The 144,179-nt window shown below is 44.5% G+C and overlaps 2 protein-coding genes across 3 annotated transcripts; one reads left to right on the plus strand and one right to left on the minus strand.

Annotated features, from left to right (window-relative positions):
- Window positions 1-2,261: 2,261 nt before the first annotated feature.
- Window positions 2,262-120,114, minus strand: sema6bb (sema domain, transmembrane domain (TM), and cytoplasmic domain, (semaphorin) 6Bb). The gene is made up of 17 exons (XM_084011871.1): window positions 119,564-120,114; window positions 65,123-65,247; window positions 63,612-63,726; window positions 56,198-56,258; window positions 55,995-56,057; window positions 48,076-48,174; window positions 46,610-46,700; window positions 46,053-46,172; window positions 45,472-45,560; window positions 44,523-44,740; window positions 37,377-37,508; window positions 36,727-36,876; window positions 35,390-35,569; window positions 33,279-33,419; window positions 30,535-30,612; window positions 27,579-27,637; window positions 2,262-8,450 (listed from the first exon to the last, which is right to left on the minus strand). Exons 2-17 carry the CDS (start codon window positions 65,226-65,228, stop codon window positions 7,543-7,545), a joined length of 2,610 nt encoding a protein of 869 aa, XP_083867997.1. The 5' UTR covers window positions 65,229-65,247; window positions 119,564-120,114; the 3' UTR covers window positions 2,262-7,542.
- Window positions 120,115-134,053: 13,939 nt separating this feature from the next.
- plin3 (perilipin 3) lies at window positions 134,054-143,798 on the plus strand. Of its 2 annotated transcripts, none has more exons than XM_084011877.1 (9): window positions 134,054-134,165; window positions 137,481-137,560; window positions 138,327-138,416; window positions 138,606-138,801; window positions 139,295-139,377; window positions 139,994-140,225; window positions 141,916-142,256; window positions 142,487-142,705; window positions 143,074-143,798. In XM_084011877.1, the coding sequence occupies exons 3-9, from the start codon at window positions 138,348-138,350 to the stop codon at window positions 143,212-143,214; spliced, it is 1,281 nt and encodes a 426-aa protein (XP_083868003.1). In that variant the 5' UTR covers window positions 134,054-134,165; window positions 137,481-137,560; window positions 138,327-138,347; the 3' UTR covers window positions 143,215-143,798. The 2 variants fall into 2 exon arrangements, with proteins under 2 accessions (XP_083868003.1, XP_083868004.1); XM_084011878.1 differs by having other exon boundaries at window positions 142,490-142,705.
- Window positions 143,799-144,179: the final 381 nt, after the last annotated feature.

The following is a 144,179-nucleotide window of genomic DNA, read 5'->3' on the forward strand; positions in this document are numbered from 1 at the left end:
TGAATAAAACTATGGATATAACAGAAAGATTAAACTATTTTTAAAATCAACAGTAGAATAAAACATCACCAAAGCCGACGAATGGACAAACAATAGAAACATCAAAGCACAGTTCTTTATGCACGCCATGCACACGGGCAAAAATATTATATATTGCTAGGCAACGGATTTGCCGCAGCAAAGTGTTTGTTGACGTTCTCAGTTCAGCAGTGTGTTGTTGCACTCACCTGACCGAATGGCATTTTGTGAATCACGAGCACCGCAACGTCCACCGACATCTGCTCCAGGTTCAGCTTCTCTACTCATTTATCCTGGAAACATAATATAACCAGCTTCCCCAGTATGACCAGTCCACTCAGCTGCCCCAGTAGAACCAGTCCCCAGTATAACCAGTCCACTCAGCTGCCCCAGTATAACCAGTCCCCAGTATGACCAGTCCACTCAGCTGCCCAAATATAACCAGTCCCCAGTATGACCAGTCCACCTGGCTGACCCAGTATAACCAGTCCCCAGTATGACCAGTCCACTCGGCTGCCCCAGTAGGACCAGTCCACTCAGCTGGCCAAATATAACCAGTCCCCAGTATGACCAGTCCACTCGGCTGCCCCAGTATAACCAGCTGCCCCAGTAAAACCAGTCCACTCGGCTGCCCCAGTATGACCAGTCCACTCAGCTGCCCCAGTATAACCAGTCCACTCAACTGCCCCAGTATAACCAGTCCCCAGTATAACCAGTCCCCAGTATGACCAGTCCACTCGGCTGCCCCAGTATAACCAGTCCACTTGGCTGCCCCAGTATAACCAGTCCTCAGTATAACCAGTCCACTCGGCTGCCCCAGTATAACCAGTCCCCAGTATGACCAGTCCACTCGGCTGCCCCAGTATAACCAGTCCCCAGTATAACAAGTCCCCAGTATAACCAGGCGCCTTGAACTTGTTAGCTTGTTAGCATGTTAGCCGGCCCGGTACACCTACTGCCCACGGTACAAACATCGTCACTGCGCATGCTCCGGTGTGGTGCGTTACATACACAGCTTACATAAACCTCTCCCGTAGTTTGTAGATTGTTTGTTTGTTTACGTTTTGTCCATATTCAACAAACGGTTCAGAACGTACCTGAAATATCGGTGACGTTAAAACTCACCTCTTTTCTTGTCGCTCTTCTGTAAAAAATACTTGTAACAACTCAAGAGTTCAGCCCAACGGCCGTCTTGGCTCTGTTGTGATTGACAGCTCAGAGGGCGGAACCAAAGTATAAAGAAGGTCAACGATTGGCTGAAAGTCAGACCTCGTTGCTTGAGTGAATTTCCGGCTCGTAGTCGCGATATAAATGATTTCCGACTCCTGGACATTCATACTGGGAATTGTTCTTGGACCAGTATCTTCTTCTCTACACTGAACTGCGGATTGTAAACGAACTCATAGAAGCTTGTTTATGTCACTACTTCCTGGTTAGAACTTCCAATCAGAATCAGCCAGAGAACTTTAAACCAATGGGATGCAGCCAAAGGAACACGTGTTCATTGTGCCGCGAGAGTGTGCTTGTTATTGAGGTCGGCGTACGCTGAAACGAGACTCTCCTAAACTTGACATTACCGACTAACTCCACCCGGGCCACTTACGTAAACCGGAAGCAGCCGGATATTAGAAACAAGCGCACCCACAACCTGCTTCTAGCTTTGATTAGATATCAATGCCCACATTTCAATTACTTTTATTAGATCAATACAGTCATTTTAGATTAAATAAACAACCCTGTGATAAAGTTGGATTACCTTAACATGAAGACAGTTTTTACACATCGTTTTAACGTGAATGTCTGTTAAAATGGCTAAGATGAGCTCTACTAAAGTAAACACTGCAGACTTGTTTTTATTCTGTAATGGAGACAAATTCAAATGTAGCGTGGTGCAGTATTGGTGAAAACTAAGTAAGCAGAAGTAAAATCTCAACAGACCACTCGGGGTTTTCATGGAAGAGGAAAATCAGCCGTGTTTTTCTTTAGCTTCATAATTTACTTTTCATTAATTTTTTACGTTTTCAGAGGGTTGTTTTCAGCTTTAGACACGGGAGGTTACTTAAAAACATAAAAACAACCAAATATGACTCTACGCTGTAAACATACAGTCATAGAGCAGCAATAACACTGTTTATCTAGGATTTCTGCATCTTTAGTCTTTAGTGGTGGACATGTTTAATGTTATCATAGAGTATAAATACGATATAAATCAAATGAAGAAGTCAATGATGAGGACTTAGAGGTGAATGTCGGAGTGGTTTATTAGAATAAGAAAGTCGACATAGAGCAAAGTCTCCATGCGGAGTGACAGGCAGAGCTCAGGACAATGTGGAGAATGGTGAACAACTGCTGGAGTGTGTTGGCGTGTGTGTGTGTGTGTGTGTGTAGTGTGTGTGTAGTCGTGTGTGTGTGTACTGGGCAGTTGTCAGAGGGTGCATGCACGTGTTGCTCTTCGCGTGACGACGGACAGATTTCTTCGCGGACACAAGCACACACACACACACTTGCATGTACTGTACAAATTCACACGTCGCTACTTCTGTACACACACAGAGGCTGTGTCGTCATGCAGCTACTGCACTTAAATTACATGTAAGCATCAAGGTTATGTACACGTAGCAGGGACATGTGTTGTCATCTGATGACGGCGAGCCTCAGGTGGGAGCCACAGGACGGCGAGGGTCCTTCACAGTAGCGGGAGAATCCACTCGGCGGGAGAAAAGACCTCTAGTCTGCATGAGTTCATTCACTTCTCCGTTTCCTTTTTTTCGGATTCAGCATCCGGACGGGAAAACACAACACCTCGGTGCTGCTCACAGTACTGCTTCATTGTCACTGTCAATACGCTAATAAGAATCATGATAGTCATCAGGTTCGTCTTCATTGTCGTCGTCAAATCCAGAGAAAGTGAAATCATACACAAGAATATTCCATATCATTTCAAACCAAATATCTACCACAGAAACAAACTATAGAAAAAACAAACATGACAGAAATGATCAGTGCTGACCTAATACATCTACAACTTTACAAAAATGCAAATGTTGATTTTGTTTTCGCCTTGTTTTTGTGCTTTTTTTTCTCCCCCCCCCCTCCCCTCCCCCCCTCCCCCCTCTCGAACGTTGGCTTGGAGGAAGCGGTTCCATGTCGCTACTCCCCGAGTGCGATGGTGGATTCAATACAAGTTAGCCTGGACTCTTTCTGGGGCACAGAGCACGTACAGCACCAAGGAGCGCTGGAGGGCAAGATGGCAGTTATTGGCTGGGGGAGGGGGAGGGGAGGGGGGCATCGCATCACTGGGCCACACGGTACAAACAACCCCAACACACAAAGGCATGGTCTCTTTAACGAGCACACAAACACAACCTGATAAACAAGAACACAGACAGACAGACTGGGTCATGAGGGCCGGGTGGGATTTCCATGCGTGTGCGTGTCGATATGTGCGGCGTAAAGATAAAGAGGGAGAATGTGAGCGTGCAGGACTGGAGGCAATGTGCGTAAACAGAAAAATAGAACGTTTCTAAGCAAAGGAAAGCAATTTACCGCATGAAAGGCTTTGAGAATGTCTAAAAAATGGTAACGCATTAAGGATTTGATGTGAAATAAAGCTGGATTTTGTGTTGATTTTTGTGACTAACTCATTAAATTAACAAGCTTACCTTCAATAATGACAAACAGGATGAAGGTGCAACATTTGGTAGATATTAGGGGTGGGTAAAAATATAGATACGGCAATATATCGCGATACTTTGCCGCCCAATACAATATGAATGTTCATGTTTAGACGCGTTGTGAATGCAGAACTTTATCCTTTTTCATTTTATTTTCAATATTTATTCCAGTGAATTTCATGGGAATAGTTTTGACTCAATTTGTCCCCTGATCAAGGTACTCGTGTTTTCATCTTTATTTATATAGCAATATCGTGATATCGTGATACGTATCGTATCGTGACCAAAGTATCGCGATACGTATCGTATCGTGAGGTTCTTGCCAATACTCACCCCTAGTATTTATATTAATTGTGTGTGTGCAGAGAGAGAGTGAGTTGGCAATAAAAAAAGAATGAAATAAGAAGACAAAGTGCAGCTGCTGAGAGAGAAGGAATGGGAATGACATGAGGTATGTAAAGAAGAGGAAGGACGATGGCTATGATAAACAGACGACTTGCACGAGGCTTCACCTACATTCTTCAGCCGCCCCGTGATGGTGAACACGCAGGATCACATTATGCAGCCGGTGAGATAACATCATGTACGGTACTTTTCCTAGGACCAGTCCGTGTCGGGTCTATTTCAAGCCTGAGCTCTGTTTCTGATCTTAATTCAATTGCACCCCAAATTTGGTTTTCAAGGGCCGCCAGTATTTGTGTGTGTGTGTGTGTGTGTGTGTGTGTGTGTGTGTGTGAGGCTGGTGGTTAGTAAATGGGTAAAGAGCTGGTTGAACGTGCACCTCCCTCTCAGGGCTGATGTGTCTGTAGTAATCTTCTCAAGGGCTCATCAGGCCATTAGAGGGCTGGGAATGTACTTTGCCTAATCAAGCATGTTTAGCGAAACACCGGAGGAGATGCAGAGCGAGGACACGGCTGGTTGGGCAAGCAGAGAGGCCTCATTCACACGCATGCACGCCCACACACACACACACACACACACACACACACACACACGTGCACGCAAGTGGCAGCAGAGATGGAGACGGAGAGAGATGTAGATTCAGAGATGGGTGGCGGAGAGCTCCGTATCCTCAATGCTAATGACCTGTTTCAGGGTGGAATGTGTAAAGAATACACTGTACTAATGCGCTGAGGCGGTAATGCAGTAACATCACGTTCACCCGCCTGACCTCCTCCTCTGTCCTTGCTTTCATAAATCTCTTTCACTGGCTTGTCTCATGCGGTACTTCCAGCTCTGGCTGTGTATTTTCTTAAGGGGCCAGGTACTGAACTTCACTGCCGTTTTGGCACCGACAGAAATATGTCCGTCGAAAAAACTGTCAGCTGGTGTCAAATATGTGGCTTGATTTATAATCTTGTTTACTTGTTTTTTTATGATCAAGCAGTCCTTCAGAATGTTGAGGAATTCACACGATTTCTCGTTCGGAGGGCGTTTAGATTATGAAAATAAGATTCCTCAAAGTAAAGTATAGACAAAAGTCATTGAAACATTTCAAACAACACCCAGCTTTCATACTGACTGCATACATTACTTCATTAACTGATTTTAATGGCCACTTGGGGGCAGCAGACACATGCTGTTAAGACACCACTGACATATTTTCATCTTTTGAGTCCAATATTCGCTCTCTTTAGCTCTCTTTGGTCTCCACCAAATCCTGAGGGAAATATCTGGCTCATTAGCTGTTAAACTATGTATTTTGTCTGTCTGCCGTTTGGTGCTGGGCAGGTAAGTGCACAGTTGATTTTTTTTTCAAGCATTATTGCTAAAAACAGCTGCTACCTGAGGCCGAAAATGACACCGATGAGAACCACAACAATTTAAGTTGAATGCCTGAAAACCAAAACAATGAGACACTATAAATCTCCACACTGCCACTTTAAATGAAGAACAACGTTTCTTCATTTTAGCCATAGTTTTGTGTAAATATAATGGTTTGTATATATTGTACAGCACACACTGTTTGGTGCCGTCGGCAGGGATTTTTTGAATGTGAAGTAAAGGTTTCTTAACATTAATGGCTCAACAGACAAAGAGAAAGAAGAAGGGTGAGAGTGAGAGTAGAACCAATCAAAGCTGGGGTTTTTTGCACTCAATATGAGTAACACATTCACAGAAACAAACCCAAAGAGACTCACACACAAGCCGGCGGACAGAAGAAAGAAAGAAAAAACACAGCACCTCTAACACACCATGACCCAGATGAACTAAAGCTATCTCTGGATCTAGATTTGAATCAAGAACGGATGGGAACAGACAAAAAACATGAAAAGATCAGACAACGGAGTGAAAGAGTAACTCCACACCCAAGTATACCCATCTGTTTTCTTTATCCCGCTTTTGTTGGGAGAACGCTGAAAGGGACGAAGCCACAAGGGATGACCATTGTGACAGTCCTAGCTCCGGCCCTCTGCTGCTCCCTCGCCCTGGCAAACCAGAGAATCACCAGAGTGGGTGAAGCGCTAGAGATGCCAGCTCCCGGTTGGTACATCTCACATGACGGATGGAGATGGAGCCGCTGTCCTCCTCATTGATATTCTGCGAGGCTGCGGTGCCGGGCTAGGCCCCTGACTCTTAACGGCTATTTGTTGCCGAAGTCTCCTCCTGCTTCTGGGGCACAAAGAGGCTCAGTGTCGGGCAGAAGAGGCTGAATGGAGCTCCCAAGCGGCCCGGGCCTCAGAGCCCCAGTCAGACAGTCAGACAGCCACAGCTCACATTCCCTCCTCCAAATGGACTGCGGAGCCCATGGGGGCCTCAGGTCAGGTCAGGGAGACCGGGGCATGCTGAGGGGCAGCTAGGGAGGGCAGAATGGAGGGGGGTATTGTTCCTTCTTCCTCACATCTCGCTAAACTTCAGTTTGCTTTGCCGAGAGAACAGATTTATTATAAAATATCAAATTAAACTGGCTTTTATCTTCATCCTTATATGTCTCTTGCTTATTATTGCTTTCTTTCACTTCATGATGGCTCTGTCCACCTCTGAGGTACTGGGAATGACAAAGATTACAACCCATCGCTAGCTAATGGTCAACGGCTCACACGTGTGACTGGTAAACACATAATAAAATCCATTTGTCTCTCTGTGATTGATTGTAAAGGGAAAATAATGTTTACTTCAACCTCCCCCGAACAGAAACTTCATAATATAGTTCAATTTCACAGTTAAGACAGGACACTGGTTGGGGTTGTCGTGGCCACACACACTCACACACACACACACACACACATACGTACATACACACTGCATGATTCATCGAGAGTCTCTGCCCTCTGGCACGGCTACAACAGTTTTAGTCTCATCTGAAATCCAAAGTAAAGCACATTTCGTCTGCTGGATGCCACTTGCACAAAAAAACAAAAGCAGAAACAAAAGTTCACACTCAAAGAAGATCCATGGTGTCAAAACAGTGAACAAAATGGTGGAGGGAGACCTTTCACATTTGGCGCTGCAAGGGAAATTGTCTTTAAAAAAAAAAAAAAATCTCCACACACTCCTTTTGAGAAGATTCCCTTTCCTTTGCACCCCTCCCTTTACCTCACTGTTTGTCCTGTGGTGTCAAAGTGGAGCTCTGCGGGTCGTACCACGTACAGAGCAGAGGGGTGCACCTCAGATTAAGAGCAGAGGAACGGACGTGAGGAGAGTTTTGCTCCTCTTTTTTCCAACTCTCTCTTCGTCTCTTTCTTCAGTCAGCTGAATGACGTCAGAACATTGAATGACAGTGAGAGAGGACAGACAGGGTAAGGTTGGACCAGGGACAGTGAGTCTGAGGGGTTGATTTATTCCAGTCTGCTGTTGGAGGGAATGGGTGTTCAGCGAGAGCTTGGTGCCAGGGCTCACGTACTTTGCCTCACTGGCCACTGGGGGTGCGCTCGCCCATGTTCTTCCCTAGAAGATGGCTGAAGTCAGCCAGTTCTCCCAGCCCTCGAGGACCATGCATGTCTGGCCTGATGAGGCCCGGACGCTGCGAGTGATAGGGCACTCCATTGTTGCTGTTGTAGTTGAGCGCCTCGTGACTCCAGCGAGGCTCCCCGTAGTCCATGTGGGGAGTGGGGGCGGACACCACCCTCCGTCGGTCGGGGGAGTCCTGCGGCGTGGCGGGGTAGATGTAATCTCCCGCTGAGTTCCTCAGGGTGCCGCTGGGACGACTGCCACCGTGCTCCCCTCTTTGGGTGGCGAGAATCAGGTAGCGCTGGCGCTCCGTGTGAGGGGGCAGCACCACCTCGCCTGGGTCCTCTATCCGGACCATCCCTCCACCGCCTCCGCCTCCGTGCAGGAACTTGGAGCTCAGGTAGATGACGGAGTTGTTGGGGCAGGGTGTCCCCACGGCGGTGAGGAAGGTCTGGCTCTGGTCCCAGTCGCCGTCTGGGAGACGCATGGCCCGTTTCTGCTGCAGCGGGGTCTGCTCCGGGGTCGGCAGCAAGCCCGGGTCCATCTCTCCCTTAGGCCAGCCGTTGGGCATGACGAAGGGGTTGTCCACCTGGGAGCGCCGCCGCTCGCCGCCGCTGGTTCTCGTGACGCTCATCACGGACCCGCTGCGGCCCTGCCCCAGCATGCTCTGCTCCTTGTCGCTCTTGCGGCGGGCGCCGTTGGCTCCAGAGCCCCGGGAGTGGCGGTGGCGGTGACTCATGATCCAGCAGACGGTGAGGCCGGAGAGGATGGCTCCTGTTGAGAAGGCCGAAACCGCAGACACCACCAGCAGGTTCACAGACACCAGGCCATCGGGTTCCTCGATGAAGCTCTCCTGAAGCAGCAATCCTACAAAGAAAGATACAATCACAGAAAAAAGTCCATCAGTCAACTGTGGGAACCACGGAAATAGCATCGGTATATAAACATGTGGGAGTTTACAATCAACGGGACAAAATGGCCTATTTTCTCTCTCCCTCCGTGGGTGGGAACCGTCATGTGCTTTCCAGCCAAGGTAACTCTGGCTAATTGCCTTGATTATGTAAAGTGGATGGTGACTTTAATAGCTGTAATAACTGTCTTCCTGATTGAAATAGCTCTCAACCCTAACATGTTTCACAACATTAGCTCCACAGGGAGGGATGCATTAATGGTGACTAATAACTTCAAGTTTACATATAAGGTAAATACTATGACAATCTGTTTTTTAACTTCCCAGAAGTATTTGATTAATAAACCACCTCTGGATAGCTGGATATTTTCGGTTCAGCTCTTTTGTGTAACAAACAGAAAAGGCAGTAGTTGCTTCCTTTCTGCATCTACATGCCAAAGTCCTGAACATCGTGTTTGTAGATAAAGGGCAAAATATCAGCAGACAGCACAATGAATTTCTGTATTTCTTCTTGGGTAAGAAAATAAGATGAACTCCCTCCGAGAGAACCGCCTATGAATTATTGAAGATATGAATCGGCACGGGCTGCCATGGATCAATTAGGAAAATGCCAGAAGAGAAGTTGTTCTTTTCGGCGTGAGCTCCAGGGACCAACACCAACAGATAGGATGAAATCGTGCCAAGGGAAGCAGATTGGAGGGAAAACAGATGAAGGAAAGACGAGGGTGTAACAGAGAGGGAGAGAGAAGTTGCCTAAAGCAAACTCGAACATTCGGGGCCTTAGACAAACACAGTAATAGTTGTTAAATCACAGCACCGATAGCGGCAGAGGGAGGACTGTCTCCACAAGGACAGGGAAATAAATCCTTTTCTCACAGAAAATAAATGGATGTCATTAATAGACATCGGGAGCCACTTACTCACTTCCACGCTGCACAGAGCAGAGAACGGAAGACGGAATGAACATACAGAGAAAAGCAGCGTCCTCGTAAACAAACATACCCTTATTGTCTGACAAATTCATTTTTAATGGGAACAAATGGAGCTGGTTGTGGTGCAAATGCTCCGACACGAGGCTCCCGGTGGTTAATTAATGTGGCCCGTGGCTTGCTAGAATAAAGCGTTACTCTACACGTTGACATTAAGCTGAGGAATGGCAGCTGAAGCCTGAAGTTGCTCCGCTGTGCCGGAGTTGCTCTCCACACTTTAAAGGAGCGGTTCGTTTCCCCATAATGTATTCTTTTATATTTCACATAATGTGGAGTTTGGGGGCACATCTGATTTACCTCACCCTAACAGGTTAAAGCTCATCTAGTTTGTGTCTACATTAATTTCTCTTTGTTGCCACGATTGAAAGCCTTTTCAAAGACATGAGAACAAACCTCAAAACGTGTGAGGAGAAGGCTAGAAAAGAAATCACTAACAACTATTACAACTGCTAAATGCTAACACCAACATGCTAACTTGCAGATCAAACAGGTAGCAGATACAGTATTATTCAGCTTGTATTAGAGATGCTCCGATACCATTTTTCCCTCCCGATTCTGATTCCGATACTCGTGCTGTGGGTATCGTCCGATACCGAGTACCGATACCAGTGTGTTTAAAAAATTGAGTATCGAAATTGAGTCTTTGCATATGTTGCATGTCGCCGTCTTACTGGTGGGAACATCCACGTGAAGTATTGCCAAACCGGCGACATGATGCGCTAACATTAGCTCTTTTTAACAGGTGTCAGGTGATCAATTCTTCTTCGCCCCTCTAAAAAACAGCAGCTGCCGATGGCGGCGAAGAAGAACTGTGCAAAACTAACGGAGCTAACCAGTAAATAAATTCCTATTTCTAATAAATTACGTGGTATCGGATCGGTGCTGGACTCCAGTACTCGCCGATACCGATGCCAGCATTTTAATAATAATAGGAACATCCCTAGCTTGTAAGCATGCTAATATTCATTATCACAACAACTGATGGGGATTTCGTCAGTTTTATAGATATTTGGTTGGAAACCAAAGTCAACATTGTGACTGAATGATGGCGCTGATTTAAAAGGGATCACCACTCATTCTACGGGGAAGATGAAGGTCTGAATCCCATCAACAGGCAACATTTCACAGAGAAAACATCTCAACCATATGGTGGCGCTAGAGATAAGTCACCAATCTCAGAATGGTTCCACATCAGGGGAGGATGAATTTCTGTACAAAATGTCACCGCAGTCCATTGTTGTGATGCTAAATATAGAGAGGTAAGGTTGCAAGGGTGGAAAAAAAATGTATAATTTTGTCAAATAGAAGCGAAAACCAGTCGGAAAGGTAAGTACAGACTCAATAATGACTGAATGTAAATGACCACGATTATATTAAACCTTTCATCCATTTCCCATCACTTATAATTTTGCTTGGACAATAGATGATGGACACTATCGATGCCGGTCCGTACTCTCAGTGAGTTTGCACTTTCCATCGACTCAGACCTGGCATTAATCAGCTGGCCTTGTTGGTCAATCAATGTCCCTTTCAGCACTAATTAGTCCTTTATCACCAATCCAATAAGCTGAGCGATACACGTGGACACATGCTTTAGTTACAGCCGGATAATTATGGGACTCCCACAGTTCAGGTCAGTTCACCGTCAGACAAATCCTCCTCAGTGACCCGGGAGCACGTTTCATCAGCCGGATTGTGTCATAAAGCCTATTAGCTTTTCATTTCTTTGGTCTGCTTGATGGCACGACGTCTTCTTCCCTCATTTCAACTTCCTTCTTTCTTGGCTCGTCCTCTTCCATCACTTTATCACTTCCTCTGAATATCATGTCCTTGTGAACTGTTGTCTATAAAGCATTAAACAAGCTAATTATGGATTATCTCATTGTGGCATTGTATAATTATAGTTGTAAGCGCTAATAAATATTCAGATTGCTTTATAACAATAACCATAACACACTACAAAGCTGTTTATAATGAACTATGAGGTCAAATATCATAATGCTTAATAATTACTGGTTAATTCCAGGTTTTTTTTTCAAAGATTCTAGTGTTTTATAATTCCCAGTTATATAGAACAATATAATATTATTTATTAAGCATTATAATGAATTTTAATGTGATTATAAGTTTATCCAAGTTGTCATTGTTTGCTTGAAGTAAAGTTGAAAAATATGATTACATTCATGCAAGAGCAACTTATAATCACATTAAAAAGCATTGTTACTCTGATAATGAAGTAAACAAATATTATAACGTATCACAGTTATCTAAATTATAATACATTATGATCCTTGCATAAAAAAGTGACCAGCACTTATGAAGCATGATATTTGATACTTATAAGGCATTATAAAATGCTAATGACCACAATTAAACATAGCTATAAATATATAACACATAATAAGTATGGTATAGAAATATAGAAATGGGTGCAATAGAAAGTGTTACCATTTTCCTGAAATAGCTCCTCATGTGTGGCTTGAGTTTGGTATTTAAATTGTTTATTTAACAGAGTATTACAGTTTATTTATGATTCAGGTTAGTTTGATTGCTCAAAATCTCAAAATTGGCGACACGTGAGCTCATAATTCAGATCTCACGTGATGCGTGTTCTTCTGTGTTTATTCTGGCTTTGACTTGGATGGAAGTTGGTTTCTCCTTGAACACATCGTTGGCATGTTTGCTGCGGCGGCCGAAAACTGAGCCCAGATTTTTCCATATTTATTTTCATGTTTGGGGCCAATATTCAATTTGGAACGACTGCCAGCTTCAATTACATTATCTCTGCTCTCGTCAGCTAAACGGCCGTTGGTCGGGCAGCGGACGCACGCAAAGCGTTTGGAGGTTACCAACAGGCTCATTTACAGTGTCCACACACACACACACACACACACACACACACACACACACACACACACACACACACACACACACACACACACACACACACACACACACACACACACTGAGGGTAATGAATTGATTTCATTGCTGGATCTTTTGAATAAACCGCAGCCTTGATGACTTTCTAAACAAAAAGGAAGCGCTGCAACCGCAGATGATTCAGAACAAGGCAGCAACAAAACAGGCTAAAACCACAAATCTCTCTCTCTCTCTCTCACTCACACACACACACACACACACACACACACACACCAGCCATCATCACATCTGGAATTGTTCTTGCAGTACTCAGCTGCAGAGCTCGTAGATACTTCTCTAACATTTACCTCAGCTGTGGTCTGGGGTTGCTGTGTGGCACTTCAGATTAAATTCTGCACGGTGCAATAATACTGCTGTCATCCTCATGCAGGAGGAGAGGCCATGACAAGCGTGTGTGTGTGTGTGTGTGTGTGTGTGTGCAGCAGAGAGACAGGCTGCCCTTCTCACACTCAATATGCTTCCTCGTCTCCATATCTTTGACACTGACATTCAGATAATGTTAATTATTTCATGAATCTCTTTTATTTCCCCATATATGTCATATATACACATATAGTCCGTCTTTCTTGGACTCACAACACGCAGAAGGAAATCTTGTGTGTGTGTGTGTGTGTGTGTGTGTTTTGTGTGACGGCCTGCAGGTTTCCCTTCGTCCTACCAGGAGGTGACAGGAGGAGCAGCACACTCTCCCCTCCCTTCAACTCCTCCTCTCCTCTTCCAATCCCGCTCACTTATTAAAGCTTAATAGAAGCCAACGGGCCTGCCTGTCAGCCCGACGCACACTGAGCCGCTTGTCTGGAGGCTTCCAGCTCCAATTACAGCGGAACAATGAGAGGAGAAGGAGAAGGAGGAACGAGGAGGGGGAGCTCACTAGGCTGTGGAGAGGAGAGGAGGAGTGAGGAGAGGAGGAGATGGATGTAGGAGAGGATTCGGAGGACAGCTAGAGGAGAGAAAATGACATAAAAGACAAAAAGAGGAGGAAAGTGAAACAAAAGAGGAGAAGATAAGAGGAGACAGCCGAAGGAAAGCAGAGGGCATCAGTGAGGATTAAAGAGGTGAGGAGGAGAGAAAAGGGGAGCGGAGGAACGAAGAGTTCCAAACAACGAAGGAAGGAGCTCTGTTGTTGAACGATAGTATATTTACGTGTATATAAATATATATATATATATAAATATATATACACAGTCACATTCAAACTACAAAGGAGCTCACACATAATTACACTTTTCTTGGGTTTTTGATTTCCCTTTGTTTCACCCCCCAGTCATCTGTGTCTCCATACTCCGTATCGTCCTTCCCTCCCGCCAATCCTCTTGTTTGCCGTTAATCCTCTCTCCATATCTCCCTCTGTCTCTCTCCCTCTCCCTTTCTCTCTCCCCCCACCGCCGCTTTGATCACCCGGGGTGGCGGCGAGATGGGAGTAATGGCTTAAAAATCCCAAAGAGGAGTAAAGAAAACTTTTCAAAACAAGGTCATCGTGTTAATTTCATTTAACATCTGCACGACAAAGTGAAGTTTCCGCTCTGGTTTCGGCCTCCGTTCTGCATGTCGGGGAGTTCGATGGAACAAGAACAAGCCCCGCTCGCTCCATGCCAGTTGTTAAACGTTTCCCTTGATTGGAGCTCTGGCAGGAGGCGCCGTGTATCTGTCGGCCGCTCGGTGTTGGCGGCGCTTTAGACGACGGCCTTGTGAACACGTGTGTGTGTGTGTGTGTGTCTGTGTGTGTGTGTGAGATAAAGACAAGAGGGGGGAGTGATGTCGATGTTGATTAGAAGCACACATCCAGAAGGATAATCACAGTTTATTACAACTTTGGGGCATTTTCATAGTTTTTGGCCACTGCTGCAGCACCGTAGTCATCATGAGGAAGTAATCTGAAACGCTGTAGCATCACTACGATGAAGTCTGGTGTGAATCATGAGCAGACGAGCTGAGAATGTACCAGCGGTTCCAAACCTAATACCCCTCAAGGTGTAGCAGGATAGATCTGAGGGGGTCAGGGGGTATTTAACAAGAAGATTACACATTTCTACCACCCAAAAGAATCATAACTTCTTGTGAAAATGTGAAAGGAACAATAACGTTCTGGTGTTCACACCGAGAACAATGCTGCTTGCCTTTGAAAGATCACAAGCCAAAAAAAGGTGGGAACCAATAATCTAAAGTACCCCCCGATGTAGGTCATAATCCCTCATTGCACAGGAAACCGGTCTGAGCAGGAAGGCAGGAAGTCCGTTTGCTAACTGGACGCTTCAGCGGGCAAGAAATGAATTCACCGTTTGCTTTTGTTTTCTCTCGCTCCGTGAAACCCGACACTGAAAAACCAAGTCAACCCACCGTCCTTATGTTCACATGCTCTCTCCAAAACTGTGTCAGAAAACAAACGGGATTTAAACTTTTGTTTTCTGCTTTCGAGGAGAGGCCGTCTGAAGACGTTGATTCTCCTCCAGACTCACCGCTGAACAGCCAGAAACACACTGATGTGGTCCGACAGCGTGTTTTAAGTCTTTAAAAGAGACGAGTATATATATCACGGGGACACAAAAGGGCATCAAAAAGCCTGTTTCACCTGCTTACTCTCTCCACTGATTACCGTCTAATATTAGATGTTAACAAATTGATTTGGGAACTATTTGAGGCTCCCCACAGTTCAATAAGTTTCTTCATCAGAAGCCAGGCAAGCCAACTTTCATGCAGTTTGAGGGGCGGAATACATATATTGGAAACGCAGCACATCAAACCAGAACAAAGAGACTCGGCGGCGTCCCGGTGGACCCGTCGATGCCACGAGCTCACGCTTCTGAGCCTGATGGGTTACGACTCTGTCAGCGTACAGACGCTGATCTGAGGCCCTTTCATCTCCACAATCCACCATTTCTCTGCATGTTAATGTGTTTGTGCACGTGGCAATGCACGTGTGTCGTGGTGTGAATAGCGCGTATAGACGTATAAATATGTGTGTGTGTTAATAAGCCCATGGCTCAGTGATTTCCCTCATTATCCCCTCTGTTGAAAGACTGCAGGCCCCGATTTTGTTCCTTGTTTTTAGCACGTCTTCCTCCTCCTTCCTCCGCCGCCATTACTCCTCTTTCAGCATCCACTTCCTCTCTTTCCACGACTGCATCTCTCTCTTTCACACTCACGCACACCTCCTGTCGCTAACGCCGACGTGTGTTCGGGGATGGAAAGGAACCGATAAAGTATTAAAGCTGTTTTAGGAAGGAGCAGGAAGCTCTGCAGAGCTCCTTACTCAGACTAAACCTCGCCGCTCGTGTAGCGTGTTTACTCTACGGATGATTGTAAAGCCGTTTACGCCCTCCTCGACAGCGTTTTCAGAGCGCCGCCGCCACTGCTGAGTTCTCAGTCCGCGGTTTAAAAACACAAAAACAACTCCAGCTCCTGAGGGCTGGTCAGACGTGCCCGACCGATCAATATGTTAAAACATTTATGTGCAGCAGCCATATGTTTGCAATTAAAATTCCATCAAATCTCCACCAAAACCTGCCCTCCATAGATTCAGGTCTTCAGCTGGGTCTATTAGCGAGGGCAGATCAGGTTTTCTGGCTGCCTCGGAGTCGGGGATTGTAATGATGACTGCATAATTACATACCTGCACGTCTCTGCCTGCCTATACCTTCCTCTCTCCCATCTTCAACTTTAACTCTTCGCCTCTCCCCTCATCCTGGTTTCTGTCTCTTTTCATGCTCACAGAAGAATCTCTGCTTGGGGTAAATGAATGGAAGTGTAGAGTTGCCTTGGGAGAGGGTGTTAAAATCATCACATGAGGGGGGGGTGACTCCCTCCTGCTGCCGTGTAATCAAAAGCTACAGGACTTTTTTTTATGTTGCCCATTAACGTTGTGTTTTTCCACAGCCTGTGCACACGTGTTGCTGTCAGGAATGTTCCTCATTGAATTTGTGGATTCAATTAAATTAGGAGACCTCGTTTTCACAATCTGGTCCACCTTTAGTGAGGGGCCGGCTTAACAAGGGGGCGAGTCTGAATGCAATTTCAGCTGCATCCAATCCAAACAAAGCAGCCGGGCTGTGGCGGACACTGCGGTGGAATAAATTGTTTTCCAGAGTTCGGTACGCATGAGCGTGCATGCATGTTTATGTTTCTCTGGGGGACGTCTCATTCTTCCCCTCCATGCTGGAACTGAAGGGTTACAGAGTTGGCTGGGCTTTTCGTTCGGTAATTGATAATCTCATTTTAGGTGCAAAGCCAAAAGCAAACTGTGGAGGGCAATAATAAATATTCACAAACATGTCACAGGCAATAAATTGGAGAGCGGCTCCGCCCGGGATTAGTCTAACTACCTGCCCAGAGGGGCCGTATCTCTCATTCCCAAATCATGGAGCGAGCCATTCCAACGTAATCTTTCTCACATGCAACATCCATACATCACATCGGAGCTGCGTACGGGTCTGCCCCGTACCGCGCCACCAGCTGAAAACACATGCCAATTTGTTTTTATGTCAACTCCCCCAGCTCTGAAATGTTGGATCGGTTCCCGATCCGAATGTCTGAAGGTTTAACAGAATGATTAAACCATCAGGCCTCATGTTGGGGGCGGCACGCCATCTGGGTCGCTGATTGAAACCGCCGCCACCTCATCCGTTCAGCATGTCCGCCCGCTCCCTTAATTTACAGGCCGCCTTTAATGAAACGTCGCCGCCGCGACGCGGGCCAAGGCCTCCTCGCAGGTGGACACGCCATCGGGACGCGTCCTGAGCCATCGCTCACAGTCACGGCGGCCCTGTCAGCTGACCCGCACTACGGAGGGTTTACGCTGATCGATACGGTGGACAAAGCCGGACATGGAGAGGAAGAGACTGATGGACAGACGGAGAAATAAAGAAAGAGGAGGCGTCAGAGGGAGGAGAGACATAAACGATGTGAAAAAGAGTGAGATTGAGACAGAGCGAGGGTGACAGAGTGAAACAGAGAGGACGGCAGTGTGGAAAAAGCACAAGGTGTTATTGATGTGTTACAGAAAGGAGGGAAAGTGTTGTTTGATGCAGGGAGTTAAGGGAACTCAGCATGGTCGATTCCTGTCTGAATGATCGACACAGAAACAACCCCGACTGGTGCGAGTGGAGAGGAGCTCCAGAGCTCTGGACGTCACACCGCTCTCCGCCCGGGCATCACATGAATCAGGTCTGGACCACGATGACTCAGCAGCTTTCTCTGTGCCGGTGTGTGTGTCGTAGATTAAGCCGGGTTCCTTAAAAACCAGTGTCTGGTGTATGTTTGTGTGCAGCGGAGCCGAACGAGTCCTGGGCTCCCCGGAACAATTTTGAAAATACCAGAGGCCAACTAGCATCCACGCACGTTTTCATGTGGGATATTACCATATAAGATAATAATAGAGAAACTGTCATTATGTTAGGTGCTGTGTAGTGATTTCAGGGTTAGTCCACATGTTCTAAATGAATAATCTGCTAAAATAATTTGCCCCTGGTATTGACAGACACAGACGGAGTTAGGAGCAGGTAGTCTAATAGTAATGATCACAATGATCTTCATTTCCTGTCCTGTGCACGCAGCCAATAAGGTCATTCCCATTCTCAACGCAGTGCCAAGACGCGGCTGCATATTTTGGCCTGAGAATCACTGACAGATTATGATTTCATTGCATTTTACAAGAGCTCTATATCGATCAAAAACATCAGAAACAATCTTGTGCAATAAACAGCAATAAATCTAGCCTCGTGTAAATAGATCTAGTTCATGCTGCAGTCACTGCGATGCCGTGGTCAACAATGAAGCATTTGTTTCTTTTCCCCCGTGAAAAGTGCACCGGTGCTTCCGGCGCGCCTGTTTGGGTGTAAAAAAAGGCTCCAGGTTCCCCTCACACACTGTTTCAGTCATTTTCCAGCTTTTTAACACACACTTACACACAGACCTGAGGCTGGCATCTGGATCACACAACGCAGCACATCATTCAATCACACACACACACACACACACACACACACGCACACGCACGCGCACGCACACGCACACGCGCACGCACGCACGCACGCACGCACGCACGCACGCACACACGCACACACACACACACACACACACACACACACACACACACACACACACACACACACACACACACCTCTGGTCTGTCACACTTTTGCGATCTACTCCAGGTCCTTGGTGTGTAACTTTAAAGTATAATTACATCAGTTCTGGTTATGGTGAAGCTGATTTCAACGGCTGGTAGTAGCAACCTATAACGCCATATGAAAAGTTACTAGTAGCGATGACTGTTATATAAATATAGTATTACTATAAATCTTAAATCTGGCTCTACAATTACAGTTAATCAAGCAGCAACGATATCAGACATTAAAGCCACGGAAAGTTAAAGAAACAATACTTGGGTGTCATTCATTAAGAATTTAACTTAACAGAATAATTCAATAATAATAATAAACAATAATAAAATGATTCAAAACTGTTCCAACTTTGGCCGAAGTTTTTAATCTAAGAATCTATTTTGGCTTTTTTTTCACCAATAAATCACACTTACTTTAATCTTGAATAAAACCTCCTGAATTGATTTCCATACAGTAGGTAAAGGTCAATGTGTTCTTTTTAAATCTAGGAATCAATCTTTATTTATGTCGTTCATTTAAATGTATTATTCAGAGGAACTCATTTGCATTTCATTGCATATCTCTTTTTTTCTCTTCAATTTCAATTACCCAAAGCATTTTCTGAGCTGTCAAGCTGACAGAGGACGCAGTTTATTGCAAACGGCAGCGATCAGTGGGCTCTCACGGCACGGAACAACAACTTTTGGACGCGTGGGACGTAAAATGAGGGTGAATATTGGTCTAAACTGACGTGCTTCTTCAAAGTTTGGTGGCTTGTAAGTAAAAACATACCCCAGCTCCCAAAAACCCCCTTCAACCTGTTGAAAGATGGCACCATGCACACACAAGCACATCTATGATGGAGGAGCCCCGGCTCTGAGGGGTCAGTGTGTGTTCCTGGAGGCCCCCGCTGTGGAGGATGTGAGGAGCTGAGGACTCAGAGGAAGGAGTTAGATGAAAGAGCTGAAGCCCTTCAGGAGTCCTCGCACCTCGCCGAGCTTCCCAGAGGCCGAGGCTGCTATTCTTATCTTCTCAGAGCTCGCCAAAGAAAATCACCATAAAAACCGCCATTCACTTCCTCAATGCTAAAGTACACACACACACACACGTCAACTGCTACACGTTGCATAGGTCCTCCTATTTCATCAGCCCAGCCTCAGTATTCACAAAGGGGATCCGCTCTGTTCTTCCAGCCTCTCAGGAGCTCCTCGGGTGAGAGATGTGTGCGTTAGAGCACGTTCTGGCGTCTGGGGAAGCTTCACACTACACTTCCTCCATCTCTACTCCTCTATTCTGCGTCGCCCCCTCCCTCTCTTCGCCACTGGTGTCTGACTCGCAGGAGTGACAGCGGAGGGAGTTGGGAGAGGCGGGAGGACGGCGGTGGCGTCAAGGTTGCAGAGCCCCGCTCCCCGTCTGAACGAGGAGACCGCATCAAATAAAGAATGAACTACTGCGGCCAGAGCTGCTCTCGTTTCCTGTCTCCGTTCTCTCTGTTGGGGTTCAATCCATATACGAGGGGCGACCCATTTATCATCAGCAGACGTAACAGCCCGCTTTAACTGGCTGCCATGTAAATACAAAGAACTGTGTCGGCTTTATGGGTTCCCCCTCATAAGCCTCGATTCGGGCCCCATTCCAAACCGCAGCAATTAGGATGGAACGAGATGAGACCGCGGCCGTAAATTTGCCAACAAATTTCCCTTCCTGCACAAAGCCCCTCGCAACATGAAAGCCACCGGGGAGGACGCCGGAGACGGAGATCGTCCTCCGCTCCAACGCGACGCCGCCACGACGAGGAATCTCCACCCGCCGATCGCCTCATTGATGTTTCACCTCAATTACCGAGTGATTGCATCCCGCTGTTCCAGCAGTCACAACACGGCCTTTCTCCAGGAAATATTTTCACAGCACCATAATTGGTCCCATCTGTAGCTACGCCGTGGCAACACTCGCCATGTCATTACGGCTGAGTGAGTTCACAGAGAAACGGGTGGCGAATGTGTTCGTGCTAGTGTGAACGCTCGTGTGTGTGTGTGTGTGTGTGTGTGTGTGTGTTTGGCGTGAGGGTCTGGATGCACTCACTGGAAAGTCTCTTCTGTTTTTATCAACGCGGAGGAAACAGAGATTTGGGAAAAGTGTTGAGTTGGAACCACGAGGGAACGTGATGAAGCGGGACGTGTCTCCTGTAGCAACAGCTCCACACACACACACACACACACACACACACACACACACACACACACACACACACACACACACACACCTCCTACTCCTATTTGATGGCTGGTTTAACAGAGTTGACTTTAGCTGATGAGCTGTCTGTCCAAACACAATTTGCCTCATTCCCCCAGAAGGCCCCCAAACAAAGCGAGGGGGCGTTGAACCAACAACACGGTGATCTGGATGAAAGCGTTGCTTTCCTCCACAGTTAAGAGACCCTTGAAGTAAATTAAAGGAGAGACGTTGGTTTGACGGACCATTTAGCCAACGTTTATTCTGTAACTGATCTTCCTGCCGGCGAAGGTCACGACCCCGGAGCAAATGAAAGCCAGCCAATCGACACGTCGTGATCACCTGCGTGTGGATGTGACACGCTACACCGCCTGTCGACGCCTCAACCAGACCTGGCTCACTGCACTGTTTAGAGAAGTGGTTCATGTTACCTGTCTCACACACACACACACACACACACACACACACACACACACACACACACACACACACACACACACACACACACACACACACACACACACACACACACACACACACACACACACACACACACACACACACACACACACACACACCAGAGTTAGTTAGGTGATTTCTGCCAGCAGGGCGTGTTCTGCTCAAACATCATTAAAAGTGAGTCCGGCTAGCTCTGGACTCATTTTTAAAGCAATTTTAGAGGTGAAAAAATAAATACATAAATAAAAATGTGGCTGATGCAGAAATGAATAGTTTATTAGTGGGAGTTATACACTATCAGCACATTGAGACAAGCTTCACTAATGATGTCAGGCTTCCTAACACGAGCTGCAGAATCCCAACTCACATGTGAAAACCAAGGATGTGTGTTCGGCTTCAGTTCTGGTGATGATGGCCTTTTTTCTCAGTGTAAGCTGGTGTTAGTTTGTGTTTTTGTTATTCAGGGATCCTCCAGCTTAAGGCCAGTTATTATTATATTAACCAAAGTTGACTGAATGAGTAGAACTGGGACATACCTGCTGTCTGCTGGAGGATTGAGAATTTAATTGATGGAGTCGGCATAGAAGCTCTGTAATAATCCTACGTGTCATGGTTTAGCATTTTAAGACTTTTGAAAGATTGATGGAAGACTTTTTAATACGAGTTATTAATGAATTCAAAGCATTTTATTTTAAGGAGCTGCATGTTTCCTGGTTATTAAAAACAATTCAGTGAAAGACAATGAAATCAAAATGGACATTCTACTTAAATATTGTCTGTGTAGCATCAAGCTTTGTAGCATTTCACTGGTTGACAAACAGATGGAAATGCTGCTAATAGTCTTAAAGAACAGTATATGTTTGTGTATTAATTAGTGTGGTCAGCAGAAAACGGTGGATCCCGATGTGAACACTGTAAAATATGGGTGTTGCATCACATCATTCACTACAGAGAGAACAGACTGGCAAAAAGGGAAATACTTTTTACAGTTCATCAGAAACATATGGACACATTGACTTGAGAATCGTCTTTTGATGTGTGTTTTCTAAAGATGTCAAATTTAAACTCTAAATAAATGAAGGTTTTTGTGTTTATTGCTGTTTGTGCAGGTGTTTGCAATAAAACATGGTCTCAGCAGGTGTAAATGCACAGTTTGGTGCCAGAACCATGCATCACATCACCCCCCCCCCACATGTTACCCAACAGCAGTGAAGTAGAGCTCATAGACCTACAGACACACAAACATAATTGAACCCAGTTGTTTCTCTGACCTCATCTCTTTCAGGAACGTGTCCCTCCCACAACACATCGTCTCAATTAGACCTTGTGTTTCCAAGGTCGGCTTTGATCAGAGCAGGTTTAGAGAAACAGCATGTCTCTACATACTAATATTTGGTGTGTGTGTGTGTGTGTGTTTACTCCATCTCCTCACATACTTTCCCTTTTAAACTGATCTCCCACTTGTTTTTAAGCATCGGTGTCATCATCGACGTTTACGCCAAATTAAGACCAATTTAACGATTAAAAGATAAATAAGTGGACGCTCGTGTGAGGTGAGGAGAAGGGCAGCGGCTCCGTGATTTACGGAAAGGGGAGATTAAGAGGAGGCAGGCAGTTCACGTCACCTTGACAGGGTTACAGCCTGGCCACCAGCCGGCCGACGAGGCCGCTGACAGCGCTACGACACCAAGACGCCGGCGGCACTCGGCCTATCTGTCACACCGGCCCGGCCATGCACCCACGAATCAGCCTCCCTCCTCACCTCCCACCTTCCTCAAAGCCTTCAGCCACCCTCGTCTTCCCTCCTCCGTCATCATCCCTCCATCCCATCTGACCTCGCTCTCTGTCCTCTCCTGCGTTTCTTTTCTAATTCACCCTTAGGTCTTTGCTCCTCTTCTCCCCAGAACCGTTTCACCCTTCCATCCTCAAAGTTTGCCTTCTTCCTATGATCTCTCAATCTCTTTTTTCACTCCGGTCTCTGCTGCTTGATGTGATTTACCCGGACTCATCTCCCCTCTGCCCCGTTCCCCTCCCCTTGCAGAATCACCCTTGATATCTATTTGACTGCCATCAGCCAGAGGAGAGATGAAAATCGATTCTCTTTCCAGCGGCGGCTTCTCTCTGACTAAGGAGAAAGGGGAGGCAGTTAGCTGGGCTCTAAGTAAGGCCGTCCATCCATCTCCCTTTGAGGTCTGATGACAAGGCTGCTCTGAAATCAGTGTAGCACTGACTGGGATTGGAGACGGAGATGAAACGTGGGGGAGAGGAGAGGAACCGGAGCAGCAGAGGAGCAAAGACTGGCACAAGAAATGACTTGCCCTTTTTTCTGACAAGTTGCAGAGCTGAAACTAGTATAATTTCCTTTTTAGAAAATTGAATGTAACAAGCCTTCAATCTTAAAGGGCCATTTCATCCACATCACTGACAACCTCTTTCTCTTCATGTTTTTTTTGTCTCTGAGATTTCGACATAAAAGATAAACAAACATATTTTTTTCTACATAACTTCAGTTGAAGAACCATTGAAACCATTTCTTTTGGAAATGTTTCACTGAAAATGACTTTAAACTCAAATTTTATAAAAAAAAATTGGTTTATGATCCCATAAAATAAGGTTCTCGATCCAGAATTACATATCTATGCCTCCACTCGACTCTCCAGCTGACTGAGTAGACAGTTAACAGAGCTAACAGCGTGTCAGCGATGATGCACACGCGGCTGAGCTGGCTATATCATATCTTTACATTGCAAACTATCTGAGGAAAGGGAAGAAACGGAGAAAAGAAATAGAACAAAATTATTATAAATGATCTAAAAGTACTTTCCTGCCATATTAATAATGGTGTGACCCACTGAGATAACCTGACAGGCAGGTTGGGAAGCCCTTTAACCTTCCTCGTTAACTCATCTGCCTGTTGATGACTTGATTAGAACGGGTTACTCACTGTTGAAGACAGCCTGGACTTTGATTGTTTGACATGCAGCTGCAGAGAGAGACTCCTCTTTGTTTGGAGAGAAGTAAGCAAAGGGAGGGGGAACATGTGATCGCTGAATTTCCCCAAAGAGAGATGGATCGGCCAATGTGGAACAAGTCCAATATAGAGATATGAAATATTCAGCAACCAAAAGCCTTCTGTCAATTCCACCAATGCAGGTCCCTGAACTGTGTGTGTGTGTGTGTGTGTGTGTGTGTGTGTGTGTGTGTGTGTGTGTGTGTGTGTGTGTGTGTGTGTAGGTACAGTATGTGCCCTGTGTGCATGAAGGAGGAGGCACGTGGAGGCAAGCAAAGAGAAAGCTGCTGACAGCCGCACGCAGAGAGTCTGAACCGTGTCACCGACAGTTAGTCATAAAAAGCTCAAGCCGAGCCTCTCTGTCTTCCTCTAACTGAATATTGCGTTTTGCAGACGGCTGGAAGAATGTTTGTCTTATGTGAGGAAGTGGAAATATGGACTAGGTGTTAACTAGGAACAGGAATCACTGAGGAAAGCATCCATATCAGAGACAATGAAAGTGTCAAATAAAAGAAGAGGTATGATGAACAGATCGGCCGCGGCATCGAGTTCATCACGGCAACGGAGACAAAGTGCTTTCTAAGTGTCCGTGGCAGCCGTCGGGGAGACGCTGCTGTCGTGCCGACGCAGGTAGCGCTCTCTCACAGAGCTCAGGTGTATTTCATGACCGGAAAGCCAATGTGGAACTCGTCAAAGGCTTCATCTTTATCTTTATTTGCAAACTGATCTAGGATCTTCCATCTCTGTGTAATTCTTAAACATATTAAAATCTGCGACGTGATATCCTGCATCCATGTTTACACGCATGAGTCAGTTTTAAAGCTACACAGCTTGTAAAACAGTTCTCTAATGTATTTGGTTGCTCTGGAAGGAGGTTTGTCACATCCACAATCGGGTTGCATTATGGGAAATGCATGATACAGCCGTCTGCGTCTTGGTCCGTACTACTCGATTGTGCATCTCTAATGCTGCGTTCACATGCAATCAGGCAAATGACAACACTTTGTGGGTGACACGGGAAAAGCAACCAAATGGAATGGCGGGACGATTTGTTGCCATGGTGATGGAATAAAATATATTCACTACACTTACTTTGAGTCTTCTGTTTCATGTGATCATTCTAGTAATGCTAAATAAACGTGATCCGGCGTTTAGGGAGCAACATAAATGCAGAAGTATTTAAAATATTTAAAGTCCCGTCGACTGGAAGCAGAATTCTCTGCCGGCCTGACCTGATTTTGCCGTCCTTCTCCACTAAAATGATATCTGGTTTGCCTGATTCCATGTGAATGCAGCATGAGGAAGAACGTGGGTTAAATATGACTTTACAACTAAACCATAGTTATGTACTTATTGTGACATTTCTGATCATTATGATCTAAGAGGAATACAACATGAGCTTCAATTTGTATTGTTTTTCATGTCCTTTCTGTTGGAATTTTGAGATATTTTGTTAAGGGACATGAAAGTGAGCTGGAGGTATGCGTGACTCACGTTGACCTTAAATAGATTACTGTATAAACAGATCAGGGAGCTACGTTTGATATTCCACCTGACACAAGGTTGCAGCAGCAAATCAAATGCAGGAAATGAGAGCGAGGAAGACAGCCAGTTGTTAGGTGAATAGGTACGTTCACGAGGACTAAAAGTCACGACATCTCTGGCTCTGCGGCTTTGATGTGACCATTTTCTTTATCTCTCTCTCTCAAATCCCTCAACTTAATGGAAATGTATTATTAAATCCCTTCGGCTGTCGTTTATGGGTGGTAGACTTCTTAGCCCATTCAGGCAAAAAAGAAGAAAAAAAAAAGCTCTGTGATGATCTACGGTGTGCAGCGAGTGGAAAGTCACTCTTTAGTATCAGTGTCATCACCGTCTCTGACCCTGCGACCTTGCTCCAGAGGTCAAGATAGGACTGGTTTTAGTTTGTAAGACTCCATTAGCACGAAGCAAGAGTAATTATGTCCAACTCGCCCGCTGTTGTAGCACTGAAGTAGAGCATTGATCATAGCGGTTTTACTTTTAATTACAAGCTTGCTGCACAACAGTATGCACGCTATTTGCTGGAGTGTATATTCCTTGTGGAGAGGATGGATTTTTACTCCAGTTCATGTTCTCTTAAATAGACGTAACTTGCAAGAATCAAAAGCATGATTTGTTTCATATATAATAACGAGGGGTGAGTATTGGCAAGAACATCACGATACGTATCACGATACTTTGGTCACGATACGTATCGTGATATCACGATATTGCGATATAAATAAAGATGAAAACACGAGTACCTGTATATGTACATCAGATGATATTGATGAGAGGACAAGTTGAGTAAAAACTATTTCATTCAAAACAGCCTCTCTATTTTATTAATTACCATGAAATTCACTGGAATAAATATTGAAAATAAAGTGAAAAAGGATAAAGTACTACGCGTCTAAACAGGAATCTTTTTTTTTTTTAATCGATCTTTTGAGTTGAAAAATCCAGATCGTATTGGGCGGCAAAGTATCGCGATATATTGCCGTATCGATATTTTTACCCACCCCTAATAATAACACACATTATAATGAAGACGTGAGCTCAATGATGACCCCCCATGTGGTTCTGGGCGGTCAGAGGACCTGAAGTGAGAGAGCAGCATCAAACGAGGCGCCCATCTGAAACAGGATTAGAGCTGTTCGCTGTTCTGATTATGTAATATTTATCTGTTCCTTTTCTCAGGGAGCACGGCACACCAAGTCGGGAACTTTTCACAAGCAAAGGATTAATTTGCACGCATTGGTATTAGCACTCAGATCAAAGAGAGAGGGGGGCGTCATGGGAGTACAGAAACCTCTGTGTATCTAGAATAGAGGGTTTTTTTTTTTGCTTTGCTGTGTACCACTTCTATTTTCATAATGATATATAGAGAGAGAGGGAGAGAAAGGGGGAACATCAAGGCTGGACTGGAATCTAATTAACCACATGCATTTGCAACAGAACCTACCAGACCAAAGCAAAGACACGAGTGAGGACAGAGTAAACAGCGAGGAGAACAAAGTCAGCTCCAAAACACACACGTGGATTTTCTTGCCAGCTCGACAAAACGAGGCGAGCCGAGCGTCTTCGTGTTGGATCTCGCCGCTTACTCCGGGGAGGAGTGAGGAACTACAGAGCACTGGGGTGGATGGGGACCTGTCTCTGTTTATTTATGGATTTCCCCTGTATAAGCTAAAAAACTGCCATGCTCTTCCTCTCCTTTTTGCAGTATTTGTGTTTACCCCGAAGATACACAAATTATGTAAGGATCTCAGCAGAAACAAGGGAGATATGAGCTTTAACACACACACACAGAGTGGAAATCATTCCTCTTACCGTCACAGTCACCCAAGTGGGCCACGTTTCCCTGTTCGACATCTTGCTCGAACGGCAGTCTGCGGAGGAGAGGAGACAGCGTCATTAATCAGAGGACACGGCGACCGCTGACACCGAGCACAGATCCACGCTGATACAGGAAAACCAGCTCAACGTTACGGCAGAGGACAGTATCTCTACAAGCTCCTTCACCACGGTGCTTGTAGGAATCCTTGTTATTGTTTTGACAAAGTGAGAAAAAAGGAAATCATTAAATCAGCAAACATATTCCCCCGAGCGACCTAATATTGTGCAATAATCACCGTTATAATTCAAGATAACCGCTTATGTCTGCAGGGGCATTAATTACACTAATGAATGCACTGAGTTAGGAATATTTCTGGGTCAGCACAGTTGTCTTCACACTATATAAGTGTGGTGTAAATATAAACTCCATGTCTTCAAGGGAAACTATGTTTTCCTCATTAATCTGGGAGGTTGTTAAAATATATAACACAAATCTGTTTCATGAAAAATCTATTATTAATCTATTAAAAAGTATCTTGTCATGAAAGTAAAAAGCTCAAACTTTACTCGTACAGACGTATAATCTACAGACATTCCCACATATCTCATCTCTACAACTCTACAGCTTTAAAAGTCATTTTCCATTCAGAGGAAAAAACACATGTGGAGGAAGCAGAGAGGAAATGAGAACAACACAGACTCTCAATCATGGCTCATATCAGGAAATCAGCACCTGTGTGTGTGTGTGTGTGTGTGTGTGTGTGTGTGTGTGTGTAAGCCTCCTGTATATCCATGTAACTACACATTAATGTGCAATCATCATGATGTTATGATGAGTAATAGATCTCCAATTCATTTGTACCAAACATTTCACATTTCAAAATTGTATTCAAGAAATAAAGGGAGGAACTCGTTAGCAGCTTAGCTTAGCATAAAGACTGATAACTGAATTAGCTTCCCAAAATGTTGAACTACTACTTTAATAAATGTACTTTTTTAATTCCCTTTACTCTAATGTGTGATCCGTAAGCTGATGTTTTATTTTAGAATTAACTAGATTCACTGACTGAGAGTGAGAGACTTGTTTTATTGAGGATCCGTCAGCAGACGAGCTCTGGTGATTTGATGCGAGGCCCAATTTAAGGAACATTTAGAGACATGGGAGCTTATTTAAAGTTACAAGCCTTCAGGGTGTGAAACATGCTTTGAATGCATCGTTCTTTATGTACTAAAGACATTAGCCTGCATTACATTGTGGTTGATGTGGATGTATATGAGGAGCTTTTGTGGTAACGAGTCAATCAAAACCTCACTTTGGATTAAAAGTAATAAAAATAATTTAAAGCTCTACATTTTGGCTTCAAAATAACTTTTTCAAGAATCAGAAAAAAAGTGACTGAGAAGTTAATATTCTTTGCAATTAGCTAAAGTCTCAGGTAGCAGCCGACCAACATCTGTGTTTTTAATGTGGAAATCAGTGTGACAAATGAGTCCAAGTGCACTTTGAACCAGCAGCGGCTTGTCACCTTAATAAAGAATAATGTTTTGTTTCTGCTCGTACCGTGTTGTTCATTCACCCAGGTGTGTTAGATCTACAGGTAGACTTAAAGACTTCATAATAAAACAGAAAGTGATTAAGACCATGTGTGTGTTTGTGTTGGTTGCTTGAGTGTTTAAAGTGCCAACGCGGAGTACTCGTACCCCAGGGGTAATAAAACAGAAATTACGATTTTCATTTAAAAACATATCCATATATTGAGTCAGCTATAACAACTGAACATTACATGTTGCAATTAAGAGAGATTGACGACTTGCAAAGTCTGCAGAGACTTAGAAGCACTTAGTTAAAAGTAATGGCTGAACAATGAATTGTTCTGTCACAGTAGTCTCACTGAGCAAGGTGGGAACTGTTGTTTGCATCCCCCAACAGTAAAAAAACACACATCTTTTATCAGGACACCCACAAAAACTACAGAACTTCCGTTCTTCGGCCTCTGGCGTCAGTTTGCAAAGAGAGGTTGCATTAGTCCACCAAAAAGGAAATCCACAGTAACTCAATGCAAAATCGATTGCAGAGTTGACCGCCCTTGGTAAATCAAATCACAAACCAACACAGAGGCCTTTAATAGTATAAGCAGGCAGCCCGAGGTGGTCCAAACGCCCATGTTGTCTGTTCTTCTGGCACTACACCTGCGTTTGGAAGGCCTAATTCAATAAGCTGCCCGACTAAAGAGAGATTTGATTTCACTGGAGGGAGGCAGCCGCCACTGGAGGTGAGCTGTCAAGACAGAGAGAGAGGGAGGTCGCACGAACACACACCTACTCTCACATCCACACACACACACACACACACACACACACCTCCACACACACACACACACACACACACACACCTCCACACACACACTCACACACCTCCACACACACACACACACACACACACACACTCACACACACTCACACACACACCTCCACACACACACACACACACACACACACACACCTCCACACACACACTCACACACCTCCACACACACACACCCCGACCAACACAACGCAGACGGCGTTATTCAGCGGAGAAGCAAACATTCCGACGCCGTGTCACAGAGCCGGCACTCGATAACAAGCACACAGCGTTGTTTCAGCAGACATCTTGAATCAATAATGTACACAGAGGAGACTGTACGACAGGTTACTTAGAGGGCACACGTGTTGCTCAGAGGCTCAAGAAGTGGCAGATAGAAGCAGATAAATATTATATAGGACGGGTCTGCTACTGTAGGCCAGCTGTCGGGAAACCAACCTTCAGAGGAATGATGGAAATAAATCAAATCCACACGACGAGAAATCATAAAACAAAAGAAATTGGATGGAGAAAAGGTGGTGAAACAGCATGTGGCTTTAAGGACAGAGGCAGAATGAGCAGAGCGTCAGTATGTGGTTGTCATACCTGGTCCCGGGTCTGAGGAAGGAGCAGGTGCTTCCTCTGGTCCAGCCACAGTACGGATCCCTGGAGGCGATGCAGTTTCTGCAGAGACGCAAACAAAGAGTTCAGCGCTGATTTGTTTCATCTCCACTATATTTTCACCCAAAAGGCAGCAACCAACCTACTATTTTCATTCATCAAATACTATACTGGTCTATACTCATATCATGCTGATTATTTTTGCACATCTGAGCCCAACAATAGAGGGAAATAGAAAGTATTTCTCATTGTGTTTCCTCTACAGCCTTAAACTCAACAATTACACAATAAACGCTCAAACTCTTGATGTGAAAAATTATCATTTAAATCCACAAACAACATATTTCTAATTCGGGGCATATAACGACTGGGACCAGCCAATAATTATATGATCTGCATTGAGACCCATACATTTGTTACGATCTCAGAGGTCACATGGGAGTCTAGCGGAAGGGGCGGGGCTTCACCACTCTATTGCAACATTTTTCTATTGATTTCCTTCTTTCCAGAAATAATTCCAACTTCTTCAGACTTTAAACTTGCTTGATGATGTTATTCATCACTATGAATATTTTGTCTTCTCGGTCAATATCAGGCAGGGTGGACATGCAGCAGAGTGAATGTTAATCCTTCACGACAGGGTGGAGAAACAGATAAAACGCTGGGGAAAAGCTAATAAGTGGACTTAAGATCTTTAAACCAGGTCTAGGATATTGACATTCTGGGATCCAACAGCAACCATTCCATTTATATGCAAGACACAATGTCCATGCTTCTTGTGGTTCGTCTCCTGAGTTAGATTTTCGTGAATGAATGAAATATATATTTGCAACCATCTCTTAAACATCAGATATTAGAAATGCCTTTGACTGCAGCAACAAGGAGAATTTCTGAAATGGAATGGTCTCTGTTCACAACTACAGTGATAATGTTATTCTGGAAAAACACAAAGCCAGACGTGTTCACCGTCAAGGATTCTCAAGACAAATCCGAGTCTCAGTGAGTAAATGTTTTATACCACGCTGGAGTCACGAGTAGAAATTACTACAGATCTAAAAACATGTGGTTACCTGAAAACGGGTAGCAGCGATGGATTAATTGTTGTTGATAATATGTAAAGTGTCTAACTGCTCATCATGACTTTTTAATGACAGGTCTGCACGTCGGGGTCACATGAGGTTAAAAGGTCAATTTGTAACTGCATGCATTGGAAAGCAGACTGTAAAATGTCGAGTTATTAAAGATTTATTTGAATAAAAAGTGTGTGGACTGAAAGCCGTGTGGAGAGGAAGCACTCACAAACACTTCAAAGATTTAAAAAGCAGACCTGAAGCCGCTGAAGCGTGACGGAGAGATCTTACATCCCTCACACACACAACATTAACTCTCACACACTAAACTTGCTCAGAGATAACGTGAGCGTTTGTTAATGCGCTCCGGATTTCACGCTCGCGTGACTCTCCGAGTTCAGTGAACACGCTGGTTTGTGTGTCAGTGGAACCCAACGGGCCGTAAATCATGTGTGGAGGTATGAGCAGGTGAAATATGCACTTATGTTTAAATGATGCAGCGTTCGTGAACTCGGGCTATCGCTGTTTGACTTAAAGCTCTGGTCTACATTCAGAAAATCAGTTCGAGCCTCTGAGACAGATTTGAAAAAAGCATCCCCCCTCCCCTCAGTGTTCCAGGATTCGACGAGGCGGGATGACGAGGAGCAGAGGAGACGAGGGGATTGGATGGAGGGTACGAGGAGCAATGCTCCCATTGGTCAATTCCTATGCAGGCCTACGGCTGATAGACTTATTCCAAATCATAGACCATAGCTTTAAACACATCCATGCTGGCAAACTGCCAAACACAAACTTCACTTGAGCTCCTGATAACCTTTGAACTGCTGGTCGATGCGGTGAGATCTCATCAATAATTAACACATCTTTAGCTGTACTATAACTAATGATAATCTAATTATTCACCTATTGAGTAGATTATGGGTGCTATGGACTTTTGATTTTGATAAAAAAAATCAACACAAAATGAGATGGAAACACCTTCAAACATAAGACACATTTAATGAGCAATAAACCACATTCAGAGCATTGCCATAGCAACAAGCATCTATTTGCTATGCAACCGTTAGCACCGTTAGCCTTGAGCTGCTGGCTCAGGCGTCGCCATGTTCAGAGCCATAAATGCTCCCGATCTCATAATACTTTAAAAAAAGAACGTGTAGAAAAGTACCAAAGCAGACTTTATATTGATAAAAGATTAATTACCTGCATACTACTCTCAAAGGCTCCATTGAAGTTTATTATTGTCATTTATTCACCCTATTTTGCATTACGCTGTCAGTAACTACTTTGATTATTATCTATTAAAATAATGGTATATCTATGATCAAATTTAAATTACAGGCAAAGGTAATAACAGCCGAACATTATATTTAATGGTGTAGTATTACAGTAACAGCTTTCATTAGATTTTCTTCCAATTCACTGGCACATTTATTGCATTTTGACTCATTTGAGTATCATACGGCAGTTAACAAATTATCGCCTTGCTCAAGGGCACAGTGACAGTTGTTATTAAGTTGTGGTACGGTTATTATTGCAGGAAAATTCAGGTCAGCTACAGAGCGGCGACCCTGGAGCTGACAGAGGTTCGGTATTAAAGGACACTCGAAGGTTGTGGAGCGGCCAGCTAACGTGTTATTGTGTCGGCCGCAGACTTACTTCATGCATCGGGAGTAGAGCTGGCATCGAGCCACCGGTACTCTGACCACGCAGGAGGGGAAGGCGAGCAGCAGAGTGTGGCTCACCCGGTCTAGAGTCAGAGACAGCAGCTGCCTGGCCTGCAGAGAGTCTTCTGCACACCTGCAACACGCACAACATGCAAAAAGGCAATTATTTCTGATACCACGCGGAGACTGCACATTAAACCTCTGGCCTACTGAGCATTGCATCGGTAAAAATAACATTCCTGATGATTCAGTGCAGAGGTTAGATCCAGAATGGCTTCTAATTCTCATTCTCGTAGCGCTATGATCCACCTGCCTCCGATTTAAACCTCGTTTTTGCACACGTGCCCTCATGCATCAGTTGTATCTGGATGCTTTATGGTAACAACATTGTGGCAGAGTCCCAGTCATTAAGAAGAATCTATCTCTCTGGTAAGGCCAGACTGCAAGTCATTATTCAGCCAATATCACCAAAAGCAGGGAAAAGGAGCCGGAGAAGCCAAACAATAAACAAAAAGGAGAGAGCCATGAAAAGAAAACAGGAGACAGAACCAAGATCAGATGTGGGGAGAACACAGGAGAGGATACAGGCTCTGTTAGCGGTGCATCTCTCTCATTTCCTTGTTCATTACGGCTGCCGGCCAATCACAAAGCAGTGATTTCTCTCCGTGCTTCCTCAAAGATGACTGTGTTCGTGGCCCCGCTCCTGTGTGACCTGGGCTTTATTAAAGAGCACAAGGCACCTCTTTGTCTGTGTATGGAGGGTGAGGTGGTGGTGGTGGTAGTGGGGCGGGGTCTCCTATGCTCTGTCTTCTGATTAGCTGGCTGCCTGCTGTGACCGTGCTGTCATTGACCTCCTGATGTGCTCCCCATGCACACCAAATTATCCCTCACACACTGGCTCCAGTCACACCAGCTCATTCATCCCAGTCCCTTCATTTCACTTGGCATCACCATCCCTCAGTTTGTCCAAAAGCACAACCAATATGCTGAGGCACACATTTGGCGAGCATATTTCAGAGGGGTTGGGAAAGTTGACCATGGAAGAAGAACAGTGAAGCTGATTGGACCCTTTACTGTTGGGAGGAAAGTGTTCTCCCAGCCAGTTGGTTTGAGATACAATCCTTTCTTCTCCCTTATTTTAAAAACAATATAAATAAATAAATATATATCTCAGGAAAGCACGCTACCATGACAGAAAGCTGGTGTTTAGAAACAAGTTCCTTTCTTTTTAAAATGCCTCTAATTAGCCTTGATGAAAAATAATCACCAGCCAAATCTGCCTGCATCTGTGTGACAATCTCCTTCCCCCAGCCTGCAGCCATCCACCATGTGGAACGCTCCATCTCCAGAGAGAACAAAGGCACAAATGAAGATTGAAAAGGCATTGTAGCCGGCGTTCATTATGTAGTGGTGGCCAATGAAACCCGGAAAAGCTGCCTCGTGCTAAAATGCTAATTAGAACGGGACAAGAAGCCCACTCCAATCTTTTGTCAAGATCCGAATATTAAATATGATTTAGGTTCAGACTGAAGATAAGAGGTAATTTTGGTCAAGATTAAGGATAATGTGATTTTATCATCATTTCATTACTTTCTGATGCTTTTCCTCCCCCCAATGTCATTCGACAGTATTTCTCCACCTCATTAGAAGATGTTGAGATTTGATGATAATGAATATTAGCCTCTAATCTTTTTCATTTCTCTTTGCCCTATTTGCATTCTCTGCATGGGATTGCCTCGCCTCAGCTCCGGCACAATTATGTGAACCTCAGGTGAGGCTTTCTGCATAATTCAGGCCATGTTTCCAGGACATGTCCTGCCTTTTTTTTTCCCCCTCCGCGACCCTTTTTGTTGGCATGTCACCCCGCCGACTCCCCCCGATGTGTATACATCTACCCCAGCTGTCGTTTAACCCTTTCCCTACCTCCCCCTCCTGTATCTACAGTATGGCTCAGGCTATTTTACATGAAGCTCTATATCTGCAGAGGTTTGTGCAGGAGAGTGTACTGCCTGTACAGTAAAGGTATGTGCTAACTCTAGCAGACTGGAAACAAAGGGAAACAGCTAGCCTGGCTCAGACCAATGGTTAGCTTTAAGGTCTTACTTATCAGGGTTGAATCCCTCCAGCTCCTCCAGGAAGATGTTGCTGTTGGTGACGGTGTTGTCCTGGTTGGGCATGATGAGGAACTTGAGGATGGTCCCTCTGCTGGACCCCAGGAAGAGGACGGTCCGGTTTCTGTGAGGCCCGGCCTCCGAGTCCACCACGATCTTGTTGAGCTGGTACCTGGAGAGACCGAGGGCGATGCATTACTGCCACCGAGCCGTGCCACTCCTTCGGGACTTTCCCTCCATAAAAGATAAAAGCATGCGGCAAGCTCCTAGATGGAGATTTACGACTTAATTGCAACAAGTGATTGGTTTAGGTGTAAAAATACAGACTCTTGTGAATTTAAATCATAACACGGCATTTTCTCTCGGGTCACCGCAAAATGAAATTAATTCCACGGAGAAGAAAACGCTCATCGTATTTGCATAATAAACTAATTACAGCAGACGTTCCATCATTAATAATATCAGTCAAGTAAATATGCGAGTCTCAGAACAATACTGTGTTACTGAACTACACACAGGAATGTGTGTATGAGGCGATAGACGACAATAGAAGCCACGTTGTGACGGCTGTTTAATATTCCACGTACATACAGTTCCCATAATCCCCTGGTGGCTGGTCGGCAGGGGGAGAGAGAGAGGGAGGGAGAGAGAGAGAGAGAGAGAGAGAGAGAGAGAGAGAGAGAGAGAGAGAGGGGGCATGCATGCATTTATGTGAGACTTGATGTGCTGCAGCTGCAGCTGCTGCCAGGCTTTAACAGCAGGCCAGTTTAACTGAACCATCACACGGGGTCAAGGGTCAACTCATATTTAATCCTTAAGCTAATATCAATACATAAGTTTGATCTCATTTCAAATTAAGTCGAATTGTTTTCATTTTCAGACCTTTTCAGAAAAGTGTTGAAGTTCACTAAACTCAATTAGCAGAATGGAGTTTCCATACGACTCATTTTTATGCCAAACATGTCTAGTTATAAATATATTTGCTGACTGGATTACATTCAAATATAAACATTTGTTTTGAGCACTAAATGGATATGGTCATATGGAGGCGGTCAGGGTTGGTGGTCGGCATACAAAGCAGTGTGTTTGGATGATATCATGGCTTCTCTTATAGGATCCATCCAGTCACCTTTGACTTGTGTAACATTTAACCAAGAACCTTAAAAAACCTTAAGAAACCTATTCCATAAAAATAATGAAAAAAACAAGTTGAATATTATATCGTCAAACAAAACGAATGACATTTGCAAATAGCTTCCATATAAACATCATATCGTTCCCCGTCGGCTGGAGGTTGCTGTTTGAGTGCTTATCCTAGATCAGCCTCACCTGACCATGGTTCTGACAATCCAGGGTCTTTGTCCGAGTGACGGGACAGCCTCATCCATCAGAGGATGTGTCTTCACAAAGTTGAGCATCTCATCAGGGAACGCGTTTGAGGAATTAAACCTGGAGCCTTGAACAGCACAGCCACCGGGTCTGAGGACAGCAAACACAAAGCGGCATCCTCTTTAACGACGGCTTCAGGCTCAAGGAGAGAAACAGTTATAACAGTCTAGACCGGCTGAGCATCTCACATTCAGACACAAACAACTTGTTTCAACAAGAGACTGATTGGATTCCGTCAAAAGAACCTCATGGTTATCATTATAAAAGATCAATTTTGCACCTCCATGTGATATTCAGATGTTTCATTCAGAACATGATGTGCAGCATCTTCCTGCATTCTCCATTACACGTGCATATAATTAACTTTTTTCATCTTTTAACTAAAATTAAATGTCTTAAAGTGGTGAAATAGTAAATGCATTGTTGCTTGCATGGGGTGTGTTTGCTTTCCTAATGACTTAAAAACTTTACCTGGAAAACACACCTTTAACAGAACTGTATTATGACTGAATTCTATGTATAATACAGCTTTCTTCCTACAGTCCTCTGATAATAGCACAGGTGCATCACTTGATTACAGCCATCTGTACCTTGGCTTGGGGATGACTTCATCGGGAACAGGCGTCCAAATCGACTCGGGTGATTTCTGCTCCTTGAACCTCCCTTCAAACACGCCGGCCAGCTGCTCCATGTCGAACGCACACACTGCCGAACCCGGGATGCTGCAGAGGCAGAGACCGTCCATTGAGAAAACACTCAGAACTGACACAAAATCACTGACAGTCAAGTAGGCTTAAGTTTCCCACAGGAGTGTTGGAAGAAGAAAAGATGAGGTAGATAATACCCAGACTGAAAAATAGACACCAAAAAAAGGAAAAGGCGTTAAAATGCAGAACGTCAATTGTGAGTGTTGGAAAGGGACAGGCATCCAGCGTAGATGACAAATTGGATTTTTAGCTGTTCATATATTTGACATTCAAAACTTGAACACGGGGGAAAATTGTTACTGAGATGGAAAGAAAGACAACTCGTAGATATGCAGCAGATGCAATAGCTCGATTTGACACATGAAAAGATCTTGGCTGGTCCTGGACTATAAAACGAAAATAGGGAATGAGTCAGTGAATATTTGTGTGTGTGTGTGTGTGTGTGTGTGTGTGTGTGTGTGTGTGTGTGTATGTGTGTGTCGGGGTGGGGGTGAGGGGGATGAAGGGTGGCATGGGGTTTTGTCTCATAAACCTAACAGCACATCCCAGTAAAAAGCCCGGTGCACCTCGGAGGCTGTTTAACTACACGTGAACCTGCAACAGGGAACAGAACATCTGCTCCGAGTGTCCATAGCCCACACACACACACACACACACACACGCACGCCAACAAATAGAGACACATTCACACAGAGTTACACTATCTCTGAGCCTGTAACATTTTAATGTTTTGGCCGGAGAAAGCACTACCGAGACAGAGAAACACAGAGAGCAGTGTCAGGAGGAGATAAGGAATGACTTTTAAAAAACATCCCATGCCTCATGCTCCGAGACTCATCTCTGCTCTGACTGTGTCCTCGCCAATGACTAATGGTGTGCGTGGTGTGCGAGCTAGTGACTAAGTGATAATACCTTAGCGACACACACACACGCAATCAAAAAGAAAAAAAAAAACCTGAGAGACTGCAACCTCCGGCTACAAACAGCCCACACATATCCCATCTGTTTCTGGCCTCCTTTTATTCCTGAAAATGTAAATGTCCAACTGGTGATTTGAGGGTCTCCGCGGCCCGTCTTCATGATTCGGAGCGGTGTTTCTATCGAGTGCCCCTTAGAAAGCTTGGGAAGGCAGCGCCCCCGGAGGCTGGGTTTTGGTTGCGGCGGGGAGCCTGATCTCCTGATGTGCCATTTGATCAGGTCACGGCGTCTCCCTCAGTACTTATCATTCATAGGCAGGGATGTGACTCAACCCCGGCCAGCGTGGCGGAGCTGCAGGCATATCTGTGGACGATACGGTGACTCTCTCAGGACCGCCGGCACCAGATGTTATGTATAGCATGTCAGCCGGCTGTGCACTGTGCCAGCTTGGCTCCCTTTCTCTACCTTATCCCACCCCTGCAGGTCACTGGGTTTTCCCCGACGAGGGCAGTGTGTCCAGCAGAAGTAAGCCAGAAGGCCTCAGGCTGTTTTTTCTCTCTGAATTTTCTTAAATTATTCCCATTTTCACACCGTAGTCTCTCCTGCTTTCGTTATCTCGTCCATACGTGTTGTTTTCTGCAACACGAGTTTCATTTTCAATCATTTTCTCAGTCGCACACTTGAGACTCCTTTGCTGTTTTTATTGTAGGATTTCGCCTGTCCTGCTCTCTCTCCGTCCTTCACTCTTTCTCCTTGACGAGGGTTTGAGTGACAGGCTGTCCGGACAAGATGCATAGGGTGTCCGTTTGAGAGGGCTAAAGTACTTCCTCACTGTTTAACAAGCCCCCTGGCAGCTTGGAATAACACTCTCATGATGGGAAATGAGGAAGAGGAGAAGAAGATGGGAGAACCTTTAATTAGGAGTTCAACTGTTAAAGGAAGGGTTTGATCTATACAGTAATCATACAGCTGGAGCCAGGTGATGGTAAACTTAGCTTAGCCTAAAGACTTTCTCTAAAAGCAAAACTAATCTTCCAACCACCACCGTTATAGCACACCCATTCATTTAACGTTATATTCTTGTTGAAAAAGTGTTAGGACAACAACTTGCAGTTTGATTTTGATTATATGCCAGACTATTTCTCGCCTGGGGGCAGTGATTAGCTTGAGTCTTGTGGTGCTATTGCTAGGCAACCAGCGGAGCCTGGACTGGAGCAAATAAGTATATTCTAAAAATGTCAAACTCTACTACAGGCCCATTTCTCAAGCTCCAGCTACCCTAGATACCCTAGACACCCTGGATACCCTAGACACCCTACATACCCAAGACACCCTGGATACCCTAGACACCCTACATACCCAAGATACCCTAGATACCCTACATACCCAAGATACCCTGGATATCCTGGATACCCTAGATACCCTGGATAACCTAGACACCCTGGATACCCTAGATACCCTGGATACCGGAGGGACCAGCTTGCACATCTGTGCATCCTCCCTTGTGACATGGCTGTGAACTACAGGCCCATTTCTCAAGCTCCAGCTACCCTGGATACCCTGGAAACCCTAGATACCCTGGATTCCCTAGACACCCTGGATACCCTAGACACCCTGGATACCCTAGATACCCTGGATACCGGAGGGACCAGTTTGCACATCTGTGCATCCTCCCTTGTGACATGGCTGTGAACTACAGGCCCATTTCTCAAGCTCCAGCTACCCTGGATACCCTGGAAACCCTAGATACCCTGGATACCCTAGACACCCTGGATACCCTAGATACCCTGGATACCGGAGGGACCAGTTTGCACATCTGTGCATCCTCCCTTGTGACATGGCTGTGAACTACAGGCCCATTTCTCAAGCTCCAGCTACCCTGGATACCCTGGAAACCCTAGATACCCTGGATTCCCTAGACACCCTGGATACCCTGAATACCCTAGACACCCTGGATACCCTAGATACCCTGGATACCGGAGGGACCAGCTTGCACATCTGTGCATCCTCCCTTGCGTCACACTTCTCCTGGCACAGTAAACCTGTTCTCCTCCTGCTCCTTGTTCCCCTCCTCTGCCGTGTTTTCCCAGAAGGACATCCTCCTGCTGTCTGACCTCATCACGTGGGATGCTTTACAACCGAAACCAAACATGGCCTACCGCTCTCAGGACGCACTGGATTTACTTTACTTTGCATTGGTTGTTTTCCTTGCAATCCTGTGTGGCTCCATTAAGCCTAATGAGTCCGCGTCAGTCTGCTCCAGCAGAAGTAGACATTTTCAGCTGCCAAAACAACGGCTAACAAATAATGAGGACTGTTTGTTTTTTCGTTGCCGGTCGAGTGCAATATGGTGACGATAAGCCTTACATGAGACATCTTGCTGCTGTTCTCTCAACATATACCAACTTATTTGAGCTGCTTAACAAGTGGAAAGCAGACTTTCTTTTCTCCCCCTCCCTCTTTTGGATTTACTGTTGCTCCCTACGCCTCCTTGACCTCTTCTGCATCAGGAGTGCGAGTACAGGAGGTGCTCAGTGGGAAATCCGAGCTCGCCTTTCATCCCTTGTCGAGAAGAAGGGCCTGGGGCCTTCAGAGGTGGATGCACAAAGGAACTGACAACTGGAGGCGGTTTTACACTCTAGAAGTAGAGACTGAAGAATCCCACATCATATTTGAGGAGCTGGTATGTGGCTGTAAAATTATCCCTGGAGTACGTGGGCACAGGGGGAGATGAGGAACTTCAGAGTGTCCAGGGGAGACTCCAGGAGGGCCCAGTAAAACCTTGATTTCATCCGTTTATTCCCCCACTACAGTCCTATATATGCAGCCTCGGGCCAAATGGCAGGAGAATAGCTACGCCTCCACTCCCATGTCCTGCTTCACGCTGTTTTCCCTGCACGCTGCCAGCCAAGGCAATTTGTCTGGCGAGCACTTAGCCAGTGCAGCGCAGTGGGCCACACAGGGCCAGGGGGAGCTTTTGCAGCTCACCTCACACTTTCTCTTGTTCTCTTTGTGTTCATTTTCCTCCATCAGGCGACTCCTTATCCATCCATCTTAACCTCCCCGTCTCTTTCACTTGCCTGGCAGTTATTTAAAATACGGACTCGGTGGCAGTTTACCCGAGCAGGGGGTTTGTATGTTCAGCTGGTTCTCCTCGGTGCCACAAAACGCTGCTATCTGGGAGCCATTGTAAGTGTGTTTGTGCACGTGTTTGTGTGTGTGTGTGTGTGTGTGAAGCATCCATCAGCCTCTGCAGGCAGAGGCCCGTCTCGCAGCGTATTCCTTGCGAATGTGCAGATAAGATGCAGCTGATGAAACAGTTTTAGATCTCGGGGAGCGCGATGGATGCATGTGTTGTCCATTATTGACTTCCTCGTCCTTGAGTTTCGCATCCATCTCTCCCCCTCTAGTTCTCCGTCTCCCTCCTAATTCTCCTCTCCTTTTCACATTTCCTCCCTCATTCTCTCTCTCTTTTTTTCCCTTCCATTTACTGTAAACCCACTGCTCTGAGACACCGTCCTGCAAACTGGTATAGCCCTTTATTCCTATTCCCTAAAAGAAAAAGCGGGATGGTATTATACTGGGACCACTGATGGGTGATAGCTATGCTGCTGGCTGCATTTAAGTGAGACACTGTATTGATTCCAGACTAAGAGCCAAATAGCATGCAAGTATTTCTATCTTCATGATCGCTTCAATGTCTTGCACTACCAGACAGGGTAAGTGGCATTAGGGCCATGCTGAATACTCCTCTATGATTTGAGACAATATGCTGCAGCAATAGCTTATTTTGAATAGTATTTTTTATCCTGGATGATGTTCCTATCAACGTGCAAACGACAATGTTCCTCTTAATAAGTAATGTAGTGTGAGGATCATGGTTTTTCTGGCTAATGTTGAGTCTTCAACATAATAAGTAGTTTGCTCTAACTGTCTCTGGGAAAGAGACATCTCATCCCACTAAGACAACATTTAATACTTAATACTACACTAGATTGACTCGCCTCAGAACATTAGTGATTCTCTAATTTCATGTATCAAATGGAGGCGATGTATTATGCGTGGCTCACATAAATGTGTTGTCGCTCCTTCCTTCACTGTGTTGTTCAGGTTCTCTGCGTTTGCTGTTTGTCTTTGGCTCTGAAAACAGTAATCCCCCCGTTTACCAGGCAGCATCGCTCCTTTCCTCTCTCACCTTTTTTCAATTTCATCTTGTCTTTCAACAAATCATCCCTTTGTCCTCAATGAAAGAATTCCATGTGTCTTAAATTACTCCGTACCCCACAATCTTGACCTTTGTTCCTCCACAGCTTCTTTCGTTTCTCCGGAGCTTTGCTCGGCCCGTAGGAAGCCTTGCTCTTTCCGACTTTACAGGTGAAGGAACAAACTATGGTGGTCCGCTAAATTTCTAAGGTGAGCCGTGTGAGTGCTGCTTCACGCCGGGCGTCTATCGCTGTCTCCGCTGGAAGTATGTCAAGATGTGTTTTCTACGTCTGTTTCTTACAAAAACACTCTCAGTATGATTGAATCCTCTTTTCTCTTTCCAGCGAGGACGAGGATTGAAATGTCTCCACTTCGGCCCACACACACACACACACACACACACACACACACACACACACACACACACACACACACACACACACACACACACACACACACACACACACACACACACACACACACACACACACACACACACACACACACACACACACACACACACACACACACACACACACACACACACACACACACACACACACACACACACACACACACACACACACACACACACACACACACACACACACACACACACACACACACACACACACACTAATACAACTGATTCGAAGGCAGACAGGTTGCTTATTGATCTGGAGTCGTGACTGCCAACCGGGGCATTTGGGGTACATGGAGAGATCGCGGAGTATTAATGGAAAAGTGGCAGTAATTAAATGAGTAACATTTTTTTGAAGTAAATATAATTTGAATATAAAAACAAATCCAACAAAGCCAGCAGAGAAGTTGAAACAGTTCTCATGTAAGTATAATATAACATAAGTTTAATCAGAAATGCTGAGCTATACTGTAGTTATGATTTACAGTAAAAATGGTAAGATGAAGCAATGGATTTCATATGTAAAAGTTATGAGTATATACTTCTGAAAGAGTTCACTAAATGAGTGGATGAATGGTTTGTAGTTTTCTGCTACAGGAGGAGGATTTCGGGTCGTCACTGCCTGAGGAAAGAAGCTGTTCCTAAGTCTGCTGGTATGGCGATTGATACTTTGCTAACGCTTGCCAGATGGCAGCGGGGTGAACAGGCTGCGGCTGCTGTATTGTCTTTTAATATCCTTTGCAGGCACCTCCGTTCATGTGCTCCATTAATGTACACAGGGCTGTGTGTCCTCCTTTCTGACTAGAACCATCCATCAGCTCCTTGGTTCTTCACTGACGTTAAGCAGTCTTAAGCATGACTGCTGCTTTCCTCCGTATATGAAGTCTGATTGTTGTGGATGGTTGCAATCCCGGGAGGGGGCTGAGCACAGAGCCCTGGGGGGCTCCGGCGTTCAACGCTAGAGTAGAGGAGGTGTGGCTTCCCATCCGACCTGCCTGGGATCTGTGTTTTTTTGAGGAAGTCTAATATCCAGAGTTGCAGAGTGAGGTGCTCAGAGTGGGATTCATGGGGGAGATGGTGTTGAAGGCTGAGCTGAAATCAACAAACAACATTCTGATGAAGGTGTTGATACTTTCAGGATGTGTGAGGACTGAGATGGCATCCTCTGTGGAGCCGCTGGCTCTGAGGGTCCAGGCTGGCTGGGATGCTGGTATTTCATGTGCTGGAGAACCAGCTTCACCAGAACTCATCTAGACTGCACATTACAGACCTTTTCTGTTATAATAAAAGTAATAAACTGTTGAAATAGTCATTTGATGGATGAATTATGGATGAACACTTTGATTAGTTAGCTAAAATAATGGTTAGTTATCTTACAGTAGAAATGGCTACAGGTGGTGTTCAGAGTTCTGGAGGTGAACCGCTGATCCTGATCCAGAGTGTGTGACCTTCCACCTCTGACCCCGAGTGTGCGTTCGTGTGCGTACCTGTTTGCCGGTGTGGAGAACACCCCCAGGATTATGTCCCTGCCGTGCATCCTGATGACCGGGCTGGTGGAGTGGAGCAGGTTGAAGTAGAAGTGGGAATCACCGGGGACGGAGCAGTTCAGACGTGCCTTCAGGAACGACGTCCACTGCTTCTCCAGGACGCGCTGCGACCCGCCCAGATCCCGCTTGCACACCCGCGCCACACGTGACACCACCACCTGTGAGCAGAGGCAGATGTGGGCGTGGAAAATGACACATACCGACACCGGGGTTTCATCTTCAAAAAGGGCAGATTTAAAAGTTCTTTTCAACTCCGTGGTGAGTCATTTGCATGCGACTTGCAATGTGGAAATCCTGTTTTGACAGATCATTGTTTTTAAAATGGTAAATCTAATATCAATTATTCATAAAAAATGTCGCCGTATCTCAAAGATGTTCTTTGAACAGCCTCACCCACAAAACTGCGATGCTGCTTAAGTATCCGTTTACTCTCTGTAAACATGTCAAAGCCGGAGGAGACCCTGGGCAAGCGCTTCTCCCCAAATGTGAATTGCTAATTCATTAAACAAGATCCTGACGCTAATATCTTTTTCCATAAAGATGCATCCGCCATTTCTGGTAAGGGCAGCAATTATATAATAAAAAAAAAACTATTTTCTCAGGTTAATACAGACATGAATTGTTTACTCAGGCTGAGATTTGTTGGATTAGATATGCAGACAAACAAACACAAGGATGAAAGGTCAGTGTAGCTGTGGGGAAAAGAGTTGATATTGACATTTAAATAATAGCAGCGGCGAGATATTAGAGCGGCGTCTGCTGTCTTGGTGTTGCATTAGAACCACAGTCCTTTTGAAAGGTGATCTGAAAGGACCAGCAGCTCCTCCACGGGACGACTGAGGGTTCAGAGGGGAAGGAGGAAGTGTTTTCATCACAGTGACTTCACTACCTTCTCCAGGTAATTGAACTCCATGGCGATCTCTCTGAAGAAGAAATAGATGTGAGGTCCCCACTCGACAGCGCTGACAAAATACGGCTCTGTGTTGTGAGAGAGAGAAGAAGAAGGGGAAAAGGTTTCATCAAATATAGATGGACCATGAGAAAGTGTACAGCAAACAGTGTCTCCGTTTGCAACATTCCCTCCCACGACACCGAGGTAACACGAGGGCAGCGAGACAGAGGCCGCATTTAATTTCATTACGTGCTGAAAGGGGATTTCACGCCAAACAATAAGCGCATTATGACTCCCCGATGTTTCTGAGAACTCCCTTTTCACGCCACGCATCTCAGCGCTTTTACACCCGGGACCAGGCTACAACCTGTGTGTCTGATAGCGCCTGTTCTTCTGCCGTCACATCGTCACGGTTTGGGTTTTCCTGTCAAGGAGCAGAACGTTTGGCAGCTTCGCATGCAGCGGCCTGAACGCAGAGTTGCTGACTCAGCGGCCGACACTGACACGTGTATCGATCCTTCCTGCTGCTAAGTGATGTGGAAACACGCTCCCGACGCCGAACCCCGGACGGTAGGTACCTCTGAACCACTTGGAGTCGTGCTTGACGGTGCGCAGAGCGGGACTGTCCCCGAGGCTCCGGTAGATCACTGCATCGATGGCCAGGAAGTCTGTCACTGTGGCTGTAAACAGGTTCCCCTCTGACACACACACACACACACACACACGCACACACACACACAGTAGTGGGTTGGACAGCCTGCCAAAGCGACAGCGAAACAATAAAGCTGTCGTTTTCTTTTTTTTTTTAAAGTTCTCCCGTGTCATAAACATAACATGGCTGACCAGTCAACAATATAATTGCAGAAACATAATTGCAATTTTGCAGCACTCCCACGCCGAAAAACCAGCGTTTTTACTCTGAGCTAATATCAGATAATGGGACGATGGCTGAACAGTAACGGCTCCCCACAGTTCCAGCCACACAACACGTTGATTATATTATAAGGGAGTGTTTAAATCTGACGAAGTCAACAAAGAAATAAAAAAAATAAAAAATAAAAATCACGGCTTGTTATGCAGAACATTCAACGATATTCATCCGAGGAAGAAAAGGCTCCAAAGAAATCGCTCTTACCTGCAAAGCGAGCTACGTTGGCGTGTTTGGGGTCATAGGGGCATCTCGCCATACCACTCACCGGGTCTCCCACCATCTCAAGAGTGTCTCCCTGTCTCTCACACACACACACACACACACACACACACACACACACACACACACACACACACACACACACACACACACACACACACACACACACACACACACGCATCAGTCAACAAACTATATGAATGTGACTGCAGCAGCGTTATGAATACAAGCCACAAAGAGAATGACAATTAGGGAGTGTTACCATAAGTGCAAACTAATGATTCACTGGTGCCAATTAGGCAGAGCAGCAACAACAAGAGTCAGATTCTCATGCATAAATAAAACACACATAGAGGCACACAGGGGTCCACACACCCACAGAAACTCATACATACTGTAAATACACAATGAGATCTCTCTCTTAATTACACACAGACATTCACAAACACACTGAAAAAAGGTAGCAAACAATTCCAACAGCAAAGTCTAATTTCATCCACGGCTGAAAAAGGAAATGATTTATTGGTGTCATTTCATTAAAACCCAGCTATAAATAAAACAGTAGCTGGCATGGCTAACTAGTCCCCAGAGAGACAGACAGCCTATCACGGAGAGACAGGTGTGTTATACAGCGCTGTAGTACATTAGTGGCTGACAGATAACGGGCCAGGTACGTCTCCGTGTCCCACTGTTGCTGGTGTTTGAAATGTGAGCAACTGAAAATAACACTTCTCTGAAAAAAGCCTTTGATAGCTGGAGGATTTTTTCCCAACTCATCCGCCTTCATCGCTCATTTAATATTCCTGCAGAGTGACGTGAAACCAGCCGGACCGATGATTCATATTCATGTGTGGTGTAACATCGTTACTGTAATGGGGTGAGACGGCGAAGTGGTCGGGACGTGGAGGAACCATGTGAGCCGCTGCCGATCAGATTACAAACCTCCACACCGTGAGGTTCGGACAGAGTGGAGGAAACGGCGTCTGATTGCCTCTGTGACGTCAGTCGATCACTTCCACAGTTAGTAGTTTGAACCCGGCGTCTCTTTGCTTCTGCTCGGCTTTGCTTACTTAACCAGCAGCACGAGAAAATCAAACCGGGCAAACAAGTCACGTCTCCCCTCCCCGTTTTGTTTTCTTCTTGACGATAACAAGCTCAGCGGACCGCACGGTTTAACCACCGAGAAATAACAGTTGTTGTATCTCAGGGAAACAAGGCAGTGAAACTGCCAGACAATAAGGATAAATAAGTCCTGGGGAGGAAGTCGACGCCGGCGCTGGCGCCGCCGCCGCGAGAGCAGAACAAACAGCTCTAATCAAGCTGTAAATTTCCAACCTGCACAGGCGTGCTGATTGTGTTTTGGGAGAGGTGCCTCTGTTTAGGAAGAGCAGATAAGGCAATTATGGGCGACGCTAACGAATCATTACGATGCTATCTCACAGGTAACTTACGGTATAGTTGGCACATAGCGGGTTGAAGGCGTTGGTCCCGCACACGAACAGACCTCCCTGTCTGCTGAGCAGCACCTTCATGAAGTTACGACACTCATCCTGCAGGACAAAGAGAGGAACGTGGAGAGGGCTTAATATGCGGGTGGGAGAGAAGGAAATGATGGAGTGATAGAGTTTATTTTTCACAGGCTGATTATTCAAACGGTTGTGTGAAATGAAGCCTTTCAGTTGCCTGATGTGTGGAATCATCACGCCATTAACGCTGTCAATCACGTTGATACAGTCTGAATGCAGCCTGCAGATGCTTTAACGGAAACGCCGCTCGCTGCTGACTGGCAGCCGGTAATCCAAGCCAGCCTCGGGATTTAAAACAAGGAACAGATTTAAGGCTAATTTCTCCACCGTGAGGCGTCAAAATACACGAGGACCACTTAATGACTGAACACACAGTTTAATTCTTCGGTGCGTTTTTCTTTGAAATGAGGGGTTTTAATAGGCGTTTTAGCCCCACAGTGTCCAAAAAAGTCATAAACGTCGGTGTCGTGAAACTGAGAAAAATGACTTTCAAGTCAAGCTGCTGCCTCGACAGAAGTGTAGTCGGCGTGTTTATAGTGGCAATGATTTAAAAGAAATGAAATCTCTGATGTACCGTTTGCACCGCTGTAAAGATCACACAGAACAACACGAAACAGCGCTTTCATCCAACTATTTTTACAATGGATCCATTATTGGAGCTACCAGTTTAGACTTCAGGAGTTTTGTCATAGTGATGTGTATACATCTGATTCTGGTACAAAACATGCTAAATAAAAATAATAAAACAAAAAAAGAAACTAAAAACTTTGTCATGCTGTGTTCAGTTCAGTGAAATAGACTTTTTTAAGGTTGAAAGCACGAAGAGTTAAAGGTATTCAGTCATGCAAACGAAGCAGATAAAAATGATGGAAAATCAGGAAATATAAAGTTATAATAGTATAATAGTAGTCATCTATTCCTTCTTTCATCATCTCAGATTTGTTCTAGGACGACTTGGGAGATCCCCAGGTTGGGAAGCACCGTCCCGAGGGCTTCACAGCCAAAAAGTAACATGATGAACAAACAAAGGCTCTATCCACACAGAAACATGACCTTTGACTTTCAAAGTGAAAAAAGGCCCAGAGGCAGTTTGAACCGGCGGCCGTGTGTGGCTGCGTGTAGAGCGGGAGGTGATGTACAGTAGATCACTGGTGGACAGCAGCCAGAACACCCCCCCCCCCCCCCCCCCCCCAACAAACGAGTGTCCCAGCCAGGATGGCACCAGCCCTACCACACACACACACACACACACACACACACACACACACACACACACACACACACACACACACACACACACACACACACACACACACACACACACACACACACCAGATGGAGTCTACTTCAAGACCACCACTAGCACTGATCTCATCGGAAAGCCAAGCGGCGGCGGTGATAGCGGGTATGTGAGATGACAGCCTGTGCGTGTGTGTGTGTGTGTGTGTGTGTGTGTGTAGGAGAGATCAGAGGGGAAGCATTGATATGAGAGACGGGTGAGTGTTATTCCAGATGCTCCGCCCTCCACCCCCCCGCCCCCCCTCCACTTGCCCACTTCACTCCCTGCTGGGGTTCTCGTTTTTCAACGGCAAAAAAAAAAAAAGGAAAGGAAGTGTGAGGTGTAAATTTCTAATGCCGCAGCACCGTGTGACAAATTGCAGAGTGTATATGTGTGTCACTCCCTCGCATGCCAGGTGCATATATACATGATCTGTGTGTGTGTGTGTGTGTGTGTGTGTGTGTGTGTGTGTGTCACAGCACAGACGCAGGCTCATGTGTGAGAATCATTTGCATGCTGTTTGTCGGCGGGGCTGCAGTCTGTCGGCTCGGTCAGAGCTGGAATCACAAAGCCAGACCGAGCACTCTCCATAACGAGCCGGTCCGACTGCCAGCGTCTCCGAGGGGGGAGAACACACCCGGACGAGCCAAACCCCTGCACCAACGTGCACGTTTTGGCTCGCACGCAGGAAACGACGGGATGAAAACCAGGGCCGGACCCTTCAGAACATCCCCTCGGCTGAGTTTTGATCGTTTACATCCATCCACATAATCCGCCCCCTGCTGTACGCGTGTTTCCCATTAACCCTTATTAATCTATTCCAGAAAGCAATTTGGCACTTCCAGGTATGTCTGTCTTTATTCAAAGCCAAATGTATTCAGCAGGATAAGGATTTGACTGTTTTCTGCATTAAAACAAAATAATAAAGCAATTACAAGAGATCAAGTACTGAATCAGCGAATTAAACAATTATATTTAAATCCCGGTGCCTCCTCTTTCTCCTCTTTGCCTCCTTCCGTCTCTCCGTTCCCTCTGGGCACAATCCAGACAAAATGCCACCTGTGCTGGCTGGCAAGCCTTCCCAAGACCCAGACGACTGCAGCCCTCCTCCTCTTCCTCCTCCTCCTCCTCCTGCTCCTCTTACTCACAGTGGCAAAGCTGCTCTGAAAAATTAATCTGCAGCACAGATGAATTACACAGGAGCACGCGGCCGTGTGCAAATATGGACGTCGTTGTGAATGGAGGAGAGATTTAGAGGAAGGAGAGAGTGTGAAAGACAAGGGGGAGACGGTTCACAAGTGTGCTACAGCCTGTGAGTGAGTTTGCATATGTGAGTTTTCTTTTAAATAAACTAGGTGCTTCTCAAGCAGCAGATTTTTAATCAGGCTCCTGCTCTTCAGGCAGATGTTTGCCAGGCTTTTTATACTCAGCAGACGTTGGACACAGTTATCCAAAAGCATGCATACACATATTAATGCAAACACACACACACACACACACACACACACACACACACACACACAGGCAACAAGTCCTCTGTTGCTACAACACATCTGCTGAAAACAACCTGGAGACGTCAGACACCATTAAAACCGTGGAGGCTCAACATTCTGCATCTGCTTTCTATCTATTGTCCGGAACTTAACCTTCAGTCTGAGACGATAAACAAGCTTTTTTTTTGTTTTTAATCCAGCCCGAGTTCAATGTTTGCTCTAATGATGAGGCTTTACACGGAAACCTAAACGAACATTGGGGTTTAAACCTCCGGCTCCAATCAGCATTCACGTGTTTGGGTCGAACCGAAATACAAAACAGGTGCATGCGTCGTAAAATCGTCTGCTCGTTCCCCTGCTTTAGGAGCAGCCACGGCATGATTCATGCTCTCATAAAATAGAATAAGTTATCATTATGACCTGGTTTAGTAATGCTCGCACAATAGGAGCCATCTAAGGCAGTACATCAGGGGGTCATATTTAGTAGGCTGCTCCTCTAAATCTCCAAAGTTTCCATTACTTGCCTGGCTGGTTCCCTGACGTTAGCAACCAGGGAGAAGAGAGCACGGCTCTGCCAAGAATTGAGCCAGAACACTCCCACACACACACACACACACACACACATATATTGTATACACAATACACTCAGGTTTGGCGAGCTCGCTTCTCTTCTCATTAACAGCAGGCTCGTCATTCCCAGAAAAATCCCTGATGCACAGTTTTGAGTGAAAACAGAGCGACTCCCGGCGACAGGAAGCGGGAGTGTGTGTGTGTTTGTGTGCACGTGGGGGCGGGGGATAAATTAACAGCGGTACCAAATTAGCAGCAATGTGCCGCCGTCTTACTCAGCATGTTAAAGCTAATCCGCATCCCTCTGCAACTCTTCTTCTCAGTTTGATGGTAATTCTGACTGAACACACCACAGGCTACAAACAAACATCAGACACCAGAGGGAGGGAGGGAGGGAGGGAGGGGGAGTGAGATAATAGAGATAGAAAGAAAAAAATAAGAGATAGAGAGAGAGGGAGATGTTGGGAGAGAGGGAATGGAAAAGAGGAAACAGAGAAAAGTGAGTTTTTCCAGGCCAGTCAGCCATGTGGCAGCGTCAACGGTGGGGCGAGACCTGCAGATCGTGAGGTCAGCTGAGCTCCACACCCACACCCACACACACACACACACACACACACACACACACACACACACACACACACACACACACACACACCATTCAATCTCTGACCACAACACTTAACCTGAGCGACCCCTTGGACAACTCTGTCTGACAACCTGCTGAGGAAACAGTGGCAATTTGTCACATTGTGATGAATACATGCGATTACGGATGCTCGGCTGTGAAAAATGGCTTTGGGGAGATTTATGGAGAAAAGAAGGCTCCGTGCACTTATGTCAAATGCAAGTATTTTATGATAAAGCTAGTTTATAGTCTGAATTTTTCAGTCCTTATAATGATACAGATACCTAAGCTCTCCCGATCCAATACCGGTGTTTAATTAAAAAGCTGAATGTGTGGAAGTGATTCATTCATGAACATCAGGTTTGACTAAAGCATTGCCCCAATATACGATATTAGTGCATCCATAATAGTCACTTACCTGCCAGCTCTGCTTTGTCACGCATGTGCACGTGGTAAATGTAGTTCCCAACCGAGGTTCAAACACAGAGTATACCCAACAATCACAAAAACAGGAAGCCATGGGGAACCAAAATAAGAGCTCAGAGGTAATTAAAGGGCCATGAATAATGCACATATGCTGACATAAAGGCCAAGTAATGGAATCAGCTTCATCATTAAATTGTTGCATTGGAACCGAGTGTGCCTCGCATTCATTTCTCCATATTTGATGTTGTATTTTCAAAGAAGTTGTACTTTTGAGCCTCTAAAAACGGACCGCCGTGATACCAAAGATACCACAACTACAAGGAATGAAAGCCACTCCACGTGCGGTATGTGAAAATTGATTAATTTGGGAGCCAAATAGACTGAAACGGAATCTTCTGAGAGTCCAACACAGAAAAGGCATCTGGGTTGGACCATTAAAAACCCGTCGCTCCTCAGAGAGCTGGATCAACGCGATATTGACTAAACAATCTTGCTAAGTGCTGCTTATAACGATACCCGACCGCTCTTTAAAAGCGCTCTATATGGAATTGCCTCTGTTTGCATGCCACGCTGCCATGGCCTGATGCGTTGGCACAGCGCCACCTCTGGAAAAACGTGTCACCCTCCATCTCTTGGGTGTTTTTTTTTGCTTCCGTATGAAGAGAAAGGGAAAATGACAGAGAATAACATGAAAAGGGCAGAGATAAAGAAACGGCAAAAAGCAAAGAAATATGACGACATTATGCAGAGTGAGTGACAGCGATGGCCGACTGTTGCATTCATCAACAATCGTTTGGTCAACCCAGAGAAGAAAAAAGGCGAAAGGAATTAGGATATTGAATTTTCAGCCTAATTAGGGAGAATAGTATGTCCTTTGTGATCAGCCAAGCAGAAACATTTAATTACAAAACCAATTACGAGGTGGTGAATGTATCACATCTGACACAAGCATCCCCCAAGCAGAACAGGACATTTTCAGGAGGAGAGGTGGAGGAGAGAGGGAGGTGAAGAAGATGACTGCTTGGCAGATGTGATTTTCTGTTTTTAATTGTGTTCATGTATGTGTGCGAGAGAGAAACAAAGAGAGTGAGAGCTAAAAAAAAACACACAGATATCATGAATATGTATGAAAGCACATGAGGCTTGTTAATCACACCTCCATGTTGGGTGCATGCATTAGAGTCAGAGAAACATTCTCTGGTTCAACATTCAGACGTTCGACCTCTAACACGATGAGCTGAACAGCAACAGGTCACCTGTAGAAAACAATGCACTTTAATACCAAAGAACTCTGTAGCTACTGGAGTAGTGATGTCATTCAAATCTAAATAGATGTTAAATCATGTCTGTTTCACTGCTCATTTCAGTGGTTTAAAAAAAAAACCATGAAGAAAGATGGACAAGTGTTGCAAATTAGCCCTTGAGCTAAAACACTTAAACAATGCCTCTGGTCTGTCCAATGTAATTGCTATATCCACATCAAATAAACATTAAATAAAATAAATAAATGCACGAGAATGCATGAGCACGTGGGCGACATCGTACACGTTTCCACGCATTTCCTCTGATTGACGGCTGCAGTGAAAAGTCACGGTTCATTCAGCGAAGAATCAAATGACATGTTGTTTTATATGAGAAGGGAAATGCATCAAACACGATGCCCATCGGTGACAAACACTGATCTTTAACTTTGTTTGGACAAAACCTTCACAGCGTACCTTTAAAAGGTTGCACTTCTTTCTCATTTACTGGCATTTTTGAGGCTGTACTTTGTGTTATTGTTGGACAGTTTCACATTCTATTGATTTTAGTCACATTAATACTAGCGATATTGGCTTTTTCGAAGTCATGAGTGTGTGTGTGTGTGTGTCTGAGCCCAGACAGCTGACTGAGAGGACCTGGCAGTGTTCTTATCTCCCTCACATTGCCGTGTGACTCACAGCCTTACCAGGCAGCAGCACACTCATTAGGGGCAAGAAGACCTTTCATATCTCAGTCAGCCCTGCAGCTCTCCTCAGGGCCGGCCAACAAGGACCCACGCACACACACCCCCCCTCCACTCCTTTATCTCACCTCCTCCTCCCCTCTCCTCCTCCCCTCTCCTCCCCTCTCCAGCGGTTCTGTCTCGGCCCCTCTATTCTCCGTTGTGTTCCTGTCTGGCACCATCTCACACAGATTTAATGTCAGGTGCTTCTCTTCCTGTGTTAAATAAGTCATTTTTTCTCTGCCTGGAGGGGACAGAGCCCATGTACCCCCCTCTCCTTCCAACTGTCGCCACTACACTCACCCACGTACACTGTTTATGTGGCAGCTAGGGATGTGTGTGTGTGTGTGTGTGTGTGTGTTGGAGATATAAGAGGTGTTCAGGCGTGGGCTGCTGGTACGTTTCACCCCATCACTTCCTCCCGGCTCGGTTTCCCCAACGACCACCAGCAGAAAGCGCCTTCTGAGCTTGCGTCGGTGGAACAAGGAGGAGTGGCTCTATTCTTCTGATTGATGCGTGTTAGACGAGCAGGTTGGAGGAGATAATATACGGTCACAGCCCTCCTTTTTTTTTCAGGGGGAGCCAGGAGGCATGACAGCGAGATGACTGGCACAATGAAACCAGAGCTCCGGGCAGAAAAGGGAAGACATGTGCCACGATAATGTGTGTTAGAAGGAGACATAGTGCAAGATAAAACGCCGGGACTCGATTTCAACACGTCAAAAAAATGTCATCCAATGCATTTGGATCTGCAAATGTAATAATATTTGCATGAAATCGTCACTTGCTTTGGGGTTTTTACAGAAAAAGGAGCTGATTGATTTGAGCTATTCTGAGAAACGACTCAGAAACAGTCTTCAGTAACAGAAAGTGAAAATGTAAATTAAATGCTGAAGTAACTTCAAATTAATAGACGGAGAGCGTTTTCTTGTGCTGTGTGTTTACAGAATACAACGACTGGAGAAACAGTCGTGTCCCCCAGGACCACGAGACATTTTTAAAGCAATAATTAAAAAAGAAAACAATTATATGAAGTCATTTGGAAAAAATTGATTGGCAAAATCGGTCGGTCCACGAACTGACTTCAAAAATATGACTGTTGGTTCAGAAACCACAGAATGGTTTAAAATAAAACAGTGTGAAGCATCCAGACCTCTCGGATCATCTTGGACGGATCAAAGTCCAAACTTAACACGGAGAAGCAGCATTCAATTCGTTATGCACCAAATATCAGGAAAAAGCCCACAAAAGTGCCGGTCAGCTGTTCTGTTTGCTGCTCCTATTCATGAAATAATGTCTTGCACTGCACTATAACGTCTTGTTACACTTCCATTTAATGACTGTTTTTAATTCTAGTTAAATGTCCTTTGCACTTTGTCTTCTTGACTTTTCGCCTGGTGTTGCCTCGTTGCTGAAATGTGCCGTATAAATAAAGGTGTTTTGAAAAGAAAGAAAACACTTCCTCACCTCATGCTTGCCCTTCATCCTACAGATCCTGATGTCATTCTTGTTGGACTCCCACGTCCTTTTCTGTACATAGAAACACACACTGCTGGTTAGCTACACATTTGCATTTCTCTCACGTAGAAGTTGACATTTTCCAACCTCAGAAGTCATACATCCACCTAAAAGCTGTAAAAGCTGGAGGCGTCTGTCCAGAAGGTGCTCACCTTGCTGTAGAACATCTCGTCTCCTGCAACGATGTCCAACTCCACACGGAAAAGGTCGTCCCTGCAGAGAGAAGGAGAATGAGTAAGTTAATCCATGAAGACCAGTTCCCCGGCCCAAGTTAAACCATGAAGACCAGTTCCCTGGCTCAAGTTAAACCATGAAGACTGGTTCCTGGGCTTGAGTACAGCGTTAAACCATGAAGACCAGTTCCCCGGCCCAAGTACAGCGTTAAACCATGAAGACCAGTTCCCCGGCCCAAGTACAGCGTTAAGCCATGAAGACCAGTTCCCCGGCTCAAGTTAAACCATGAAGACCAGATCCCCGGCCCAAGTTAAACCATGAAGACCAGTTCCCCGGCCCAAGTTAAACCATGAAGACCAGTTCCCCGGCCCAAGTTAAACCATGAAGACCAGTTCCCCGGCTCAAGTTAAACCATGAAGACCAGTTCCCCGGCTCAAGTTAAACCATGAAGACCAGTTCCCCGGCCAAAGTTAAACCATGAAGACCAGTTCCCCGGCTCAAGTTAAACCATGAAGACCAGTTCCCCGGCTCACGTTAAACCATGAAGACCAGTTCCCTGGCTCAAGTTCAACCATGAAGACCAGTTGCCTGGCTCAAGTTCAACCATGAAGACCAGTTCCCCAGCTCAAGTTAAACCATGAAGACCAGTTCCCCGGCTCAAGTTAAACCATGAAGACCAGTTCCCCGGCTCACGTTAAACCATGAAGACCAGTTCCCCGGCCCAAGTTAAACCATGAAGACCAGTTCCCCGGCCCAAGTTAAACCATGAAGACCAGTTCCCCGGCTCAAGTTAAACCATGAAGACCAGTTCCCCGGCTCAAGTTAAACCATGAAGACCAGTTCCCTGGCTCAAGTTAAACCATGAAGACCAGTTCCCTGGCTCAAGTTAAACCATGAAGACCAGTTCCCCGGCTCAAGTTAAACCATGAAGACCAGTTCCCTGGCTCAAGTTAAACCATGAAGACCAGTTCCCCGGCCAAAGTTAAACCATGAAGACCAGTTCCCCGGCTCAAGTTAAACCATGAAGACCAGTTCCCCGGCTCACGTTAAACCATGAAGACCAGTTCCCTGGCTCAAGTTCAACCATGAAGACCAGTTCCCTGGCTCAAGTTCAACCATGAAGACCAGTTCCCCAGCTCGGGACGGTGCAGTTTTTCTTTTGGATGAATACTTCCACTATATACTGATTCTGTGTTTTACAGCTAAATAATTCTGTGCACGCGTCTAAGTAATGCATCCATATTAAAGCCCTTTAATTCATTTAAAGTTGATCAGATCCTCAGAGATTAGGAGGGAACAGCTTCACAATGTCTCCCATTTCTCCCAATATATGTGAGGAATGGTACCCGACTGCATAATGATGTCTCCCATTTCTCCTTTGCCTTTTGCCTCTTCTCATTAAACTCTCCTTACTGCATTAAATGTGCTCCTAGGCGCCAAATTCATCTTATCAGTCTCATCCAAAAGCCCCAAATTAAATTAATGGATGATTTAATAAAGTTGCAATGCTGATGCTTAAACCCCCCCACATGCTGCACCTAACAACATACATGTATTCATGACCGTTTCTCACACTCTTAATCTGCAGATAATTCTGCAGTAACCTTGGATGTTCCTGTGAAAATGCCAACTAAATGAGAGTCGGGCTGGGCGAGCTCCGACGTTTGCATATTGATCAAGCGCCCCGGTATCAGCCTGGGTGGAACTGAACCCTGGGCTCCATCTGAGCAAAGGGCCGGGCTCTGAATGGGCTAATCTGTAAATCTGCCATAGCCGTGTTATTGCGGCAATATCGATCTGCGATCCAGCTCTGCCTCCCAGCACTGCGTGTTCTCTCGCTTTCTCCTTTTTTCTTTGACAGAGGCGGGAGGTTATTATGTATGCATCCATGTACAAGTGGAGAGCATCCACACCACCTCGCCGTGTGTTTGCAATCGGATTTTTCTCCTAAATGTAAGCACGATGAGAGCACAGGTACGCCAAATACCATCAGGTTCCTCCAATCCTGAATAATTCATCCTCTCTTCCTGCCGGCGTTTTAGAAGATCCCCGCTCTTATTCAGCCTCAAGAAATGGACGGCGGCTAAGTGGGGAAGGAGTGCAAAAGCACCAAACACTTGCTCGGTACGTCCCTACTTAACAGGTCGGAGTTCAAGCGTTCTCCAAACAGTGGAGTGGGCCATAGTGTGAGGCATAATCTCATCCAGGCTGTTTCAGCGTTGTCTCAGCATTAACATAATGAATATAGCAACAGGCCTCCTAGTCAGAGTGGCTGGCAGCCAGCGCTGTTGCCTCTGATAGTGCAGAGGAGGGGGAATTATTTATGCCGCTGCTTCTCCTTCCCTCTCCATCTCTTCTCTTGCCTTCCAGGTTGTTTGAATGATGCAAAGCCCGTGGCCTGTATGTTTTAGTGTGTTTACATGCATGTTAGTGGCTTTAAACGCGTAGTGCATGTGGCGAGGACTAACATGTGAACTAGGGGTGAGTATTGGCAAGAACCTCACGATACAATAAGTATCGCGATACTTTGGTCCAATACGATACGTATCACGGTACTTTGGTCACGATACGATACGTATCACGATACTTTAGTCACGATACGATACATATTACGATACTTTGGTCACGATACGATACGTATCACGATACGTATCACGATACTTTGGTCACGATACGATGCGTATCACGATACTTTGGTCACGATACTTTGGTCACGATACGATATGTATCACAATATTACGATATTGCAATATAAATAAAGATGAAAACACAAGTACCTGTATATGTACATCAGATGAAATTGATCAGAGGAAAAATGTAGTCAAAACTATTTCACTCAAAACAGCCTCTCCATTTGATTAATTCCCATGAAATTCACTGGAATAAATATTGAAAATAAAAATGAAAAAGGATAAAGTACTGCATTCACAACACGTCTAAACATGAATCTTTTTTTTATTTAATTTTTTTAAATCGATCTTTGGAGTTGAAAAATTGATATTGTATTGGGCGGCAAAGTATCGTGATATATTGCCGTATCGATATTTTTACCCACCCCTAATGTGATCCGTGTAAAGGTTTCATTTTTCTTCGGATACGCATGCAGCCACGAATAGCCTCGAATCATGAGGTCATAACTTACAAATGTGCCTTGACTCACAAAATCCAACTCCAAAAGCTACAAATCACAAGGCTCCTATTTCTATTTTCTTTGAATGGCAGTGTGTGTGTGTGTGTGTGTGTGTGTGTGTGAGCTGTTATTTCATAAAGGCCTCCGACCCTTTTTGACCCGGCTAATACAAAGTCAACACTGAATCTGAAGAGAAACTGTCAACATTTCCTACATTTTTGGACCTGACCAGCTCATGAACTTTCTCCTTTTGGCCGGCCAAACAACAGCAGACTCAAGGCCAAGACATCTTAAGCCGCCAAGTCTTCGTCTATATCTTTTTTAGTCTTACTGCTCTTCTTTTTGCAAGCAGCCGAGTCGGATGAGCAGCGCTGAGCTCCTCTGAGTCGGTAAATAGTGTGCAGCAAAAAGCTGCTCCAGCGGATGAATTTGAAGTGGACAGGTTTGAGCGGACCACCTAGTTACCCTGACACTTCTACTGACTGGGAGAGAATTCTCTGTGGCACGTCTGTGTGTGACTTTGCATGTATTTGGGTACCTGTAAATATGTACCTGACTGAGAATCCACTCTATTTGATATCACATACGAGTCAAACTCTCAAATCTGAAATGTGCATTGAGAAAAATCCTGCACGTTTCAAAAAGACCTTCTTCAGGCATTAAATTCACACATTGTCTGTATACTTTAGACGGCTACATCTTCATAATTTAGAAAATTAGACAAGAAATGTTTTTCAAAATACCTAGAAAACACAAACACCTAGAGGTTCATGCACAGCCAATACAAAGCAAAATGTTTATATTAGTGTGAAAATGAAGAGACTTGTTATATTTAACCTTATAAATTGACCTCTTTTATGACATCATATGGGCTAATATTGCTATATTCATACTGTCACAGGCCAAATGCTAAATAATTCATCATTTGGTTGCAGTGCCAGTTATATTTTCTTTAAAACAGAAGATTTCCAAAATTCTAGTTTAAAGAATTTGCGAGTCGAGTGCACACGTTATAGTTTGGAGTCTATGTGGGGTCGTCCTCGTCTACGTGCTGAACTCTCCCTACAGCTGAGCAGCCGGCAGCTTTACCTCCCAAGCTTCTTTGCCACGAGCGAGCGTCTCCGCGTCCGTCTGCCGCGAGGCATTTGACCTGGCTGTGACTGCTGCATGATCTCCCGTGACCTCCGAGGTCAGTGCCAGCGTGCTAATAAACGGATTAACCACCAACCCGGCAGTAGGTGGGCCGGCAGTACGGTGGGTAAAAATATTGATACGGCAATATATTGCGATACTTTGCCGCCCAATACAATATAGATTTTTCAACTGTAAAGATCAAATTAAAATAAAAAAATAGGTTAATGTTTACACATATACCTCTACATTATTTTAATATGACCTCTTCAGTTCAGTGTTCAAATAGCGACACAAAAGGAGAAACGTTATTTATTATTATTGTGCATTGTCACTCAGGGTCATTTATCCTTTTTCATTTTATTTTCAATATTTATTCCAGTGAATTTCATGGGAATTAATAAAATGGAGAGGCTGTTTTGAATGAAATAGTTTTGACTCAATTTGTCCTCTGATCAATATCATCTGATGTACATATACAGGTACTTGTGTTTTCATCTTTATTTATATCGCTATATCGTGATACGTATCGTATCGTGACCAAAGTATCGTGATACGTATCGTATCGTGAGGTTCTTGCCAATACTCACCCCTAGTCAACACACTTTCCCTTTCCACCCTAATGCAAAACACATACAGAGCCACGCGGCAAACCATCTTTATCACAATTGGAAGTCGAGAGTTGGCTTCGTCCCGTCGGTAATCTCATCAATAGATTAAGGCTCTCCACTTGGTTTATATTTGTGTGGATTAGCCCTTTGGATGCGTCTGGAGGCTGAAGACCACAGGATCCACAGCTGCTCATCTGGACGGCAATGAAATGGGGCTTAACACAGCGAGGCGCTGTACGCCAGCAGCCAAATACATAGGTTACTTTCATTGAGCGAGGACGGGACGAGGACGGGACGAGGACGGAGACGGGGAGCTGCTCTCAGCAGGAGCTCGAGGCTGGGATTTAGCAGCGCTCGAGTCTGAGGAGCAGCTCTGCTAATGGTGACAGGATTTTGGGATGAGTGGGGCGTCTTATCACGCCGTGCACTCTGGAGGAGCTTTTGGCAGTTGTACCTGCCACCACCCAGGTACTTATTTAGATATTACACATTTTAAAAGTCGGCCCCCCTGCGGAGGCACATTCAGGCGTTCCAACGTGGATCTGTGTCTTTCTAGGCTGATCATTTGCTGTCAGAAAGCCACAAACACGATTAGCCACTTAACAAGAAATATTTAAATAGACTCCAGTGAAAGCTCTTTCTGTGAATCTCTGACACTGCCGAGAAAAACCTCCCTCGCCTCTCTCGTCTTTACGCCCGTCAGTCTGGCGTTTCATTATCATCCGGTTGGCGGAGACATTCATATCAGTTTACCTCTGCTTTTCAGTAAAAATCTCTGCAGCTGTAAATTGGAATTAATGTCTCTCGGGCTGCTTGGTGGCTCTGGTTATATCTGAAAGTAGACTGCAGTAGCTGTAGCTGTGTGTGTGCTTCCAGACCCCCTCAGCGCAGACAGAATGGCTGGAACCATCTCACATAGTTTGATATATTTACTACCAACTCTCAGCAGTGAGGTTAGACCAGCTGGAGGCCAGGGACTGGGTCATTTCCTGGACCACAGTGGCGTCTCTTGTTGGAAACCACTTCAGTCTTTCAGACTGCCACTACAGCAAATAACCAGTGCCATATGTAGAAACAGACTGTGTCTCATTTTCTTTTTTTTTTCCAGTATGTTTCAAGATTTTTTTTTGGACAACATAGGTAGTAAATCTTGAGATGTATGTTTCCTGTTACTTCTGTCTGCTCCAGGTTGGAGTAACAGATGTAGCATTACGGCGTCAAACGGGTGCAGCTGAGCAGGCCGTCCTCAGGTGGTCCTCCTGACCTCCAGAGCTTCTGTCCAGTATCAGCACATTCATCAGACGATCGGGCAGATGGAGACAAGCGTCGTATGAAGACTAGAACTAATGAAGCTACTGTAACAGATTTGTTACTCGGCTGAGTCTCAGATAAGTCATATGTTCATTTTACAGAGAAATCAGAACAGATTACAGAACTCGTAGCGAGTGACAGTGCTTCTAATTATGAAACAATAATTGACCTCCTTTAATGTTTAAAGTTATTATGAGGAACTTTCATTTTGGGTTGATTTTTCAGTGTTTCAGAGCACCAGAGTCAATTTAGAAAACATCTAATTGTACTGCTGCAGGGTCTGACAGTCTGCCCAGTTCTCCTTCCTTCCAGTCGAGCCCAGTACGACGGCCTGGCTCCCCAGCAGCGTGGCGTTGGCTCCCAGCGGGGAGGTGAAGCACTGCTCCTGGCCAGAGGAGGAGCCACTGCTGTGGGTGCATGGAGCTCTCCACCTCCCGCTGCGAATGTGCTACCTCGCCGGAGCTGCAACTGCAGGAGCTTGACCTGGCTCTGTCACTTCTGAATACCTCGCTGGAGCTCAATGAGTTCCCGGTGGGCCTGACTTCGTCTGAGTGTGACCCACAGTAACCGATGACAGAATTAAGAACAACTATATAAAAATAGCCAATCTTCTCGTTGATTATCTCGTATCTCATACAGAGGCATCAGCATTACAATGATTCATAACCAGTTAAAAGCTCCTCATAGTAACTTTAAATAATGCAATTGTTTGTTAAGGTCTGGTCACGTTATAATGGCAAAAAGAGGAATCAATACATTCAATAAAATCTCCTTAATCAGTGGAAAAAGTCCAAAACTCGTGCCAGCCGCACAGAAAGGGAATATAATAACAGTTAGTATGTATAAACACAAACCAAAGTGTTGGAACTAGAAATGAATACATCCAACAAGGAGCACTCACATCTCTGAAGCTATCATACTGATGATGTTTCGTGTAAATTTAGCTTTGAGGTTCAGACTTCTAAAATAACGTCCAATGAACGGAGCTAATGCTGCTTGGCAACAAATGCAGTAACAGTCAATCCAACAGATATTAAAGCTGAAATTGGCTCTGACGGAGCTATATTTGGACTTGTTTACGTGTGTGATGTAAGCAAACAAAGGTCTATCACATGTCCCAGATTTCCCAGTGTATCCATGCTGCATTCAAAGGCAAATTAAGGGCTTATTCTCTGAGTATAAATGTGTCTTTGCGTGTTTGTGATGTACCTGGCTCCGATGTACAGCGTCCGGTTGATTTGGAGGACCCTCTGGATGTGGAGAGGTTCTTGTCTCAGCCATGTCCGGTGAGGTCGGCCCAGGAACACCGGGTGTCTTCTCACCACTGTCGGAGAACGGGAGACGGAGACACGTCATGGCCGATTCCCAGACTGACATCCGTCTTTGACAGAAGTAGTCACCATTAAAGTGGTTTTGTGTTAGTTTGTTGTGACAGTTCTGCAGCAGTAACGGGTAATCAAGGTGACAGAGTTTGAGCCCTGCATCTGAAACAGCAGCGTATCTGCTACATTAAGCACACGCCGAGCAGAGCCAGGACTGAAATACAGGAAACAAATAATCCTGGGAAAATGAAGGATGTCAGAGCCATACGTCAGATGTCAACGTTGTATTCAGTTGTGTTTGTTGACTGATTGGGGCTCACTTTTTGATAAATTGTTCATTTGCTTCTGTTTGTGGTTGACAAGTTTGGCAAGACGTGTTCTGCAGAGTGATTCATATAATTCAAAAAGAGAGACGTGCAGAGACAGGTGACTTTTTCCAGAAACATCAAAAGAAGGTAAAACAAAATGTTCAAAGACTTTCAGAGGACAGGGATAACATCAAGGCAGAGATTCCTTATGGGAAAGAAATCAAAGATAGAAGAAGTGGAGCTTTTTCAGCATGTTTTTACCATGTTGTCCCACAAAGACAAAGAAAAAAGTAAAGAAAGAAGTAGAAGTTACACTTGCATATAAATCAGATGGATTACCGGTATGGCTATCTGTCTCGACCTTGACTGAGGTGAGTGAGTATTTTTTTTAATCTGATATCCTCTTATCGTCTTATTTCATCATTACCTTTGTGAATCACACCCTACAGTCCATTCATCTATTTCCTCTTCTTATTCACCTCTTTTTTCTCTGCCTTAATTTCTTCTTCCAAAGTATGGATGTCACTCCTTCCAGGGACCAACCACCTTCCTCTACTTGTCATGTCCGACCATCCAGATGAACCTGCATTTTATATTACCTGCTGTAGACCCGATCTGCCGAGTCCAACGCTGCCTAACAGCCTGACGACCTCTAAAATCTACCTTTTGGTACCGATATTACGACGTAAGCGGTCTAGACTCGGATGGGAAACCATCAATCAATACTATTGAACTGCAATCAATCAAGGTCGGGTCTGAGCTGGAGACTGCCAAGTTGAGGTGGAGACTGAAAGTCTGAGTGTCTCCTGAGTGTCTTGAGTGTGTGTGAGGGAAAGCCATGAACACCAGAGCTTCCTACACCTCATTCCTGAGTACGACCCCACACCTCCAGACCCGGACACCAGTCATCACCTCTCGTGTGAGAGGCTGTCTGACCTCCACAGCCCACACGGTGACCCCAACACCTCCCCCCCAGTTCAACACCCGGCATGTCGGGCCGCGACCCCCCACACATCACACTTCATGACCTGGGAGAGAGACACGCATGGGAGTCGGCGGCTTGAGGGCGAGAAAGTCAGGGAGTCAATACCTTCGGTTGGGATGAAGTTGAGGGGCCCCGGTTCCTCAGGGAACGCCAGGCTGGCCGTCCGGAGCAGCCAACACAGCAGGAAGAAGGGAGGGGCCTTGGTCGCCATAGCAACACAACGGCAGACTCTATGGGAATAAAGAAAGAGGAAGAAAAGGATGTGAGAGGTTGTTAAATAAGGCAGAAGAGTGAGACCAGCATTAACATACATGGAGAAATATTCCTAAGTTTTCCCAGAGCGTCTCTGTCTCTTTGCCCCGATGTGAGGGGAGAGAGCGAGGGATTGACTCATCCAGGGTCAGCTCTGTGTCACTACATTGACCACATCAAACATCCCACCGACGATGACACGGCTGAGAAAAAATGCGAAGGAGGCAAAGGGCGACATCTTGGGCATGACAGAGGGCAATGTGTGGCCTATAGATGAATGGGGAATGTGTAGAGTGAAAGGGTAAATAACGCTCCACACATCAAGCATTACCCAGGATATGAAAGAGGCTGAGAGGGGGGGTGGTGGCGGTGGTGGTTTACTTCAATGAAATGCTTGCCAGCGACGCAAATCACCTCTCTGACGGCGGAGCTAAACTGTTGGGATTTTTCAACGGGGCGGGTACCGAGGCACATGCAGGTCTCGGATGTGATTCATGTGGAAATAGAAATTATTTCCAAATTAAGTTACCCTACACGATCCATCGAGAAAATGTATTAGCCCTCTCCCTCTGAGAAGTAAAGCTCTCTGAATTGCCTTCAGCCAAGACCGGCTGGTGGCTACTGGCCTGCTGTTACTGCAATTTGGCTGCCGTGGCGTGTGTGTGTGGTGGATTTCAATGTGCGTCCAACAGGCGCTATTATCAAAGTTGGTGTTTTTCTTGAGCTCTGACTCATCTGTAATTATCTAGCAATGTTTCCCTCTCCATAAGAGCCTGGCATGGAATTGTTCTCCTAGGAATTTCACAAACACATAATTTACAAAACCCCATAACTCGATGTTCATCTTGTTGTCATCTTAACAGTGAATGTGACAGAGGGTAATTTGCTTTTTGTAAATCAAGTGGCGAGGCCTTCCATCCGGACGGCTGCCAACACAAAAACATTTCGTTCAGTCATGCACAATTGCTACATCTCACATTTGAATAGTCGAGGTTGGATTTCTGTATGCAAAACTCCTCTAAAACGATGCAAAAAGCAAACGCCACAATGGACAATATCCACTATGCACCCTTGCTTTGTGTCCGTCCTCATGTCTTATCTGTTGAGTTCAAGTGCACTGAACTGTGTTGTACATTTGGAAGCTTAATTGGCAGAGAACTTCTTGTGTATTGTAACTCGTATGAATAACTTGTAAGGTTGTTAATATAAAAGATGAATGATGATAAAACATTGTGCACCTCCCTGAAAAAGAAAAACTGATTTGATGTAATACCATTGTTTTCTGCAGCCATTGCTGCCACAATTGATGCTAAAACATGGCAGAGGGTACGAGTACCACGAGTAAAGAGTCATTAAGTCAGGGAACCAGCGATATACGTATATATTATTTATTTATTTGAAAGGTACATTGCATAGTTTCTTAGAACCAGAGTTAGCTATAAGCTAATTTCCATCTGCAGTCCCTGGGCAGGAAATAAGATCGCTAACATTAGCCACCATAAGCTACTGGTCCTACCAGACCAAGTAAGGCTGCTGAGGCTTTTTAAAGGTTACATGCTCTCTTGTTTGAATTGGACATGAGGGACATCCCAAACAACCTTTAATAAAAAATAAAGATCAAAGCTACAAAAGGATAACTTTTAATTTGTGTAGATGAAGCTTTTAGAAAACGGAAGCAAGTCAAAGACGGCAGCTAAGCCGGATCTGGGTCTGATCTGAAGGAGTATCTGGTGAACCTGCATGATGTCATCTGACCTGGTTCCACCAATGACAATCATTAAGAATAAATGATCCTGTTTACGTAAGAAGGTACAGGCAGTATTAAACCGAGACTGTTTCACAACCAGTTAAAAGTACCTTAACAGTACCTTTAACTAAAGGGCATAATAAAGGGAAACAGCTCCCCCTTCATTCTCTCTCTCTCACCCAGCGGATACAAACAGCCATTGTGCAGCCCATCTCTTTAATGGAGTCCCAGACATAACCTTATCAGGACACATAATCTTTATGGGACATTTCTCACATTCCCTGCTCTGACATCAGAACTAAAGTGGGAGGTATGCTAATTACTCAACACCCACAAGTCAAATTACAGGAGGTGAAGGGAAAAAGAGTTGCAGAGTGAAGACAGGAGGTCACAGGGTAGAAAGAGGGAGATGGAGTGAGAGATAAGAGAGGAAAGTAAGAGAGAGGGAGTAGAAGTCAGGAAGTCACTATATCTAATCACAGATTCTATTGTTTCTGCTATTAATAATGTATGAACAAATGTCAGGCGGTACGCATTCGATTAGTATAATTAGACACCCTGGGCTACAATTTCATGGGGCAGCTGAATAAGTAGATACACAAGTATAACGTTGTGTGTGTGTGTGTGTGTGTGTGTGTGTGTATGGTTGGGGGGGTACAAATGGTTCAGCAGCCAAAGCATCTCTGTAATTATGACAAATGGCTGCAGCCAAGTCCATTCAGAAGCCTCGCTGCACGGCAGAAGCTGCACAGTAAAACGCCGTAATCACTGAGAAAGTTGCATACATACATTCTCCCTTTGTCGGAGACACTAAACCAAAACATTTGACCTGAGGGTGCAATAGCGCTGCGTGTTCGAAAATGGATATGCCGGTATGTGTCACTGAAGTCACATTGAACCTGACGCATTATGTGTGGGCTCCGTGGAGTTAAGGAATGCTAAAAACGATACACTGCCAGCGTTGTGTTGTTTGTGACAAACATATTCAGGGATTGAGCTTGATTTCAGGCGCCATCCCAACTTATTTTGGTGCCAAGTAAATACAGATGGCATGTGACTAAAAATGCAAACAATAGCTGGTCAAATGCACCTTCAGTCTGAGCATTGATGCCCCATCCACCAAACAATCTTTTCTCCACTATTAATGAAACAGGGCGCCCAAAACGTGCTCCATTCACCTCAACACCATTTACACAGATTTGTCCATTTGCCCCAGATTCATTGATTATGGGTGTTAAGGGGGGTCATTTCCTAAACAAAGACATAAAGTGGGAGGGCGCCATGTCTCCCTGGACCTCATAATGATCACCACTGTGGCCAACTCTGATAACGTAGATAATAAATCACCAGCCAATCAATCAATGATGCCGAGTGTCTTCAGCAAAGCCCTAATGAGGACGGATACAGTTCTGATCGAGAGATGAGTCGAGCGAAAACGAACAGAGGCTTAAAAAGGAAAAGGAGGCGGTTTGATGTTGAACAAGAGATGTGAGGAATGCCTGCGATGTGGAATTGAATGCCGGTTGAACAGAGATAGTGACCCTCTGCTGCAGGGGTTTGGATACTTTGCATGCAAATAGGACACCTCAACATCAAATGAAGGCACTAAATGCTTTTGTCACTTATTACAGTTGCCATGGCTCTTGCGTTCTCCCCCGTCTCTCTACCGCTTCCCTTTCACTGCCACGTTACGTCTTGGTTTCTATCGGCCTTCGCCCCGGCTTCGTCGACGTTCTTGATGTGTTTTCGTGCACCGCCGTGAGTTACTCACGCTAAAAACTCAACGGTTGAAAGAAAATCAAGATTATGCGTGCCCTAGATATCTGGAAAATGGTAATGAAACAGCATTAATGGGGACACTGTGGTAGTTGGGGTATTTATGATTAAAATATTTAACAGAGTGGCTGTCAAGTATTATACAGAGGTATCAGTAATTGGTAACACAGTCCTCAAGCTGATAATCGCTTTTCACACTGGTCGCCCAGCTTCAAACAGCCGTCACAGGGGAGGAATTTATTCAAACATTGTCTTTTTTTTTACTCAAATCCCCTTTTTCATGGCAAATTACATTTTTATGCTCATCAAAAATATTACTGTTGTTTAAATAGAATTTGCAGATATTGCGCGTTAAATATATGGTGTATTAAAGCAGCACTAATCAATAGAGGTGTAACGGTTTGTGTATTCAAACCAAAGGCATGGCATGTAGATTGATGCGGATGATGTGGAACACAGTTCGACTGCTGTGAGTTCTGCCCTGGACACTTCGTGCAACGTTAGCATGATATGCTGAGGTGAGTGAAACAAGCAGAATGGTGAGGTCAGTCACACTATGGCGAGCACAAATGAACCGGCAGCGTTCTGTGGGTTCCCAGTAGAGCTCGACTGATATGTCTGTCCTCAGCTGTTCCCCAGGACCACAAAGGATTGGAATCTTGGAATCTTCCAACCCTATTGCCAGAAAAATGCTTGGAAGGTTTTTTTTTTTTACAAAAAAAATCTCAAACAATCTAAATAATAAGCATCTAAAATGTAATATTAAGTCTGTCTTACATTTATGGCTGAGTGTCAGCACCCCCTCTCCTGGACTTGAGATACGAGTTCCATTTAATGAGGTCTACAGCTTTATACATTATAATCAGGAGTTCATATTCTCATTTTCATCGTGTGTATGGAGCCTCAGTTGGGAATTTTTGAGGTCTTCGCATGGCTTGTGGCGGTTACTGGGTCATCAAGACTCACACCAAACAATGACTCCTGGACCGAACTTGTTTGTACCGTTACATCCCTACTAATCAATATTTTTATATTAACAAATGAATCCATGATTACTTGTTTGTGAAAGGAGATAGTCGCAATAATAAACCCACAAATAAGTACCTCCAAAAAAGCACAAGTGTGACTGTAAATAGACAACAGTTTTCAGTGTTTTTTACAGCTTGTTATTCAATTAATGCAGGTTTAAATTTTGAATTGCAGTTGTTGTCAAAGCTATAGTAGCAGTAGAAGATGACATAGTAGTACCACAGTACCGTCTTGATTTAATTCATTTCACAGTTTCCAAAAAAAAAAAGCTCTGTGAAAAGAGATAACACTGGAGGGGAGCCAATGACAACCCCAAGGATTTCAAGCTCTAATAACCTTTGTTATTGTTGGAGAGATACGCTCAAACTTCCAAAAGACTTGGGCTTGATCCTTAAAACACTTAATAACTTTTTAAGAGGAATTAATGTTCAAATAAATACCCTTTTGCCGCAGGCACAAGGGGTGAGCCCCACTTTGTTCTGCTTTTATTGTTCCACATCACCAATATGACCTTCAGAGTTTGGTACTTGAAACTCTGCTGATACATGGGAAAGTGGCGGAGGATTTTATGATTGTTCCATTTTCTTTATGCAGACTTAAAGACACCCCATAGCTTTCCCAGAGACCGGCCTAATTGTCATACTAGTGAAGAGAAAAAAGGCTGCTTTATGGAGTGTATAGAATCAATGACAGGTGATAGCCTGATGCTGCTACAATCAGCAATAACATAAGATGTTGTACGTGGCAGGGATGTGATGAGGATAGGGAATAAAGAATAAGAAAGAATGCTGTGAGAGAGGATTTAAGCCACAGATGGAAATCAACACAGCTTCATAAACATATAAAAAAATAGAGTTCGGAGAAAGGGGAGACACAACAGGACAAAGAAACTGAAAACACGATGCACCACAGGGAGTGATGAAGAGAAACAGAGGTGAAAAAGAGACAAGTGAGGCATTCACACTGAGAGGGGGAGTCACACCGGATAGAAAGACAGTGAAGCAAAAGAATGTCCGGAATGACAGAGGCAGAAAGACAAAACAACAGAAGAGAGGAAGAGCACAGAGCCAATACACTTGCATTGCCAGATTTACATCCATACTCTGCCAAGAGTAGACTAGAGGGAAAGACTTCTGACTCTCTACTTGCCTGGTTTTCAACTTATCCAAAGGGATGATGATTTCTCAGTATCTCTGTGCTAGGTGTAGGAAAAGGGAGTCCCTCAGGGGTCAATACTTGGACCATTGCTCTTCAGCTTGTAGAAGTTGCTTCTAGGCCACATAAATCGAAAACGCAAGGCATGTTACCGATTATGCTGAGGACACACCGTGATACAGTACCCACGCTCGTGCCCTGGAGAACTCAACCTTCTTACGTCACTAGTTGATTTAATACTTAAAGAATTTGATGTTCCACAACTTCCTACAACTCAACAATGACAAAACCAAATTATTGTTACGCTATTATTTTGCTGGAAGGAGAAAGAGGCCAATAGGAACATGTTCTCATTAGTCTCTTTCTTCCTGGATGAAGAGGATCACAAAGGTCATAAATCTGGATATCATTGTTGATGATGGCCTTATGTCTCAGAGCGACATCACCAATAAAACACAAACTGTCTGGTTGGTTCAAACGTAAACCAAAAAGTTGACCAAGCAGGTTTCGGTTTGTACAGTCCGAGCTGTCCGGGTATTTTGCCAGATTGTTTAATATGTACTCCAAAATGTAAACTCTTGGAAAGCAGACTGTATTCCCCTCTGTATTTTATTAGTTTTGCTAATATACATACACTATATAAGCTACACACACATCTCTCACAAAAAATAGCACTTCTATGTTCTTACCTACAGCACTTTGATCATGGTACTGTTGTTCTTAAGGTATCCTTGCTGAACAGCTACTACTTTACTCAGACGAGGATCTAACACTTTAGCTCTTACTTTATCGGCAATGATATGTTGTGGTTTCTTTCTTTTGACAAATGTACTTATTGTAAGTCGCTTTGGACAAAAACGTCTGCTAAATGCCCTAAATTAAATGTAAATGTAATCTCTTCTGGGCTTTACGCTCTCAATGAAACCAAGTCTTCCCCCTCTGTTTCACTCTCAGGCCTTAAGAAAAAAACCATGGTGGATTTCCCTCCACTAGAGCGAAATGCACACATGATTCCTTCTCTTTGCTCTGGACCTGACTGACCTGGGGTCTGTTTACTAGATATTTGTATCACTACGAAATCCTGAAGCCTTAAAAAACGTCATGTTGTATGTAAAGAGAGAGGGGGAGAGGGAGAATAGATTGAGGGAGAGAGAGAGAAGGGGGAGTACACGGCACATGAAAAATGAAGAGTGACCTTTATGCACAGAACACTGGTTTTCCCATGCGCTGAGAGACACCGTGGATTTATGTAGTGGGAAATATGTGCAGCATGTGCAGGAGGACGAAAACATTTCTGTAGCACTCCCCTTTTATCCGAAGCAGACCATGAGAACACGTCCTCTGTCTCCACTACCTGACAGCGAGGACAGGTACAGTATCTTCTTTACAAGGCACCATGTGTCTAATGGATGTATAATTCCAGGGGATTTAAAGGTTGGTGCTGGAATAAGATAATCTCTGACTCTTTCTCTCTGCAGCGGATGCGCTGCCATTAACGGGCGAGAGGTAGCCCGACTAAAGAGCGCCGAATGACAGAGCAGTAATGTAATACCTGTAAAAGCTTATTGTTGATGAATGGATATCTTTGAGCATTACTGGCGCTCTCCTTGGAGTTGTGTCACTGTCATTAACCTTCACAGTCCTCAAAATTACAGCTGCTGAGACGCCGGGAGACAGGGGAGCTGTAGTTGCGATCTCAACGGAGTGGAACAAAGATTTTGCAGCATCGCCTGACAAAGTCTGCAGGTTAATTGCAGGTCTGTGTTTCAGGAGGAAGACTCTCAAAGAAGGAGTGGCTGAGATAAATCTTTTATCCCCTGCACCGTGCATAACTTTTATTTTTCTACCCTCCATTTACTTCTCTTCGCTGCTTTCATCTTTTAAGTTCCAACATGCTTCACAAGACAAGGAGAAACATCATCTCACATCACAACAGAGGAGATAGGCCTGACCTTTGGCTTCCCACCGGTTTACAACCATCATTAGCGGGGCAGGGATCAGGGGCCAAAGCCATAAATCACACCCAAACCATCCATGTAGGAGGAACCCAGCTACACTGCAGTAAAAATGAAAAGAAAACACACTCGGAGACTGACGTTAGGCTAAAAGCAAACCCATCCATCACTCGCTGGAGGCTCCATAAAGCCAGGAGAAGGAAAACACACAGGGCGATAATCTCCAGCATGGTTATAAATAATACAGAAACCTTGCTAATGGCAATAAGAGGTTCTGCAGCATGACAGAATCCCTCTTGATGTGATTATTCAGCTAAAATTCCCCCAAGGACATGTATTATCTTGCGTAAATACTCAGGAGTAACCCAATAGGGCAATATGTTCCCTTCCAGGGACTGTTTGCCCTTTTAGCTTGTGAATCAGGAGGAAGGTGGATTTATTGTAATGGCAACAAGTGACTGTCAGTGGGGACACGAGGTTGGGTGGCGGGCAAAAATAGAACGTTCAGGGGGAAGTGGAAGGCATTGAAAAATGAAAACAGATGCACTGCTGCTCATAGTTGAATGTACGTTTCTAGTAAAAGAAGGTATAAAGAAAAACAGGAGGAGAATGCAAATTAGGTGGTGATTATGAGTCATTTGTACTGAGTAAATAACAATAAATGATTCAACCGCAAAGCAATTTTCACCCTTTTTTATGCAAGACGCCTTGAAAATAATGAGCCATAATGGAGGGGAAAAAACTGTGATGTGGTGAGAACAGGATGAATCCTTATTATTAGGATTGTGATTATGAACATTGATGTAATAATGCCTCAACCTGCTGGGTCATCAGGAAAACACATCGTCAGTATCACCCATTCATTGAAAGAAGTGGTCAATTAGCAAATGGAGACGAGGCCACATGTTAAGCATGGTATATAAAGGCTACAGGAGATGGTCCTCTATTCTGTGGGGTCCCCCAGGCACTATTTTTGGTCCACTGTAATTTACCATGTACATGCTACCCCTGGGGCAAATTAAGCGTTGGCTTGACATTGACTTCCACTGCTATGCTGATGAAACACAACTGTATGTTAAAGCCTGGCAGGCACGTAGGGACACTTTTTACAACCGCTTAATTCATTTGTTACATGTCGTAACACGTTTTTCAGAGCTGTCCTTAAACGCGCCATGAATACATGGCGGCATACTCATCACGTCACTCAATTGAGACATTCGCTGGCAGTTATTGTAATAATGTTCAGTAAAGCTGCCAGCACTCTTTCTTCAAAACAAACCGTGTCAATTAGAGTAGTGCTGTTGCTTGTTGATAATGTTAGCAAAATGATGTGAAGTTAATTAGATGCCAATAAAGCTGAGTTAACACTAGAACATTTGCTATGAAAATCTGTCTTTGAATCGGTATTATTGCAGCAGACAGCAGGGAGAGAGCAGCACTCAGGGGTCAGGCAGTCAGAAAGAGACAGCAGTGGATGGATCTTTTGTGGCCGCTTTAAAACCACACCAGCCAGATCCCATTACTATTGTGATCTGCTCACATGTTGGCAGATAAAACCCTCAGATTTCCAGGTGTTGGAGGTGCATTACGCTTTTACTGTCGCAAAACATTTGAAATGAAAATTTCACAGCTTGCAAAAAACCCACAGAAGCCACATTTATTTCCACTGGTTTTAAAAACTGGATGAAGGGCCGTGAAAGGTTTGCATTACATGCTCGATCAGAATGTCACAAGATAGCCTTAACAACACAGAGAATGTGAGGATGATAAATCACTCAGTAGAAGTGGGTTTATTCCTGAACAATCCCCCTCACTTCTGAAATGATGGCTACTCCCTTGAAGCCACCGATGTGTCCTGAACAAGGGTCCAGCTGCTGAATGAGTCCAAATCAGAAAATAATAATCATAACCCCCTCTAGCCCCAGCACCATCAGCATTCATGATCTCACCTCTAGTCAGGCTGCCGTCTCCAACCATGTACGTAAAGAGAACCCGGGTGCCATGTTTGATTCAGAATCCTCATTTGATTCTCAGTCCTGCTCTTCCCAACTAAGACAGCTCACCAAGATCAGCCCATTCATTTCCTCCGCAGACTTAGAAGGTCATCCATGCTTTTATCGCCTCCAGACTTGATTATTGCAATGAAATGTATTCTGGTATCAACCAGCCAAACATCCCAAGTCTCCAGTTGATACAGAATGCTGCCTCCAGGCTTTTAGCACATAATAAACCAAACCCTTTTAAAGCCTTGAATGGTCTGGCTGCTGCTGCCGGTGTGTGTCAGGTGTGTGTGAAGGCCATTCTAATGGTTCCATAATCCCAACCTGTTAACACAGGTGACCAGGCTTTTGCTGTCCGGGCCCCTCAGCTGTTGCACTTCCTTTGTGAGAATGTCTGGCAGGCAAACTCATTATCTCCCTTTCAATCTCTTCCTCAGACTCATGTTTATCTCATGGCTTTTTCTTAACTGATGATATATCGTTGTAGCTATTTATTTTGATCATAACCACTTTTATTGTGGATTTATTGTCACTCTGAAACTGTTTCTGGAAGGTAATATTTTATTATTATTATCATGATTATGTGCTGGACTGTTTTGCTGGGATGGACTCTTGTCTTGACCATGAGGTTGCCAGGCAACCAGCAGAGACTTCAGTAAGTTACTTTGCATGCCCAAGAAATAAATAATAAAGAAAATGTCAATTTGTGAGCTTTAGTGGTGGAATGATGCGTTTCATACTCGGCTAAGCTTTCTGGCTGCTTTATAATGTACTGAATAGACAGATATGATAGTATTGTCAGGTATATCTATTCTTTGGAGTTTCAGCATTGATGACACCGCAAATAATAAGAGGTCTAGAGAAGTGATCCCTTAAACAGGACAAAGAGTGAGTGAACAGAGATGGTACAGTGCACAGATACGTTTGGATAATGTGTGATCAGGCAGCATGAACTCGTCGTTCTAAATGATTCTACAGAGCAGAAAAGAGAGGAAGTCACACTGTATGTATCTCCGTCTGCTAATGGTGTTTACCACCTCTCCCTCTCTCTTCCTGCACAGTTCATGAAACGCTGCCAAATGAAGCCACCGCTTGGTGTCAACATTGTCATATTTAATATGAATATGATAGTGAAATCATTCACAATACACAATATATAAGCTATACAATTCTCGGGTGATATGTGCCTCGGCTATGACCACATAATTTATTTATTTTCACAGGAAAATCCTGTTGTCAAGCGCTCCACCGTGAACGCCCATCATAAACAGTATCTAAAAGCAATTTTCTCTTTCCCGACAGAGACAAGAAGGCACAGCATCGTCTCCCAGAGGAAGGTCGGCAGTGCAGCGCTGGCGTTGGAGAAGATAGTGTGCCTGCAAGTCCCCCAGCCGTTCACTTCACACATGCAGCAGGCTGCGGTCGTGCACGTGGGCTTGCACGCACAACTCTGTGCATCATCAGCATCCTGGACCCAACACCCTCCCCTTCACCGCAGCCTTTCACCCTCGTTACCCCCGTCCCGCTCTATCTTCTCTAACCACAAATCAGCCACCTGCTCGTCCAATTTAATCGGATAAATTCCACCTGTGTCAATCCCGCCGCGAGTTCACACACGCTGCAGCGACTCCGGATTCCCATCTCGCCGCCATCTCTCACCGTCGCTCTCGCAGTGTCAATCAACAGAAACGGGAAATCTCCGGTTGACAACTGCGCACACAAGGCGGCTGAACAAAGACGCATGCTTGTATGTGTGCCGGGGAGTAGATCCAAACTCAAAACAAACCAACAGAAAGAAAGACGTAAATACACACACACACACACACACACTTACGCCCTATCGTTGCATTGCAGGCATAACTCCCAGGCCTGGCTGAGTGCAAGTTTGATCCTCTCACCGTGTCTGAGAGGCATGTTAATCAGCGAAGGAGGCTGCCAGCTCAGCCATATATGTCTCTATCCTTCTTGCTCTCGCTCGCTGCGTCTCCATCTCGCTGCCTCGATCTGCATCTAGTCTCTCCAATCTGTCTTCACCCTCGTCAAACCACCTCTTCTCCACCTCCACCTCATTGCATTTATCTCACATTCCTCTCCTTCCCCCACTGTTCTTGCTTCAGCTCTCATCCCATCAGAGCAAATCACGTCTGTATTTTTTTAAATCCGTCTCCTCCCTGGGTTAGATGGATGCAATTTAAGACACTTACGACTGCAAGGTTTATTTAGAGGGGCTCGGTGAAGATATCTCCCCGTTTCATTGCCCTCTTCTTTCCCCTTCTCCCTTGTCACACCTCCCCACCCCTGCCAACCCCTCCGCTACGAGGCTTTGGGATCTGTTTAAGTGGATTTGGTTATGGTGACTGGATCAGGGTGGGTGGCTGTGGGATGCTGGATGAGTTTCACAGGACAAGTTTAAAAGAACAAGCTTTGAGTGCTGTAGGGCAGAGGGAGGAGAGACGGGAGGATGGTGAGGAGAGATGGGAGGATGGTGAGGAGAGACGGGAGGATGGTAAGGAGAGATGGGAGGATGGTGAGGTGAGACGGGAGGATGGTTAGAGGAGAGACGGGAGGATGGTGAGGAGAGACAGGAGGAGAGACGGGAGGATGGTTAGAGGAGAGACGGGAGGATGGTGAGGAGAGACAGGAGGAGAGACGGGAGGATGGTGAGAGGAGAGACGGGAGGATGGTTAGAGGAGAGACGGGAGGATGGTGAGGAGAGACAGGAGGAGAGACGGGAGGATGGTTAGAGGAGAGACGGGAGGATGGTTAGAGGAGAGACGGGAGGAGAGACGGGAGGATGGTGAGAGGAGAGACGGGAGGATGGTTAGAGGAGAGACGGGAGGATGGTGAGAGGAGAGACGGGAGGATGGTTAGAGGAGAGACGGGAGGATGGTGAGACAGATATAGCAATTGTGTGTTTACAGAGACATTTTTAGCCGAGCACTTGGTCATGAGGAGAGGGGAGTGATAGGAGGTGGTCATCTCCAAGCTGAGAGTGATAACAATGGTGAGACAGATGACGAGGGAGTGGAGTGAAAAGAAACACAGAAAAAGGGGGAATTAGACGAGAAGGAGAACATGAAGTGTCGTGAGTGCAGTCAATTAAAGAGGAGAGGGTGTCCGTTCAATGGCTCCACATGTGGAGCACAAAAGAAGCCTTTTAGCCCGGTTAAACAATGGTGCAAGGCCACGACACAAATTAAAAGAGATGTGGCTTCCTTGACCTGAATAAGTCGGGCAGGCAGTCAAAGAAGACGTGTCATGGTGAACGGATCCTTTTCTCTCGTGTTTAGCCCACGAGGCTCTCGGGCTCGGCCTCCATCCATCACGTCGCACTTAAAAATAAATGCATTCACGTGACACACTTCAGGAGATAACATCTCAACGGGGTTCCCTCTGCTCGGTCAGCCATCAATTCACATTTGCATAAAATGGACTGAAGCCTTCCTCGTCGCCCTGATGTTTAACAATGTCGCTTATTACCTGGCATCTCATGGAGCGGATCGAATCAATACAAACCATTTCCCTTGGAAGTCAATAGTCAATGCTACCACCCCTCCCCTCGTGTTGTCAATTAAATTAAATAAGATGAGACAACAACCAGTGGGAGATGTGATGGTGAGCTCTCACTTAGAAAAGCCTTTCCAGAGCAGCGGAGCAGCTGAGGTGAGGTCAGCAGGGCTTTGAATCCAAGGCTCAAGGATATGTGAGGGCCGAAGACGTACGTGAGAGCTTTCCTCCACGTGTTACCTGTCATGAAGTCAGCGGCGAGGAATGAAGCAGTTCATCTGGGCCTTTTCAATTCCACATAACAAAAACATGAGTCCGACACACAGCTCCATCAGCCCTCCCTCTCTCTCCGTCTCATCCCCCCATTAAAGTCTAGTACACAGACTCTTTGTGCTCCTTCCACTGCGACAGATTGGTAGCTACAGACATTATTTTTCTTCTCCGCATAACAGGGTAAGTGGCTCGTTCATTGATTGGTCTTTCTCCAGGCTTTTGAGCAACAGGGTATAATGCAGCCGAGCCAAACAGACAGGAGACTAGCCCCCCTGCTGCCGCTGTTGACAGAGGATGCCATTTAAAAACACAGAGCGGAGGATAAAACAACAAGACGTTGAGCAAAATTGCCCGGCTTGGTTTTCACCAGTTTTTTTTTCCCCCAACAACGTCCAGCTGGATGTCCTCAAAAACTCTGCGATTTAAGTTTCCCCCATAAAGATAAGACGGGAACGCTGAAGGGAAAGTGTTGTCCAATTTTGCATGAAAGAAAGATTCCTCCTTTGCATCCCCTTACAGAGTCGTATATCCTTAATCTGTGATGTTCAATGAGTTCCAGGAGCTGTTTATGTGATAAAGCTAATTTGCATGTACCCACTTGATCTACTTTCGCTTCCCACCGTTTTCCAGAGTAAATCTGAACAGCCCGGAGAGAATGGAAATATGATACACTCAGTACATGTAGGTGGACACACCGAAAACTGTAATACACAAACAAGCCCCTCAAAAACATCACATGGCCTGAGGAGGCACTTCTCCCCGGACTGTAGCAGCTCCTGTCAGCTGCTTTTCACCATGTTCTCCTGTATGTTAGACGACTATAGGAACGCTTTGATTGTGTTAGAGAGAGATTTATTATTATAAGGAAAACATATCGCTGTTTTTTTTTTAATGGCTCCAGTCAAGCAGCCTCCCTGCACAGCCATCTCATGCTGGGGGAAAACACACACCCATTCCGTGGAGTACATGGAGCCAGAGAAGGGCAACTAATTCTCCATAAATAGACAGAATAATGTAAAAGGTTCCTTCTCAGCGAGTCAGTGAACAGCTGATAATCACCTGATGAAATGAAAAATGAAATAATGAAAATTCTGTCTAAATATCGCCGTCAACCTTTATCACGTAAGGAAAACGAGACGAGACAAAAATGCTGGTCATGTGACGATAACATATTTGGTTGGTGAAATAAATATGTTGTAAATTCAAATCGGAGCGTCTTCTGTGTCCTGAATGGATGTAATCATGTCTATAAGGTAACAATAATATAATAATAAGATAACCTTGTTTGAATTGTGAAATGGGTTTGGCTAAATACATTCTTTGACTAAAATAGTCACGGACAATTCTGACTAAATTAAGACTAAAAGTATAGTATATGAATATGACTAAAACTAATACAAACTAAAATGATAGCTTGAGACAAAGACTGGACTAAAACTAAAATTAAAACAGGCCAAAAACAACATTAGTTCCCACTTGACCATCAATACGAGCTCTATAAAGTGACATTTAAGTTTTATGTTTTTGTTGGTTGATCATTAATCTGCTATGAAACTGTTATAAAATATAATCCCTTGATGTTCCGCCACATGTCTACCTATATCATCTCTAACAGCGACAAATTACAAAGTGGCAGCTGTTCACTTAGGATGGATACATCTCAGTTAGAGCTCACTATAAGTACAGCACAGCCGTGGTCCTGTATGTGCTTATTAAAGATCCCTCATGCACCGGACTGACAGCGTTAACGGCTCTGTAAACACCGTGAGAAGCACCATAAAGATTTTGGCACACAGAAAGGTAGAGACCATGTGCTGTATTGTCAGAGCACATGGCAATTAGAAGTGAAGCAATGCTCCAGGCCCGGATTGATCCTGCAACAACAACCTGCCTGTTTATTGACAGATCTCCTGGGTTTCACTGCTGCACAGATGCCCGAGGCCACTTTGTCGGGCCCAGCTTTCTGTCTCTCCCTCCCATGCTATCTGTTCTTTGTGACCATGAGAGAAAGAGCACTATTCAATATCGGCCTGCCAATGTCAGACCTGCTTTTCCTATCAAAGAAGAAGTCCAGCCTCAGAGCATGAAGGCTTTTATTATTATTTATTATTTGATTCAAGCAGTGGCATAACAGTTTAATAAAGATCTACCTTGCCTTCTGCTGTATGGATTGGACTCCCCTTTCTGGACATCAATAGAATTTTATAAAAAAAAAAAAAACAATGCAATGTGTATTCCAAATATAGAACTATTATCAACAATTATTTTCAACAGATTAACCAGATCATGTAAACTGAGAGTGAACCCATGAAATGTCAGTAATGGCCTCTAATGACAGGAAAACACGCTGCACGGCTAATCATCACACAAAATCATCGGAGAAACTACGCGTGCAATTATTAGATGGAGAAAAAAACAAGAAGCAAGTTCCATGAAAAACTGCAATTACTTTTTGAACATTTGATAAAACATACAAAGTATTTTAATAGCTACCAGTGCAGTCCCGCTAGGATTCCCAGCATACCGAATGTGCAGTGATGAAGGAATGCAGTAGCATGGTTTACACAGGACTCAGGTCTAACATGGCCAAACATCCTCCATCTGCAGCCAACGTGGCTGTGGAGAGGCCTCATACAGCTGAGGGACAGCCAAGCCTGGAAGCCCTTATTGAGAGGAGGATCACTGATATCTACATCTGCAGGTGAGCTGAAGAAAAACGAAGGAAGCAGAGAAAGCTCAGAAGGGCAAGAGGAGGGAAAGGTAAGCTCAGAGTGAGGCAGAGAGAGAGAGAAGGAGTGCATAAATGAATGTGAGAGTCAGAGCGAGATGACACGGGAGATAAAACCCAAAATAGAGGGTTGGATTGGAGCGGCTGGAGACAAATGGAAAGATAGTGGAGAGGCAGCCCGGCCTGCAGTGTGGTAATACCATGCTCTCTCGCTGAGGCAGTTTGGCTCATGACAAGATAAGGACAGCCATCACAACCTGAGCCTCCATTTCTACTCTCTCACACACACACACACACACACACACACACACACACACACACACACACACACACACACACACACACACACACACACACACACACACACCCCTTATCAGGAGCTGCTATTGTTTAAAATCACACAGGGACAAAAACTCACACAAACACAGAGGGACACAAATGATTAGGCGTTACAGTGGCATTAAATGGAAATTAAAGAGCGTTGCAAACGGACGGACACAGTTCATCAACCTGTTCGCGCCTGAATTAGACCGCCGGCTTCTTTTTATGACTCCGAGGCCGGAATGGCTGCTTGATTCCTCTGCCTTTACTCTCTCCTCTTATATTACTCATATATTTTAAGGCTGAATGTCAAAGCCAGCTTGGAAATGGCTTCTAATCAGAATGAGTCACGCTGTGGGAACCTGTCAGAGAGATGAAATGAGTGACGGACAAAGGGATGAAGGAAGCAGCAGCAAAGCGTTCGAGTAACCAAACTTTCAGCTATACGGCTGTTCGTTAACCTCAACATCCCCCCTCGCCGTTTCCCCCCTCGTTTCATTCCTGTTTGTGTTTCCTCCCGTTTTATGTGTCGCCCTCGCTTCTCTTCCCCGTCTACACTCAAGTCCCTCAATGCCAACGGGCGCTATGGCAACAAGGCATTGACTCTGGCAGAGTCACAGTGAATGTGGGAATCAACATGTGTGTGTGTGTGTTTTCTCTTTGAATACATTCATGCATATTTTCCACCTTATATTCAGGGATTAAGACTCCTGGTATTTTTGTTCTCGGGGTTGCACATCAATTCATTCAAAGCAAGAGTTTCTGAGGAGAAAGGGGGAATTCACCAAGCTGGCAACCTTACAAACTCCTTCGGCTGGTCATTAACGGACAAATAACTATTTGTACCATCCATGACTCATAACTGAATAAAAAACACCTCTTTTATGGAGCTTCTGTTACGTTGCATGTGTCAGTTAACAATTACAGAATGAATCTTTACTTTGTCTCCATAAGTGAATCTACTGATCACAAAGCTTCCGCCTAAATTCATTTTCAATGTTGGAGTGACCGAGCCTTTTTCCCGTGATAAATGAATCTATATCTCTGATTTGTTTTACAGTATGTAGTTTAAAGATACAACATCATGATATGATATTATAGTCAGTAAAATGTGTTCATATTGATTTGTTTTACTTCATAAAAGACTTGCCATAAAGGACAACAACCAAAATAATTTTCATCTTCTATTCAGCACAAATGCTGATTTAAATTTATCAATAAACAGTAAAACAAGCACAAAGTCAAAACAGAATAACTTGTATATTCAGCTCTTTTTTTTTGTTCTGTTACAAAGCGTTGTCTGGCCACTGCTGATGTCAGCCTGAGGCCATGTTTCACTGTGAATCCACTCATCCAATCACAAAGTGTTGTAGATGCTAATGATAGCAAACTTCCCACACAAAAGTTGAGAGCTCTCATTATACATTCAAACCTATCTGAGAGGATGTGAAAACAAACAAAGTCTGTTTTTTCTTAAGGCACGAAAAAGCGAAAAGTCAGACCTCTTTGATTTTGATGTTGAGTGAGCAGAGGCTGAGCGCCTGTGAAGACAGCAAAACACTGAGGGCCAAAATCCATAACCAATCACAAGTAAACCAGGAAGTTAGGCTCCGACTGAAGTTGCTTTTTGCTGCAGTGGCTGGTTGACTCGTCGAGCTTCGGCTCCCCGAAGAGGCCAGGGAGGCTGCCTCACTTATCCTCCAGCCATGATGAGTGAAGCGCTTTGAAGGGGGTCTGAGTAATGAGGGTAATGCTATGTAACCTGGCGAGTTGCTGCACAAGTGGATGCCAAGAAGAACCTGGAGGGGGAGGAGAGGGGCAGCGAGGGCAGAGGATGCACAAAATATGTGCTCGCGTGATACCAAAAATATGTTTGGTTTTGGATTCCAGTGGTGTTAATATGCAGTAAATGCAGAAAGTGTAGAGCTGTCCAGATGTTTGGGTGAATCTCCTATTAGCTGCTCGTCTGTGAGTGGGAGGGGATCTGGTTCGACCAAACGTACCAGATGCTGTTTATAGGCATCAAAGATGGCAAACGAGAAGACGAGATGCAGGAAAAAGGTTGGCGAAGGTTCACTGTTTCAGCGTTTCATTATCAGGATCCAAATCAAAGGCAACACACTGAAGTAAGTGATCCTGAAGAGCAAGAGGTGTGAAGTAGGGGTGAGTATTGGCAAGAACCGCACGATACGTATCACGATACTTTGGTCACGATACGATACGTATCACGATACTTTGGTCACGATACGATACGTATCACGATACTTTGGTCACGATACGATACATATCACGATACTTTGGTCACGATATGATACGTATCACGATAATTTGATCACGATACGATGCGTATCACGATACTTTGGTCACGATACGATACGTATCACGATACTTTGGTCACGATACGATACGTATTACGATACTTTGGTCACGATACGATACGTATCACGATACTTTGGTCACGATATGATACATATCACGATAATTTGGTCACGATACGATGCATATCACGATACTTTGGTCACGATACGATACGTATCACGATATTGCGATAAAAATAAAGATGAAAACACAACTACCTGTATATGTACATCAGATGATATTGATCAAATTGAGTCAAAACTATTTTCATTCAAAACAGCCTCTCCATTTTATTAATTCCCATGAAATTCACTGGAATAAATATGGTAAATAAAATGAAAAAGGATAAAGTACTACATTCACAACGCGTCTAAACATGAATCTTTTTTTGGAGTTGAAAAATCGATATTGTATTGGGCGGCAAAATATCGCGATATATTGCCATATCAATATTTTTACCCACCCCTAAAGTATTCTTAGTATTCAAGCAAATACACTTGGTCATGACTCCATAGGCACCTGCCCTGCCCAATCAGAAGCCATCTCTTATTGGAAAGGGAAGAAAGCTGTGATGATATAAAGAACGGAGCCAAGGCAAGGACAAAATACAGAAGAAAAAAAAAACTCATTGCAGCCACAAGGACACGTTTAGAAAGAAAGTAGCGAGGCAGCAAGGGGAAATATTTATAGAAATATTTCAAGAAGAATTTCAAATTAATCCAACATAGTTTTGTCTATTGTCAGCAGTTATCATTGATCATTATGGGAGTACAGGGGGTATATATTTATTTTTTTGTCAAATACTGGCCTTGCACCTCATAGATGAGTTCAACACAGCTTTACAACCCCGGTTGATGTGTGCTGGCAAGTCAATTTCCAAAGCAGGTAATTGAACTGGAATTATGGACGAAAGGTAATTTCCTTTCATGCTTCACCTGGATGGAGAGACGGGGCTGTGAGGGGTTTTAATCTGTGCGCATGGGAGAGCATGTGTGTGTGTGTGTGTGTGTGTGTTTGCGATGAGCATGACAGCACCGTCCACCCACTTTTACAGCCACTTATTGGACAGGAGCCTAGCAACAAGGCGAGCGGCCTCCTGTGCACGATGTAAAAGTCTAATCAAACATGGCGTCAATTAACAGTACCAGCACCGGCAGTCCATCACAAGGCCTTTCAGTGCCCGCTTGGCCTGGACTTCAAGGCTGCTGAGAGGGGGGGGGGCATGTGAGAGAAGCCCATATGTTCAGAGACAAAGACAGTAGACGTGTGTGTGTGTGTGTGTGTGTGTGTGTGTGTGTGTGTGTGTGTGTGTGTGTGTGTGTGTGTGTGTGTGGTCGGGGCTGAATGTGAGACTTCACCAGAAAACAACAGGATTCAAGCTCAAAAAGCGATTCAGATCTGACCCTATTCACTTCCCGCTTCGCTCTTGCATAAACTAATACAATAAAAATAAAATGAAAAAAACATGAAAGAGGGTTGAAACCTCTAAATCTCTTCAGGGGAACAAAACTGAGACACAAGACCCCGCTGACGGGGGAGACATGTGGAACAACTGACCGTGGCGAGGAGCGGGTTGGCAGAGGGAGTGGGAGGCGGGTGGTGAGAAACGATGAGGAGCAACAGACGCGAGGGAGGAAGGAGAGAGAACAAAGGAGAGGCGAGGGAGGAGAGAAGGCAGAGGAGGAAAAAGGAGGGCGAAGAACAGATAGCAGGGCTTGGCACGGTGCCGGGCTGGCACCTTGGCGTCCATCCAGCGTTGGTCTGTGTGGGCGGAGTAACGATTGATGGCGAGGCTTTCCCACCGCGCTGCCGACTTTCACGTGAAATATGCCAATATGGCAGCCAGCGCGTTCACACATCCCACGTTCTCCACCCTTCACTCTGACGCTGTCGCATGAACCTCAAACCGAAGGGGAGTCATTAGGCCTCCTTCCTCCCCTCGTCTGTTTCTCCTGTCTAACTTTTTCTGTCTTTGCATTTTGTTCATCTGTTCTGCCAGTCTCTAACAGGTCTCTATTGATCATCCTATTTCCTCTTTATCTTTAATCAAAAGGCTGGGAAACTCTGTTGTTTAATTGATGAGTCTCTGCGAGAGGCCCACTCACTGGCTCCCACAGAACCCGCTCTCATTCATAATTAATAAACCACTGCTAATTATCCAAGCGCTGCTCCACACCGTGAACGTCCTATATATGATGGGAGGAAGAGCGAGGGGGAACAGACAGCAGCAGGCGGGGGAGGAAAGGGGGAGAAAAGAGACGGCGGAGAGGGAGAATGGGAGGCAGAGGGGAGAGAAGTGGGATTTGCAAAAAGACAGGAGACGGACGAGGACGAGACCTGTCACCTGTGGCTCTCATCCACATCCAATCCATCTCCATTTCATCATCCCTCTCATCTCCATCACATCACACACTTCCTCTCCCCCTTTTCATCTTCTTATTAAAGTGCTCCAACTTTTATGGGCTCTGGGAAAACAGCGAGGAAGAGAAAGAGGAGGTGGCTGCAAAGACGATGATAGTGAGAGGAAAATGTGATTGATTTTGAGAAGGAATAATGCATTAGAGGCTTATATATTTATTTATCCTCACACGTATCTCTACGCCAAAAAAAAGAAAAATCCTTCTCTTTTACTACTTTCACGTTCAGAAAGTGTTTGCGACCCCGTCGGGGGTTCTGAGCGTGGAGCGAGTGAGCTCCTGGCGGAGGGCGGGTACTTTGGGCTCAGATGGATGGAGCGGCTGTCTCTAATATGGGTCCATCTGGGGGTGGATTGACCTGTCTGCCTACCTACCACAGCCTAATGCCAATTGATAAATGGGCGGCGAGGTGTGCTGGCTGTGGCTGAGGACGGCCTGCAGGCGAGGAATCTGGGACGGCACATCGTGTTCGCATACAGAACCTGAGTTACTGCTGCAGCGCTGCTAGGGGTGCATCTGGAAAGAGGTGTGTGTGTGTGTGTGTGTGTGTGTGTGTGTGTGTGTGTGTGTGTGTGTGTGTGTGTGTGTGTGTGGAGAGATTTACATAAGAAATCTATGGCAGGCTTAAGAAAAACTTGATTGCCTGCACTGTCGGGACTTTAAATCAATAAAGTAAACAAAAACAAAGGCACACACTAATTCACACACACACACACACACACACACACACACACACACACACACACACACACACACACACACACACACTCACACACACACACACACACACACACACACACACTGCATAAACCTCCAGAGCTTTACTTCATTAATTGGTCTCTTATGTCTGTTAAACCAACAGATGTATCTATTTATCTCATTTAAGGCGATTCTAATGGTGTACTGTGGCTGCCCACAAACAAATTATAGGCTTTACTTGTTTTCCTGCCGCCTATAAAACTCTTTTACAAGGATAAAAACTTCAGGGGTATTTTAAACATGCTAAACTACATAATTATTATTTTAGATGCTATGAGAATTATTCACACCAGGCTTTTGTTGTATCATTCCTGCAGCCTTTACTACACCTCTTCTTTAAGCTCCTCGCTCCCTTTCTCAGATATTTGTTTTTTTTGCCGTGTGCAGAGCCGCAAATTGATAAAAAAAAAAAATGTAAAAAACCTAATATGACAAACTTGCACTAAGCAGATGCTGCAACATTAAATCCTGCGCTCCTCAGCAGAACTGGGAAGCCATGAACGTCATGTGACAAACATTCAGCGAAGCTGAAACCGAATTGCAGGCTGTTTAGAGCAGAGAGGTTGTAAAAACATAAATAGTTCAATATGTATAGCTCCACTTTTTTTCCAAATACTGGTTACACTACTGGGCAAAAACACCCTGACCCTGCTGGAGGTTCAGAGGGTTAATGAGGCCTGTTCTCACCCATATGTGTGCTGCGATGCAGAGGCGTGTACCGGCAGCATGGAAGGTGAGAGAAACGAGCCCGAGTCCGACCCGAGCCCGGTCCATATGGCCCGACCAGACCTGGAGTGACTCAGCGTGCCCCACGCTAACAGGCTGACCAACTCTCACCATCACAACACATTGGCCTAAAGCACATTTATATTAGTTGCATGCAGCACTTTTACTTGACTATAAGGTTATTTTTTGGTCTCCTCACTCACCTGGCCTCCAAACCAAGCCCTCCCACTTTCGATTCAGTGGCCGCAGATTACATTATTAACCCTTATTTTCTTGCCCTGTTCCATTTCTTTTTTTGCCTCGGGCATGTTAGGTCTGAACTGGCCTCCATATCACCATCCACCACAGCCTCTCCTTCCATCCCCCCGTCCACGGTGCCTTCTGCTCAACCAAAGGTCATCACTGCCCCCCATTATTTTCAATGGCCCTCTTCTTTACCCAGAATGCAAAGTGTCTTCACTCAAACCCCTCAAGTGACGATGACCTTGGCTTTCTAAACTGGAATAGACGACAGATAAAACCCCCGCCCCCCCATACAGTCTGCCCCTTCCTCTCAAATTACACTCTAATGGTTTAAATGGTGCGTTCCCCATGAGATCTAGGGCGGGCTGGGGCCGGGGTGAAGGGTCCAGCTGGCAATTTATGAGTCAACTAAAGGTCATTGGTAAACCCTGCACGTCAACCTTTAAGTTGCACCAAGCAACAGTAAACACAACTTGTGCAGCACTTTAATGAAAAACCACTTCCTCCCTCTCATGACTACGAAGACACCAAACAGGGAAATTATTCCTCTGTTGCAATCTACAGCCAACAGGCAGGGCCAGATAAAACGGTATCTCCCACGACATTCTGTATTCCCCACTGACTCGTTCACTGTTTGGCAACAAAACAGAACGGTAAAAATGCACAGACGAATCTAGCAAGTGCATGAAAAACTCATTTTCTAAACTCTGCTCTGACAACAGTGCTCGTTCTCTGTGATATTGAGAGAGCCAAAGTTGGAGTTTACCTTTCCCTCCTGCTCCACGGGCTGTTTGCATTACTTCGTTACGACAGAGCCAATATGATATCGTTTCCAGCCGCGATCTGCTCCCGTCCTCATGGTGATCGGGGCTCTGGTTCAGATTTGGCACTCTGACGCCAACCTGTAACCTGACTGACTTTCATTCACGTTGCTCTTAACAGCACAACTGAGGCGGCGGCCTTTAAATGGACGGCCAATGTACCTTTCAGCCTGATTTAACTGTATCATTCATTTCACTTTAAGTGTGGTGAAATGCAAATGTTCAGCCGGGCTATGGAGCTACAGTGGGTTTCTGTTTGGTCATATCAAACATTAAAATGCACGGCACGGACAATAGCACTATGTCTTGTGAAATCAAAGCAATAGAAACATGCTTATCTGCTTTTCTTACCAAGAGCTAAATGGACAGATTGACCCCAGTCTCATGTTGGAACTGCATATAAACACAACATGGGGGGGGTCTATGTGCTGGACTGGTTCTTGATGGGCTCAGTTTGCAACAATCCAGGGAGACCCAGCCAAAAAACATGCATCAACACCGTTTGTGCCAATTAAACAAATCCATATCATGTGTTAGTTTCCTTTAGAGATGGTTGCTTACACGGTTACCTCCGGACAGAGGCAGGCTAGCTGCTAACAGTCTTTATGTTAAGCCAAGCTGTATATTAACATGAGAGCGGTATCTATTGATCAAAATGTCATGCAATTCTGCTTTACCGCCTCACACAAAAGCAGTTCGTCGATGCACTTTAGAAAGTTAAAGCAATGTCAGTCTTATTAGGTATCGGTATGGTGACGCAGCGTTTTGGTCTCAGAGAGCAGTCCAAGGTCGAAGCGTTCTGAAACTCTGACTACTTCCTGTGTTGCCTCTCCCTCGGGGTGGACTGGGATGTCTCCGACAGACAGAGAGACAGTGAGATATGATGGACTATTTGTTTTTTTGTTGAAAGACAAACTGCATGGGTCAGAAAATACAGGAAAATACAGGAAAGAAATCCTCCACAATCTCCTGACACAAGCATTTCAAACCGTTTTTGTGAATTCTGCATAAACCAAACCGAAACACTTTGTTTTTCACTGGTTTTTCCGATGACAAGCACGTCAACTTTTAAATATTTGCCCGACTGTGAAGCATCAGCTACTACAAAGACGACGCGTGTAGCTCCCACCAGCAGATGTTACAAAGATATGACAAACTGCAAGGCCGCTCACATTAGTGGAACGCTGAGAAGCTTTACCCCGCGGGTCAGGAGCTCCGCTGTGATTGGCTGCGTCGCAGTGTGTTGCCTTCAAACAGATGTCGGTCTCCCTAGAGACGGCTTCGCTGGCTTCGCCGGCGTCCGATCAGCCACGGGCCCGCCGCACACTTTCACACTCGCACAGAGACACGCACGGCTCTAAGCCCCCGTCCGCTGGTCTCATCGGAGCTAAATATAGGCGGTGAGGTCGGGCTATAGGTAGTTTGTCAGATGAGTCCCCATTATCAGCCGGCGAATGTGAGGCTCTTGTGTTCTCCCATAATGACCGGCTGCTGCACCTGTCTCTCTGCCTCGGCCTGCTCCAGTCCACTCAGGTCAGACTATATATAGCCGTATTCCCTCTTTGTCTCTCTCTCTGTTGCCTTACGCTACACCACTCCCCCCCCCCATCAACACACCCCTCTTTTCAACCTCTGATTAGAAGCCAACCAGCTCCAGTGGCCTTCACAGATACACTATCCCTCTCTCATCTCACCCCCTTTTATAGAAACACGATGACATTACAGTGGGCAGGAATAACAAACAGGCACCAGAGAAGTGGCCATTAAACAGTATCCACTCTGATTAAGTGGTGATGTCTGGATGTATACGTCTATATTTGGACCACTATAAAACAGTCATCCTGAAATCGAGGGTCACTGTCAAGCTGACCGTTTTTAGAGAATGACGCCCGGGCAAATTATTTCTGGTTATTACTTTTCCCCTTCAATCTGTTTTTTGTTTTAAATTGAATTAAAAACTCAATAAACCTGAGTGAAAGTCAGATTACAAAACACATCGCTTAGCGCCAACACTATCCACATAGATTTTTTTTTTTTTCTCATTACTTTAAACGATTCGGCCACAATCGGCAGCCTATTTGAGTTTTGCCCTTTCACTTCCTATTACACGCAGTGTTTCCCAGCCATCGCTCACCGCAGGACGACCTTGTTTACTGGAAACAGCGGGGGACAGTGTGGGAAACTGTGGTTTCAGTTGAAACAGATGTGCTCCTGTAAACGTCACAGCATCCAATCCTTGGAAAAGAACAGGACAGATGATTTAAAACCCCTAAATGTACACTGTTGACCCAGCCAACAACCAACGCTACAGTGAATGAAAATATGACTGTGGCTCCTCTTATAGCTGTTTTTAAGTCAGCGATAGGATCTCATAGCCATCGCTATGATTGATGCTTGTTTACCTGCATATCCGTGAGGTTGCTCAGAGAACTCTAATAATGTGGATTACAGGAGAATAGCCGGTCTTGCTCCCGAAGGCCACATAAAGATTTGACGAAGGAATATTTCCTTAATGTCGTTTTACAGACCTGTGAGAATGTGTTTTGCGATGCTGCGTGCAAATATTAATTCCCGGGAGCAAAGTGAGGATATTACTGACAGTCATATTATGGTCCGTCTCCTCTTTTCTGCCGCTGACAAAACGTCCAATGCTGCAGGCGGTAGAAACATCTGCAGTGCCAGCACCCGAGAGGAGGACGACTTTCCGAGGTAATAAAAGATGAGACGGAGTGATTAGGAAAATGCCAGCCAACGTCTGCGAGGCATTCCTGCTCACTCCACCTCCTTACAAATGCCAGTCAGGGTTACATCTGACAAAGGATGATGCATCAACCTGCTCAACCTCTACGACAAGCCGCGGCCACTAACACTTCATCTCATTGTGGGGAAAAAGTAAATGCAATCACATAAATTGAAAACTGCGGTTACGTTTTTTGTTGGCTGATGGAAACATTGCTGTCCTACGTCTTCATCTCGGCACCTCCGGTTGCCAGCGATGCAGGCAGCGCGTATCAGAAATGGGCCAAAACATTGCGGTGATAAAATTGACTACACCACAGTGCACTCCGTGGCCTTCTCTCCCCCGTCTCTGTTACCCTGGAAACTGTTGTCCATGTAGGAAGGAGTGATTCTATTACAGCAGCAGGGCCAGCCAGCAAATAGAACGATAAAACATGACTTAACAGTTATAAAGGCTGAGAGGAAGCAAAAATAAAGAGGGCGAAGAAAATGCATAGGAGGGAAGGAGTGGGGAAAGAGACACGGGGGGGAAACGAGCAAGAGATGAACATAGATTAAAAGAAGAAGGGAAGAGATAAAAGTTCAGAAGTCGAGGGAAAAGTAGAGAAATACGGAGACGAGCTGAAGATATTAAAGATTCCTCCGATCCCCTGACCCCCCCAGTCACAGACAGAGCTACGTAGAAATGTCTCATAACAATATCAGTGGATGTACACTTGGCACAGTTATGATGATAACTGCTATGGAAGTACGTCTGATCACATACGGAAAGTGTAAGAGGATGGAGAGTCGGGAACCGGGCCAGGAGCTGTAAGCTGGTTAAGCAGATTCCCCGATCTAAGTATCCTTCCCTACATCTATTCACATCCCCTCAAAGCCATCCATCTCTCAACAACCCCCCCCACCTGACTCATAATGGACCTTTTGAGTCACTCCATTTGTCTTCCATCACATGCCCAAAGCCAAATCTTTTTATTCTTTTCTTTCCCTTGTTTTTCTCTGCTTCCAGGCCGACTCACACCATCTCCATTAACAGTAAGTCATCACGCTCGTGGCAAGAGGCAACACTTGTGCTCAGTGTGTGTGTGTGTGTGTGTGTGTGTGTGTGTGTGGAGACAGACAGTCAGAGAAGGTCAGCGTGGAGCCTGCAGGGAGACACAGGAGACGAGCGACTGGCAGGGATCAAATACTAATCGATACCGAACACACACTTTCTCTCTCTCTCTCTCACCGGGGCTTTACACTTAACTCAGCCATGTCCCTTTCACACTCTCGTGGCCGTCAGAGTGTGTGTGTGTGTGTGTGTGTGTGTGTGTGTCGGGTTTCTCTTCTTTAGCCGGGGGAACAGGTCCCTCTCCGCCGTGACATCGCCTTTGAGAGACTAGTCGGTGTTGGTGACCCCCAGATGCCTGGGAATCATTGCGGGGCCGATCGTGTTACCGGCCGGCTCACTTTGTTGGAAGGTAAACTACGCTGCTGCCCGAGCGTCGCAGCCCCGGGCTAAATTATCTGAGAAGGGGTCAAATTACTCTCCTAAATCCATTTCAATGCTTTTGTGCAATCAACTGCACGTTGCACGATGGGAATACTAGTGAACACACCCACTTAACCATAAACCTGCTGAGGAATGTGGGGTTTTCATAGAAATCTGATTCAGACTTCTTTTGACTGGTTGAGGTTGGGTTACTGAAGAAATGACTTGTCTTACACCATCAAAGTGATGACTCAGAAAGAGATTACTTTAAAAGACTTGTACATTACTTACTTCCTTTTCTATCACAGTTTTTGTTACTTTAACAGAGGAAGTGTTGCGTTTATTAAATAAATAAATAATAAATACTTTTATATATCACTGAGGACACAACATAAGTAACTTACAGGCTTGGTAAAATAAATTGTTTTCATTATTCAGCCAACTTATTGTTTATTTAAGTGATTCGATTTCCACGCTTGCAGTAAGGCCACTACAGCCAACATTATTACATTTTAAGCAGCACGGCTGAAAACTCTCTATAATAAACTACTTGACATGTCAGAAAACAATATTGCAGAGGAAAATATATTTGGACTTTTTCAATTTGGAGACACGCATATCAATCGTGTTGCTTGAGGGCGACAGGCAGCTATTTAATAAAGCCATAGAAAGAGAGACTGCCATGTAGGTTTGTTTGTGATACTGAAGGACCAGAGCCCAGTTTAACCCCTGGGCTAGGGTTGCCAAAGTGGGTGTCACACGACTGTAGGGTGCCTAAGGGAAGGCTAAAGTTGCTGCAAGATGTGGTTCTGTTTTTTACTGCACTTCAATCCAAATGTTAAAGCTTCACCCACGCCATTTAAGAAATGTTCATTGTCTCGCCCAAGGACACTTCCGGACAGATATTGAATGCTACCAAACCACTGAGAAGCAAATGAAAGAAACACATTTTGTACATGAAAACCTGAAATGTACCCTTGATCAGAATGGAAGAAATACTTTCAGTCAATCAGTACACTTTGAGTTTAAATCTACACTGCAGCAACAGCTAAATCAACTGTCCACATACGTTATTATGACGGATGTTCACTATGTAGGCGTGCTTCATGGTTTTAGAAAAAACATTTCAAATCAATTAGAAAGGTTAAAGTCCCAGTGGGCAAGTCCAGCGGATGGAGGGCACTCTGTCGGATTTTGAATGTTTCCAACTCTCAGGCTCCTCCCCCACGACCACCGAGCTCCTCCCCCACGACTCCCTGCCCTTTGAACTCCCTTAGATCACGCCACCTTTGAAACGCGGGTCCGATGTTGACTCTGGTTTTATCACGGGCACCGTCACCATCTTTCTTTTTTCCCTTCTTTTCCACCGGTGTTTTCTTCTCCTTGGTTGTTTTGGACCTCCTCGTTTCGGTTTTTAACGAGGAATTGGAAGCTTGTTGCTACTTCCCTCCGCCTCCCCCCTGTGATAGTGGAACGACCCGAGGGGGGAGGGGCTCTGTGTGTGCACGAACACAGCCCTGCGTGCTGATTGGACAGGATGATCCGGGCTCTGTCGTTCTCTACGTGCACGTAGAGGCACGCTTTTTTTTCTAAAACGGGATGATTTATGTTGTTCTATCGGAGCGTAGTGTCGGCTTCAGTCAATATGATCAAACAAATGTTGCCGACTGGGACTTTAAACAGGCTCAAAGAAAGAAAAAGGTAAACATCTTTTATTTCTTGCTTTCAAAGTATTTCAGAGTAATCCGCCATCTTATCCGTCTTCTATCAGCAATCACAAAAGATTAGTCTAAGAAAACCAACGCAGCCGTGAGGCAGTGAAATGTCTAAACCAAAGCCTGCTCCCCAACACGACGCTGTGTTCATGTGCTGCCAGTTAACTGGACTGTTTGTGAGAGAATGGAAAAGCCCTCCGCCAAGAGTCAGAGTCAGAGTCTGGAAATTTCAGAGAAAGATTAAAAAAAAAAAAAATGGAATAAATAAATAGCTAGTTTGAATGACTTCAGCAGACGGAGAGAGAAGATGTGGAACGGTTGAGAGTGACGTAGGAACACAGAATGGGTTGGATGTGAGAGAAGGTGAAACTAGACTGTGGTATATCAGCACCTCCCTTTCCTCTTCTTGTTCCTTTGACTTGAAATGCGATGCTGTGTGTGAGTGGGAGAGAAACATGGCTGCTCCTAATGAACACCTATCTGTTCCTCAGCTCCCAGTCTGCATGGCTTCTATCTCTAGTAGCTGTTCTGCACTCTACATAACTACTCCACATAACCACCCACACCCACTCTGTCATTAGAACTAGAACCTGTCACTTCACCTGCTGCTTCTCTAATCCCAGAAACCAGGTGGCCTTCTCTCACTTCATCTACTATTTCTGCACCCATGTGCTCCGGCGGATCTGGTTAATCAATAAGGGCTGATTGAGACAATAACATTTAAATATGCTGGTCTTTTCTAGTTGTCAAACTTTATCCCCGCTGACCGCTGTGAGCTCCATATCGACTGTGAGCAAATGAAATTCCAGCGAATCGATGGCTCTGTATTAAAGAGACTCAACACTCTAGACCTCATTGAACCTTTCCTCCTCTCGCTCCATTTTCCCAAAAGTTTACTGATAAAAAAGTCTAACTTTGTTAAAAGCCTCTCCCACAGTCAGTTAGGAATTTATCATCCAAATAATAAAAAACTGGGTTTGGGTGTGGAGGCTTTGAGAAGCTCTTGTGACGTTTTATTGTGCATTTCATAACTGAACGCTGGTTTAAAAGGCAGCTGGTCACAATATCCCTGATATTTACTGATTATGAATAATTCAAATACTCCAGTGGACTTATTTAAAGGTGCTTTGGACAACATTGTTAACATCCAGCCACTAGATCTCACACCTCCGTTTTCTCCACACTAACTGGCAACCCAAAGACCCCCGACTTCGCAGAGATACCACGTGATACCAACGTTGTTATTCTATTGGCTCACAAGCCTTGCATGTCTATACAGAGTTAAACAAAACGTTCCTTTTGGACCCGTTTTTTCAAATGATTAATTCACAATCAAAAAATGTTTTTCAAGAGAAGTGATACTTTGATTCTGCACCTTTCTAAAAGCTCTGTGGATGTATTTTTGTTTAATTACTCGTTTAAATAAAAATGTTCTCAATAAGACCTTTACAAAGAATGTATTTAATGACTTTTATAAAGATACTGTGTGTTTTCTATTGATAAGGTGCAACAAGTTACACTGTAAAAGCTGCTACTTTGATGATACTCACAAACAATGGAGGCAACCTTTCTGTGGGTTCATTTTTTAAGTATACCACTTCTTGGCAGGTGAGCAAAAGAAAAATCTCCAGCTCCTCTGCACACCTCATCTATTTACTCTTCCTGCTGTTCTGCCTTATTGTTTTTTTTTTTTATCTTTCTCATCGGTCCATCCATCCGTCTGTCTGTCTCCATCCGCAGAGAAATAAGAAAAATGAAGCTATCTGCTGTTCCACCGTACAGTCCCCCTAATCAGGAGCTTTGTTCGGTCTAAACAACACTCCCACCGCATACAGAGGAACAGAAGGAAGGGGAGGCCGAGGGAAGGCGAGGTAGAGAGAGGTACATGTGGTGAGAGAGAGAGAGAGTGGAGAGGAAAACACACCATGCTAGCCTATAATCCCCCCACCAGCCCACTTGAATCCTGACAGCACTAACCTGTTTTTATTGCAGTGAATGAGAAGAATAGCGATGAAAACGCACTTAACTGCATTGCTGTTAATTCTCCACGATGGGCGTCTGCTCTCCATTTAGTTACACCAATACCATTAAGTTATTCTGCGTGGTAATCTCCAAATAAATGTCTCAGAATGATCTATTTACTTCATCAGGGCTGAGAATTGTTTATTAGCTGTTATTCTGCCAACTTTTCCACTGACCTGTGCATTAAAGTCCCAGTCTGCAACATTATTTTGATCATATTCCCTGAAGCCGACACTACGCTCCGATAGAACAACATAAATCATCCGGTTTTAGAAAAAAAAGTGCGCCTCTACGTGCACGTAGAGCAAAAATCGTCAGCGCCCGGATCATCCTGTCCAATCAGCACGCAGGGCTGTGTTCGTGCACACACAGAGCCCCTCCCCCCTCGGGTCGTACCACTATCACAGGGGGGAGGCGGAGGGAAGTAGCAACAAGCTTCCAATTCCTCGTTAAAAACCCAAACGAGGAGGTCCAAAACAACCAAGGAAAAGAAAACACCGGTGGAAAAGAAGGAAAAAAAGAAAGATGGCGACGGTGCCCGTGATAAAACCAGAGTCAACATCGGACCCGCGTTTCAAAGGTGGTGTGATCTAAGGGATTTCAAAGGGCAGGAAGTCGAGGGGGAGGAGCTCGGTGGTCGAGGGGGAGGAGCCTGAGAGTTGGAAACATTCAAAATCTGACAGAGTGCCCTCCATCCGCCGACTGGGACTTTAATTTCAACAACAGGGCGCTGAAAACGGCGAGCTGCTCTATGAAAAGAGGCACGGGGGCAAAGAACATGTAAAGTTCCATTTTAATCTCTTCACATTTAAATGCGTTTATGTCCGTAGCAGGTGGTGTGAGACGTCTTCATCGACTTCAGAGGGATAGTCGTCGTAATGAAGTTTGTCATTGAACGACCCGTTACAATTATGGAGTCATTATTTTCAGAATAGCCTCCAGCCCCCTGTAATCGTGACAAGTGACATTTTTCTGTTCAGTTGTTGTAAGCCTTCCTCTGCCACACACACACACACACACACACACACACACACACACACACACACACACACACACACACACACACACACACACACACACACACACACACACACACACACACACACACACACACACACCTGAAATGGAGCCATCAAAACACTTGCTTACTAGTTGATCGCTATGGTAACTCTATTATCTACTAACAGGCCTCCTGGGGTTGGCTCATTTTTTGAGGGGGGGAGATGAATTAAATTTATATCAATAGGCAAATTAGGAGTTGACTTAATAATGCTAGCGCCTTTGAAATGGCAGAGAGAATAGTGATTATGGTGCGTAACTCCACTGCCAGTTAGCGAGGTCTCATTCTTTAAAGTGATTATTCGCCTCAAATCCTAAAACAAATTCAGCCTAAGCCAATTAAACAAAGTTGCAGTGAAATGTAAGTCCGGGTTGATTTTTCACGAGCGAGAGACAGAACCGTGCACGACCTTGGTAGAAACTCTCACATTATGTAGAGTGATATTACACTGCAATATGCACGGCGAAGCGATTTTTGAGTGCCATTCGTTTATTACCCAAGATACCACCTGCCTGCCAGACGCCCCTCGCACTCGACGCTTGCTGCGGGACGCATCGTTTCTTCAGGCGGCGGCGGCGGCGCCGGGACGAGACGAGGAAGAGCTGTGTGACAACTCGTGTTTACTCCGTTCTCCGATCGCTGCATGAAGGAGACGGGGATGACGTGAGGAGACGGAGCGAGGTGGCATTAACGCTGACAAGGAAGACGGAAAGAGAGAAGAGAAAGGTGCCGGGTGTGTCATTGCTCGGCTAGACTGTGTTTAGCTGCATATCTGCAGAGGACGTGGTGTGGTTGTCAAGGCTGGGAGCGAGGGAGGCAGACAGAGAGAAATAGAGAGCGAGTGAGCAGAAGAAGAGAGGGCTTGGTAACCATCATCTCGGGCATCAAAGGCCTGTCTGCTTGTTCTGCCTGCAGCCCTCCTCTTCAGTTTGGAAGATGATGGAGGGGGTCTGCATCAAGGAGCTGATGGGAGAAACTTTACTTTACTTCTGGCTCACTTTGCTCTCTCATATCTGTCCAGATGCTGTCGCTCTTATTAACAGCAACCTTCCATCCGTGTGAATCTTCACAGAGATTCCATCCGATTAACGATTCAGTCGTTGGCGATTCGATTCAAGGATATTTTTTTTTTTTTGGAATGATTCGATTCTGTAACTTTTAACCAAAATTCTACATCCATGAAATTAACATGCAATCATGTGAGTGAGACTATCTGTATTCTTCTGAAAGGTGAACAAATAAACAGAATTACTTATTAAACATATTTATTCTAAAAAAGTAGTCCTGCATAATATTTTATGCTGAATACAAAAATGTAATTAAACATTGCTCAGTTATTTGGAACATTTTTCAATCGGCTACATGCTGGCAGGGAGAGAGCGTCTTAAACGTCTTAAAACATGAATCATAATTAAGAATTCATGAGATTTAACGCGTTTATATAGATTATTGGTGAAGCCAAAACGATTCATTCTATTTATTTATTTTAGCAGATTGATGTAGTTTAATCGGTAGGACTGACAATCGATTCATCGTATGAATCGCATGAATCGTTACACCTCTAACCTGTAGACATACACACACACACACACACACACACACAGAGGGAGGTCTACAAGTGAATTACAGAGTTAATGAAGCCGAGGTCACCGGTCTCACCCCATCAGCCGGGGGGAAATCTTTGACGTGACCTTGATCTGCACGACTCATACGAACCACTTTGGCCAATCATCCAACACCTCCACTATTCTCTTTCTCACAAAACGCACACATACACAAAGATAAAGCTCTTCCCCTTCCTGACCTGAAAGAAGGATTAAAGGGTAAAAATCTTGTCCATAATCTTCCGTGCTGAGCTCAGTCAAGTTGAGGATTGCGGCGTCAAAAGAGTACTTTTCTGAAACCTCGACTCCTCTGTGACACTGCTGTGAGTGTGTGAGCCTGAAACCAGCCTGCACATTTTCAGCATTCATCTCAGAGGCAGTTGAAATCCAAACATCTGCTCGTGCCAAAACGCCACCAGCAGGCCCCGGACAATGGCCAACAGCATTAAGGTATTTGAAATGAGCTGTGGGAGCGGTGCGGAGCCGAAGCGAGAAAGCAAAAAGAGAAAGGGCGACAGAATTGGAGGATGAAGACAAATCCCAATTAATTCAGGGCACAGAGTCGTGGCAGCATGGAAATCAATCATGACAGCTCTTTATCATATTAGAGGGAAGACATTATTGGTTATTGTACTTCTCCCCTTGCCAAGAGAATTCTTTGAGGAAAGTGAAAAAGTGTTTGATTTGAAAAACCGTGAACCCTCCCTCCTCCTCCTCCTCCCCCCTCCCACCTTCCAATGGCCACTCAATTTAAATGCTAATATTAAGGTTAGGGTGTAAGCAAAATGCTATGAAAGGCCAAGTAGTAAGCAGGCGACGAACTGCAAGCTCGACCTGACTGTTTGTGAAATGTATATGCGACGCAGAAAGAGAGCGAGGGTGGAGGAGCGACAGCAACCGAAGACAGAGTGAAAATCCATGTGATGCTGCGTCAAGTCCAGCTTCCCGTCTGACGTGGAAATGGAGGATTTGCTGTGTAAACATGACCCCTGACCCCATGTTTATCCAATATTCCATCTGAATGATAGTCGGGCAGGCCTCTACTCCTCTCAAACCTGCGGCGCTAACAGGAGAGTTTCCATTAGGCCTCCTCAGGCTGGAGCGGCGGCGGGTCACGGTAGATGGAGAGGGAAGAGATTGAGGTCTCCCATGTCTTACAGTGTGACAAACAGCTAAATAAACCATTTCTGAAGGCTGAGCCATCTGCTCAGGCCAACTCCTCTGGGACGACTGGATGCTCATGCGTTTGCAAAATGTTCTTTTTTTACTTGGGAGGGGATAGAAAGTGGTAAAGCTTTGCCCTAGCTCTACATTTTCAGGAACAACTTCACTTCAAAAAAAAAGCTGGCGCTACAGAGGAAGGCCAGGAAAAGGTGCGCCATCCTGTAGCCCGGTATTATCGCCTGCTCCCTGTTCTACCCCGGAGGTTTGAGGTTGATTCAGGTTGCTTAATCAGAAACTACTCTACCCGTAGGGTGTGATGTTAACTCTGTCTGCTCCAGAGAAAGAGAGAAATGGAAGGAGGGGGGAGGAAGGAGGGAGATTACGTTAACAGGACAAATGGGAGTCATATGTATTGTTGGGCTGAGCGGCCAAACAAAACATGTGTTAGGGAACCGTTCCCCCGTCTTTTGGCAGTTCTCTAAATGTTCCCCGGTATTTCTTTGGCATCCGTCCCCACACCTCTGATCCTTGTATGACGGCCAAACATCACAATCCACCAAGCAGAATCCGACCCGGCTCTGTGGTCCTGCTTTAGTACAGAGGTGGCAATACCACAAGATGTCATAGACTTCATGTACAGCAGCTCTACATCATTGTTTATCATCGTTTCTATGCTGCATTTCCAAGAAGCAGAATATCTGTTAACTCAGAGGAACGTTTCCAAGCAGCTCGTAGCTTCAAAGCTTTCTGGTCTCCCTGCATCGAAACAGCTTCATATGCATGCAGAGCAGTTCAACATAAAGATCAGCAGGAATGCGATGGACTGCTGGGAGGCAGCGCATGAGGCAGTCGCCAGATTAAGTGAGCAGATTTGGACCCACGGTGCCACTTGTTAGGTCGATTAGGACGGCCGAGGCCTCCAGGAAAAGTGTAATAACGCTCGGAAGGTGACTTCCTATTCAAAGACGTGATGCCTTTGCCAATCTCCCTGCATTCAATCTGTTTTCTGTGTCGAGACTTGCTAATTGTTTACAGTTAGACACTCTGTAAATGCCCGACCGTATCTCTAATCCAATTACTATAACTCAATCAGGAGCAGACATAACTGCAAATCAATCAAAGTTCTGGCTTGGACTATAAACACGCACCGCAACAGATCATCTATTGTTAGCAGCTTTTCCTTGATAATGGCTCGCTTTCAGTAACTAGCTGGGTGGCAAATGGAGTCGAGCCACTTTTCCGGCCATTAATAAGCTTAAATAAAGGGAGCAAATTTGGAGACTATAAACACCCAAAAACGTAATTCATCTCAATGCTATGAAGGGGTGTTTATGTCTTGGTGTCACCTGAGAAGTGTCTCAGCACCCTGTCAAACTCTTGCCATCGGTGTGTTTTTATTTCCACTGTAAATTGCGATGGGACTTAAGGGGCAGGGAATGTTTATGAGTGCATGTGATTGGAGCGCGGCGAGTAGAAAGGAGTCCTATAGTGAAGCACCCTCTACCAGCCTCTCTCATCTCCCGCTGAGAGGCCAAGATGCCATCGGCCGACACGGACTCAAATGAGATCACAGCAGAGTCAAACAGTCACTGTGTAGTGATTATTCACTGAGGGCTCTGGTGAGCAGATATATGCCTTTTTGGATGCAAGTGTGCCTGTGTGTGTGAGAGAGAGATGGCACCTTTTAAATGTGTTTCTCAGGGCTGGTCTCTAAAGGGAGTCACCGTGTAGTGACGGAGGAGAAGTGAAAAGACTCGGATCCGTTGGTTGCCGAGTATATCTCATTATCAGTCGACACTGTGTACAGTATTTCTTTATAGACGCAGGACCCGGGCCGCGATCTGTCTGCGCACCACTTGGCGGGCCAAGACACTACATCTCTACTAGAATGGAAACCAAGCCATTCAAAGGCTGAGACACCGAGGACCCACTTTTGTCCACTTTTGTTTTATGCCACTTTAATGTACAGCTGAAGGAGAGAAAAGCCAAGAAGGGAAAAGAAGAGAACTTTGTTAGAGGAGGAAGCCGAGTGGGGTTGTCCACGGGAGGTGGCGGCTCTGTCTCTGTGCACATTTGTATTTGAGATGCAATCTCCATTTCTCTTTTTCCAACGTCGACCCTCGTTTCCAAAGCTACAATAATGTCACTGTGGGTTTTTTTTTTCCTTCAAGTCGACCAGGATAAAGAGTTTTATCGCATCGCTGACATTTATATCCAGAGAGATGTAACGAAACTAAAGGACTGCAGATGAAAGACGGGAGGAGAAGAAAAGATGGCGAGGAGCCACAGCCACACCTGCAACAGACAAAACCACCACAACTACAGCAGAGATTGTTATTCCCGGTCTCACTCTGCACATGATTAACACCAAAGGCCCCCGCGGTCCTAACTAAGGAAATGCCAAGAAAATGACACCTCTCACTTCACACAAGGACATTTTTCTTTGGCATTGATACATTCAGATGGATGACGGATGGCACTCCCATGCCCTCACCCTTGTCATATATCATTACTTAATCCCCTCGGTAGCAATTACCATGGAGGGGGAACAAAAGCTGGTGCCAGGCAACTATTACTGACACGGCAGCTCAATGAACAACACAGCCTGCTTTACTATAAGACCAATTTGCAGTGCAACCGCAACAAGACCCCGATTTAATGAAGGGAAATGTTTAGATCTGCAGATACAAACCACAGTCACGTAGGCAGGAGCTGAACAGGAGCTCAACTGTGAGAGCGAAGTGGGTGGTGGGTCAACGTGGCAAAAAATGCATGAAGGGGGGGAAAAAAAGGGGAGTAACAATATTAAGTGTACAGTGATTAAAGACAGCGACAAACAGTGAAGCCGGAGCGCAGCGGTAAGCAAGCTAGACCGTCTGAAAGAGCCATTGTGACAGCGATGGAGGCTGCTTCATAATGAGAAGGGACAGGGCAAATAAGAGGGCAAAGCTAAAATGTCAGGGCACAGGATGTAGGCGATTCACATGGCAAATTGTGTACGGCCACAAACGGATGAGGGGGTCATCGGATTGTCTGCAAACTCTGCAAAGTTGTGTGCTGCAGTCAGCAGTGACAGAGCAGTCAGTCCCCACGCAGCAGCCGGGCACAATCTGTCTCCGGAAAACCGCAGGACGCCGTTTAGAAAACACGAACAGGAGCAGGAGACAGGCGGACAGTGAGACAGATAAATCACGTATCACTGTGGTACGTGGGAGAGGGGCAGACCTGAGGAAAACCACTGTGAAAAATTAAGATAGTCATTTAGATAGAAAACGTTTGAGACCATCTCTCCCCGTCCGTTTGGCGGGTGAAAGCGAGGCCCCGGGACTGACAGTGGGAACAAATGAGGCGGCGGGGAAGCGGTCGGGGTTCGTTTGGGGACGGCGCGGATGTTAATCATTCCCACCGCTGGTTTACAAGAACCCAGCGTGCTTTGTCTGCCAACGCTCCCTTTACCGTTTATTTACCCGTGCTCATCAACATTCCCCCTCTGCTGCCGAAAACTCACGCATTCACACGGCCATGTGTCAGGTGGAAACACAGCAGACCGAGGCGGCAGGGAGTCTCGTATAAATGCACAGCATGGAGAAAAAAAAAAGCCCATAAATGACAGAAAATACGCTGAACATGCATCAAAGACTCGGGGCACATGAAGTAAACGCGGTGGCTTAAGATAAGCCAGATTTCTCATCCTTCCACAACAACAAAAGACTTTGAATGATACTGAAATTGATACCTCCCCTCCTTCCTCCCCCCTCCGATAAGATTCCCAGCCTTGGCTGCTGTGAGAACACCAAACAGCCTCAAACCACCTGCAAGGCTTTTCTCTCCAGTGTTTTTCTCACGAAGGGCACGAGGCGAGAAGACCATCCCTTCATTCCCGTTCCTGGAGTCGGTTTTAGTCTTTTTGCTTAATTAACTGAGTGGTGTCTCTAGGCCTCGTCTGCGCGCCGCTAGGTGCCAGACTCCATCAAGCCACCCAAGTGTCTCAAGCACTCTAACTTCAGGGAGACCGCCCCTGGTCTCAGGATGATAATTGCAAAAGCAACAGGGGGGAAAGAACATGCACACGCCGAAACAATTACAAACATGCAAAGGGGGAACTTTGCTTTCTCCTTAGCTCTTGTTTTCTCCATCCTTGAGCCTTTCTAGTCCACCTTTATCTCCTTTGTCCTTTCTTCTGCTTAATGGCGTAGCCTCTTCCTCTCAATACCCCCAACTACATCCAGGGCTTGGCCATGGAGAGCAGCAACAACCTCCTTCCGAACGCAAGCAATCTCTCTCATTTATTGAAGCTTACTCTCCTCTCCCACCTCATGCTGTTTTCTACGCCGCTCCAAATTCCTCAATTTGCTCTGCTGGGCCTTGGCAAGAAGAAACTGCAGGCTTCCTCCAAACAAACTTCGATTGGACCACGTCAAGCTCTCACTCGAGGTCATTTATTCCTTTCCTTTCCTGGCATGTTCCGAGTTGCATTCTTCCAAAGGCACTTATGCGGCAATGGAAATCGTTTTGGAAGCGGCCCAGGCTCACCATCTTTTTTTTGTGCCCCAGCCGACGCCCACAGAGACAAGAGAGGGGGACGGAGAGGAGACACTTGCTGTAGTATGGCTTTTGGATAAACTCCAGGTCAGCTGGACAGTGGGGTGGAAAACGCTACAGAAACACAAACACACACACACACACACACACACACGACAAACACTGTGCCTTGTTTCCTCTGAAAGCACCACTCTGCTCAGCTTGGTACAAAGGTCCCTGTGGAGAGGCACATCGCTTCTCTGGCCGAGCTGGTCTCATTCCAGCTGAACTCACACTGTAGCAAGTGGAAGGCCATTACCCCTTATTCACTGTCACAACCTCAGACTTACACCGGGATACCGTTGCCTTCACCTGCCCCGCTGAGTCTATTAACCAAATCTAGGTAATTGTTTCTGATAGCCCGCGGCTTCAAGCAGGTCAGCGGGAGGAAGACAGAGGGCAGGAATACAATGACAATAGAGGAGGGACTCCTCTTACCTCCCTGCTTTCACAGCAAACACACACAGTGACAATGCATAGAGGAAAGGCATCCATCTCAATGTAGCATTTCAATTTCCAACCTGATATTTTACCAGGATTTGCAGTCAAAGTTATTTCTGTATCTCTATTGCTGGACTAACTTAACTCTCTGAACCTCTCAGGCAAAGTCCCAAGAGTTTCACAACAAATACAAACTTCTGGTGACCATAAAATAAGTAATTATGGTCAGTAAGTGCATTTAGAGTTTCCATTGGTTCGCTGTGAGATTTGTCATTGTTTCTAATATGTATGATCGAACAATAGATAAAAACAGACTTTATTCTTGCCCAGTTAAAGCGCCGGTCTGCATTTCACATGCTATTACGCAGCATTACACAAGAGGGGGAATCATGGACCATTTGCTTCCTTCTCCTGGAATAACAGATCTTTCTTAATACTCTCAGTAGTACCTCGACTTTCAGAAAACTCATTCAGGGCATGATTACACTTTTGCTCGGACTATCATGTTTGTGCTTTTCCTTTATTGCAGTATGGTTTTTGAGGGGCTGGAGCGTTTGTAAATCGTAAAACTGGACTCCTAAATGTGTCCCTGCACTATGACTAAAAGTTGACTTGAACCGAATTAGGCAGATGGGATCTCTGTCCTATATTAAGCATGCAGTATGTATAATGGTGGGTGGTTGCCATGGTCTATATTAAGAAGCAAACTGGTTAGAAGCACACCAAACCACAGCAACAGTCGGGCCCACAACTACTTCCATTTGCTATTCTGAGAGGAGCTAAGGAAATCAAACATCTCTGATGTGTTCCTGATGTAATGAAATTGATAATGGCTGTAGTCGGTACGCTGATGTCTCGGGGGGTTTGTGTTTTCCTGTCTGTATTTTAAACAGTCTCTGCACAACATCTAATTATCACAGAAATGTCTCAAACATTAAGTGTATTATTTTTCCACCCATCCAGGGCCAACACTTAGTGCACTAGAAAGAACATTTTCTAATTTTCTTGTTTTCGCTCTTCAGTCAGAGCTATTTTTGTGCATCGTTGTGATCTCTCTCCCGAACAATTAACACAAGAGGAAATGTTGTATATGACTAAACAAACTCTGCTTTAGAAAACTGGATCTACTTTCTTGCTTGTTAACAAAAATATACATCTCGCCAGGAAAGCTTTTCAATTTCTGGAACACCATTCGCATTTTAACTGTAAGCCAAGAAAGGTTAATTAAGAGCATCATCAACAGCAGCATGAAGTTGACTCTAACTTGGGAGAAATCTCTTTTATAAGCACAGAAGCAAACTGGCACAACATGCCCACAGCCTCAAGTACGCAAGCAGCATCTAAAAAAGATGGAAATCCATTTCTGACACAGAATGAGGTGTCAAAGGTCTGCTCGCTGCCGTCAGAATGATCTAAGACACAAATGACTCAACACGAGTGGGCATTCTGATTTTCACACTTGTGTGCCAGTAAACACTTTGGCTGGTTGGCTCACGACTGTGGTCCACTCTTTCCAAGCGTATAATCAGTCACATTAATGAGAATGGTAATGTGATGCAGAAGAATTAGTCCAGGTCCTCGGGGTTGACTCTCCGGAGGCCTTGGATGAGAAACCAGCCGCCTTGGCCGTCGACTTGCTGAGCCTTAGAAAATAAGCATCCCCACTCTGAGCTCTGCTGAGAAAGGCTACGGATTTGCCCGACGACAAAAACAAAATGTCCTGACGTGCACACAGACTAAATAACAATATTTTGCCCCTGAAACTGCCTTCAAAATCAATATTGCTCTTCTGATAATGGTGCTGATGGAAGCGGTCATGGGGGGGGGGGGGCAGGAGAAGTGTTTATGAACACAACGTCAGGCTATTTCTATACCAACGCCTCCCCTGTGTGTCTCTGTCCCCCGACACTCAGATGAAGGAGAACTAGTTCACCAAAATAAAAGCCCTGGCTCGGGGAGGGTGCTCTGCTTTAAGATTTATCACTACATCCACTTACACAGACACTCCTAAGCCTTAAGTCTAACTAAATATCAGCTCCTCTGCTAAAACATCGGCGGGTTGTTAGCTAAGCTGCTTTTACGCCCGGCTGTGTGTATGCACGCGCTCGCGCTGGAGCTCGTCTGCGTTTTTTTTGTTATTTTAGTCAGTTTTATCGGCGCTCCTCTCACTTTCTCACTCTCTCTCCAGGCTCTTCATTAGCTTGTGCATGGATACTAATGAGCGATACCTAAAACTTGCCAGAGGCTCAGCTTTGCCCCTCGACCCAGCCCTGGGTGGCCCGCGGTGAGCACCACCTCTTAGCTTCTGTTTTTTGGGTTGGCTCGCTGCCTGGTGTAGCCAGTAGTGCTAAGGTGCATTAATGAGCCACTGAGCCAGCTTCTGTGTGTGTGTGTGTGTGTGTGTGTGTGTGTGTGATAACTGATGAGTCCTCTGGCTGCCACTCCACACACCCCCTTCCGCCTGTATCCACTATCCAGGAATCTATTCATTTCAATCAGCTGAGTATACCCAGCAAGCGGCAGCCCTTGATTGCTAGCTGAGAAGGCCTCCTCCACACCCACACACACTTGTTCCATTCGTTTTTCCCTATCTGTTCTGTTCCACACTTTTACATTCGTAATCCTGGCTCATTTGTAATTTTTGCTTCTTGCACGTTCGCCTCAAGAGAGAGAAACTAATTTCGGGAGTGAAAAGGGATTATCAGATGCAAACGAAATCTCCCCACCTCCAGACAAAGATATTGATGTAGACTTTTCACAGGAACAAAGAGAGTCTCAAAGCCTGCTTCAGCCTGAATGGCAACTCTCAAGGAAGAAGCAAGTCAACTGACACACTGGCAATTACTCCTTATCAGCACCGGGGAACAGACTTGACAATGGCGAGGAAATGCTGAGCTGATGGCCCGAAAACACACCGAGAATTGACTGTGGAGAGCACAATGAGCTCCACTCTTTGCTTTTTGTGAATTTTGTGGAACTGACAAATATATAAATAAGAAGCAAGGTTGGCCATGGACGGACCAGCGAGGCGGCCATCAGAAGAAGAGCGTGAAGCATGCTAGCCTTTCTAACTGAGGAGTGTTATTATATTAATGATGCCCTGGTATTTTCTGCCAGACAAATAATCCCATCACATTTTCACTGGCCTCATTGAATTGATGCCAGATCAGGAAGAAGACACCCCCACCCGTTTGACTACAACATAAACCCAGGAAGCCGTGATGCGAACCACACAGAAGACGAAGAGACGGAGATGAAGACGTTCGGAGCCAGCTGGTTAAAGCCTGCAAGACTGCAAATTAACCATCTGATTAAGATTTGAAAAGCGGCAAAGGAAATGAACATAATGCATCCAATTAACAGAAGAAACGGCAATAAATACTGAGCTTCCAGCAGTTGCTACACCTCTGTCTGGTGAAAAAGCTGCTGTGAATTCACTCACTTAAGCATCATCTATGCTGTACGGTTATGATCCATGTCGCCGCATGTGTCGACTGCGAGATGAGAGGCAGTAAGAAAGGTAGACGAACAGACAGACGGAGTAATTGGTCCACATGTCTTTAGAGCCGGATCTTATGAAATCAGGAATCTGAACTAAGGGGGAGCAAACAGTGGAGCCCCTGAGCTTTCCCTCCATTATAGTATGAGCCCGGAGCTATCCTCCTATTATGGCCTAAGCCCTGCAGAGCTTCAAAGCTACTTTGTTGTGGCTGTTAATGGTGCTGATGACAGCAGAGAAGATCTCTATGCCAGGTGAAGCGGGCCGAGCCAAACAAAAAATGAGAGAAATAAATAAATACATAAATAAATAAATAAAAGAGCGTCCACCAGAGAACTGACGCTGTCCAGCAGGCAAGCCATAAAAACAAGAAAACAAGAATTCAAGAATAACCATCCATAACGTTTGGCAGGAGCAGGGCACACCAGTGCTTCTGTTCAACACAATTAAAAACACTCACTGAGAGGCATCGAGAACTTAACAATGCTCCATTATAAGGAAGCAGCATCTGAACGCTTATTCATTGGCTGGACGGTCCGACCATGATTTGGCTTATTTTGGCCAGGGCCTCTGTTTACTTGCTATAACAGCAACGAGATGCCTTTTATTGCGATTCATCTCCAACATGCATGGAAGTGGAGGGGGGGGAGCCGAGTCAATGCTTTCCGCTTGTGACAGCACCCTTAAAGTTTCATGGCACATGATATATCTCAGGCCCTGCGAGAACCGGCTCTCGGGCGTTTTCTGTCGTGTTTATTACTTCAGTTTAGACTCCGGGATCGAGTTTCCCTGTTCGCTGCTGCAGAGAGCCAGGAGAGAGCGGGGCCGCTTCTGAAATGAACCAGACAGAACAAGCGAGGCTATTTATAAGGAGCAGGAGGATAATTGTTGAAAAGGTTAGAGCAGCCACAGCAGGTAACAAGTGAACCGGCCGTTGATCTGGCGTTGAAGGCAGCGCGGTGATGATGATGTCACCCCTGTTAGGACAGGGTCAAAAGGGTTGTTGCCACATTGTTGATGACACTTTAACATTTTTGGATTATGATAAAGGCCGATACGCAGACATTTTAAGCCCAGAAGGTGCCATACTGTATCCACAAAAGCAGTCGACATACACAGCAAAGACGACATAATGACAGCAACACACCGATGTTTCCGTTTAGCAGCGTATAGTAACACCCTATATTTGGGATGAAACAACTGCAGGCTTAAATGTCAAAGAGGAGGATTAGAGAAATATTTGGTGTGTTGTCACATCAAACACAAACCAGCACACGCTGGAAAATGGAAACTATTAAAGGTTTTGTGTTTATTTAGACTGTATATATATACACACACACAACTTCCTCCATTGGCAGAGACGTACTCACATACTCAGACAAAGCACAAGATGCACCTACAGTCAGGGTTCGGAAGAAAGGAGCTCCGAACGGAGGGTAATTATTCAACAGTGGAGCGTTGTGGTCGTAAACACAGATTCCAACAGGAAGGGAAGTGAGTATTTAGATGTTTGATTCATTACATCCTCACCGACTCCCTCCTGTCCCCCAACATCCTCTCAACCTGCCTCCCCAAGCACAGAGAGCATCCCTGTGAATCTCAGAGACCTATAACACCATGTTTCATGCGGTGACAGAGGCTGATAAATGCCCGACAGACTGTCGAACCCTGGGATGTGCTACATGAGTCAAGCACAAACACTCCTCCGTCGTGCAGATATGCATTCGCCAATGCATCCATCATTGCCATGTGGGAGGTGTGTGCGCGTCTGTGTGTGTCACGCCGGTCCGAGTGAGAAATGTCCATCTCAGTGGCGCCATGGGACGGCGGAGGTGGCCAAGTTGAGGCTCCGGGGCTGCATGATGAGGTGGGAGGACGTGGGATGACATGGTCTGACTGTTGCGTTGAGAGCAAATCAAGCCGTCAGGAATGGGACCGTGAATGCACACTAAAGGATCTGCTGATGAGATATCACAGAGACGCGGAAAAAAAACACCCTTTCCTGTCTTTTGCCTTCTCCTTCCCACAGAAACGGACGTGTGAGCGAACAAGCGAATGAAAGCAAAGGGTGAAGCCTGGCCTGAGCTCTGAATGTCACAGTCAGTCATTGCAGCCTCCCTCTTAGTGATGCAGACAGAGAGCCATTCTGATTGCCCCACCAGTCAAGCCAAGGGGTGAAAAACATTTACATGCAAATACGAATGACCCACCAGCTACTGTGAGCACGCTAGCTATGGTATTCTGAATGCACAGCGACCACGGAAAATCCTGGCACAGAGGACTTGCCAATCAACAGCTCTATTGTAACAGCATGCAGGCTTTAGAAGCAGCGGTTATGTGTGTAGGATATCAATTATTTTGCTTTTGGGGCTTATTGGTTTGTGACTGCTATTGTTACCGCTCCTTGCATTGAGTGAAATTAATGTTAATGAATTCAGACCGGGACATAATGTAGTACAGCAATAACAGATTTGCTGTGAAGGAGCTTAAAGCCTTTCTATCATTTCCACATAACTCCTCGGTAAACAGATCGTCTGCCGTCCTCACAGAATCCACTCATCTCTGACAGCAGCGCTAATATCAGCCTTCCACTTTCAATTTGAACTTAACAAACATGCCTATCCGTCACAGCGAAGTGGTTAGCGCCACGGTGCAGATTGCTGGTGGGTCTTGGATGAGGGGAGATCCTGGCTGCCGTACTGTCTGTCACACCCGGCTGGGATGCTTGGATTGGAACACCCGCCCGCTGTTACCAGACCTATCGCCTCCAGATGGGTCCTGGGTCTGGTTCTGTGAATCCTGAGAACACACTCCGCCCACCTCCTTCACTTCCTATTTCATCTCATCTTCTTCTCATCCCAGCATCAAACTTCACCTTCCTTTCATCCCCTCAGCGCTCATTAACAAAGCCAGAATCACCATCCTTTTGTTCTTTAACCTTGACATCGAGCCTTTTAGCTTCATGCGACACTTTCATCTCATCTCTCACACATTGGCTGGAGTTTCTTGGCTAAAATCCCCGTGTGTGTGTGTGTGTGTGTGTGTGAGTGCACTGCACGGCAGGACCTCTTTGATTTGGCGCAGCAGAGACCCACAGCGAGGCTGTACATTAATTGGTGCTTCTGAGCTGCTAATTTAGGCGAGTACGTTCAAGGAGCCACTTTGCTTCCACTTTCCAACAGCAACAGAGGCTGAACAAGCATCCTCTCAAGACTTCCCACCTCTCTGCTCGTGGCCTTCTTTCTGCTCAAAGCCACTTTACCCCCCCCCCCCCCCCTCCCAGTACCGTACAGTTCAGCTTCACCCATCAACCGCTGACATGTCGCTGCCCCTTCATGCCACGCCCGCTCCCCCCTCTCCCCGCCTCGCCGTCACCGAGTGAAGAGACAGCAGGTCACAGTCTCTGCTCCGTCCCTCCACTTTGCCGGCTAACCCACACCCATGCCAGTAAGCCAGAGTTTTCTTTTTTTTGTTGTTTTTTGTTTCAGCATGACTGACTCCCCCCAGGTCACTGAACGCATTAAGCTGTTAATTACCTTAAAGCACAAAACAAGTGGTTGCTTGGCAGAAAAAAAATGAGCATGAGTCATATCAATTTATTTATTTTTAAAGAAGACTATGATCCCAAACTTAAACCAGAAGACACGCAGTCACCACAGCAACACTGGATGAGGCTGCAGCTGCAGCAGTAAACAATCCTGTCAACAGAGAAGGCCAATGAGAACATTCTCATTTTATTTTTGCAGCTTCTCTGCGACCATAAAACTACAGGATAGAGGCATTGGGCTGGAAGTTCCCCTAAGAAATGAATCAGCTATAAAACTGCAGCAGGATAATGCCTGTCTGGCCCAGAGCGCATAGTTTCTTCAGATTCACGCTGTGCTGATACGGGAAGTGATTCAGGGTGTGTGTGTGACCAGCATCCTCTACGCGATGCCTCCCACCATATAGCAGTAAAATTGAGTCTTATTAGTTATCTGCACAGTGATCGTGGGAAAAAAAACAACAAGGAAGTGCGCAAAGTGTGTCTGTGAATGCCATTATCGAAATAGCGTTGCTATTTTTATCATGTCAGAGGAGTAAAATAATATAATTGCAGTGTGGCTGCTGGCTCTGAATATGCTACTCCGGGGTTTGGGCTTGTGGTGGCTTCTTATTTGGCTGTGAGTTTGTGTGTATTTGTGCTTGTGTGTGAATATTCCCTCAATGTGCCAGTGTGTATTCTTGGTGGTATATACGGGTCCGGCCTGTCCACGGCCCCTCATTAGTCCCTTCTCTTGTTAACAAACCGGCCCTCTGCTGACACCGAGACCAGAGTAACGGTGTGTGTGTGTGTGTGTGTTCACACACATTTATCCGTGTCCAGAAAGTAAGAGTCGGCGTCCGTCCCCATCATAGCTGCCCGTCTTTTCCCACAGTTTCGCCCATGGTCCACTCCGCTGCCAATTTGAGTTTATACTCATGGAAATGTCTCTTTCTTTGCACTGCTGCAGAGAATGGAAGAATCCCTAGTGTCTACCTTATTCAGATATAGGACACACACACACGTGCAGGAACACACTAACCCTGTGGAGGTACAATAAGCATACATAGAATGCCAGTCGCTCCAACGGGAAGCATCTTTATTCAACAGCCACTTGGCCTTTGGTGATAGCAGCTGCATTCTTTGTTCCTGTCATACTGTGCCACCTCGGGCTTACACAACGTGGTATCGCTCCAACTTCTTCAAGACATTCTGTCACAGTTAAAGGGCACAGACAAAAAAAAATTGAAATCATAGACTTAACAAACTCCGAGGAGAGACTAGCCTGTGGCTGCCAATGAGAGCAACCATAAGAGAGAGAATCTCTATAAGAAAAATGAAAGAGCTGGTATTATTGACTGTATCAGGCTTCCTTCTTTGAACTCTCTCATCTGTTCTGGCTGCCTCGGCATTACTCTGGATGTATAAAAGCCATGAAGTAGACGGAGAGATGAGAGTGAATGGAAGGCAGGACGGGAAAAACAAGTGATTAAAAGATAAAAGGGAGAGAGCGGATGACGGGGCTGCAGCGGTGTCTTGATTAAATGGCGGAGTCGTTCCCGTCGGGCTATAGTCCTTATTGCATTTTAATGGGGGGCTGGATGATCCTTGACCCTTCACACGGCAGCTGTAGCACCTTAGTGCGGATCAAACTGCCAGGCTCCAAGACCCCCTCGCCCCCCTTCTGGAAGGCATGTGGGCCTTGAGAGCGAGGTGTGTGTGTGTGTGTGTGTGTGTGTGTGTGTGCGTGTGTGTGTGTGTGTGTGTGTGTGTGTGTGTGTGTGTATGTGTGTGTGTGTGTGTGTGCGAGGGCTCACAGGGTCACCAGCAAACATGTTTATCCTGCTGCTATGGCAACCCGGCACTAGCCTTGGGCGAAAAACAACAAAAAGCTATATGAGCATGTGCGAGGAGAGGATTTTAAAATGTGTATAATATAAGTGCTCAATTCCCCCCCCCCCCCCCAGTGTGGCTGCTCTGCCCCTCAATCATCAGGCCCTCCTGTTCACCTTCTCTTTCTCCAGGCTCCACATGCTAAGTGGGAACATTGTTACGGTCAATTTGTCCCATTCAGGGTCCCAGTGGGCAGTGTCCCTGGACTGACAGCCTGCAGACAGAGACCACACCGCCTGAGAGGCCTTGACATCAACGTCCAGAGGAGACGGAAGGGTGGGGAGGGGGGAGGGAGGTAATGAGGGCAGCAGTATGGAGGGAAGAATGTGAGAAGGAAAACAAGCACGGGGGAATGCTGAAGAAAGACTGACAGAGAAAGACAAGGATGGCGTGCCAGGTTGAACACCCAGACAGAGTAGTTCTTCAGTCTCCGACGAGACTCCACAGCTCGGCTCCCACAGAGGACGCTTCTAATACAGTTTGGACTAAACCCAGAGAAATCCAAGACGGGCTGGACTAGCTCAGGAGATAGGAAACACAGGTGTTCATGCACATGCACTTGGTGCAATATTGAAATGTAATTATAATCAAATGTTAACCCTATGAGTGCTTTTCGCCAAGAAGAACCTTAAAGTGTCTGTTCACTCAAATTGCAAGAACTCATACTTTCTCACTCCTTAAGAGACCTTTCACACTTTATACCAACAAAACTGTCCTGATGAAACCTGGCGACATTCATCTCCTTTTGACATTTTAAAAGTTATTATTTCTACTAAGACGACCACACATGAGCTCCCATTCATCTCCATTGGGTCAGCCTGGAGGGAGAACTCTCTTCATTTAGTGTTGGCTTGGGTTTTTGTAATATGGGTGAACTGAGCCTTTAACTCAGAATCATAAAAAGCAATGCACAATAACAACAAATCACAAAGTGGAAAGAGGACATAAAGCACTACTCCAGCAGTTTAGTATGCACTTCCATAAAGACAGGGGGGAGTAACAAGAGACAGATTAAGAATGATAAAAATGTAAGCAGCAGAGGCCAAGATATCCTGACGTCGAGTCCCTAGTGAAGTATGGCTCAATCTCCGAAAACACCACATCCTACATTTCTCACGATGCAACTCAATTCTCTCCAAAAACCCCCACTTCTTTCAAACTCCACAACTTCAGTCTGTAATGCAGGTTTTCCTGTTAATCACACAAAACCCAGATGACATCATCAGGGTTGTTCTTTGAAACTTCAGACAGTTCCCTCCAGAGGCTCAGACGACATCATGCAAGATTTCACAGGCTGAGTAGTAATCCTCATGACGGATGAAATTACCACCAGCAAAATCGGCTCGGTGCCCCTTTAAGAGAAGGTAAATGATAGCAAAGAGGCCACAACGTAGATCACAAGAGAACCACAGTAACGTTAGCACTTTCACCTCCTCCACGTTGTTTAATGTTCAATCCCGTTTTCTAAGGAGACAAGTTGTACGCAATCTGAACTTTGTCTGGGAAAAACAAGTCGTCTATTACTAATGTGAGCCCACATGTGACGCAGCAGCCCTCAGCAGGGTGTAGCGGGGGGGGAGGTGGGAAGGAGGGATTAAGTCATTGTGTAAAAAGCACCTGTTATTTTAGCACATAGGGCGCAACACTTGCTCCGAGGCAAAAGGTGCAGAGCGGCTGTTGGCGTCAGAGCCAGCTCTCACAGGGCATCCATTCAAGCGAGGCTGGACAGTGTTGAATCACACTTGTGTGGGGCACAGACGGACTGACTCACACACATGCTACCACACACACACACACACACACACACAACCAATGCGAGGCAGGAAGGCAAACAGACACAATGTGATGAACAATGTGCCTTATGTTTCTCTCTGATAGACGCAGGCAAACCCTCACTCTGTCTTTCTCTCCAGTCTTAATGTCCTGCACACACACACACACACACACACACACTACACACACTACACACACTTGCGCACAAACAAAAACTGTTCTTCAAACTAATTGGCAATTCAGACTCCACAGTAAAGACGGCGGGGATCCGTCAAAGGCATGTGTGTATGGTGGGATGTTGCAGATCTCCCCAAATTAACTAACTTTATAATAAATCACTGGGCACTGCAAGCCAAGGATTAGACGAGCTCCAGTGAGCCGTTTGTTAAGCTGCAAGGAGAAGCACTGGGGACGGAGAAAAGATCGCCAAAAACTGACATCAGCACTGGGACCTTGGAACGGTCCAAACCCCCCGCCTGGTTTCTGGGCACACATTTAGCCTTGTTATCGGAGTTTCTCCACTGACACAAAATCCTGCTCTGATATCAGGCTTTTACTTGCGACTATTGCTTTTTTCCCTGTTGGGCTTTCTCCACTAATCACTTTGTGTCCTCAGGACATCGGCTCTAACATCAGGTGCACCGTTCCTACGACAGATTTCCTTATGTTTACCTCACATGTGCAACCACAGCCCCACTTCAAAGCCATTTCTTTTGGCAGGAGCGAGGCTTCCTAGGAGAAAACATTGATTCCTCCTCGCCTGCCTGCAGAGACAAACCCAGCTCTTTTGAGCAAGCTTATTAAAAATACGTCAGCTATCCTACTTAATGACCCTATTAAAGGGTTCAATCTTGACTATGTGCTCATCATAGAAATACAATAGCTGTAGAACAGACATTTATATTGTATAAACTCACTGAGGTGAGGTAGAGTAGCAAAGTTATGAAGCATTGACAGACAGAAATTTAGCGCCCTCTTGTTAAACCTACGGAAAGCACAATGCTATCGCCAGATGAGTGACACTTTATTCTTCTACGTTTCTCTAACCAGTGCAACATTAAAGCAGCAGGATTAGCATTCTAGCTAGCTGGGCAAGCTATTCCCGCCATTCTTCTTTGGTGCACTGGTTCCAGAAAACGAGCCGAGCAGTGGGCTGATGAACGCTGGTTGTGACGTTCCTTCTAGAGAAGGACAAGCCACCCAGCTAACTCGCCATCCATCCATCCCTGCTCTCTTCCTGCAGCGGCTCCACGCTCTGCCTCTTGATCATCGCGGTTCCCGGCGTGATCTCAGAAAGTGTTTTGCCCTTGAACAAATGAAAACCAGATCCGGTGCATGGGAAGCTCAGAGATCGTATCAGACAGGTATTTCCTCTGTTGTCTGCTAATTAACTACCTCTGATAGTGCCTCTCTTGTAATTACTGGTGGCGTCATGGGCCTACAGCAGCATGTCAGCATATGAGAGGGCTCCACTGTTCCTCTGTCGTGCCAAAGAAGCTGCAACACTCAGATGATTAGTTTGTGATCATCTCCCCTTTCATATTTCATCTTAACGTCCTTCCTTTCACCACCTACTGCATCTCCTTAGTTTGCACTTTTGCTTCTAGTCCTTTCTTTGTCCCCTAGTCATCTGAGCAACACGGAGGAAGGCGCTGGGTGTCACCTGTGGCAGCACCCCTGAGCTCTGGCTGTCAGAGTGGGTGACGACCCAGAGGAAGGCGAATTTAAAAGGCTTGTCCTCCGAGGCTGATTGACACAGTCGGAGCGACAGAAAGGTTAGTGGGGGTGCTGATATTCCCTCGGCTGTGTCTACCTTTGCACTGGAAAAGTAGCACCGTCTCACTTTCTTTAGATGTGTCTTTCACCGTCTCCTCACACACACACACACACACACACACACACACACACACACACACACACACACACACACACACACACACACACACTCTAGGGCTCATTATAGGAATGCTCTGACCCTCGGGGACTTCACTTACTTCCCGGTCTGTCTTTCCAGTCCAAAAAACCTCACCGCTGGACAAAGGGCAGCTGAAAGGAAATTTGAATTTCAAACAGGGCCCCACAACAAAAACACGCAGCTCTCAAATGGAGAAACTTTAGGAGACTTGGAACCAGCTATCCGGAGTTAGCGGTCCGCGTCACAAAAAGCAAAAATAAATGTGATTCTGACACTACCCAGCCAACTAGCTCAATGTACTGTAAAAGATAGCAGCTACTGCAGAGGGGGAAAGGGAGGGTGGGACGGCAGAGCCTGAAGGAGCAGTGGACACCAGGGGCCCGGCGGGTCGGACTGGAGAATACACAACCAAGCAGATAACATGCAATCACACACACACAAGACTGAGAAAGACACGCACACAAAGTGGGCACATTTCCACTAATCCCATGGATAGGATACATGCAGTTCTGCAACTCCATGTTTTTCAAAATGAGGTGTTTTTTTTTGTGGTTATCCTTGAAATCAATAAAAAGGTATATTTCCTTCCAGCACAAGTCATGAAGCATGAAGTTAAATATCTGCTGGAGGAAGCCCAGCTTCATTAAAGTGGGTGACTCTGATGCATTGTGACAGCACTGTTGCTGTTACCGTGATGAACAGGAAAACAAATCATCTTGGACAAATACGCATGCATAACTGTCGGCCATTTTCGATCACACGATCTGCGCCTTGTCGATATCTAATCGATGGATATCCCCTCTTCGGGCTCCGGACAGCGGAGCGCTGCTGGGTTTGTGCGCGGCTGCGAGCTACGCAGTATGAAATGGAGAATTACACAATGAGATACAGTAAACGCGGAGATGCGAGGGAGTCAGCTCGGTGTTGTCTCCCCCAGTTCAACTACATTCCAACATCTCATCACAGGCAATGCAGTTTATCCAAAGCATCAGGGCGCGACAGAGCCCCCAGAGTGCACCACCACCACCACCACCACCCGCCCCAGACCTCCACACCGGACAGCCCGGGTCACTTACCTCTGATTATCCGGGGGAAGGTGCCGCCGAGCAGTGTGGCTCGTTTGTGGGGGGGGAAAAATCCGAGAGTGATCAGAGTCGAGAGGCAGGCTCGTTAGTGCGCTACCAGACCCCGCGTCGGGCTTTGGAAACTACTCCTCCCCGTCGCACCTGTCTCTGGCAAAAACTGATCCCGCACGCCGGCCTGACATCGCTAAGACAACTGTCTCAGGGGGTTGTGTGTCCGCGGGCCCCCCTGCTGCTCCTCACACGCGCACACACACGCGCGCGCACACACGGCACCACCTGTCCCCGGTGCAAAACAGCCCACAAAGAGCTTCTATGTCGCGCCACGACACATGGCATTCCCCGGTTAGTCTCTGCGGCGATCCTCCCTCACAGACAGCCGGGAGAGGCACAACTGATCCGGGATCGCTGGAGGCAAGTGGAGGATGAAGACAACAATAACCCATCCAGCACACCGCTGGCACCGAACCAGCTGCGGCGTTCGGAAATCACATCTGCCGCCGCCGCTGCTCGCCCAGTTGCGTTATCAATCTTCCGTCCCCACAATAGTTGGTCTATTTCGCCTCTGCGCACGACTGCTGCTCTGTCACTGCTGCGTCTTTTCTCCACCTCGGGTCTCACTGAGAGGGGAGAACACGCCGTCCCTCTGTCCGCTAACGTGCCCCACTTCCACAGCACACAGCCCGGCTCGGGATCCCGCGCAGGGGCAAAGTTCCATTCATCGGGTTTATTAAAAAAAAATAGTTCCTGATTCTCTGGCGCTTTTTGGGGAGGGGGGAGGTGGGAGGACCACGTTTGTCTTCTAGCGGCTGTGTGAGCTACAGCATCTCCAGCACTGCTGTCATCCACGAGACACACTTCTGAAGCCTGTTAGCACCAAAACCTGAAGCAGAATTACGCAGCGACTGGAATGGAATTGATTAATGGCTAATTGGATTTCACCGCGCCGTCAAATCCCTTCCAAAAAGAAAAAAAAGGGACTTAACACCCTGAGATTGTGTGTCGACTAAATTGTGAGGTGACGAGATACGTGGAAGTAGTGAGATGTGAAAGTCGTCATCTCGTTAGACACGAGGTCAGCCACACTGGGGGCGATTAGGCAGAAAAAGAGAGGCCACTGTTCCAGTGAGTTTATTCTAAGGACGCTTTATACCTAAGAGGAACAAAGGCAAGACGGTTTGGAAAAGATCTGAAATCGTGCTGACGTTAAAGTTAAACCACAAGCATTTCATTTTATGCATTTGTTTATTCATTTAATCTGATTGATCCATGGTGATCATACGTGGTTTCAAAACTTTTGTGGGTTTTGTGTGAAACCTTTTGTTTCAACGTACAAGCTCATTTATAACCAACAGTAAAGCTTCAATGTCATCACTCGTGTCATTATTATGAGATTCAGCCTAAATGTGTCTATTTAATGCCTGTTAAGTGAATATACATTCTAATTACGATGCCTCAGCAGCGGCCTCCATCCCTGAGTTTCACTGTGTCTTCTCAAATTAACACAACAGAGGAATAATTTAGTCCCATTAAAGTTAAATCTCTTTAAGCCTCCAGCCAAACGTATAATTGTTGCTCTATCACACTTTAAGGGTTTGTGTATGAACTCTCCACTTTCTCACTTTTACCCAAAAATAGGAATCTAAATGGCCTGTAGAGGACTTGATGTCCAAACGACCGGCTGGAAAGCTTTTACACGGTCAATGGACAGCAGCGGTGCTGTGTTAAAGGAGTTAAGACCTTAAATTACAAAGAGCCAAAGCTACTTCTAAGCTTTGATTTATGAATAATTAATTTGCTGATATAATGACTTATAGGCTTATGTGTGTGTGTGTGTGTGTGTGTGTGTGTGTGTGTGTGTGTGTAGCGCCCGCTCTTTTCCATCTTAATAAAGCAACTGGCAGCAATCTGTCTTTTTGATACAATCTGCTAATCAGCGGTGCCAAATCAGATGACTCAATTTCTGATTTGGAAGGAATATGCAAAACAGTCCCCTGCTATCAGCCAAAAATAATTTAGCCTAAGGTTATCTTATTCAATCAAGACTGCACCCAAAAACATATGACTGGATTATATATATTGTTGTTGTATGTACATCATATAAGTAAAGGTTTTAAAATAAGCACTTTCTTCCATTTTGTGCTTACTTTGACAGAAATGCCAGAAGGATATAAAAGGCTTGCTTTTTCTGCACATTGCTGCATTTGTTATACAAGTTGCTTTGTGGAGCTTTGGATGTGTCTGACTTTGATATTATTGTAGGACATTGTTGTGGTTTGCTTGTTATTTGCCGTTTTGTTTTTCATCTTATCTTCATTTACACAGAGGAAAATGTGCCTGCACCAGCACTGTAATGCTTATTAACATTAGTCATCCTGCTTACGTTATCATCCCATGCTGCCTGTGACTTTGTAGCATCCGCAATTAAAACTTAAAAAAAGGAAGGTTTCCTTTTGTCCAGAGGAGAAGGGCTGGAAGTCTCTTCAACTGTGGTTACAATAGAGGAGAATATATAACGATGAGCTGTCCACTAGCACCTGATTTCTGTGCCTCTCTCTCACATACAAACAAACAAACATGTGTAAGTGTGTGTGTGTGTGTATAAGAATCCAAATCAGTGTGTTGTGTCTCGTCATGGCATGCAGCCTCTAAGGATGAGGATGTTATACGTGTCTGGGACAAGAGGAGCAAATTAACACACACTGTGAATTGTGTCCATTCTTTTCAGAGGGCTTTATGAGGAAAGAGGAGTTTCCTGTCATTGAATTAACCTGTGTGTGTGTGTGTGTGTGTGTGTGTGTGTGTGTGTGTGTGTGTGTGTGAGAGAGATAGTGATAAAGGGATAGAGAGAGACACTTTTTATTGCTCTGTCCCTGCTGCTTCACTGCACTGTTACTTCTTCCCTAAAAAACTAACCAAGCATCGTGGAGCACTGTACCTTAAGCAATACTATTATTATTATTATATTTGACGTTGGTTGAAAATCAGCCACTTTGGCTACAAGTGACAGTTATGGAATAGTTTGGTCAACGGTGGCACAAGAGGACAAGAGTTATCATTGTAATGTCCATTAATAGAGCAACATGCAACGTTTGCTAACATAGCCGCGGTTAGCTGCCCGTCTTAGAGCCGGGTCTCATTCCTCAAATAGCGAAGCGCGACCTTTAGCATCTGTATGACACTCTCTGGGCTTTTTAGTACCTACTAGAAAACCCCATGTGACGTTCAGAGCTCTGGGGGAAAAAAACCCTCAGGGCAGGTGGGAGTAGAAGATGGATGGGACAAACAAACACAGGACTTTCACCCAGGATATCGCTTTTCATGTCCTGTTTGGAACCAACAACATATTGGCGCCATAGTTATGGACATTATATTGCATTTCTGCAAAGATAGATAGCCAGTTACTTCCATCAGTTGGTGGAGCCCAAAACAGAGCTAATAGGGTGAATATTGTCCCTTAACATGTTGCTAACGTGCTCCATTTCTGCCTGATGTGTCAACTTTTACATGATCTATTGCTGCCTTTTCCAGAATATGTAGCAGGGAGATGCTGGAAGGGAGGGAGGACACCCACAATGACTCAGAGTCTGTAGCTACTGCTGACAGCACCCTATTTAACAGCTCTCCAAAAGTTTTTTTTTTTTAATCCCCAGATTAGCTTTATTATTATGCTTCCAGCTACTTTGCATAGAAATGATTCAGGACACGGGAACTTTGAGCCACGCTCAACAAAAGAACTTGAGCCATGCCATTTCCTGTCAAAGTTGGTGTGCTGACAATAAATAAATATTTGTTTTGTTCATCCCGGTCCCTGTGTAGAAGACCTGAGCCAGATACAAAGGGAAGCAGCTGCAGTGAGAGAGCTGAGCAAAAAAAAAGACAACCTTTGATGGAGAATGCACTCGTCTTTCAGGGGGAAAAGAGGCAGCACAGTCGTTGTACCCCCTCAGTGAGAAAGCAGGACAGGACAGAAGAATGCTGTATGTATATATATATATATATATATATATGCTGATGCCATACTTAGATGAACTCTTCACAGCCAGGGCTTTTGTCTGCTAACTTCATATTCGGCAGAAGTATCACTTCATAATAAAGATGCCTCAGTCTCCAGTGTGACCATTTTGCATCCCAACGAAGCAATCACATGGTTCACCAAGCTGCAAACAAAGAGACACAGACTGCGTAGCAGGGTTCATGTGATCAGACACAGTGACTTCACAGGCTCAGCAGTCACTCTGGCGGCTTCAACTTCCAACCAATCTCAGCTATTTAATAAGCAGTTTCACATCTCTGGCTCTGCGACGCCGACAAATCCATTAATATTTACCAAATACAATGAAAATATTTGAAGCAGTGATCTGTTTGAAATGACAGAGGTCTCCATCAACCAGCGTTGGAAGAAGGACTCATATCTTCTACCTAAAAGTAGCAAAAATACTCAGTTACAAGTTACCATTACCGAGTCTTAGCATCAAACTATACTTGAAGTAAAACTCATTAACAGCCTATTTCATAATAACAGATTTATATGACGGGATTATAATGAAAGGGGCAGTAGTTGCAGCTAGTGAAGGTGAGGCTAATATTAATTACTTTATATACTGCTGGACAGCTTAACCCACTATAACGTGCCCTAATTTATTAGTTGATTTAATATTTTGTATAAATTATTAATAAGTAATTAGTAACTTAAGCTTTAAATAAATGTAATATAAAAAATACAATATTTGCTTCCAAAGTAGAAGTAGAAGTACCATAAAAGCAAAGTAAAATGACCTATAATTGTACTTTAGTGCAGTACTTGAGTAAATGTAGTTTGTTATATTCCACACGAGGACATTAAAAAGCAAGTTGGATTTGACACAATCTAATGACAAATGAAACCAAATTTATTTCATATGCTGGAGAAAGAAAATGTGATATATTTGAATTACTTGACAGAGGTGCTGCGTCTTCTTCACAGTCAGACTGGGAAAAAAGCTGCGATAAAGTTATCAAAAAAAGAAACTGTTCCAGTATTCATACAAAATATTCAGGCAGTGAGCTCAGTTCTGAGTTGTTCCTCCGTTCAGCATGACTTGTAAACAGTGACGTAGAAAGCTTTGAATAATAAAGCTTTGTTTGGATTTGGCCGAGAGCGACAACCAGTCCGCTTTGATAAGGATCGGTGTTTGCTTATCTCCGTATGTGAGATGAGTTTAATAGTTAATGTTTATCCAACTTATTCATTTTTACTGTTATTTGAGTTCTGTTTATTGTGAGTCTGTGTCTAAAGATGACATTGCAATTAGTAGTCTACTGTAAATTTAAGGTCTGAGTACTTATTCTTAATAGTCTAAATGTGAAATAATTTACAGTCAGCGTGTAAACAGACTGCGCTGTAAATTAGTGGCGACCAATCGAGGTGACTTTATCATTACTGCTGCAGAGGCAGCCATCAATCTATCATTCTGAACGTGGTGCAGAGCCGACACGGTGGAGGAAATGAGGCGGAGGAGGAAGAGAAGAGATTTGAAGGGTGTAATATTGGAGGAAATGGTAGGGAAAAAAAGGTAAAAGAGCAAGATGAGGATCCATCCTGAAAAAGTTCAGAGGAATCTTTTATATACTGAGATTTCAAGCAAAGCCTGGAGACTGGTGTGGTGAAAAGGCGTGCACTTTGCCTCACCCCTCCGAGTCACAACAGATAGCAACACATCGGGCCCTTTGTTCGGGGGAAGGTCACAGTAATGTGCCATCGCTGTCAAAACTCATACAATCACAACACTAAAGAACCATCAATATTTCAGGAGCACGCGGCTCTTTCCGTGTTTCCTCGGCACCTCCGCCGTGGCAGCTGACCCCTTGTCAGGGCTCTGGGGTGAAATAAGCTCTCCAAAATAAACAGGGGAGACCCACAAGAAATGGAAAGGTAGTCGCTTGTATTCAAAAGGTGCTGGAAGAGTCATAAACTGCAGAGAGAGGAAATGCGTTCTCTGTGGAAGCAAAGTTCAGACTACCTGTTGGCATCGGCTCCGTTATTTGTTGCTTCTCATTTTGTATGTTGCATGCAGTGACCTGGCATTTCTCACCATCTCTGACTGTGGCCACAAATCTTTAAGATTATGTGTTTTTAAGGTCTACTGGAGGTTCCCCCCACAAATCACTTTTTCAATATCCTTTAAGTCGAAGGCACAACAGTCATAAAATGTCTGCAGCCAGTTAAGTTTGCCTCGCAGGGGCAATTTCACTCCAAAGATTAAAGACCGTTACTCTCGCCAAAAGTTTAACACATGACGTTAATGACTTTTATGAGCTTTCATTTTAGGATTCCACTTAATAGACCAACACTGTGTCCTCCAATGTTCAATCCTCACACACTCTCATCCACATAATTAGTGTGTTTTGCGTTTGAGGATGGACAAATAAACCTAAGATCCAAAGCTTGTGTTGAAAATGAGCAGACTCAAGGAAATCAATAGATATTTATTCATTAAAAACTGCAATTAAAAGGCATGACCTTGATGCAGGCCTACAGTATATAGACTTTCTTCTCCAGGGTTAGGTGAAGATTGACTCCCCGCTCTCATTTAGCTGGAGCCAACAGCAGGTTAGTTTAGGATAGCATGAAGACTTAGCTCACAAGGTAAGAAAATCCACCAGCAACTCTAAAGCTCACTAATTAACACATTATACCAGTACAAAAAGGGTAAAAGGGCCTAATGTGCCAGAATATTTCTTGGCCAAGGCCAGCAACTTCCTGGAGTCTCCGCTGGTTGGCTAGCAACTGCTCCAGGCCAAGAAATAGTCTGGAACATAACCTCCCATAAAACAGTAAATGAGACATAACGTGGTATTTAGTGAGCTTTCGAGGTGCTGATAGGTGGATTTTGTTACTGTTTGACAGACAGCCAGGCTAGCTCTTTAGCCCCGTTTCAACTCTTTCTTTATGCTAAGCTAACTGCGATTGGCTTGATTTACATACGACAGTGCCAAAGCAAAAAAAAAACATATTTCCATGATGTCAAACTATGACTTTAAACTAACCCCAATAGCTTGATGCCATAATAGCTTCATCACTGCTATCCTATTGGAAAGAAATGTTAATAATGAATACTGTGCTTACCAGCATGTGACTCAAGGTCAAACTCCTGTCTCACTATTGTTTCAACATGACGAAGTGGTATTCTCAACAACGGGTCCCTTGGTTATGCCTTATTAATATGTTATTGGGCAGAATGTAGTCAGGGCAAAGGTCCATATCATGTTTCAACCTGCAGATGATTTGTAGCTGTATTGTATGTTACCGATACCTCGTGTTACGAGCCTCCGGAAATGTGTTGCAGGATGTTGGAAATAAGATTCCCATCAGTTGTGTAGTGCAGAACCAAGAAGCACCGGTCAACTATTAATGACGGAGGCTAATTTCTACTATTTCTATGCAGCTGGCGATGAAGAGCAGAAGGTGAAACGAGAACGCCGAGCCAAAGAAATGCTTGTGATGTGATCTCAGCACACCTGAGACGTGTGGATTGATAGTAAACATGAAACACAGCAAATGGATTTGATTACAGTGTAATTGTGCTGCTCTTTTCATCACTGAGGAACGACCACGTCTTTTCTTAAGTGCGCTTTGATGCTGATGGATATCTTATTGAAACAATTAATCTTTCTCACGCAACCAGACTTAAAGCACACCTGGGATCTGAACATCTTAAAAGTTTTTTATGGGGCTCAATTTAGTGTGTGTTTTTTAAATTGATTTGTTGTTTTTGATTTGGGGATCTCAACTATTTTAATTTAATACATACCCTGCTGCAACACTTCATTGGGTATTGCATTTACTCATTTTGTATATTTAATGCTGTTTGTTGCTGTTTGTAGAGCAGTTTGTGTTTCTTTTGTATTATGACCAACTTATCTGAGAGCAGACTGTGGGCGAAAAAGCACAAAATACCTTAAAAACAAATATAGAAATAAGATTGTTGGGTTCTGCTCTCACATCCATGGAAATCGGGTCAAATTGCCAATTTATTGCTGTTATCATGAAAGGTATGTCTTCAGGCGGGAAAGGAAAGAGGGGGAGAGTGGAGTGATCATTTTCAAGGGATGGGTGATTTCCCCTGATTTCCTAATCTTCAATTACTCAATATCCAGAACAATTTTGGCCTCAATCAAGTGATCCAGTGAAGCAGAGGTAAGAGTTAATCGGGAACAGACGAGAGGCTTCAGGGCGCATGTTGCCGATTCTTTTACGGGAGAGTGTGGTGGCACTGGTGTGTGCATGAATGTGTTAAAAGGCATAAAACGCAACAGTTGACATCGTTCGGTCGTTCATAAACATATCAACACGAGGGAAAGGAGTCACACAGCTGTGGCCGCGACAACACACCCATGTTTCCCAAAAATGGGACTATTTGCTCTCACTCTGACCCGTTTACTCTCACGGGTCTGGTGTTACATCATAAACTGTTCCCAGTGCAGCCTGGATTTTAAACATGGCCAACACAAAGCTCCAACAAGGTTCCATTCAATGCATTTCTGATAACAACATGAGAGGTAATCTGTTCCTTTCTCTGGAGGTCGATGCAGGCATTTGGTTAAATACAAACAGAATGAAAACTGTAATGTAATGAAAATCCTCTGTAATGAAGAGGAGAATGGAGTTCTAGTGGTGATGAGACCCATCATCCAGCAGGGGAAGTCTCTGCACTGGCTTTACAATTATAAAGTGCAGCATGTTTGTGTGAATGCCACAAGAAGAAGAAAGCTTATGTCAAAATCACCTCCCAGACTTTGTAAAAAAAAAATTAAAAATGCAGCTATTCTTACAGTCTGTGATCCTTTATCACCCAAGACTCGTTTTTCATGAAGATTTTTTTTTAATCTTTTAGTCTTAAATATTTAATAGAAAATAGACTCTGGAGTTGCAGTGCATCTGCGGTAAATAAAAAAAAAAGATTTAGGGATTTAAATGTAAATGAGTCTAGCGCAGTGTGGGTGAGGCTACAGAAAAAAAAGTTAAGTTGACTCAATGGGTAAAGACTGCCCTCTCAGGGTTTACTATGTCAATTGCAGTTAACATGGTTGCCTGACTCTCAGCACAGCTCAGCCATCTGGATATTTACTCAGTATAAGAAAAACTTCACAAGAGCAATTCCAGAGCTGGACACGAAAAACGCTGCCAAAAGTAATGTTGTATCTGTTGTTTACAGAGGAAACCATTATTACTGTTGTATATTGTGTAAATTGATTGGTAAATAACCTCAGGGATGATATGTTCAAATGTTTTAAACATTGTAAAGTCATTTAGTTTGTGTCACTGGACTAATCTGAACAAGAACATCCAGCTCAAATAAGTACAGTGCTAAAAGCAGGAGAAATACTTCAATGAACAAACCAACTAAATCAACCAAAATGTCCTTAAAAAATATGTATTTATTGTAGTATTTCTCTAAAACAAGTTATGAACAATAAAAATGATGCCACCAAATATAGGTCAACTTAAATAATTCCCTTAAACTTCAAAAAGCACAATTATTGTAAATTATATATTGTAGCTAAGACACAAACACTTTTCTCAGGCTTCTTGGGTAAGACCTGACGGTGACGATGTCCCAATATGAATATAGGCCATGTCAATCTAGCCCAAAAAGACAGAAACGGTTCATAGTTTTTATTGGTCCTAAAACCCCCCTGAATCATATACTCAAAGTCCTAAACAATAGACGGAGTGGAACATATATATTTTCTAGGTTAAAGGGCAAAGTTGTGCCCAACACTCTCACAAGTCAATGAGTAGAATAGGGGAACATTTAAATTAACAGCTGTCACTATGAAACTTCTCCAGTTGGTGAGTGACATCATACCAAAGAAAAAATGTATTATAAGATTTCTTTATCTTTACATATGCAAATTAGGCATTTATTCATATAATATATCATAATTTGTTTTCAGATAACAAAACACAATCTGAAAATTGGATGAAGCTAGATTAACAATGTATTGTTTCATTCTGGACACACAAGACAATTCAATTCAATTCAATTCAATTTTATTTATAGTGTCAAATCACAACAGAAGTCATCTCAGGACACTTAACACATTGAGCACGACTAGAATACACTCAAAATTTCCAGAGTCAACACAATTTGAATGTCCCAACATCACCAAGACAACATTACAGAAGGGACTGTTTGATTCAGAGGGCTGTTAGGACCAATAAAAACTATGAACCGTTTCTGTTGCAATGTTTTTGTCTTTTTGGGCTAGACTGACTGGCCTAATACCAAACTTCCACTGGACAGTCACACTGATAAACAAGCAAACTAACCCAAGCCTCCGAGTGTCCGAGTATCAGTATCAGAGTCTCCCTGCCTCTCTGTTCCCAACTCACTTCGCCTAATGACACCATTATGTTAACATTTCCCAAAGCACTAAAGTCCTTTCTTCTGAAGATTTTATCTAAATGCCTTTGATATCACTGGGGCCGTTTTGGCCTACTGAAAAAACACTGTATGTCAGTTTTTCTTTTTTTCTGCCGACAAAACACACACACAAGATTAACCCTCAAGTTAATGAAAAAAACAAAAAACGTCTGGTTAAAAGGGTAAAAAATGATAGGTAATATCTGTGTACTGTGCAATATCCCTCCTACATTCCCCGTCATGTGTTCTTTCACTGTGCAAATGCAATATCCATACAGTGTTAATATTTACTCCTGATCATCCAATCATGGACATGTATTTATTTATTTATTTATCAAATGTGTTGCCTATGTGTTCTTATTTATTCGGTATTCATATTTGATGTTTGTATGCACTGAAAGGAGTTGTTCTCATTGTACTTGTATATTGGCAAATAAAGGTATTCTATTCTATTCTATAGAAGTAAAGAATCATGTTTGCATGGTATGGATTCTTACTGCAGGTCCGTCACTACTGAGGGGGATGACGTCTTTCTAAACTTAAAAACGCATCGTTTCGCATTTAAAATTTGCACATTTCATCACATATTGTTTTATTTTTGTTAGGTTTACAGAGATATATTGAGGGATTTCCGCTTATGATTCAGCGTCACATGTAATTCATGTAATATGAATTGAATCTTTCAATGCACAATTAATAAATGGAGTAGGTATTGTAAGTAAATATACATTTTAAGTGTTTCTTAGTTTGTCAAAAAATTCTTGTGTGGTTTATAAACAGCAACTGTATGATCAATAACACAGTTATTGAAACAGTTATAACACAGTTATAAACGAGTCTCACAAATGATTTTTAACTCAAGGTCCACTTACTAGATTTGTTCTGGAGCTTTGATGCAGCATCTCGTTGCATCTCATGGCCTTCATGAGTGGATGGGGTTTGCACCTTAACCGGGAGAGTGAGAGAAATGAATAAATATGTTATTTTGGATTTAAGCATAACATAAAGACATATTTCTTATTATATTGTCTATCTATCTATCTATCTATCTATCTATCTATCTATCTATCTATCTATCTATCTATCTATCTATCTTTTTGTGATCAATTATTTATTGGGTTTTTTTAACAGACAACTGATAGGGCATGAAAGGAAACACAATCGGTGGGGTAGCATAATGAAATAATGCCTTGTTATCTTCGTTTTACCCCATTAATCCCCTTCCCCCCACCCTCCTCCCGATTGGCATATTGAATTAACAGAGTTGTTCAATCAATCAAAGCCAAACAAACAATAATATTAAAAAACAACAACAACAACAATAACAACAAAAAAGACAAAACAAAACCAACAATATCCCAAAGCACTCACTCATACATCATTCATTCACTCACTCATTCTACCCTAACCCAGAAATTCCATGACCACACACATAGCCAGTATGTCTGTTGCATGCACATCTGTACATGTACATTTTATATGTTTTAGTCAAATAGACAGACCAAAGTACACAAGAAATAAGCAGTTCACTGCACAGCCAGAAAAATAAATAAATAAAAATAAAAAATACAATTCTTACATTAAACTTTCAATTTTTTTTACCAAGTTTGACCAACAGCTGACATTTTGTGTTTTAGCTGAATGTAATCGTGCAGTGGTAAGCTCTAGCTGTGCAATGTCCTTGTATGAAGAAAGCCATTCCTTGATTGACATTACATGTGGGGGTTTCCAGCGGCAGGCTATCATCCTCTTAGCTGCTGTAAGCCCAGCAAACAGAAGACGGCTATTATTTGTTGTTAGTTTCAGAGAAGAAATATCATTAAGTAATAGTAGAGAAGGAGAGCAAGGAATAGTTCTCTCCACTACAACAGACAATATACTTGAAATATTTTCCCACAATCTGTTAACTTCCGGGCACTGCCAAACTAAATGCAAAAATGTACCAACGGTATTGCCTGAACAAAAATCACAAAATGGGTTACTTTTAAGTTTCATTTGATAAAGTCTTTGGGGTGTAAAATAAAATCGATGGACAAACTTATAGTGAATCATCTGATGATTCGGGTTTCTAGATGAGATAGTAATATTTGACCATATAGATTGCCAGTTGAACTCTGAGGAAGCATTTATAATGTCACTTTTCCAAAGTCTATTTAAAGGCAGATATTTGTATGAAGCCTCCACAATCAGTTTGTACAACTCATATCTATCTATCTATCTATCTATCTATCTATCTATCTATCTATCTATCTATCTATCTATCTATCTATCTATCTATCTATCTATCTATCTATCTATCTATCTATCCATCCATCCGTCCATCTTAACTGGTATGGATGCTTCACAGGAGGAATTATAGTTGTTGACCTTTTCGTTATAAACGTATAAAACACGTACATATTGTACTTGTATCTGCTTCCAAGTACATTATAGTGTGATGTCAAACCGTTATAAGTGTTGACCTGTGAAATAGTAATATAAAACTCAGGGCACAATGTCCACTTACTGGTTTTGTTCTGGAGCTTTTTTGTCGCATCGTATGGCCTTCATCAGCAGATGGGGTTTGCACATTATCTTGGAGTGAAAAGGAAGAATTTATGAATCTTTGATACTCACATAAACATGTAGACATATTTCTTATTATATTGTCAACAATCCATCTACTGTTTATGCACGAGTAATGGATAAGAAAACAGGAGTTATAGTTGTTGAAAAATACATAAATAAACACTTTTCAAATTAATTCTGTCTTTTAACTTGTAGGGGAATGTATAACAGTTATTGGGTGTTTGCTGCAGATACATTCTAAATGGAGGGGTTCAATTATAGCATTACAATATTTTGCGTAACAAAAGGGAAAGTTAAGCTTGAAAATAAGTATTGCTTCATTAGAAAAACCTCCAAATCTTCCAGAGAATCATCAGTATTATCCTTATTATTATTATTCACATGAATCATCTCCTATATGATGGAGATTAATCCAAGCTCAGATGTCGGATATCTTTTTGTAACTACTAAAAGATATCCGATCATCATAACTCAATTGAGTTGATTTAGCCAATATTAGTGGGTGAGGAAATATTCACATCCTCAAGTGATAAATTGAGTCGTAGAAATACCAATTTACTTCAGAGTAATGATCTGGCTACAGTACAGTTCAGAGTGTACTTAAAATGTCAGAAGAAAAAGCTAAACATTTCACAAAATTGCACAGAATCCAGAAGATGAAGCAAGTTTTAATAATAGTATCTGCTGGGTAAAGCATAACATCTTATAAACTGGTCATGTAATGTATGTCAAGTAACAAGCTAAACCTGGTAAAGAAATGTAGTTGGATAAAAAGTACTATTTTCTTTTTTATCTGATATGATCCTGGGATTATAAAGTCGAATAAAATGTACTCAAGTGCCTAAAAATTGTACTAGTACTTACATACAGGAATGCATAGTTACTTCCACTACTTCCCAGGACACATTGACTTCATCTTTATATACAATATATTAAATGAGTCAGGTGATAAAGCTGAAGTCATAGAATACCTTCAAATAGACGCACAGCTTGTGATGACAACTGTAAGTTCAGTATTCCACTTTATTGATAACATAGCATGCCCTCTAAACATATTTCTAACTAATAGCACCCTTCTTTTTTGTTATATTTGTTCAATCAACAGCATTATTATATTAATGTTCTGAATATCATATTTAGCACCTTTTTAAGGGTTTTGATGAGCACTGGAATCTTAATGTGGGTTGTATACAATGTGTCAACATTGAAGTTATTTAAGATTGTATTGTTCTTTTATATTCAAAATAAAACCTTTTTTTTTTACACTGTTTTGGTCAGATTATGTATAACATAATGGTGATGAACGTTAGGTTTTCCTGCCTAGAGCCCCATCAGACTCACACATCCACTTCCTTCAAACATCAGCTGACATGAAATCTGTTTTCTTTTTTTTTTCTATGTGAATGTGTTTAGACATGTGTCAGCTGTGACTGTAACTTCAGTTCTGTGACGTAACTGGTTGTAAAAGTCTATAAGACAATGGCTCGCTCCGCCTTTCTGCCCATAGCGTCCACTGATCCGGGACACAGAGGGCCTTGTTGTTGTGGGCTGGACCGCTTCTCTGGACTCACATCACACCGCAGGTCACCCCGGGACAGGAGGAGACAGCCTGCCAGGAGGTCAGTGTCTGTTTGACAGCTCTGCTTTCTCGCTTTTAACCAACTTCTCACGTAGCTAGCTAAGCTAACGTGTCACGGTAACTAACGCTAACTTAAACCTGACGTGCTGAAAACAACTTTATGAATCTTTACTCACTTTGCTCGTTAACGTCGAGGACGTTTATCTGCCCGGAAGTCACGCCGAATAAAGCGGGAAACGGTTAAAAGCACGTTTGCTTTGGTAACGTTTACGAGAGGTGAAACGTTTGTCCTCTGGGTCAAAGTTCATTCACCTACTGGAAGAGATGACAGCTGCTGCTGCTGTGAAGTAAACGGCGCGAGCGCGCCTCGATGTTGTGTTCAAAAGCAGCTGAAATGAGTTGGAATCCGCAGACTTATACTTCACGGAGGGCTGCGTCCTGTTATAATACGTGCTGTCAGACAGTCTGTGACCTCCTAGTGTGTGGACATGAGCTATGAGGACATTTCCCTCTCACATTGTTTCATCTGGGACATTTTCGGTGGTCTGGAGAAATGCAATTGCCCAATATTTCACAAGATCATTGTGTAATGGATTTTTCCCTCTTCTTATCTGTGGAATCATCTTCTGACCTCTTGGAGCATGGTTATCCAAAAAGGAGGAGTCACGGGGCCAAACCCTGGCAAAGACTTTGATTTCAAACCTTTTCAACCGCAATAAAACATCAGCATCTAGACCAGAAAGCCCAAATATTCAACATTACAGTATCGGCGTGCTTATATATATCACAAAAAGTATTTCCGTGTCTTAAAATATTGTGATGTCATGTGTGAAAATGGAAATAAGTCGAATCAAAACGAGCAGAAATTGTGAAATATTGCTTTCTGTTCAGTGACCAAGCAAGCACTTAAGCATTCACAGTAACAAACGGAACAGGCAGGAATGGTAGACATATTGAGGTCTGTGCCAAAGCAGCAATAACTTCACTACCATTTAGTCAACGTCTGGTTTTTAAACTAGGATGTGAAATATACAGTGTGATTTATCAGAAATATATATATGTGTGATGCCGGCTGCAGCAGTCCATGAGCCGTAGTCTGGCCACCCCAGCCTCGGAGGGTCCTGACCTCCAGGTCGTGCTCTGATTTAATGCGTTTCAGCCTGGCCAAATTCATCTCACTGACCTGGGTCTATACTATTTTAGATAAAGTTGAAATACATATTCCCTCTCAGTCTGTCAGGTAAGGGACAGCTGTAGTGTCATGGATCAAAGACAGACCCACTATTAGTAAGCTCTCTTTGTGTGTCAATAATTTCCCTGAGATATACCAGCTTGTCCATTAATATCAAAGGTCAGCTCCACAAGATAGCGGTTGTCTGTTCTGATAGTGTGGCTCAGCGTTCTGAGGATGTGACAGTTTTGTTACGCCGTATAGGGAGAGGCCACATCGCCTGTTTGTGAGCACTTTGCTGGGATCACTTATCAGTGAGATGATTGTTTCCGAACGTCTTTGCATGAACAGCTCAGGCCCCGTTTACACGAAAACCCCGTTTTTATCACAGATTATGTCTAAAAAGAGATTTCTGATAATGTGTTGTCGTGTCGACTGGGAGAAACGGGGTTTTAGGTTCTCAAGCGTCACAGGAAGTCGCTCCTGTTATTCATTGTTGTTGATTCTGATTGGCTTGCATGGCTCTATCCTTCTCCCTACACTGTCGCCCATAGGTTTGGCAGAGTTATAATGACGCTAGACGGCGTATTTATGCGCTTTGATGTAAATGACAACTTTTTTTAAAACGGAGGGGGGGGGGGGATTTCTCTAAATACCCTGCTATGAATAAACGTAGCCTTAATCTGTGTTTCCGAACAAGCTTCCTCTTAATATGTACTGTGTCTCCAGCTCATCACCCACTTGATGGCAGGGAACATAGTGTCAGACTTTGTAATGAAGCCATAGAAGATGTCATCAACTGCCTCTCAGGGGGGGAAAAAAACACGTTGCTCAACCAAGCTGTTGCAACCAAATGCAATTTGCAATCACACAAGGTCTGGAGCACCACAGGTCACGGGGAAACATCAGAGGGCGTTTTATTCACCCTGACATCTGAAAGAATCCGTGAATGACTTGATAGCTGTATATAAAGGGTCATCCATGGGCGGAGCTGCTGTAGATCCTTCCGTCAGGTGGGCGTGTAGCCTCATCCACCTGAGCCATCGCTCCACGCTGGCAACAGGTTCCAGCTGGTCGGCTGCCCTCCTCATGCTACTGCTGCATGTTTCCCCAGCAGTATGATCACACAGGCCACCTCCTTCTTTGATTCGCCCGCCGTATACATCAGGTCAAGCGTGGTTAACAGCCAGCGCTCCAGGAAATACAGATTGAGGGCCCACTTACGTCTCCCTGCGCCATCTGGTAGCCCACAAACAGATGTCGTGCACATGTTGGGAGTACCAGCTATCAAGCCTCTTTGCTTCGTCAATTGCATCTCTTCATCTTTTCGTTATTGATTACGTCTATACCATGTGAGAAAATAGTGGGATTTTTTTACTATCCTCCAGAAATTCAGAATCCATTGGGATGTCTTCATGTTAAAAAAAACCAAACATATTCAAAGATATCACATAAGACAAGAAAAGCAGCAAATCCTCAGTATTGAGAAGCTGGAACCAGAGAGTTTTGGCAGTTTCTTTCTTGAAAAATAACATAAACAATTAATTATTATTGTAAAAATGATGAAAATAGTTGCAGATGAGAAGGAAAAAAAATTCAATTCAATTGAAATTCAATTAATTGACTCATGGTTTTAGCTACACGTGATATATACATATATAAAAACAATAATTGGCAGTTTAATCAATAATAAAAATCCATGGTAGTTGCAATGTTACAAACACTATACCATGATGGAGATTATTTATCCGTTTCACTTCTACAAGAGACATTTACTCGTGTTTCCCATTTGTGAAGTTTATTATTTTACCCTTTTTTTGACCTGATTTAGTATTAGATTTAGTTTCTATTTAAGGCAATAACTCATGGTGTTAATGGAATGGGGGAGCAATATTTCACTGGAATAATTCCTTTGGCCTAGTTTTCATTTAAAGCAATATTTTATAATAGGAGACTTTCAGTATTGCTCAATATTTCACTTAAGAATTTTCACTTGATATAAATGATATCGAGGTCCATTTTTCCTGCGTGCCTTCATGTGAGCTTGTGAACAATCAATCTCCACCATCAGTGCCCCGCTGCTCCGTAGTTCCCCTTGACTCTAATCCATAATTCTAAATTAGGCTAACTCCCCAGAATTCTTTCTTCTAATTTATCATGTCTGGACTCTGTTTTATGTGGTAGAAATCATCGTCTCGAAGCAAGCATCACCTTGAGAAACCAGTGTTTTCAGGATCCTGTTCACGTACCGAGACGCTGAGGAAGTAAGTGAAGCATTGTGACTCTTTCTGTGATGCTGAAGTTTACTTGACGCACAGATGATCATGAAACTGTCGAGTCATGTCTTACTCACCCAAGCTCATCCTTGGCCTCATGAATCCCTCTTTTCGTGAGCAAATATTTTATTTTTTATTATTATTTTTTGATACGTTTTTATTTTTTAAATTCTATTATTATTATTTTTTATTAATTTTAAACGTTATTTTATTATTGGCTTGTTTTAATGGGGTTATTGGCTTGTTTTAATGGGGTTTTAATGTTTTATGTAAAGCACTTTGAATTGCCCTCTTGTTGAAAGGTGCTATACAAATAAAATTGCCTTGCCTAAATATGGCTCTGATGCTGACTTTAATATTTTAAGATGCCATATAGTTTAAAAAATGCAAACGCATAGCTGTGGGATGTAAACAAGAAACAAACAAAATACCAAATGTGTCATTATCCATTTTTTGTAACTCTCAACATTGACACAGAGCGCTGACTTGAAGCGTTTGCTTGTCTGCGCCGTTTCATTTTTAAATGCAGTTTCATCCTCGTTGCATCATAATGTTGACAAATGAATTTAACATGGTTGAGTTGCCTTTCTGCCCAGATCCCTAAACCGTCTGACAGGACAGCAAATCCATTTCTGAATTCATAAGACATTTTCTCCTCTCCACTTAAACAAAGGCTGTCGGAGATGTATTTCATCATGCACACCAAGCAATGTGAGGTGAATCTCCGTGTCTGACTCTCTGTATTCCATGTCAGAGATTGAATCCGGCACTCACAATGGCAGACAGTGGGAAGACTAATGAGACCGGCGCTGCAGCAGCAGAACCAACAAATGGAGACCAGCAGGTGAGGGACACTGTGACCCAAAGTGACACGCGTTACAAAGCCGAGGCACATTACGAACTCATTTGAGACTCTATGAGGCACCGGGGGAATCAATCATTATCCAGAACAGAAAACTTCCTCTGAACTGGAAAGAGATTGTGTTGCACATGTTTGTCTCTTCAGTGACCGTAATGGTTGTTTTTGTCCTAGAACGTTGTTTCCCGTGTGAGCAATTTGCCTCTGGTCAGTTCAGCCTGCGAGGTGGTGTCCAGCGCCTACAGCAGCACCAAAGACAACGTGCCCTTGCTGAAGGGAGTGATGGACGTGGCAGAGAGTGGGGTCCGGAGCCTGGGAGCAGCTGCCACCACGGGGTCCAAGCCCCTCTTTGACATTATAGAACCGCAGCGTGAGTTCTTCCCTCCGAGTATGATGTAATATATTTGCAATGAGGGCCTACCGCTGGAATCATATTGCAGGCTCGTTGCACATTAAAGGTGTAAAACTGATGTCCACTCGTTTACCTCTGGGCTGGAATACGGCAAGAATTAAAATAGGTTTCTTCTTCTAAGAACAGGATTTTCAGGTCGTTTACTGGAGCTGTCATTCTAATCTCTAAAAATGTTGTTACTTAGCTGCTTCCCCCTACGGCTGTCGACTAAAGACATTCCTTAGTAATTCCTTCGACTAATCAATTAGTTGACGAGTCTGTAAAACAGAGTTTCTCCACAAAAGCACCACTTAACATCTTATGTTTACCAGAGATGTGCTCATAAGTTTCTTGCAAATATTCTTTCAGCATGGACAAGTATTTCAAAAATGACAACTACATGATCTACTACAGGAATTCAATTTATTCCTCTTTAAGTTATTGGTGAATTTCTGTTGTGTCCTTGTTGCAGTTGTGACGGTGAACCAGTACGCCATGAAAGGACTGGATAAGATGGAAGAGAAGCTGCCTATTCTTCACCAACCAGCAGACAAGGTCAGACAGAAATAATGCAGTCAAGTAATACCGTTTTTACTGTGCATTTGGACTTATTAAGCATAATGTTGCAAGGGATCTTTATCGATCTGAAGGCCATTTAACAGGCTATTTACATGTACAATATAGGTATATGTCATTCAACACACAGCAACTTACAGTAACATCATGTATCAGTTAATTAACATGAACATGAATTAGTCAGTTTGATAGCCCGTGATTTGATCCTTCATCACACTCAGTCATTGTGCAGAGCAACAGTTAAACAGCCCATATAATAACATAGCATGTGTGATAAAGTACACAATCATTATGACGACACTTTGCTAGAGTCGTTAACTAGCCTCCTTTATAAATCCACAAGATGTATTACACGGTCACACATGCTCAAAACTAGCATTCTTCACCCGTTCACCTCCATTCATCGCGAGCGAAGGGGAAATAAAACATTCGTCCACATTCTAAATTAGCATCTTGGCATTCACGTGTTCAACCGTCACCTGCGTTCGTGTACATATGAACGTGCCTTTAAACTCCAAGTAACCATAGCAACAGCATTTCACTTCGGGGAGAAATCATCACTCTCCAAGGACGACTCGTGATCTCTCTTCCTCAGGTGGTGTCGAACACAGTCGGGATGGTGTACCAGTCGGTGGCGGGTGCCAAAGACGCTGTGGTGGGGGCCGTGATGGGCGGCGTGGAGCTGACCCGGGCAGCGGTCAGCGGAGGTATCCTCACCGCCATGGGCACCAGGATGGGCCAGATGGTCAGCAGCGGGATGGGCCTGGCCCTGAGCCGATCCGAGGACTGGGTTGACCAGAACCTACCAGTCACTGAGAGGGAGCTGGGTCAGTAGCTGCCTTTTTTTAGGTGTGGCAAGCATAATCAGTCCATAGAAACCAGGGGAGGTAGTGAATCCATGTGTCTCCTGCTGAGGTATAGACAGGTGTGTTTTTGACCGTTGCATCAAATGAAGCTGAAACAAGGCTGCAGTTGGAAATTAATTAACTACGGACAGCGAGTGGGCAGTTTGTCAGGATTTTATCGCAGTAAATAAAGACAAATTAAGGGCTTCGAGACCCAGTCAGTAAGAATTCCATTTTTTTTCTTAAAGCCGTTTAATCCCAGTGCTCCATAAATCATGCTGATGGAAAAGAAACGTTAATAGAAACCAAGCCGTTTTAAATGAGATTTTCTCAGTGGGAACGGTGCCAACCTTATATTTGGCATTGTTGATGCTTTTGTCTACATTAGGATCACATAACCTTTTAATACATTTCATGCAAACAATTACTTTATCTTCATTCTTTAAATTGCCATTCTGATATGTGGCCCTTTTTTTAGGTTCTTTTGCTCTTTCAAAAAAAACAGCTAAATAGGAAAAATTGGTATTTCGTTCCACGTTGGCATATGAAAAGTACATCTACTTTCAGTTAAGCTTTATTAGTTCTACAGTTCTGCCTTGAGAGGAACACTTAAAGATTAAGCACATCGATTAGCCTCATATCCCTTACATTACTCAAAGTTTAATTTCATACATTATAAATTGTAGCTGACATTACTGGCATTTACCGATTCTTAATATATTCCATAATTAATATGCATGAATGATGACATTTGCACTATTTGCAAGTGAGTAGCCGACACTGTGTCCTTGCTTCACTGATCTACAGATCAAACGGCAAATTTGATGAGGCCGTCCAACGTAGTTAATTATGAGGACACGATGATGTGGCGTGATGGGCGTGGCCGTGAGGAAAGTGTTCAGTTGTACCGCGGCGACTGGATGGGAACAGTTGGTGATATTCATAGAGCGGGAAGCAGGACATTCCAGTGAAATTCCCCGCCGTTAGCTTGGCCCATAAAGCACCGACCATTTCCAACACTCACAGTTTTGACACCTGCTACTATGATGTCATGTTATCATGACAACCTGCCATAATCCAATATGGCAGGACTACTCAAGGGGCCACCCCCCTCTACCTGATTATGAATGTGAAAACGATGCAACTTCAACTGTTATTAGCGGTGGCAGCAAAGGATTTATTCAGTGGTTACTGTGGCTTTTAGCAGAGACACAGGGAGAACGTGTCACTCTGCATATCTGATGGTTGGGGGGAGTTGAGGTCACTCTCATGTCTGTTTGTCTCCCTCTGAAGAGTCGACGAGCCCAACTTCAAACAGAGGCACCAGTTGGTAGAGAAAGAGGGAGACTCCATCCATCAAAACATGCAATATGTTGCCATACTGTTACCATGGCGATATACTGTATATTGTGAATTCTATGTAAAGAAGACATCACCATATGCATAAAACCAGAGTAAAGAAAGTTTGCTTTTTCATGCAATCAGAACGATGGGATCCACATTTGCATTGATCACAGTCCTTCTAACATCCATCATCAAGCAGTACTTACACACACACACACACACACACACACAGTATAATACACAGTACTATAATCAAGCCTGCTCACACCTAAATATTTAATTTCTCCATCTTTTGAGTGTAATTGAGATGAATACTCCTCTTTCTCAGCTGCTGTGGCCGAACCTGCCTCCAGTGAGGTGACGACCCAGTCGGCCAGCCCCAGCTACTTTGTCCGCTTGGGGAAACTCTCCGCCAAAGTGCAGGAGCGTGCGCTGCAGCAGTCCCTGAGGCGTGCGTGCCATGCCAGGGATGCCACCTATACTACAGTGGCTCAGATTACCAGTACTCTGGACCTGCTGGAAAGTGCCCGTACCAGTCTGGGTACTGCCAGTAACCAGATCGGAGGATCCTCAGAGCAGCTGCTGCTGCGCTGGACGGAGTGGAGGCAGAAGCAGGTTGGAGCTGGACAGACGGAGTCGGAGCCGGATGGGACCAAAGATGAGGCTGAGGTCAGGACTGAAGCATTTGGAAATTGCCTTCATGGTTTTTAAACCAGATTATGTTTGCATTTGACAGCATATACGGTTCTGTACACTTGAATTTTGTCATCATCAGAATTGGGATCTGATGGCAGAAACTGCTTTGGCCTAAAGAAGGAAAGGGAATTGTGTTACATTTATAGGATTTAAAATGCTAAAAATGATCATTCATCTCTATCTTTATTTCTACTTTCATACAGCAGCTGGAATGGCGGGTCCTCTCCATGGTGCATGGTATGAGCGACCAGCTGAGGTCAGCATGCTCCAACGTGGTGTCTAGTGCTCAGGGTCTGCCAGGTGCAGTCCAAGACCAGCTTACCGTCGCACGGCGCTCAGCTGAAGAGTTGCACTCCTCTCTGGGGAACACCAGCACCATCACACCCATCCTCGTGGAGCGGAGCCGCCACCACCTGATCCAAGTACTAATTCCACCAAAGTGTTTTTTTTTGTCTTGCTGCATCAGCTTTGCTAAATATGGTTTTTAATTTCCTTTTCCAATCCCATCACACATTCGTCCTTCTATCACCTTTTAGAATGGGGCTGGAATAATACCCACTGAGTCATATTGCAAAGGAATTAAACAGGAAACCCCCGCATAGTTTACATAAACAAAACCACCAGGGGTGTCTGCTCATTCGTATGCATTTATGAAACTAGGACAGTCAAGCTTATGTTATATTTAGGAATACCCACATGAGCTTAGCATATACATAAGTTAGAGTTGTTTTGATTTAAGGTGAAGTAATGTTGCTGAAAGTGATACGAGTTTGTGCTTTCTTTCTCCCAGGTTCAACAGTCCCTGGATGGCGTTATGGAGTATCTACTCAACAACACACCACTCAACTGGCTGGTGGGACCTTTTGCTCCTCAGATCACCGAGAAGCCGGAGGGAGAGGTGGAGATGGAGCAGAGTGGACCACACAACTAGACATGAAGACTTTTGTTGTATTTCTTCATGAGTTCATGACAGAAGACTGTCATGAATAATGTAGATGGGGGACAAAAAAATAACATAATCTGCTTACTTTAATGAATGAGGCCTTAAATTCATGTGTTTTTGATTCTTTGTGATGCGTTAATTAGCATTAGTTTAAGATGATCACATGGCACTGCTAGACAAGTCACACATTTATGCACTTTATTTATACAAAAAGGTAAAAGTATGTATATTTTACATATTTTGAATATGAATCTATGTATTTGCCCATACTGAATACTTTGAAAAGAAGAAGTATTCCTAGAATGAAGCCAAATGTTGCCTGTCAACACTAAACACCATTAAAGGATCGAAAAGCCCTTTTGTGATAATAGAACAGACATAAGCATGCTACTTTAATAAGATGTACGTTAATGGTGTATGCATTCGTTTTTAGATCAGCAGTTTTAATTTCTTGACTCTGAACCATTGATTTGTTTATGGGATCAGCTGATGAACTAATGAGCTGACGTGTACTTATATTTTGACAGTGTATCGATGTATTGAACACATTAATAAAGTGTTATTACTGCGTGTTTTTGTTGCCATGGTGGGTTTTGATGGGGTGGTGGACTTTGCTATGTTGGCCCCGACTGACTGAAGGCTGAATCGATGCTGAGGATGACGTCATGGTCGTTGTTTCGAATGTCGGGAGCTAGCGCTGGGTAGGAGGCCGCGCACTCTGCTGGGGACACAACTTGGACAAATCTGAAGCCCAAGGTCGTCGGCAGTCCCCCGGTACCTCGAATTCCAGGTACTGTCTTCATCCGACACCGCCACGGGACACTCCCGCTGCGCGTGACCCATTTTAAACCGGCTGGGACACTACGGGGAAGCGCGCTGTCTTTTAAAGGGGGCTGGCTGATCATGCTAGCGGCTCAGCTAGCGTTAGCCTGCTAGCGCAAGCATTTATTCGG

This window comes from Eutrigla gurnardus, assembly GCF_963514095.1.
Source record: "Eutrigla gurnardus genome assembly, chromosome: 6".
Classification (NCBI taxonomy): domain Eukaryota; kingdom Metazoa; phylum Chordata; class Actinopteri; order Perciformes; family Triglidae; genus Eutrigla; species Eutrigla gurnardus.

Bases quoted from the DNA above. Each gene is read 5' to 3' on its own strand.
- sema6bb (XM_084011871.1), bottom strand. From the start codon at position 65,228: ATGGCGACCAAGGCCCCTCCCTTCTTCCTGCTGTGTTGGCTGCTCCGG. The intron at 35,570-36,726 runs GTGAGGCTGATC...CGGTCTCTCCAG, and splicing joins ATTGTCAGAACCATGGTCAG to GTACCAGCTCAACAAGATCG. The intron at 33,420-35,389 runs GTAAGACCTTAA...TGCGTGTTGCAG, and splicing joins GAGGGATTCAACCCTGATAA to GTGTGCAGAAGACTCTCTGC.
- plin3 (XM_084011877.1), top strand. From the start codon at position 138,348: ATGGCAGACAGTGGGAAGACTAATGAGACCGGCGCTGCAGCAGCAGAA. The intron at 138,417-138,605 runs GTGAGGGACACT...TTTTTGTCCTAG, and splicing joins CAACAAATGGAGACCAGCAG to AACGTTGTTTCCCGTGTGAG. The intron at 139,378-139,993 runs GTCAGACAGAAA...TCTCTTCCTCAG, and splicing joins TTCACCAACCAGCAGACAAG to GTGGTGTCGAACACAGTCGG.